The 144179-nt window shown below is 37.1% G+C and overlaps 1 protein-coding gene across 2 annotated transcripts; it reads right to left on the bottom strand.

Moving 5' to 3' along the window:
- Window positions 1-2262: 2262 nt before the first annotated feature.
- SLC4A10 (solute carrier family 4 member 10) lies at window positions 2263-89564 on the bottom strand. Of its 2 annotated transcripts, none has more exons than XM_050899605.1 (23): window positions 89418-89564; window positions 79576-79714; window positions 71485-71645; window positions 59110-59298; window positions 47659-47747; window positions 43018-43175; window positions 41101-41188; window positions 40441-40587; window positions 39744-39844; window positions 38164-38338; window positions 37845-37978; window positions 36433-36678; window positions 24421-24526; window positions 21385-21546; window positions 21025-21138; window positions 20358-20519; window positions 17318-17569; window positions 15945-16013; window positions 13366-13539; window positions 12606-12728; window positions 9106-9173; window positions 7316-7432; window positions 2263-2656 (listed from the first exon to the last, which is right to left on the bottom strand). In XM_050899605.1, exons 3-23 carry the CDS (start codon window positions 71513-71515, stop codon window positions 2590-2592), a joined length of 2772 nt encoding a protein of 923 aa, XP_050755562.1. In that variant the 5' UTR covers window positions 71516-71645; window positions 79576-79714; window positions 89418-89564; the 3' UTR covers window positions 2263-2589. The 2 variants fall into 2 exon arrangements, with proteins under 2 accessions (XP_050755562.1, XP_050755561.1); XM_050899604.1 differs by having other exon boundaries at window positions 47659-47750.
- Window positions 89565-144179: the final 54615 nt, after the last annotated feature.

Below are 144179 nucleotides of genomic sequence, written 5' to 3' on the forward strand. Positions count from 1 at the left end.
GATCCACATCATCTCTCTCAGGAGCAACGGGAACCAACTTGTGACCACTCAATCAGAATTTAATTCCCACTCTCTTACTCGAACAGGACAGTTATGTGTCATCCCTGACAGTGCACTTACTGTTAGAGTCAGACCAAGTACACTGCCATCAACTACACACAGCCAGCCAACACTGATAGCATTGCATGTTTCAATGAGATTCCTCCCCTTAGAAATGGAGCAGGACTGGGCTCTACAATTCATTAATTTGTGAAGCATATTCAAGTGTCAGGTAGACATTTAAAATACTGTACCATATTGCATACTTGTTCTGGATTTTGCAGTGTAAAAATAAAATTGAAAATTAGTTAGGATAAATATTTATTTTCACGTAACATTTCTTAATTGTGAAAAACACAATAGTCTATTCACATGTACACATAAACTTTTGTAATAAATTACATCCAAGAAATTGAGTAATTTTGACCAGGAGTATGAAATTAGAAGTAAATAGAGCACTACATTTGCTTTATATTGTGTGTCATTTCAGAATGCTAAGATTAACATGGAATAGCATTTAAATTCACACAAGAACAGAGTGACTGTTTTAAAATAAAACCACTCCGAAATACTGAACAGAAATACAGAAAGCCATTGAATACACTGATTTCTTAATATGCTAAGAGTTGGTCAAGTGAAACTAATACATTTTGATTGTATACATTATCTGTAACAAAGTCAGCAACATAGTAAAACACCACCAGGCAGCTTTCGGGACAAACCAGTATTGAACTTCTATACTAACCTTAAAACAATTGGAATCTTAAAATTTATCATCAAGTACACAAAACAAAGCATTTAACCTTAATGCATCAGCATTTTTTTCCTAAATTTACAAATACGAACACTGAATTAAATACAAATCCTTCTTTGTGTCCATTAGATTTTTTTTTTCCTTCATAAAAATGGCCTTTAATGGGCTTTGATAATGCTAAGTCAAATTTAGAACAGTGACCCTATTAGTTTGCAGCAAAATGCAGTTATCTTTTATGGCTAAAGTAGTAAAACATACACACACACACACACACACACACACACATTAGAAGGAATACTTTAAATGTGCTGGATGTGAAAAGTTGTTCACATGAGGTCTATGGAAAGATTATCTCATTTTGGAAAGCTGGGCAATGTTAGAGCCCTGTAGATGAGTGGTTATGAAGATTACAAGACTGTAATTCTTATTCGTAGGATTCAAAGTAATAACATAATAATGAGAGAGAGCTTTCATTTAATCATTTAAAAATTTATCTTAAAAAAATGTAAAAATTGGTGAATTCCAAATAACGCAATAAAACTTTTGCTCCACATCTCTATTAATTCAATACCTAATCTTGCAGTCCTTGTTTTTCACAAAACAGCTTGAAGGATCAGGCAGTAACAAAATCCATTATGAAAAATGTCTTTGTAATGGCTTTAAAGCCACATTTTACTTTGCAGTGTTGTTTGTTTTTATCTTTCCATCAATATGTACTTGATCGTATAGTGAAGAGTTGTAACAAAACCAACAGCAGGATACCCATTTAAGTATTACACACAATTAATCTCTGAAATTAAGAGGTTTACAGTTGTTAGTAGAGAGAGGACAATATAAATATGCCGAAGTGGCTGTATTTTAGGCAACAAAGAGGAAAATCATTGGGCAGGTGATACAACTGCATGTGGGGTATAGTTTATATCTACAAAATTTTCCCTATTAGAAAATAATGGATGCATAATGACATAATGCAGTTGTTTGGCCTACCACGGCAACATTCATACAATACAAGATAAGATACTGTAATCACAGATTGCATTTTAAGAAATACTGTACCCATGTTTCACATCAAAGGATGTGTTGTTTTTCAACTAAGGTGAGAGAATGTTTCAATATATATTTTTAATATATATTTTATATATATATATGACTATGTTCCAGTTACATACAAATTTGAATATTAAATACACTGTATTAAATCAAGAAAAACTTCACAAATACAGAATCTGACCCTGCAATCCTCATTGCAAGAGTAATCCATGACTTCAAAAGGACAGCGTGGGGAGGAAAGGATTATCCTTGTTAGTTTGTTCACAGGGTCAGATCAGTTGTTACTTTAAAAACTTCTTTAATGTTTGCTTGTCAGTTTGGGTCTCCTGAAATCATTTACTCAAGTTAGGTAATTTAAAAAAAAAAATTGGAACAAGTATTTTCAAGTTCGTCTTGAATGAAGATTAAGTATTCTCACACAGAAAAAGTAGCAAAATACAGTACAAACCTATTAACAGGAAAGTTGAATTTGAAAGAAACTTTGCTTGTTAAATTTATGATATGAATACTGATAAATGGCCAATACCAGCAAAGAACATGAAGATTTTTTGCATTGGCTACTGCAGACTTTTACACAGGTAACAGACAATGCAGACATGTAGACAAGGTGAAATGAGACAAATATTGCACTACATTACCTGTGCTAGTTTGAGATGAAAGACAAAAGTTACAAGGTCAAATTATTTATATTTAGTGGTTGTGGCACTCCTTTCATTTGTTTGTAAAAAAATTAATTGAAGAACAAGTCATAGACAAGTCTCCCGGTCAACACCTTTCCCTGAGTCAGCTTTCTTCTCTTTTCTGATTTCGGCACTAGGGAAAGAAAGAAAAAAAAGAGTTTACAGCAGCACTATCATACATATTAATGATCTACCTGAAAACCAACATTGCACTGATATTTTCATTAATTTTTCATGCTGCATAGCACAAACTGGGAAGCAAGTGAAAGTTTCTATACTGAATGGTGCAAAGACATCAGCCAGCATTTTAGTGACAAGGTAGGTACAGAACTTAAGATGTACAGACAGACAAGTCAGCCAGCATGCAAGCAAAGATAGCCACTTTTTTTCTTTCTTTTTTTTCTTTTTTTTTTCCTTTGTTTTTGGCAAATACAGCTGTTAATTGATTAAATAATGGTAATGGTACAGTTCTCAGACAATACCGGCATTTTCTTAAATGGCACAAGCAAGAGGTCACAATAAGTATTTCTTGTCTTTAAAATATATTCTGTTGCTCAATGTACATTTAGAAGGAATGTTTCTGAACTAGAGCAGTGCAAGCCAATTTCCAACTCTAATATTTGGCTTTCAGTCTTGACAGGGGAGAGCAGGAGAAGGCGGGGGGGTGGGGACTGACAACATTCCCCATTTGGAGCTTAATACATGCTTCCTCATGTATACATTATAAGGAAATAACTTTTTTTTTTTAAAGCCTGAAAAATCATACAAAAGCCGTATCACTAAGAACTCTGAAGCAGAGTTCAAATTTGGATTCAGCTTTTTTCCACTTAAAACACTGTTGATTTGCCTACAGAAAGCAATATATGTGCAAAGCAGATGATTTTTTTTTTGTGAAGAGGGTCCTAATTTACAACAGCGTAAATAAATAAAAAGTCATGTTCTTGCAATGAGTTTCAATCACACTACGAAAATGCAAAGAGGCTTCCACAACACAGGCAGATCAAGCCTTCAACAAAGAGTGGCAGGGTATCTAAAAAAAAGATGGTTCTGAGAACAAACCTGTATCAAGCACATAACCTACCAGGTTTCATGGGAATAATTCCTTAACTAGAATGAATGAGAAATAGGCTGAGTTACACAAGGCTTAAAGAAAGCAAGATCAATTCTCAAATTCTTAAGGTGATTCATGCACAATTTTACAATCATCTGACATTTTTCTTCACATAAAAATTGCTTTAAGGATACAATTCAGTTCAGCCAAAGCTTACTTCTATGCCTATGGCAGCTTCCAGAGGTGTTAATGGAAATAGCTAAAGAATACCAACTTCTGCCACTTCAACTGCCAAATCTGTCACCTTCTGTAGAACAGTGATAGAATTGGGTATGTTACACTTTCTGCACACAAAGGGTATGCAAACAAATTCCTGGGGGGGTGAATTTAAAGTGCAGCAGTACAGCAGGCAGAGAGTTACCTGTGCTTAGTAAAAGCAAACACTGAGGATGTGTTGTGTGCCTTACAGTCTATAATATTTCCACGTTTTTAGGTGCCTCTGTGATACCAGGAAAAGTCTTCCTTCTACTTAGGATTCCCATCTCTGAGCATCTCCTGCAGATGTGGGCTTTAATGCCTTGAGAAATTTGGAAAAAAAAAAAAAAGGACAAGTCCAGTCTTTTACCAGTAAAACACGTAACTGGTGGATCTGTAAGGGACTTGGAGCTCTTCCTCCCTACCAAGGGAGTAGTCTAACAAGCCTGAGAAGGAAGGTTTGGGATGCGGGCTTTGCATATCATCAGGTAGAGAAGGGAACTCATACCATCTACAAACTGGGAGATGCCTCTTTCTCCAATACTTTAAAAGACCAGCTAGGACTACCTTCTATACATGGGCAGATCTTCTGCATATATTTTGAAATTGCTATCTGAAGGGCTTAATATTGTAAGCAAAGACAGAGGAATATTTAATTACAAGTACCAGAAAGAGGGCTATGTTTCAGATAGGTGCCTTGGTGTTCAGTTCTACCAAGACAGGCTCAAAAGCAGACCTTTAGGTCCCTAGGAATTTTCATAATGAAAAATTAAGGTTGGAAAATTGTAAAGGTCAGGTGTCTCTATGGTTAGGCAACAGGTGACTAAGTAAATCTCATTTAAGTCCCCTCTTTAGACACTTAAATACTGTTATGAGTCTGGGATGTAAGAACTGTCACACACTACACTGCTTCACAGGGGCAGGGCAGAGCTTAAGATAAGTATTATCCATGCATCAGGCTGAGAAGTCATTTGCATAAACCCCTCCTGCCTACAATCTCTCTATGGAGATGATCTTAGTTTATTATTGGCCAGTCTTTCATTGGCCAAGTCAACTCAGTATTTAATTAGTACAAAGAACTTCCAGATTTTATGTATTCCAGAAATCACCCTATGTTGTTAACTGATCAGTGCCTTACATAAAAGGCATTACATGAAATCATAGTACAGTATCATAATTTAATTATCTCCATTTAATAATATTTTGGGATATTAGTATAAGAAAGTAGACCTGACAACAGGAAAAGGAGTACTAAACACTTCTGTAGTTGAACTTCAGAAGGCATTAGTAACACTAATTTCAAAACAACGTGATTTTTTTTTTCCCCCTGTGTTAAGATACCCTTTACTGAATGGAGTTGTGTAATGTAATACTGGTGATCTTGATCATTTGCAAAAATTATCCTTATGACGGCTACCATTCCAAGCTTTCTTCTTTCTCAGTACTTACCTAGGATTGAATTACATCTTCATGTAATGCTACATGCATTTAAGAATATAATGTTTCTTTAACATTGTCTCTAATATTATTTAAGATTAATGTTGTCTATGGTTTTGCTTATCAGAAAGCAAGCCTTCCAGGTTTAAAGTTCTTTGAATCTACTTCTGTCTGGGAATCTGAGACAAGCTAGAGCACAGGAAAAAGCAGGATTTCAGATTCTTTAAGAGGTTGTTCCTTTACAACAGGACACTCATACCTAAAACCATAAAACCTGTGATCCCTTAGTTCCTTTTCACCTGAGTCTTTGTCTTCATGAGCAAAGATACAAGAACAGATTGAAAATGAGCTCATTAGAAAATGAGTTTCTATTTTACTTTAGCAGAAAGGCCAAATGATGTTTTACCAATGTTGTCTGAGCCACAGTCTATGTGGATGCTCTTTGCTCAAAGGATCTTTGAAAATTTCAGGTAAAAACAGTACATTTTTACATAGTCTATCATACCATCAAAGAAAACAACATCCACCAGAAGAATTACAACTACTGCATACCCAGTGGCTGTGAATGTACCACATCAGTTTCTTCTCTTTCTCCAGGCTTTCACAGCCTGGACAGCAGAGCACATAAGGTAAGAAAACCCTACTGTACAGCCTCCCATGCACCACCCTGATTTCACTGTGACAGGATCCTTTTCAAGCCTTGTGTAGGGTGGAAGGCAAATCAGAACTACACTGCTATTTTGACTGTCAGTGAAATAGCATTAAAGTGATCACATTAGTGGGCTGCTCCATGGGTGTCTGAAATGAAGATTCTCTGGTTATCAGCTGTTCATCTTGTTTATGCTGTTTAGGGAAAGGAACAACACTGAAAGGCAGCATGCCATTTTGGGGTGACAAAATTAAAAAATATATTTCACTACAAAATTTTTTCTCTTACTGCATCTTTTCACCATAAAACAATGACTAGCTGTTTCCAACATGGAGCTTGTTTTGAAAACTAGATTTAGAAATGGACAGAATATAATTTTATATCTTTAAAAAGTCGAAGAATTAATGAAAAAGAATTCTACTAATAAATTCAATTTAACATTTAAATATACTACATTTAAATATACTACATCTACAGTTTCTATTTTTAATACACAATAGATTTCAAATTTTAATATTAAGGACTCTAACGAAGACATTTTACATTCCTATTTGAAATTTCTTTTCATTCTGTCTCCCCAAAAACTACACAATGTCAAGTCATTTGTGTTCCTAGGTGACACCATTTTGAATGGGAAGATACAATCAAGGAAAAGGTTGGGGGACAGGGTCTTACCTTTGGGGAATCAGCTTCTAGAGTGATTAGGAAGGGGAGCTTATGACAAAAATGTGATATGAAACAATTAAGTAGAAAATAGTTAAATTTAAAATTTATGGAAACACAGGAAAATTTCTCTTACAATCACACTGTGCTTGTATTTAATATTTTCTTATTCCCGTAATAACTCTGTAGCACAGATAAAACATCATTGCTTCATTTTACATTTGTCTGGACTAAAATTTAGAAGTATTTAACTGTTTTGAGTACAAGTGAAGTAGGCAGAAAAATGAAAAGAAGTGGTGCAATCTTAAAATTATTTTCACTCCAAATATTCATAGATTGCATTCAGAGTACTGGGTTCTTCATATAGATATTTCCAGAGCAGTAATGACCACTTCTTTTTCAAGAGGAAAGAACAAAAGCAAGCAGAACAAACACAACAGCTGTTGTGCAATATCCAGGTGTAGGGTGGTGGTTCATTACACAAGCATCAGGCATGCTCAACTTCATTTTCCACTGCAGCATAACTAAGTAGCATGCAAATATGTCTTTTTTGTTTTTTAAATAAATAGTGAATTTGGGTTTTGAGCTCAGAATATTATGACTGGACATAAATAAAAGGAAACCTCAAGAAATAAAACTGCAAGATGCTAGAAATCTTTCTAATCCCCAGCAAAATACTCTAACATTGCTTTGACACCAATATATGAAGTATAATGCAGTAAAAAAAAAATTAAAACCTTTTAGAAGGAAAGCTTGACTCCTTATCTTTTGCATTCTCTGAGGATATCAACAATGTCTTCCACACAGCAGTTTTTGCCATTTCATCAGAAATGTTTATCACAGATGGGTCATCTCTAGGCAAGAATAAAAGTAAATACACAATAAAACAATGATCGATCAGTCTTTGTTACTTATTAACTCTATAAAAGTCCTTGAAAACTGATAGTGATGACAATAAGTACATGCAATGCAAGTGTTAAACCTCAAAAATCCTGAACAATGACTTAAATATTCTCTTAAAACATCTTAGCACTTCAGTATTTTCCTCCTCCAACAGCAATTAATCACAGTAACATCAATAAAATATATTGTGTCACTTCCAACTAATAGAGTAAAATGAGGAACCGTGAAATGAAATATTGCCCAAGATCTCACAGCATGCCAGTGGCATAGTTGGATTAAACAAGAATCCTAAGAGCTCCTAACAGTTCTCAAAGTACTTATGCTCTGAAACTCCACTTTCTTATAAAACAATTTTAAAAGCAATCAAAAACCTTGACAAAGTCAAAGATTTAAGAGATCTAATAAAAATGCCCCAATTAAACAAGCTAATCAGTAGCTTTAAGCAGCACTTTGTAGCATTTATGCCCTTAGCTTTACCTGGACTGCTCCAAATATGTATTTATACACTTAAGAATAATAAAGTCTTAAATATTTTAAGGGCCTGCCCATACATCATTCCTGACTTCATGGTTTACGTATGGCTTGACATTCAGTAAGCCCTCAGTAAACTTGTTTTCACAGTGTTTTGGGGAACGACTTTATCAACCAATGTCCTGACTCTTCTTTTTAGCTGTAGGACTGTGACCCTTACAGTACGGAAAGTCAGATATTACCCAGGCAACTCTACCTAAGTAAACACACTATAGATCAATATAGATCACACCTCAAAATAAATTAAGCTACGTAATGCTAATATAAAATAGAACAAAAAGGTATGGACAAAAGAAGAAAAAAGCAGACCATTAGAAGTGTGATGAATCAAAAAGTAAGAAAAAGGCTGGGATTTTTCAGAGAGACAGTTAGTTATTTGCCTTAGGAGACATTAGGGTAACTTTGTGTTAAAATATAAGAGAGGAGGCCACTCAGATAGTGTTCCTATGAACTCACATTAATGCAGAGGTTACTATCACGAGATATTTCAAATCTTTATTAAGAACTTTCTTTCTGAAAACTGTAAATGAGAGTAAGTCCTTATGGGCTGGCCACATGTATTATTACTATCTATAACATAGGTTTTCATGCTTTTTGTTGTGTCAGCCCTGCATTATGCCTTATCTACCCTGGACAGCTCTTGATTCACTTATTATCTTACATAGCTAGGATCTTAATTAGAATGTTTTAAAATGTAATACTGTAAGAACCTCGTTTTTCTGGGTTGTGTTCAAAACCTTTCCTGGCTCCCTGCTAGCATTAGAGTGAAGGGTTTGACCTGCTCTACATCTTCCTTTCACCCTGTGCATATCAGAAGCCAAGGTTCATTATGAATGGCCTGATCCTGCAGTCCTGCCCAAGGGAAAACTTCAGCTAGTGTGTCCTTTTCCTAGGGACTGTGAGATCATGGGGAAAGACTAGAAAAGGGCTGAGCTTGTTCAACGCTGCACTATATGGTTCAGTTCACCTATCTGTACTCTACTACCAGACAAACATCCTCCTGACATTCAGTAAGCATTAAGAATAAATATTGTGGCATGTTTATTTTATTTGTTTATTGCAACTCACCTAAAAGAGGAAAGGTATATTTTACCTGTAATGTCCTTCTAGTGGTAACTGAACAGTCCCTTCCTCTTCCATTGCTAACATACTTTGCTCTTCCTAGAAGGAAGGAATTTAGACATGAGACAGGATATGATATTGTGAAAAGTGGGATTTATGTACTTTAATCCTCTTTCCCCTTTTCTTTAAGTATTTATTTGAAGTTCTTAAAGTAAGATATTTTTCAACTCTTTTAATTTAAAAATTTGACATCTAAAACCCTCTATTTTAAAAGATGTATCTTCATGTAATGTTATTTTTCAATGCCAAACAGAGGAGACACTTTTGTAACAATAAAGAGAAAAATTAGTAACACTGAGTGAGCAACTGTATGGTGAATTTTAAATATCATGCATAACAGGATACCTACATTTCAATGTTAACATGCAAAAATTAGGGAAGTCAAATTTAAGTTTGCACACACAGTTTTAATCCTGATAAAGTTTTATTGCAGTGAAACAAGAAACCAAAATTAGTTTTCTCTCGAACAGGGAAAAACTTCTATGAGTAACAGGAAGTGAAGAGAACTAGGAGACATATCTACCAAAAATCTTTTTGTGAAATAATTACAAAATTGAGAAAATCTATCTTATGAGGGGGGGAGAACAAAACAACACCCCTCAAGCACCATGTTCTGTCTGCAAGAACAAAGGAAAACAAGTCTTGGTCTTTCAGATATCAACTCAAGGTTCCACAGGAGGATTCTCAAGGCTCACACCCCTGTTAGGTCAGGAAAACCACAGCCAGGAGGTTACGGTGCCTTCACATGAATGTAACCATCAAATCCTGCCCTAAACTGTAGCACTGTGTGCGTATGAGCGTAAGAGACGCCCAGAGACCTCCACATCTTTCTGCCCTTTATTAGATGGCTTTGTAACAGTTTATCCTGGTGCCTGTTTGAAAGTGTCAGTTGGCTCTCCCAAAAAGAGAGCTTACCATTTTCTGGCAGATCACCCAAAACCCCACATGCATCACACACACTGGTAAGTTGGTATTAGTTGGAAGAGCAAGTACAGTTTTCCAAAATAGCAGAATTTAAGTCCTCTCTGCATGAAATTTGTTTCTTCAATGTTTTACTATTACAACTATTTTAAAAGTCACAACATTTTTTTTTCTCCAAGTGGGAGAAGCCACTTTGTTCATTCCTGTCTGAGAAAGACTTAATTGATTAACATCAAAGTGGCTTCCAAAGGAGGTCTGTGAGGAGAAGGCATGTATAATATCCACTATAAATGTACAAAGCCTTGGAAAAACATGGCCTAAAAATATAAAAACAACTTAGGTGATGAAATTAGGATCCAATCAAATAAGTTTCAGATCTTGTCAGCTGTATTTCTGAATATTCTTGTGGGTAGAATACTTCTATTTTTAAAAGCCGTGTGATAGCAACTCTCCAATTAATTCCTTAGGCTACATGTCAGAAGTTTTATTACTAGTTAATTTTGTCATTTCCAGGCTTCACAGCTTCCTAAGTTTTTGACAGTTGAACAGTTTTAATAATAGCTCCAAATATTTAGAAATGCCAAAATATGTAAAAATAACCTCTCAAAATAGACAGTGAATGAAATAAAGTAACACCAGTAGATTTTCCCAGTTTTGTTTTCTGATGCCGTCCTATCAAGCATGGGAAGGAAAGTGACATATAACCAAAACATAAGGATAACAAGGAATTCTTTCCAATAACCAGACCCACAAGAAGAGAGCTACCTTGGTTACTTCTGGTTACTCTGAATTGTGATGACAACAGATACTGTGATGAAACAACTCTGGTCTGCTTCAATTCAAGGGGGAAAACAATGACTCACGTATTTTAATTTCAGCCTGGCAGTTTTACAGGGACATACTAAACAGTAAATAATCATCATGATTTTATCACCTAGGTAAAACTTTTTCCCCAAAACGTATTCTATGAAAGTATGTTGAATGTGTTAAAGAAAGCAAAGTTATAGTTCTCCAGGTTACAGATGAGGCAGTGAGTTGTCAAAGGTCACAGAAGAATCCTAAAGGCAGAGAAATCTAGTTTTCGCAGTTACATGTTCAAATTATTAGCTCATGTCCTATTTCTGCAAATAGGCTTACCAATGGGAATCCTTACACGCACCATTTCACTGGTCTCAGATCACATCTCAGGGCATCCCTAAGGATAAACTGCTGATTTATCCATTCACATTATCTAGTTTTTGCAGTACCCTTGTACCACCAAAAGGTTATGTCTCACGGGTCCCAGGCTTTTGCAGAGGTCTTCAGGGCATCTTAGAGGTCATATGCACAACTGTCCCCAGAGCACTCCTGCCTAGAAGTGACCACAGCCTGCCAAGACCACGTGGCATCATCTGCACCTTCACTCCCACTGCCGCCACAGCCTCACACCCCCGCCACAGCCTCACACCATGCTACTATTTGAAAGCGCTGATGCAGAACACACGACTCCCATTTAAAATAACCTGGCACCAACATATTCTACCTACTGCTCCTGCAGTTAAGTGTTTCTCCATCGAGACTAGTCCCTCATTTATTTGGGCCCAGTACTGATGTTCCCTAACAGCTGACATGGATCAGGTGGCTGATACCAGGGACAAAGGACAAAGACCTCCATCCCTTACGCATAAAGTTACTTTATATTCCCACAGTTTTATATGATAGTCAAACAAGCAATTCATGAAGCAGCAGCTAGATGAAAATACTATCAAATAGATGCAAAATAGATGTACGTTAGAAAGCTACAATCAGAAAGATCAGTGTTTCACTGTTAAAATATAGGAACGTTATGAGTGGAAATGGGCAAGAGTCTGTCCTGTATCAAGAAACTTTGAAAGGAGACGAGGAGTCCAGATCTGAAACAGTCAACTGGGTAGTAGTGCCACAGGCTGTAAGTAAAAGTCTGCGGATTTGGTTAACAGGGGTAAGCAGTGTCACTGACCTTGTCATCAGAAGTAAATTGTTTCTGCAGTAGCAGAAGGAAAATGCTGTCCCGGAGTGTAATAGGGATACTGCACAGGGTTATGACGCTGCTGAACTCAGAGGGCACAGGGTGATGGCATGTGACCTATGTATGGTTCAGATGTAGCTGGGACATGCCATGCCCCTTAAATTCTGCAGTGCTCTCCTCAGCATCTCCAGCAGGAGCGAGACCAGTCCCAAAGCAGCATCAAAGTGCCCCATGCATCTGAGGGCTTTCCTACAGACATAGGTTCATCCCTGCACATCATCTGAGTGGGTCTCAGGAGCAATCCCCAGGAGCACTGTAGATACTATGTTATATGACAGTACGGCAGCATAAGAATCTACATCTAATAGACATCCCCACCTAAGCCTATTAGATTTGTAACCTTAAAAGGACTTATGTAAAATATGACAATATTACACTTTGGATACTGTTAACAAGTCTGCCTGTTGCATGGAATATGCCTTATTTACAGCATTTTCTCTAAATGCCTGAAGGAGAAATTGATGAAGTGCTACACACCAAAAAAAACTGAAACCATGACCCACCTCTTTCTCAGCATCCTCCAGTTTCTTTTTCTTGCTCTCGGGCATCAAATCATCTAACCAGCTGAGCTCCCGCTTAGTAAAAAAGAAATCCATGAGTTTTCGGACAAATACCAAAGCTAGGACCTGTAAAGATATTAATCCAAAGAATTAGGAAATTAAGCAAGTAAAACTGACAAATATGCTTGTAGAGGAATACTTTCAGAAGTGACCACATTTTACAGCTACAATTTTATTCTTTAATTTGGATAGGCCAACAGCTGGTCTTCCTTTGTTCAGATGAAGTATGGCTTGAAGCATTTAACAATCACTGAGGTCAGTATGTATCTTTTATTTTCAGTTAGTGAAATAATCAGAGAGAGATCACTTAAGCAGCAGAACAGATTTTTCTTTTATTTCCAGCAAGACACAGACCAATCAGTAAAGTTCCGCAGTGCAATGAACAATCTTCCTTAATGAGGGAATGTTCTTTCTGTAAAATGATTAAGCACTACTCCTTAACTTTTTTTTTTTTTTTTAAGAGAAGAATTTTCCCTAAGAGAATATACAGTTGGGCTATCCACACATATAAACACAGTGCAACCTAGATTCAAACTAGAGGTTATATGTAGAATTTTTCCTTACTTAATACAGTATGAATTGTCCTTGAACACTGAATCAAAGCAATATTGTAATTACCTGCCGACAATTTTTTTCTTCATTAATAATTATGCACAAGTGAAAAGAAAGGGGATTTTTAGAGGAAATAAAAAATATTTCATACCATCATAGGAAAGACAATGGCAGCTCTTGAAACCTTTATAATCCACAGAAGCACAAGACAACTCAGCTGAATTACAGTGAAGAGATGGACCTTTCTAAGAGGAACATGCCTCAGATAAATAAAATCTGGCTGATGCTTTGCAGGCATCCAGAATAACTTTATCCTGTCAAAAAGCTGAAAGAGAAGTTTTAAAAAGTTTGCATCAAAATGAGCTGTAGGATCATCTATGCTGACATTCACACACTGCCTAAGAGATCCTGAATATCCTAAGAATCTGGTTTGTTATTCTAAAGGCAAAAACTGTGCAGAAGTTCAGGAGCACAGAAAAAGACTACCTCAGTTACAATCATGAGCCATGAATCTATACTAGTCCAACGGTGGTAAAGGACTCACCTCTCTGGTTGAGCCACCAGAGTAAGAATGAGAATTGTATTATTTAAATAAAGTTTAATTATTTGGTTAGTCATACTACTTAAGTGCTTTTCAATTTTAATACACATTTGTCTCCCTAGCCATTTCTATTGCAGATGTGCTGAGATATTGGATTCTGTTACATTCTGTATAGTCATACTCCAGGAAACATCCTGCTCATAACTGCATAATATGTTATACACAAAGAAAATAGTTACTTTAAAATAGTACTGCTAAGATTTCAAGTCAAGAACTCTTAAAGTTAGGCAAAGCCAGACTTCAAAGTAGACGTGAATCAACTGTGAATGAAACTGAATGGAAGCTGGTTGATCCTGTTGGACATATGCACTATTACACTGCCTTTCTAACACATTGTAAACTTTTGTTTCTCAACAACTGAGCTCTGCTTCCTTTAGCACACAAAAAGCTGATCATGGAGGGATCTCTTCAGTCTTTTATCTCCTGTAGATGAAACTCTTTTTTTTTTTTTCTTCCCCCCTCTCTGGTTTACTTCACCAGACACTTTACCTCAGGCTGTTTTCTTTTCCCTATTGCACTTACTTCACAAAAACGGGGGGGGGGGGGGGGGGGCGCGGCGGCGGAATGCCAGAAAGCCAACTGCCATGCCGTCAGGAACGTACATGAGAGGTTCTTGGTTTTCAGACTTATTTGGCTCCATACTGACCCAAGACTTTGTGTCAGCTGCTATGGCACAGTGATGGTGGTGATGCACCATTTCTCCCTGCATGGATGAGCCATACTATATTCACAGAGTCTTCAGGAATTTCAAGTTTCAGGAATCTTTATTGAGCATGTGCAAACTGCATTTTTTTAAAGGCTTATAATTTGGCCAGATTTGAGTAGATTTCTTTTTCACAGAAACAGCAAAAAGCACATCCTCCCACTACAGCCATCTTATCAAATCTCAATTCCTTGTCCCAGCTTGGGGGAGGAAGAAAGGGAGGGGGATGCTATCACTTTTCCAAGTAAAGATAGCCAGATTTTAGCATGCCTTAAAAACACTCCTCAATAGTGTACTTTCTCATACCCTTGTTCTGAGGAACAGCTGAACCATATTAAGTTGAAATTATCTAAACCTCAGTAAAAGCCAAACTGCACTTTTTAGAATATCAACCCAAATGATAAGAGCTAGGCAAAGGTATAAGAGAGTCTCTGAATAGAAAAAACTAGTCAAAAAACAAGAGATGTTGCCAGCTTTGCATATAAATAATAAGAGAGATTAAAAAAAGCAAGACATTTTTAACTCGCAATCAAAAATTTAAAAATAATGAAAGAAATAATCAGGCATTTTCTTTGCTGTTTGTATTTGAAAACCTTTTGCACAGTATAATTCATGTTTTTGTCATGTGATTATTCTTTCTCAATTGTCTTGGAAGGTGTATCAATACCTCAACTTTCAATAACAAATGAAGGCACACTTGAAAATTTGAGTGTTTGTGTCAGATGGGCTAAAAGATTTGACACCATGCCATTTAACGCTGCAGTCATCCAGGAGAAATGGTACATAGGATACCATTACCAACCCTGACCTGAATGCTGGAGTGCCTGGCTTCTGCCAGGGGCCCCTACTTCAGGCCACTGCAGGAATGCTGCCCTTCCACTAGACTTTACCCTTCATCCCTGAGGCCAGAAATTAAGTAGCATGCAACTTGCAACAGTTCCACTTCCCTGCCTGGGGCATTTACGTGCACAGGAAATATCTTCAAAATCTCACCTATATTAGTTTTAGTTTGGCGAGTTAGCCAAAAAGCCTCATATAGGCAAAGTTAAAGATCCAGCGTACCACTACAAAGGCGCTAATTTGGAAGCTAAAAAGGCAGCAGGCAAGCAAGTGAACACAGAGGCAGGGGAGAAGGAAGAGCTTCTGATAGTTGTTACTCAGTTTTTAGGCTCAACCAAAATTCCCTTGATAACAAGGGAGAACAGAAAAATCGGCACCTAAAAAATAAAAAATTGGAGCACATTACCTAAAGGGAATACTCTATTTAGAGAGAATCCATTTTCCTTTTTAAGTGAGTCACTTTCAAGAATTTAAGGTTGGCAACATTCCTTTAAGATTATACACAAAATATAATGAAATAAGAATAGCAGCTACACATTTTATAGAAAGCATCATCAGTAACACACTCTTCATAAATCCATTTTACCTGAATTCCCTTTAGAGATGAAGCACCCATGTAAAGAAATACTCCATAAAGTACTGGCATAGGAATAAACTGCACAAACAAGCAGAGAAAGGGAAGAGCATATTAAATACCATTCAACAATTTTAAATGCTTCTAGAAAGACATTCTAAACAGTTGAAATTCAAAGTGCCATATGCCTGCATTAATCAGACAAGTTGTAAATTCAGAGTCACTCAATTACAAATTAATAATGTTTCTCAGAGTATACAGCAAAAGAAGAATCTGGCTCTGTAGTTTTATTTTCCTCTCACGGCCAGTTATTACAATATACTTTATTCACTATTAATAAAATTAACAGAACTACACGAAAAATGAAAGTGTTTGATACATACTTAAATTCTTTATTTAAAAGACTGCTCAGGAGAGCATCTGAATAGTAAAGCTATAATCCTCAGAAAAATGTTCAAGACACACACAAAATACTTCATACTGCTAAAAGAAATGTTCTGTGTTTTAAGCGTTTAAAAATGGGTGAATTACTTTTATGAATGATTTTTTAAGAGACTATTTTAAATGTTTAGGCTCTCAGTATACAGTGTGTAGGTAAAGGAATATTTCCATAGATAAGTATCTGTTTTAAATACTAAATACACAAAACGCATGTTCTGTGCGTTTTCAAAGTGAAGGTTTTATGATATACTTAATAAAATACTACTGGGAAGTACAAGTTCTAAGGGCTTATTGCCTTCACTGTGACAACATGCAAGTTTAAATTCTGGTCTTACTGAAGCCAGTGGCAAAACTCTTATGATTTCACAGAGGCCAGATAATTCTTAAAAACAGTAAGTATTATGTATATAGATGGTATTATATATGCATATAACTAGACACCCAGTTTCAGGACACTGGTGAGCTGTGTTCAGTATGCAGGCAGCATGAGAGAATTTTCAAGTTCATTTCCAAGAATGAACCATAGAACTTCTCTTGCAACTGTGAAAGTATTTTTAAATTATCCAGAAATCACAAAATGTTTTTAAATTTTCTAAATAAATTTACTTATTGGGATAACTTAGCAAGCCTGTTTCACGATCATTTGCCATGGGCCCAAAGTATAGACAAAGGGTGAATCTTCATATACTACAGGTCAATGGCAGAATTCCCTTTGACTTCTGTCAGGCCAGATTCTCATTACAAGGTTTTTGTTTTTAAAATGTTAGATGTCCCTAGCCATTTTATTATGCAAAATCAGAATTCCACTTTAGATTATCATTGTGTAACATTATGCTAGTTAGTAATGTGCCTGGAAAGGGCACTCATTAAATAATACAGTAACAACAGTGAAATGCTCAGTGTAATGCATTATTCTTTAGCTTTTTCTTACTTCCCCAAATTACCTTCAGGATACTTGTCAAAAAGACAGATGAGCCCATAAGGATAAAAATCATGAGCCCTGTGACTCTTTGCTCCCGGATTCCAAGAAATTTTGGCTGCTCCCCTGGAGCGGAGCACTCTGATTCCAGTTTTAAGCTATTCACATGGGAAATAGAGAGGACAGTGGCTGCAACAAACCACGGCAATCCCATAATAGAGCACACTCCAAGCATGACTGCCACCATGAGTAGGTCAAGATGGTATCCACATCCTTTCTGTTAAAAAAAGTAATGACAGCAAAAAGATATAAAATGACATCTGAATTGAGGAGAACACTCCTGGCAGGCATTCCTAATAAACAGTTAGAGACAATTAAAAAATTTGTGACTTGCAGGAAAAAATTGCTTTCTTCTATGTGTTACCCAGGTTGGGTCAGTAGTGATGGCAAACTGGTTATCTAAGGGGAATTCCTACTAGTTTACAAGAAATGCTTCATGTTATTAGACTCATTCTAGTTATGAGTTAAGTGTACATATCATAAATCCACTTTACAATAGGCACCAAATACCTTTCCTGCTTATAAAAGAGATACTAGTAAGACAATAGAAAATGCATACATTTTCTGTTTTAACTAAATCTCTTCTGTGGATAACAGTAAGCAGAACATCCAACTGCACTGGCAACTTTTCACTGCACTAATCTTAATAGACCCTCCATCCATCCTTACACAGGAGGCAGAAAAATATGTATTTTGATTCTTTCCTACACAAAAATTCTTAAGTTAACATTTGCAAAGTCAGTTTATGCTATAAAGGGCCATAAAACCACATCAATCCTTTTAAAGTTTTTACAGATGGTAAGCATGTGATAGTAATAAGTTTTCACTAACGTACTTTCATCTTATCTAAGAACAGAGAGCTAGAAATTGAGAGAAAATTAAACTATAATTAAGCTATAAATTAAATTAAACTATAAAATAATATTCATCATCGGGTACTGTTTTACTGGTTTCCCTATTCAATACTTAAAAGTAGTATCATAAATATTCATAGGAGAAGTCAGTACAAAACCTTTGGGTTTGGATCATCTCTGTAGTAGTCAAATACTCCGTAAATTTACCAACAGGAGGATGTTGCCTTGCTTTTGTAGTAGTGGATAAAACTCTTTGGTCAAATCTCAGACACATTTAAAAAGCTGTAAATACAACCTGCGCTTGAAAATGACCAATGATCTGCATCAAGCTTGGTTGCATAGATATCTGCTACCCTAGCTAAGAGGGATATTTCTTTTCAATTTTAGTAAGTATCCAGGACCACCACGCAGCTGTAAGCAAGAGCTCAAGCTATTTTCCTTTAAAAAGTCAGGTAGTTAGTTATCTCCACAAAATTTTGCAATATGGCAACAAATCCAATGTCACAGTCTGATGAAACAGTGATGTTCATGCAAACAATGTGAATATGTTGAACCATAATTTTGCCTGTAAACCCATGCAAATGCCTTTTGACATAAAAAAAGTAGCTAAACTAAACTTGGAAGGGTTTGCTACAGAGACTGCCAAAAGCTGAAATGTGCACTATTCAGAATTTGCTATGGGAAGTATAAAAAAAGAGAGGAAAACGAGTTGGAAGCAAACAAATCATTTCTTTCTGAAGACAACTTTTACTTCTAAAATGGGAAGCGTCTGGGTTTATGAAAATGTAAGCCACATACCGAAATGAAAATGCCATCTTATTTGCTTACATTACTTAAAAAGGGGAATTCATATAAAGTAAAGAAAATGAAAAGAATCAACTCTAACAACCTTCCCTCACTCCCCAAAAGTGCTTATGAGTCTTATCTCCAAGACACATCTTGACAAACTCAAGAGATGTGTCAAACGCAGATATTAGTTACATGCACAATGCACTCGAAGAGTTTAATTCTAAATCCTAACAGAGACACCTTTTTTTACCTTCTGACACATTTATGAGGAATGTATCTGCTAATGCATACAGAATCCGAGAGCATTTCCTCACATTCATACATGATCTGAGGAACCTGACATATGGGAAGAAAAGGAAGCATAGCAACAGGTGATGCTACACCAGACCCCAGCAAAACTAAAACGCAGCAAGACAAGGGGGCAGCCAGGAGGACCATCTGACTCCCAGATGCCAGTGCTGAAAAAACACATTCCAAAGCTTGGCAGCAAATTCCTGCATCTGTCAAGTTAACCACATGCAATGCTATGGATTGACATGAAGAGCCAGGCTGACAAAGAGGGCAAAAAAAGAACATATCAAATGTCACAATCATCCAAGAAGAGGCAGTGCAAAGTGAAGGTTGCAAATGCATTTGCTAAAGCAACTTGGGATTGGATTGCTGCTTATTAAAAGTATGTCAAAAAAAGCCTAAGCTCACTGCATATACATGTACAGAAACCTGCTGCTAGATTTTGCCCAACAGTTTTTCAGAGGGGTGATGTCCCTTTTTCTCTCTCCATCTGTAGGCAACTAAAGTGTTAGAGAACAGAGCAGGAAGCTGTCCTATGTTGTTTTAAGAACCCATTGTGCCTCTAAAGCTCAGTTTTATTCTTCTCCCTTCTTTAAGATAGGAAGGGCATTAAAAAAAAAAAAGGATGGGTAGAACCACAGAGAAGAATGAAGAGAGGAAAAAAAAAAAAATCTTCTATTACAAAATAATCTCTGAATAGTTTTTCAAAATCCAATCCAGTAGAACAACACTGTCAATATCTGAAAAGGCAATTAATATTATGGTACTTAAGGAAATTATTAACATCCATATGTTTCTTTAGGTGAATGGGTATCATACTTCTAATAAAGCATAGAGGATAGCACTTTCTTCATTCAGAATCTCTACTCCAAATTACATTCATAAAGACATCTGTAAGGCAGTGAATCACTGACACAGGGCACAGGTACTACACGGACCAACAGAGAAGCATAACAATTTAAAGGGGTGCTATATAACATATAAGAAACTAGCATACTCAAGTAGATGAAGGTACATTACATAACCTGAAGCAGAAAACGACAGTGAAAATATAACTATTTGACTGAATACCTTTAGTTTGTGTTCTTTTCTATTGATAATGACAGCTGTGATCTGCTGGTCCATAAAGATAAGGATAGTACAAAGCAGGGCTGGAATTACAGCAGCTATCACTGTCCACCAAGGATTAGGCCCCAAAGGAGTAATAAACCAGCCACGATCATCTCTGGTGGGCTATAAAAACAGAGTCATGCATGACCAGTCAAGAACTCTAAGGATTGTTGACATTTCAACTTCACAATACATACAAAAACATTACTAGGATACGATTTCCTTTAAAATCAATCTATGTACGAGCACAGAAAAATGCTAAACTTCCTATGATACCAAAAAGAGAAATTACATATAATAAAATCATCTGGGATATTACAGACTTGGTTGTGTTTGATACAATGAGCCCAGAATTTGGAAGGAGCCCCAGAACATTATAGTAGTCTAGGATTTGGGCAATTTGAGCCATGTTGGTCCTCACACAGAAGACATTAGGAAGCATGAAGGGGCCTGATGGGAGAGGCTCACTTACATGGGCCACTAATCAGAGAGGTTGCATAGTACTTGGTGAACACGAAAAATTCAGAATACTATCACTACTCCCCGATGATAAAAAAAATATAATAAACCCACTATAGCACACTACTTTGTCAAAATAATAAGGCAGTGCAATTTATCAACAAATTACCTTAAAAGCATTTGGAACCTGAAGTTTTGGTGATGGAATCCCAATGGCATAGTCAATTAAAACCATGGACAAAATAGTGAGAAAGACAGCAAAATCGCTGACAACAGATCGTACCTATGATTATTGAGAGAAATGACAATTTTAACTAAAACATTCATGTGTGATTTAGGATTTATTTTTCTTTACTGTTTTAAGCCATTTTGTGCTTACAGCTAAAACCATGCTTATTCTGATACAATTTTTAACAGAGAAAAGATGCAGTGTCCACTTCACCAGCAGTTAATTGAATTTGCAATGCAGATGGAATTCATGCTTACACATGACTAATGACAAGTTCTGAATTTAAAAAATGGCACACACCTTTGTTGGGAAGTATCGGCTAGTTTTGAACTGCTTCAGTGTGGATGACAGTGTTACTGTAGAAAAGAATAAGATGACAGACCAAAAGAGGACATCTGGAACATAAGGGCCATGATGACCACAGGCTCGTCCAACAAACTCTCCATGTAACTTTTTACATTCCTATCAGGGAGAGCAAAGTAGTATAGTTCTGAAAAATATCCATGCTTACACCACTATTTTCTTTCCAATTACTTTCCTAAATTGCAAGCAGATTGTATTACTAGAAATAGTAAAATCATTTTTAGATATTTATTGTTTTAAAAATTAAAACTCCTAGTGTTTGTGTCTAGTCTGCATGGAAAACTCTCAAACCCTCAAAAGAATCTCTTTTTAACCATATTGAATGATGAATTCACTAAGACACACCATAAATAAGTCATTAATATAAAACCAGATTTATTTCAAGCTGAACAAGTACACTTACTTATTTTCTGTTTACAAACACAGATTTGCACTTCCTAACTCCTTTCAAGAGAGGAATGCGAAGTTCAAAAGCTACCAAGAGAAAGGCTGCTCCTGGTGCATTCTGATTTTTTGTTTTAACTTCACAGGCCAAGCAATTAAAGAAAAAACTACTTAGAATGTACAGTATTAGCCTAAAAGGAGACCAATACATTTAATACCACATGGGGGCAGCACATTCCACCAATTATCTTTTTCTTAAAAAAAGCGCTCTGATAAAACGCAGCAAAACCCAGAATCTGTAACATTAATTCTAACCAATATAATATACGATCAAATATGCAAATACAGTAGAAAACTTGTCTAGTAATTCTCCAATACCATCCTTAGTTGTCTAAAATCACACTTGTTCCAAGTTAACAAGCAGAGAAATAAAGAGTAGCTCTAAAAATGTGAGCTACAAGCTCTGGACTCACAATCCTTTCCTTCTCCTGCCCAAACCCCTCCACACTTATTAAGCAGAAGGAAACACAGCACGCAGAATCAGAGATTCCAGGCAGCAATATCCTGCCAGATCAGGATCTTTTAGTATCAAATGAACTGGGTCACTGGCTCATCAGACTCGCATCACAATACTGTGGCTTGACATGTTATGAGAAACCTTGGCTTCGAACAAAGGCTGGCTTGAAAAAAATACACAGTTGCTATTTGATGACTGAGAGACAAAGGAGAGCAAAACTTTTTGTATTGGTACAGCAGTAAACCTGGGATAAATATGATGCACTTCTGACTAATGAAATAAAGGTTTCAGGTGGGGAAAAAAAAATTCAGGAAATCCAGAAGAAATTCTCAAGATTCTGGGACATGAAATAGAAAACCTGTCCTGGCCTGAGCTAGACCTTGATGTTGGCACAGCACAGGGATGAATTTCATCATATACCTACTGAAAAGGATTTTGTCACCATCAGAATAAACACTTTGCTCACACTCATTTTGTCCTAGATAGCAAAAAAGACTGTTGGTCCTACTGTTGTTTTTAAGAGAGAGTGCCAATCTAGATCTTCAGAAACTTGGAACTTTTAAATCAGACACAAGAAACAACAGGAAGAAATTAGCAGTAAAAAAGACAGTGGCGTGAAACTGACCAAATATTTATAGACAACTAGGTCCAATCTTTTACTGCAATTCTCTAGAACAGGAGAACTGAAGTTTCCTGATGATGCTTGCAAGAAATAAATACATGAAAGTATGAAAAATTTCAGTTATTTCTTTGACAACTATAGGGACTCATGGGAAAAGTCGGTCAGTTATACTGCTACCCATGTAAACTCAAGTTTCGGTAATAAGCTTTTACAGAAGTTTTAAAGGGTTTTATATAATGCAGCCGGTCTTTTACATTTATAGTTAAAACAAAATCTGTTATTTTAAATCTCCTCAGCTGCAAATGTACTCTGAAAAACACTGTCAGAGATCTGAGAAAGTGAGAGGAGGAGTCTGCCCCTGCACAGATGCTCTTAGAGTGTGCTGCAATTTTGAGAATATTCATTCTGGATTGCTGGAATCCCTCAGGCCAGCAGTTCTCAACTTTCTCTCTGCTGTTGCCACACCAACAGAGTTGAGGAGCAGTCCTTGCTATCAAGACAAAGCAGCCATGGAAGGCAGCTCTTGCTCAACTCATGGTAGGAGGACACCAATTCTTCTGCATTCCTGCCTTTGAAAGAAAAAACAGTATCTGCTGGAGACGGTCCACTGGATTGGCTTTTAAGTGTTTCATTTGGTTATGCCCACGATGAAGTTAATTCACTTATATTTTTTGAAAGAACCCTTCAGTTTGGTGTCTTTTGCACTCAATCCGCTTTGACTGTGTAATGAAACGATCCATTTGTGAGAAAAAGTGGTGGCCTGACTTCAATATGACATTTTAATCAAGTTGTAAATACTGCTTTAAAGGAGGCAAACCTGAAGTAATAAATCCTTTAAACCTAGAAAAGCGTACCGTTTAGAAACGAGTTACATATCCATGCAAGCTCCCCAAACTGTTTGTAGCTTGTTCCCCCACCCCCGCCCCTCCGGAAAAAAAATTACACAACTAAGACATACTTAACACTGAAGGCCTACATCAGAGAGAAATTTGGTCACTGAACAGAGAATGTTACAAAATTTCTCCCCTTCCTCTCCTTCATGGCCCACACAGCTGTAAGAATGTTCTAGGAGAAATAAATGCTTCTGAGTCTTTCTACACAGAGGAACTTTGGTTTTGCCATCTGGCAGAATTTAGGACAAATCCATTGTCATTTGACATGTTTAGACTTAATCTCAGTCAAACTCTTGTACTAGTGTGTCAAGAAGTTTCCAAAGCAGGACACAAAATGCACATACTTGCTTTAATGTGTATTGTCAAAGGCTGCAAAATGCTTACAAAAGGACATAATGCTACAAAGTCTACGTTAATCTTTGTTCAAATTTTATGCTTTATTTGAACAAATATGATCAGAAAAAACATGGGGTTTTTTTCAATATATTTGCTGCAGTAGGAAAGAGAAAATTATTTATGCTTATGCCTTATTTATTAAGTTCCAATATTTCACTTACTGACACAGTTAGGTTCCCCCATGGTACATCAGATGCAGATATATTGTAGTCCTGCCAGTATCGTAAGGTTTTATTGCTAGGATGTTCTGGTTCCACACAATTGCACCTGAAAAGACAAAATAATATTTTTTTCCTTAATAATCAAAGATGTATCAGATATTAATCCAAATTATCAACTTTATAACATACTGAAATTGTGCTCTACTTTGCCAGGTAATTTTAGTTTAAATGAATTCAGTAAACGCATGCTTTGAAACAGTTTGTAGTTCAGTAGCTAGTGCTATTACTAGAGTATAATTTGCCGTGAGGTGCATATGCATATACAGTACGTAACGTGACATATTTAAACCACTGTCCACAGCAAGTTTTTCCACCTATTTTCCTCCTATTCTATTGATACTTCTAAGCACAGTTTGTAATACTGAGAACATGCCAGTCCTGCTCCAATCCTTATACCTAAAACTTCCCTACATGGGGATTAGATGCTATGCACAGTTCCAGGCTGATCCATTTCTCAAATACAAACTGTCTGTATCCTCCTTCTTTCTCTTTACCAGAATGCCTTTGTGTGCAAAACTGCCAAACTGCCCAGTCAACTGTCAGGGCTATGCAAGATCACCAGCATCAAAAGTTCTGTGATCTTCTGTGTCCATTGTTTTTCCCTTCCCCACAGCTGCTTTAAAAGCATGCTTTTCATTTTAAATTGTGTATTTTAACATACAAAATGTGACGAGGCAGTGTGGGAGGACAATACTGCAAATAGGCAATTTAAAAATCAAAATTAAGTCTTTAAAGCCTCTGAAGCAACTGTGGGAGGCTTTTTCTTTGACAAAGCCTTCAAAATATGCAGGATACTCTGCAGGTTCCAAGATGTCAAGTGTGCTTTGCAGTTCTCTTTAAATTAATCCTACTTTAAAAATCTATACTACTATCTATCCTGCTAGTATTTTAACGTGCTTATGATGGCTGTAAATAAATTCTGTACTCTCCTTTCCGATAAAGTTTTCAGGAGTAGCTGGGGACAGGATAACATGTGACTATAGAGTGGAGAGCCATTAAGCGTACATTTGCATTCCAGTTCTAGAAGAGTATCAGTTTATTCACCTACCTACGCCATCTATTTTCTCTGTGCCTGTTTATGTTTCCACAAAATGACAATTCTCATCTACATTTGTATAATTTTCTATGTAAGAAATTCTACCATCTACATTATGAGTACAGAATAGTGCCTCTGTATTTCAATTACAATACTATACATGTGACAACAGCTGCATTTAATATATACATAGAGAGAGATGCAGGTTGTCTTTGTGCAACTCCTTGCTTTTATTTTAAATGCAGCTATTTATAAAAGAAAGAAAAAACCCTTACAGCCCATGAACAAAAAGAAAAAAAAAAAAAAAAAGCAACAGCAGTCAGAGAAATAGAGGGCCTGAGCCAAAAGTCCCTGAAGTAGCCTGGATGTTTCAAACATATTTAATACGCTTTGGATCAGGCCCCAAGTGCAGAATGAATGCATGTTCAATGCATAGTTTAAAATATTACAAAATGGGTTAAATGAAGCACATCACTACTAGTGAGCTACGGTAGCATAATAAAGTCAACAAACGGTATGTCTATGTTATCGCAAGGGAGTATTTGATGTTCATGCAACAATAGAGAGGTGGCTATTTCAGGTTACTACTGTTTCCTGTGAGCACAGGAGCTCCCTGCCCCCTGTTGTCCATCGCCGATCGCAGACTGGCCAGACGCTGGCCCATTGGGGTTTGATTACAGTAGGTCAAGGTGATGTGGGCTGTTCAATCACAGTCACTTTCTCACTAGAAGGGAAGACTGTGCATGTCACCAACACTACATGGTACAGCTATACTTGCTGCAAACTGCAAAATTACACTTAAAAGTTAGAGAAGCCAAAATTTCTATTTCCTTAGTCAGAAACGTGACAATTGAAGCTATAGTTTAATACAGCTCAAGTAATTCACCTTCAGATGAGATCATCACCCTGTTTATTTCTGTATCAATACCATTTTCCTCCTTCACAGCATTCCAGTCTGGCCTTTACCAAGTTTCATAGGCATCTCCTGATGGCACATTGTTCATCAGCAAGTGACTTGTGCAAACTCCACCCGTGCAGACCAAAATCACCCTGCACCCAGCTTTTGTCAATGAATGGGTGCAGAATTAGACCTCAACTGTAAAGATCAGATCCTGCTTTCTACTGAGAAGATCGTTCAAACAATGATCTCAGTGTTTTGATATATATAACGTTACATTGTTTTCAATATTATATGTCTTTTGGCAACACTGACGTTTTGATGTGAGATCGTACCATGGCATAACTGTCTTCCAGCATCACATTGCTTAACATTATAGAAATGTGAGATAGTAAGACACTCCCTGTCCAGCCCAGAAAACACAACTGGAGGTATCATTCAGTGCCAGAACAGAAAAGATTATCTACCAAAATTTGACATTTCCTAACATGGAATTGCTTCAATGATGACTATTTCCCAATACAACTCATCTGCAAGGAGAAACTCACATTAGTGAAATAAGGCTTTCTACTTTAATCTTTTAAAACTTTTAGTCTCTTTCATTGTCATTTTTTACTCTGAGAGGTCAGCTCTCAGGAGAAAAAGTAGAATACACTGAATTGTTAAGCACTAACATATCTTTCTATTTTTTTTTGACAAAATATTACTCAGCCAGCTGGAATAAGTAAAAATGTATTGCCTCTTGGAGGTTCAAATACTCTTAATTTCTTGTAATGTTGTTTAAAGTGCTGAGCACTTGCCCACTACAAGAGATCAATGTGGAATTTATGCCATTATCAATGAGCAAGAGACTACACATACACCTATATTTTCTAAGCAACATATTGAGCTCCAAATACAGTACCAACTTAGCAACATACTCCCATGCCTTTTAGTGATAAGGAGTCAGCAATCATCTTCGTTATGCTAAAAGATACAGAATGATTCATTTGATTCTCCTTCATCATGGCTAGGAAGAAACTGCTTTTTTCACAGCTAGAATATAGGCAGGGAAGAATATGACATTGGTTGTGGTGGCAAAAGCATAGGCGTCACTATAGTGGGGGGGGGGGGGGAAATCTCTGCTGCCAATCTCACAATATACCCATTTCATCACACTGATGACAGAACAATTCTTTTTGCATCTTTACACTTTTGGCTGCTGGCAAGATGTTCTGATCTCCTGGGAGCAATTCAGATGTCTAAACATGGGTGCCTTTATAGCCCATGGTATGTGGGGTTGGCACGTATGTGAGAGGGTCTATGGTGACTCATGCCTTTGCTTTCACAGCAGCTGGAGGCTGAGATCTAAAATGGCACTAGATACCCAGTCACAGGTCATTCCCTTCTGTACTTAAAACTTTCGTATTTTGCAACTAGGCAGAAGTCAGTGGAGCTCGCTTTCTTCTAGGGTATTTAAACATCTAACACAGTGGCTTATAAATCTGAGGTAGACTAATAAACCATTTCAGACAAGACAGTCTTCAGGAAACTGCAGGAGAACTGTCATAAGATCAGAACTGACAAAAGGAGAAAGTAACAGAAAAATAATGGCCTGAAGCTGCTAGCTAGAAAAATAACCAGAGCAAGGACTTTTTATTGCCTTTACCTCTTCCAAGGTGCTCAAGAAATCTCTGGCAAATCAGGATGGGGAACAAAGGTAATTAGAAATAATAAATTTTAGGACTGGCTGACAAACTGGTATCCTCTGGAGCCTGTACCTCTCTCCCTTTCACAGGAGGATCAAGACTTCAGCTAAATCTTCAGCACCAATGCAACTGTAACAGCACAGGCAGTATAGGTCACTGATGGCATCCCCCTTCCCTTCTTTGCCCTTCCAACCTCCCCACGTTTTTCCTAGCTCTTTTTGCTTTTGTTTCATAAGTCTCAATTTCATAAATCTCATTGACTTGAGGCAGCCATCATAACTTCACTGCGTGCAACATTTCCTACAACTTGTCCTGTTTTCAAAGAACAGAGCTAGGATTTGACAACAGCAGTTTCAGGAAGTCTCAGACAACTAGCAGTGTTCTTTGTTCCACAAAAGGAATAGCTATTACTATCCTTAATAGCACCAAAAAGACCGTCCGTATGATCCTTCTTTTTATGGACAATGGAAAAAGGAATATGGGTTAGTAAAGTAGAAACCTGTTATTTTATATGTAAAGTTGAGGAATATTTTCCCCCTGCTTTGTAGATCAGCAATGAAAGATAAACATCATTGTTGCTCAACAACTAGTCAGGTGAAAGGTTCTGTACTAAAAACACTTTCATCCTGACTGTAACTTTCTGTTTACTGCAAAACAAGAAACGTATTCCCTAGGCCTATTTGTTCAATTGAAATTAACCTGGGTCTGGTGGGGGAATCCCTCTAATTTCCATGTCTCACCCCTGATTCTTCAGGCTTGTTCTTCACCATTTTCTTCTCTTTAACCTGTCATGCGTGCTCTCCTCCCCACACAGACTTTAAACATGCAGCGTGGTGCTAGTCCGTTCTGCTGCCTTTACAGCCAGTATAACAGCTTCGAACAAGAGCCTTGCACAGTGTTTTTTGAGTAAATAAAATCCACTTAAATGGTGCAGCTCCTTTGAAAGCCTCATGGCTATTCATCCCTAGGCAGTTACCATTTTTCAGTATGTTGTTTTCAAGACTAGGAGGCACTTACTATTGATGATTTTATCCAATTCATAAGGCACCGTTTTGCAGCTCCTATTTTTCCAGCATGTACATATTGCAAGCTACACTTATTTATACTAGCTAAAGATCTGACCTATAAAAGATGCAACTGCAACTTCTTCACAATTAGCCAACATACCATTTCCCCTTCCTAGAATAGCAAAATCTTTCTGGCTCACTTAAAATAGAGAATGAGATTTGCTCAATATGAACATTTATATTATTAAAAAACCAACAGGCAGGTATGACAAATAAGTTACAAAATGTGCTTGTTTAAACAATGTCTCAGTGAATATCAGAGCACATATTTGGTAATATGAGTAGGAAGTTCTTCCCCTAAGACACAGAGTATGCTCTACAGTGTGCTGTGCACTGATCACATAACAGAGACAGAATAAGAAGATGGCATGAAATGGAAAGTAACATCACTAATTTTGTTTTAAAAGTAAGGTATTAGAATATATGCATGAGTATTCTTTATGTTGCATTTACAAGGTTGAAGGAAAGTACATCAATAGCAGAATGCTATGCATGTTTAGGTTGTCTCCAAATACACCATTTTCATGTGAATTATGGGCACTCGCAGAGTCCTTCTGTTTGTCTAACAACTGCTATGGGAAGGAGACAACACAATACCATAGACGATGAGTTCTCTGCTGTCCCACACCTACAACGCCTGTATATCCCTGGCATTATATTTACCATATTCCTTCTCATGTCAACATTCATAACGACGAAATTAAAGTCTCGGTGGAGAAGAGACTGGAAACAAAATAATTAATACTGATGGGAAATGGATTTGTCAGTTAAGTTCTATTCTCAGTATCACAAAACCCTTTCAAAGCACAGCTGTCATAGCAAGACAAGATTTTTTTCTTCCTTTATTCATGAGATCTGCCATCCTGAATTAGACCATTGAGTCATTAAGTAGCCCATCTCTGACAATCACAAACATCAGTAGGCATCCACATATATTCTCTAAAGTTGGAAGTCTATATAGTTTAGTTGGTGAAGTTGAGGAGGAAAACAGAAAAGCCTACAAAAGTACCTAGACAATGCACTCAGCAGCACGACAATTTCACACACACATAGAGAGAGATAAATCTGACAGGGGGAAACTGATGTTAGAGTGAAGAAATCTCAAAGGTTTCTTTGGATAGCACATCAGGAGGAGAATGTTGTTCTGTCAAGGGGAATCCCTAGAAAACAAATTTATAATCACACTGTAGTTTTGTTAACCTTGACTGTCACTCATAAAGGTTGGTCTTTATTAGCTGCCTGGTGCAGTATGCAGTCCATGCATTCTTAGCAGTACTACGGTATGTAACTGCCACACACAGAAGTTAATGTGCAGAAAAGTAGTGTAATTACGTGGGATATTGACAAGTCATCTGAAAGCTTTCACTGAGAAATAGTTCTAGGATGTCACTTCACCCCCCTTTCAAAGTTAAAAAACCGTACACCTGAGGAGAAGAAATTCAGTATAATGCTGGTTCAGAAATAATATACTGTAATATACTATAATGCTATATGGTCAGCTTAAGTTTCGATTGTTCAGCTGTAATGTATCAAAACACATAGATGTCCGGTAACAAAACCACCCAAGGATTTTACGTAAGCCTTTCTAGATTTTGAAGGCATTGTGTAGACCACCTATCAACTACAGACTGAATGCTGTGGAGAATTGCTTAACAAGGAGATCTGTTTCCAAAGTGGAGGGGATGAGCAGTAGGAAAGAAGGAAGCAAGGTGGGCACTCCCTGGGCTCAAAAGAGGGAAAGAGAGAAAAATTAGTCAATTGGGTTGGGCAGACGTAGGGAAGTCCCAGAATAAATGGAATAAAGAAAAATAATTTCTGGATTCCAAGGTTTGTCAAGAAGCAAAAGGGAACGAGCAGTTACACTCAATGATGGCAGTTGCATGGCTCTGGGAAGAAGAGGGACATTCTCAGGGAAAGACACACAGGATATGGCACAGTTACTTAATTGTAGGAAAAAAAAATATAAAGAAGGGAAAAAGAAAATCTATATTCATATCTAAGTTCAAAGAAATCATTACAGGAATTGGAATTCAATTACATGCCTGGGATCCTAATGAGAAATTCTGTGCTTATCATCACTGACTCTTCTCATTCCACCCGCAGCTTAAGGAATACAGAGTATAAAACAACCTAATTTGCATCCAATAATAATGTATTTAGATTAAGTTATATAGATAATGAAAGATTTAAAACTTGCTTGTGCAAACAGTGGTATGCACAAAACCAATCTTCACAATGCCTTCTAGAAGTAATGGTTTCTATAGCCTGCAAAAGATAACTGAGATTGACATGATCTTGGCTCCTTAATTACATCAGAGTGGGATTTTCTACTCCTAATGCTTAAGTGCATGTCAATACCAAGACAGATTGCAATATGCATATTACTATGCCAAGAAATCACTTTAAAATTATTCAATGTAATCTGTTAATAATTTAGTAACTTCTGGTAAAGAATTATTAAAAACAACATGAATTCATCACTTTGAAAAAAGAATTAATACAAACCAAAAGGTATATAAAGTCCCAAGATCTAAGCAACCTCACACTGAGAAATAATTGATCTTCTGTATTCTGAGATAACTATCTTAAAATGCTTGTATTTTAAAGAATAATGGATTGCTTTCTAAATCACGTTCCTTTCATCCACAATGCTTATTTTGTTTTCCTTTTGAGAACCTCTGTTTTTAATCCACCTAGTTGTAGGGTTCTCCTTTCCTAGCAAAAATGATATCCTAATATTTAATATACACATCAAAACTGATATGCATCAGTGTTCCAGACAGGATTCACTAGCTGGAGATATATTTGCTACAGGGGTAGGAAAAAGCAGGAGGAGGAGAGTGCAGAAATAAGAGAGTTGCTATGCCAACCTACAAATGCTAATGGCATGACAAATACAAAAAGGTCACAGTAAAAAAAAAAGAAAGAAAAGAAAGAAAGAAAGAAAGAAAGAAAAGCCCAGATCAAAAAGTATGTGTATGTTATTTAATAAACAATGTAGCTAGTGTATTTAAATTACTTCAAAACAATGTAGTTTAAAAAGAAAAAAAATGCAGCACAGCAGCACACTGAAAATCAGGTTGTCTTTGTTCTTCTTTTGATTTAGCTCTTAAATGCCTTATTCTTTATCATCCATATCGTAAAGATGATGTTTTAAGAAAAAGTTACATACGAATGCTGAATGGATTTGCCTGCAAGTAGATCACCTGATGACTAGGGCCAATATTTCAACACAGAGTAACAAACAAGTATAATAAAGAAAACGAGTAAAAAGTGCATTAGGACTAGTTCTACATTAATTAGATCATGCAACAAAAGATACTTTTGTCTTTTTGAGATACAATTCTGTAACAAACTCAAACTCATATCTTCTACCTAAAATGGTAAAATGGTAAATATGAATTTTTAAGAAATCTTTTAGGAGGACTTTCAGCTGATTTTCAAATATTTGGGTCTGCCTGATTTAAAAAAAAAAAAACAAAAACAAACAAAACAAAAAACCCAACTGTTCTGAATGTTCTTTCTACAGTCTTCTAAGGTTTGTTATGGCAGATACTAGTAATGACTCCTATACTCTTAAATATGAGGAGATGCATGCAGTACAGTCTTTTACATCAAACTCCTGCAACAGAGACTGTTTATGACAGAATTCAAACCCACCCAAAATACAGAATGGGTTTTCTTTCTCACTTGAAATATGGTTCCAATCTGGTTGAAATACCAACCATTTTAAATTACGATTTTCTTTGTCTTTCTAGCACTCCAAAGGACAGTACTAACAGCATGCCAATGACTTTTCCTGGGTCAAACTCGTATCTTCACCAGGGCAAAGGCAACAGTACTGGGATGTAGATGGACTACCTGTGGACATCAGAGCATCCTCAGAAAGCCCATGGGAGAAGAGAGGAGGGCTGGGCCACAGCATACACTGAAAGCTTCAAATATATACAGTGTCCTGACCTATTTATCATCAACTTTCTGAGAGGGCAACAGGCAGAATACAGAGAACACAGAAATTTTACAGTATAACCTGAGTTTTCTAGCATAGAATTGCAGATCCAAGATAAAGTTTTACATAAGCTTTGTCTGAGCATTCAAAGAGAAATGAGTTGCTCAACCTTTTGAAGTTCACCCATTGCTAATTAAAGAACTGCCAAGGCTTTACTAACAATTAAAAACTTGTCTTTAAAATCCCCAAAGAGGAAAATGCAAACAGCTGTTTTAATTAGCAAAACAGCAGATACTAATTAGCTTCTGTAACAGAGTATGCTGGTCCTTTAAGGACAGGACCAGTTTCAGCCCAAGTTTGTTACCCATTGAAACTACAAGTAGGAGGACTGGAATCAGATGCTGCAGAAAAAGCTTCTAATTCCTTGTGAAAGCAATATTCCCCAACTTCAAGTACACAAAAACGAGATTTTTATGTCAAGTAAGCTTTTATGCTTATTCGTCTTCTAGTTTCTGATCTTTCTGGAACTGAGATGTGTACAGACATTTGAGCAGGGACTGAGGGTTATTTGAAATGTCTTGTCTTGTGATGATCCTGTGGGGATGATAATTGTGATACCTTCATGTTCTGGGCAAATGGCCACTGTGTCTGGACAGAGTAATATGTGCATATCTGCACAGCAAACCCATGGAGTTCAGGTTGCACCAAGCCTGCTGTGAAAGCACTGGTCATTTGGGCAGCTGATGTAGAGCTGCTCCAGCAGAGCACATCTTTCCATTCTCCCAACCTGTCAGGGCCGGTTCTGAAGAACTAAGAAAAACTCAGATGAAGGAGAAGGGAGGGGGGAGAACAGAAGAGGCTGGAATTACCACTTTGCTGTGTTCAGAGCACAGATCCTTGGAATCAGCAGATGTGCCCTTACAAGATAATCAATACGCATACTGGCGTTTCCAACAACCAGTTTCAAGGTTAAAAAAATATAAACCACATCCTATAAGAGCTACGCTGCCTATAACTACGTCTACAGCTCGTCATTTTGGTATTAGTGGGGTCAGTTGCCATAAACAGGATATTGCTGCAAGTAGAAGATACAACATAAATGTTGAAAGTGAAATGTAATGCAGGAGTTTAAAAGTCAATTTACTTGTACTATCTACACAGAATGAAAGAATAACTGAAAATACAGGTATGAAATGACAACTCCGTAAATAGCTACAAAACTATTATATCAAATAATTTTGATAGCTATATATGTGTTTGAAAACACCAGACGGCGGTCAATCTTTCTTCCAAACATCTGGAAGACACCTGTCCTTCAGGAACTGTGTTTGGAAAATCTAAAACTGTTGTGCTGGTACTCCAACACTGTAGGACAGGACAGGTCAATAGCTGTAACTGGAGGATGACAATTGCTGCTCTTTTACGATTCTGCTTGCTCTGCACATTCTACATTCAATGAAGACAGTTACCGAGGGCAGTCAGCAAGTAAACAACACCCTTCAAGAATCAATTTGGGATTCTGACTAATGAATGCAATTTGAAATAAAACCAAAATCTTTTATTTGTAAACATAGAGACTATGATGATAAAACACTTTCATAAAATATAGAGATACCTATCACTGTACCCTTATACAAGCAAGACTGTTAATCTTATTTCTCTGAAATCTCACGCAATATCACAGGATTCAGCTAACCATGAATAAAGCTAGCTACCCAGGAATCTGTATTTCCATTTGTGTTTATGCTTTTCATTACGTATTTTAACATCTCAGCTCCGCCTCCTAAATGGTTTCTGAATAATTTTTTGTCTTTGTATAGTATTTCAACACCTGTTTTTCAAAACTGTATGAGAACATCATATTCTCTTTCCCTTTGAGACGACTACTTTGAAGTGGTAAAGGAAAAAAAAAAATCCACAAACACTGTGCTGTATGAGGCTCTTTAGAGTAAAATAACGACTTCATAGAAGTTAAGTGAAGTTAAATAAGACCAGGATATAACCTCAACTGAACGCATGGTCTATTCTTGATGTTTATTGCTTTCTCTTAAAATTAATATTCCTTTGTCTACTGGTTAAACTATTAGAGAGAAATAATACTTTTTTCAGCATGGTGAGAGAGTATGTTACAGCAGAACTACAGTTTCTATAATTTAACTTGTTCTGTGTATTAAGGTATATAACGTGCATTCAGATTCAGGATTTGCTAACTATTTTTCTAGTGCTAACATATACCAAGCTCAAATGTTTTCTCTGTCGCTGTGTTTTGTTTTTCCCAGCTTAAAATGCAAATGAGACATTTGGTTGAGACACTCCTGTTTTTCCAGTGAACAGAAGATGTGGCACTGTTCAAGTATTGTTCCTTTTGGGCCCCACCCTGCTCATGCAGAGGGTTCAAATGGGTTCAGTGAAGTAATAAAGACATTTCTGGAGGGGGATCTTCTCTGAAAATGCTTTTTAATGACATTTTAGTTGCTGAGGTGACCAGGCTTAATTGGCCTCAAGACAGACTAGGACCTTGTCCTTTACTGGAAGAACATTTTTGTTCTCTTATCACAGAAACAAGTCTGTGAGTTTTTACTTCTAAATGAAACGCTATTGATTAAAGCCATTCACTTTTTTATTGCCCAAGTAGAATACTACCTGTCAAAACTCCACAATAAAGTAAAGCTGATTAATAGGAGTCATATTAAAAATCTTGTTATTAAGAACAAATTGAATATGACAAAATCAATCACTGCTGAGAAGCACCTAACAATTCCAAATCCACTTCAGTTCTTGGAGCTTGAACCTTAACTGCCAGAGAGGTTTAAAATAAAGGAGGTACATCAAATTATATCCTTTTTAGATAGGTCAATATTTCAATTTGGGGGAAAAAAAAAAAACAGATAAATATGATATTAAAATGTTGCCTGAACACCCAATAAAATATTATAAAACATCAGGACAAGGTTACAGTAAGAGATCATTGAGTTACACCTCATTAAATAAGAATGTGAATAAAGACCTAAAGCTGAGGTCCCTCCAAGTCCTATTTTTTATGCTAGGACTTCCAAGTTGCGTGTGTGTAAGCTTTTCCAAACTTCAAGTAAAGATATTTTTTACTTATCTTAAGTAAACATGTACTGCTTGTACACATACCTCCAGTAACTACTACTTCCATATGCCAGCATCATGCCTAACTCAATAGCTTCCACATGTTAAGTCTGCAACTACTGCAAACTTTTCCTGCTGTGCACTGGTTTGCATTCCTCACAGAGAAAACATAACCTATGAAAAAACCCCCCAGTGTCAACAGAAGAAATCTTACTTACGAGTACTTTGTCAGCAGATCCAAATCATTATGCATGTTGATTGGATATGTCTCACTGAGATGAAACAGCTTCTCTAAGGCCTCATAAATGAAAATGATGCAGATAAGAGACGCAAAAGCTTCTTCAGTAAACCGGGTAATGTAGCAGACTAGGGAGCTTGCATCAGTTGCAACAAGGATGATGCACAGGATTGCAGTCCACAGTCCAATGCTAGCTCTCAGAGAAAGGTACGACAACCCATACTCTCTAAAAAAAAGAAAAAAAAAATTAAACACAGTTTATCTTTTGCCCAGCCACAGTACATGGAGAAGACGCAGCTCCAAAATTTCCTTTGCCTAGGGATGTGCAATTCTCGGGACAGTCTGAATCAGAAATTATTTACCTATTGTGAACTGAAGATACTGCAAGTCACCTCTTGACCTGAGCTCTCCTCCCAATTAACAGGACACAAAGAGCTCTATCTCTACTAGAGTGAGTGAGCAGCTTTGAGAGTAGTCACACACATGAAGTGTATAAGGTCCACCCACTTTTTATCCCATATCCTGCCTTGTGAACAGCCAACACCTGCCAATTTCTTCTTAAGCTGCAAGAGTAGCTATAATAACAATTTTCAGCAAAATCCTGTATGCTTATTGCATATGGTAGTAGAGCTCTAAACACGTTGGGTGACATTATCACAGAGAACTGAAAGGTCTATCTGAAGGTGATAAAAGAGCTTTTGGGGTGCTAAGTGGGGTCTCCTGCTCTACGCTGTTCAGGTTCAGGAGATCTTGGTTCAGAAGTCCCCGTCACAGCAATGAGGCAGAAAAGCAGAGAGGATCGCAGAGAAGCATGATGGTTGCCAAGATGCAGACATAATTTTTACCCACACTGTGGCAGAGGTATGTCATGTATAGCACATTAACATAAATGTGGGGATATGCTGTTGTGGCATGACGCTTCACCCCTTCTCTGTTCAGGTGGAGGAAGGCCAGGGTCTATGTTAGTGACTATTGAAAGATGGCACCACTGCCACTGCACGTACTTCCTGGGTGAGAGGTAACACCTTTTGCACGAGTTAGGGATGAGATAAACCACAGATTTAAATGTACTGTTTCAGAGTTGAAAATTACACAATAATAAAAAAACGCAACATCCTGAACCTTGCATTCCCTTCAAAACAGGTTGGGGTTTTTTTGGAAAACAAACAAACAAAAACCAATAATAAAAAAAAAAAAAAAAAAATCAACCTTGCCGCATTACCACCAATTCATTTGTCTCAGTCACTGCATAATTTCAGACTCTGAAAGCCTAAGCAGTGCACTCCAAAAGAAACTGTTGATCTTATTCTGCAGATGTTGGAACTGGGATCAGTGCCTCTACTTTTACCTAACAACACCCGAGGCATGATGCATATCATGATCTTCACTTACTTGCAAAATTTGAATAAGATCTTCTCAAACACTAAAACTGGTCCTGTGCTGCCAAGTATAGTGAGAGGCTGTCCACCAAAGAGAGAGTAGGCAATTCCAGTCATGGATGCTCCAAACAGTGATTCTATTGCACTCTGAATATGATAGAGAGAGAAGTGTTCATAAATTTTCAAACAGGTTCTTTTTGCAATGTCTTAGTCTGTAGCCTTCTAAACATTGAAACACCAATATTTAAAGGTGATTCATGCAACAACAAGAAAATACTAACCACAAACCTAGGAATGTAAGTTTGTTTTAAAAGTTCAGATTTAACACATACTATACGACCTTCAGTTGCTTCTCCCAGAAGACCACCAAATGTGATGACAGGAGACATGCAAGCACAGTACAGAAACAAAAATGATGCCAGACACTGCAGACTGAGAGCGTCCCTGAAGTCACTCCAGAAGAAGGGAGCTTTTCTTTTTATATCTAAAATCAATCCTCCAAAAAATCTAAAAAAAAATAGAAGAGATCAAATTAATGAAAAAGGCATACCAAACCTTCTTGCACAGTACTGCTTTAAACATACGGCAGAGAAGCTATTGTTCTTGATCAAATGATACATACTCTTATAATTCATCCTTCCCAGAAAAAAGTTTCTGGGAACCCTGTCTTGATAACTTTAATCAGGAAATTGTGTTTTTAAAACAAACTAATTTGCATGTTTCTTTTATAAAATCTTCATCTAATCATCCAGACCCCCAACTTCTGAACAGTTGTTAGCTCCCACACATAAAATCCTATTATTTATTACGTGAAATAACTCTTTGCATTTGTTTAATCAGAGAGCTACCAGAGTGCCCATTTGCCCACATGTCTACATATAGAGCTTCACATTCTTTATTTGAGAACCTTTTCCTAAATACACTTGATGACAGAATTGAATGTAGGCCACAATTCTCCAAGGACAAGAACTGTCATCTTTTGTCATTTACACTATGCTAAATATAATCAAATATTTAGGAACAGATGCTCCCTTACAATATACCATACAGTTACAGTAAATATCCCCACAATGCTCTTTTTCTCACAGGCACCCAATGTATCAGATGTTGCCGGGGTAAAGAGAAAGACAAAGTGCCACCATCTCCTAAATATTAGAATGATCCTTTGAGCCGTCAATTACCAGGTTCACCGGTGAGAGAACAGCTTAAAGCCAGACTGGCCATCATCTCCTCTGCCCCACTATGTACACCAACACTGCAGCTGAATCTTTAGCCTTATGCAGGTAGGAATGATATTTAAATATCAAGAGGCAGCAAGGTAAAAGAAAAGTCTATCACACAACTACACTGCACTAAGGCAACCACTGACAGCTGATGCACTTACACCACACCATATCAGATGAGAGAAGATAAGTATTCCTTGGGGCAAATTCTTCCTTCCGATGCGGGTATATTGCAGCCATACTGCATAGCCTCATGTACCAGGACATATCATGGCTTACGGAGGTAAAAAAGAAATGCTAGAGCTGCACAACCCAGAAACTTCAACTACAAAATAGTTGAAGCATTCATAATACATGGCACAAGACTATTCCCAACTTTTCCTTTGTGCTGTACAAAAATAAGAAACATTAACCAAGTTTAACTGAGCTCTGACCTTTATAAATAATAGAGAAAGGAGCCTGCAATAAATACAATGTCAAAACTCAAATCCTCTTGCCCTCTCCCCCTTTCTGCAAATTAGCACGTACTGTCCTTTTCAACTATGTGGTACACAAATCAGGAAAAATGCCTGGAAAAAAAAAAAAAATCATATGCCAAGCCAGTCCTTTGACAGAGAACCAGACCGCTGCGATTCCTTTGGAAGTGCATCACTTAGAACACTTAAGATTTTGCGTATGTTTTCACTAACTTTCCAGTGCGTTGCAGTTCTGGTCCAGAGTGTCCTCCAGGTTGTTCTGTGTCCCCATGGGCTGCAGTTCCATTTGGCACTCCTGGGATCTTACGCTTCTCCTACCAGAAGGAAAAGATACTTCTCATGGGTCTTAGCAACCAAAACATAATTTTAGCAGAGGAAACAGGCTTTGAGAGTTGAAAGACCAAACATGAAAATTTTATTGTAAGATTCATCAACATAACCTCTTCATAAGCTGTAGAGGAGTTCTATAACAGGAAATAGTAGAAGGAATTGTGGTCTAAGAAATTTAAATAACTGATTACAGAACATCTTGTATCAGAAAACATTGTAAAGAGTAGCAAGCCAGGCTGCTTTGATCAATTCTTGCAATAAGCTTAGAACAAGAGCAAACCATGGCTATTCAGAATAATCAAAGATGCTTATGACCAATTATCCTTGAATTTAAGATCTTTAGATACAAGTATCTGTCTTTACTCAGGAGAGAGCTAGTATTGAACTACATGAAATGTCATCGCTATCCTGTATGCTTGCAAGACAAGGGTTCTTCTAAAGCAAATTAACAAAAAAAAAAAAGAGCATGCAAAACGTCCATATAGTGATTCTGCTAAACACTAAATTAATGAGAGTTAATTCTACCTAGGAAAAATTCATCACAACATTTAGAAGTGTCTGAATTTTACAGTGTACAAACCTGAGAGGGAACATTTTTCGGTGGTTCTATTCGAATTGTTGGGTCCCACTCTCCAGGAGGCAGAACAGTAACCTGATCAAGAAATTCATCAATTCCAGACACCAAGTCATTGCGGTCTTTTGCTTTGTAAGCAACATCATGGAACACCTGTGAAAAATGGAGAAGTGTATGTGGGAGGAAAAAGAGATGGGGAAAGGAATATTCTCATAACATTTTTCACGATGGCCCCTTTTCTCTGAAATAGAACGCACTTCATGCAGTTCCCACCAAACAAACAATCTCAGCTTCAACTGACTAGAGTTTCTGGTACATAGTTTTCATAGAAGCTCCCGCTGCTATGGAAAAACATCCTTATTGGTGCTAAATGTTCTAGAGGTTTTACAGTTTAAAACACAATTAATTCCACTGGAAAGTAACTGTGTAAAATAGAATCTTCTCAGTGAAGATATCCCTGCATGTGAATATTGTTTCTCATTTTGTTATCTCCTTATGGCAGTATAATCTAGGCTGCTACAGGATCACGAAATGAACTAGAATGCTACATGCACATCATCAGAATGATTAGCCACATTTCATCTGGACAATTCCACATTGGACATTCCCTATTACATCTCTTCAGTCAGTACAAAATGACTAAAACCAAGCCATGAATAAAAATACCTCATCTGTCATTAGCGTTGCAATTGATCTTCCAATCTCATGGTATTGTTGCCCTTTACCCAGTGGTCCAAGAAGAACAAACAGAAATCTGCAAATAAAAGATAAATAAAAAAATTGTAAAGGATAGATGGTTGAAAGTAACCATACATACTGCAGAAATACTTATTTAAAAATTGGACTAGAAGAACCTCTAAGATAAATACTATATATAATCTCCTTCAAGATCCTCACACATGCATTTAAACATGAAGCTCTGGTTAGAAAAAACGTGAAAAAAAACTTCCAAAAATATATCATAAGCTTCACAGTCAGACTTGACTGAGACTATCAAAACCTCCTTACATAACAAACCTTATCTTACATAATAAATATATGCAATTATAATCTATGTACAGAACACATTAACATTAATTCATTTAATTCTGTTAATTCAACAGAATCAGCTATTTTATGGTAGTAGTATTATTGCAATATTGGGGAAGTTAAATTACCCTGGATAAAAATAATTTTTAAATCGTTCTTACTCCCATTAAGGTTCTAGACAGCGTCTACTGTAGGCTTGGGGCTAGTAAGGCTCTATAAAATGCAGAGGATAAGTTCAAATGAAATAACTGAAGTTCTCAGTTTTGCTAAAATGCAAAAGACAATTTTTTGACTAACATTATTAAATTTTTTTAAAAATAAACATTTTTGCAGAAATTCTTAATTATCCTAATTTTTAATTATTTAATTTTCTTTTGGCCAAAAATCAAGAAATCTGTTGTTTTCCTTTTGGTGGTTTTTTTTTTTTGCGGGAAGTTGGGGGTGGTTACAAGGAAAGGCTTCATAAGTTTTTTTGAAAGCCAGCTCAGTCCCTCAGTGTTCATTATACATATGCAAAAATTAGAAAAGACAAAAAAAGTAATATCCAGAGTAACTACAAAGTAACTACAACTTAAAGAAAACTGTATACTGTTTATCTGACTAGGAGCAAGGATCAGAGTCTCAGCATTGCATTTCATAGCATATCACTCCTTTCTGAGTGTCACAAACAACTGGAATACACTACTGCCTTCTGTCAGAATTCCTCTTTTATAGAAACTAAAAGAGGGAAGGGGAAAGTGAGACAGAATATCTGTACAAACATATGCACAAATACAAAAAAAAGTGAGAGACTGCAATAATAGTTAAGTTGGTGAACTCAGATATGGGAGAATCACTTAGGAGTTTTGATCTGAATCAACCCCAGAAGGACACAATGTATCTGCAGATCTATTTAAATGCTTTCTATTTGACTACAAAGTCTACTTTAGACATTTTTTAAAAATTCCTCATAATTTGTTCTCAGAACCAAAGTACTTCATCAGAAAAAGTTTCAAATTAGAAAAAATTAATCTAATAAAAATTTATGGTTAAAAGTCACATTCACTACCATGCAAGTATCTACAAAGTAACTTTTAGAGGAGCGTGTTATTTATAGCATGTTCTTCATCCATTCACTATCCCTAGTCAATCAAATCACGCAGTTTGTTTTTTCCCTTTACTCAATTCCTTCTTCATTTTTTTCTTCTGGACATAATTATGCAGTATCACACAAGCAGTTTCAGTTCCAAATGAAATATTCTAAGCAGCTGAATATTTTACCTTAGTATTTCATCTGCAGTATTATCAGTTTGTATATGATAAACTGTGTGTTGTAACCTAACAAGCTATCATTTCTATTTCTGTGAAGAATGATTATCTGCACACACAAACAGCATGTTTCTGAATATACCCGTACATCGTTTAAAGGATGAGTGGAAAGATGTCTCTAAGAGATGTCTTTGTTAAAGAAAGAACCAAATTCATAACTCAATAAATGACAAAGTTGAAGGTCACGTCACCCTGTCTCCACAAGGCACTCAGAAAAACCATGAAGAGAAATAAATCCAACTGTACCTTGTTGGAATCGGAACTTCAGCTAGTCCCGTAAGCAGCACTGCAGGAGATAACCTAACAAAAGCAACAACTGCACGGTCCAGGAACTCTAGTTCACCAACTAAGATGTTTGATGCTTCAGCTCCAGGTGGTATCTTTTTCATGAAGTGTAGGTCAACCTGGGAAAAGTATATTAAATTACAACCTAAAAGCTATTCACAGGGATTTCTTCCCCCTGATTTGTTGACAGAGACTTTCTGGTCACTGCACTATAATCTTAGTTATTTGAATTATACCATTTCTACTGTTCTTGTCCGCTCAATTTTTTTTTTTTTTTTTAAATAAAAATGTTTCTCAAAACCAAACCACTGGTCTTTCATTATTTGACTAATTTTTCTTGGAAACATAGTTAAAGTACTGCAGAATTAATTTATAAAGACAACAAATCACATTCAAAATCTTGTTAAGAATATAGTATTAATTTCCTAGTAACACTTTTTATCAGTAATCATAACAGCATCAAGAATTCATAACAGAATCAATAAGTCATAACAGTAGAAGAAATGAAGACACCTTATTTTTCCATAATTAACAATTCTGGCAATCATGAATTCATAGTTGCTGTATTACAATTTCAATGAGAAGAACAGGTTCCACTACACATAATTTTCCTTCTACTACTCTAAGTGACATGTGTTTTTGTTTTCGGATTTAATGGAAGACAGTTGCCCTTCTGCTGAAAATAACAGAAAATAACCTATGACCGTGATTGTCTGAAGAGTAAACTGAAAGAAGAAAGCAGGATAAAAACTCTGGAGTTTTAAGGCAGTGATGTTGACTTTTGTGGGGACGGTAGGAAAAGACAGAGAAACAGCTTCATCATGACATTGCTCTATTTGCCTAGGAATGTGTTCATTTGTATTTATTTCCTCAGTATCAGTCTAGAGTTCACTCTGTAACAAAGATCGACATGGAGTAATAAGAGTATATAATGTATGTTTGATTTCACTATGCACCAGTATTGTCTACATTTCAAAATGCATGAATTTTGTCATTTGCTTTCCTTTTATTAATCTAAACACAACAACAGCAACCAAATCCAATATAAACTGTTAAAGTGGACCATTTTAATGTCTATCTTACAGCCATCTGTCAGTACTAGTTTGCATAGTTTTTGGTAATATTTAGAAAATTGTTTTCTTGCAAATGGCTCTGGCACTAAATCAGAATTCAGATATAACACAGTTGCCTGTGTAATGAAATCTTATTTCGCTGAGATCACAAAGAGATGTCTAATGCTACCCTAAGCTAATCTAGACTGATGACCAAACATCTCACAAAGTTAAACAAGCGCATCAAATCAACCTGGAGGGTTGGAGACCAAGTACTTTTTCAAGGTAAAGTATCAGCGAGGCAAATTCTATTCCCCACTCAAATCACAAAATAACTCTTTCAGGGTTAAATACAAACCCCAAACAGATTCACTTTGCACCTAATTTTGGTGTCACGGGTCATTTATAGTTGAGAGAAAGAAAGTAGTCTTTCAGGCACATCACAATGTGCATTCTGTACCAATTTTACCTTGTGAATGGATTTAACATTTAATAACTAATGTCTCATGGACAACACGCTACCGTTGTCACCTTAAGGTCCCACTAACATACAGATAACAGGATCAAGTCAGTCTCCTGTCTACCAGCAAGTATTTCCAGATATCTTTCCTGTACTATTTATCAGCTTGAGATTCCAAAATCTTTTAGGTAGTGAACAGAGCCCCAGTTAAAAGGAAAGTAGCTGGCAGAGAAGCATCAAACTGGGCAAATACACCCAAACCCTGGGTGTTGCTTCCACTACGTAATGAGAGCGGAGGTGGCCCTGGAGTGAATTTGGGGCAATGGCAGAAGCTACATTCTTTGACTGCTTCATCTAACCTATCCATTACACATCTCTTATCCCAAGAGGTTTTTAGCTGGAGAGACCTCATGTGCATCTTAATCTGCACCCTAACCTGAGTCACATTCATGATCTGGCACTACACAGTCCCAGTAAGCTCCGATTAAACACAAAACTAACTAATGTGGAGGCCATTCCCCTCCAGGGCAACTCAAGGACTGAAAAGAGTGGTGGGGGCCTCCCTCAGAACCAAACAAAAACTGACATGAAGACAAACGGAAGATACCCAACATCACTTCTTAGGAAAGCCGTGACACATATTAATCAAATTTATTTATAAGCAGGGCCAACCAGTATTCAAAAACAAGTCAATTATTTCACATGGTATTTGAAAGACCAAACTCTGTCAATATGGGACCAGGGTTTGATTCAGAAATACTGTTTCCATGTGGAGCATAGGAACGTTGCCATGAGAAGGGATGCGGGTGCAGTCTCTTTATGCATTTTGTATTTCAGGACAACTAGGGTTCCCTTCAGCCTCTTGCATAAGAAGCAGAGACTAGCCAGATGCAGTTGTTAAACTGCCATCTCCATCCGGCTCAGACACAGGATAAAGTGGTGCTGTGACAGATCATCTCCGTATCACCCCCGGAATACAAAGTCCTTGTGGTGTCCCCAGAGGAAGAGGAGTGACACATTTACAAGTACAAACATCAGAAACTATGTCTCCCTCTCTGTGCTACTGAAGTAACATCCAAGACAGCTTTTAGTGCCGTGCCTCACATTATTCATAAATAGACACCAATACAATCAACACAGTCTCAGTGCTGTATTCAGATTAAGTCAGCTTTTTGAATCAACTCCAAAATTTGGAATATTAGAAGTAGCCCAAGGGAGACAGATTAGCAAGGAGAGAATATGTGAGGTAGTCAAAGGTGCTTTTTTGTAGAAGATAAATGAAATTAATATGTGGAACAAAATTAGAGCAAGAAATCACAATACTCAAGAGAAAATTAGTGTACTGCTCTACTTTCCTCTCAATCTGTGCATATAATTCCAATTATAACCGTTGGGAGTTATTGCAATAGCACATTTCAAGGGGAAATTGTACTTATGCATCTTCAAAAGGATAAATGGATCTATTTAAAGGCAGTCAAAAAAGGTATTTAGATTACAATCCTTTACTGCTATTTCACTCCTGCAAACAAAAGTTGTTCCTTTCATATTTCTGACATCCTTGTTGGTATCTAACACTGCTGAGGCTAGCCAAAAGATGACACGTTGATCTCTTCTCAGGCCAGTTTAAATAGGAAGAGCTCTTTTCATCAGCAAAGCTGCAGCACTACCAAAATAGTGAGTGAAGGATCAAATGATGCAGCCTCCGTTCTTGTTTAATACAAATATCATGCAGCTAGATAACAGACTGGGATTTTGATCCTACAACACTCAAAGCAATTGGGGAAACATGCAAGAAAAGCACTACTGAAAGTCATGTCGTTCCCTTTGGGTTGTTACGATCTTCACCTCTGCACAGCTTAATTTTGAATAGACAGCTTTATTTATATTTGATATCCTTTACAAAATTTTACATCTTGATATAAAAACACTTGCCAAAACAATTAGTTTTAATTAACACTTTTAATATAAATATCAGGAAACCAAAATCATACTTGACTTTTTAAAGCATTATAATCTTAGTTTTAAATATTTTTAAAGTATTAGCATTAAATTTTTAACAACTTGTCACTGTTTATAGATCTCCTTGCTACCTCTGTAGAAATGTGGTCCATAATACATCCCCAGCCAGCCTCCTTTCTTCTCACTGTCTTTGAAAAAAAGATCTGTTTCCCATCTTTATTTCAGCCATATACCGTTCCTAGTCTGGCATGTTCAGTCAAGAATTCAAATGGTGCAAATAGCTACTGCTGCTAGGAAATAAGTCCGGCACCAGATGGAGCAATCACATAACTCTACTTTTAGCTCAGTTGCACTAACATTAAGATTCAACAGACTCAAAGTGCTGTTCTTCAGAATTTTGGTTTAAATCACCTTTCTTCACTTACTCAACCTTTGTTGTATTAATGTGTCAGCTGAAGTCATCTATCCCTGTCAGGTCTGTCATCTGTATCTAATGTGACAGTTTGTTTTAGGTACATACAGACTTCTTAAACAAATTAGGATTCTCCTTTACATTAAAGCTGAGAAGCTGTTTGCTTTTCTTTGCTACCTAACATTGAACTGTCATTGCAATCTCCACTACCGAACACTTAACATCTTTTGTGAAGTGTACTGAAATATCTTGGCTTGCCAGAAGAATTAAGTTATAGGTTTACAGAAACACATTCTGTTTGAGACATCTGGAATCCACGAGTTCAGGTTATAAAAAGCGTAGTTTGCATTCATGCATTACTTCTACAAAAAGTAAAAATCTGAGAGGTAAATCTGAATTATAAGAATTCCGAATTACTTTCCTACTTAGATAATTTTCTGTTAATTTCTAAAAATTCCCCCTACAAATATACACCTATGATATCGTCATGCAATAAATTTATCTGTGTTCCTAAACTGTGATTTCCTGTTACCAGTAATTTATCAAGAAAATGAAAAATTCTTTTTTGTTAGATACAAACTATGTTACAGTGCACACGAAAGTTTAATGCTGAAGTAAAATGTGCACTTCACAGCTTTTCCTGATTCACATGGATTCATTTAATTTAAAAGATCTATTTGGTAGTCAGGAAGCTCTCTTCGCCGGCAGCGACCACTTACCTTGCTAAAGTCAACAGTGCTGTTCTCTCTGCTCACGTCATTTTTGTTTTCAATACAGGCTGGAGCAGACTGTGGGGAAACAATCTGACCTGCTAAAAAAAGTACCGTTATTACAGAATACTAACAAATACGTCTATAAATAAAGCAAAATCTAATGAAATAGTTGTTAAAGAACTACATACATTTTATATCATAAGTATATGAAGCATCTAAACATGGCATTTTAATAAAAGACCTATTTAGAATAACGCATTCTCAAAAGAGAACATTTATCACTGGCAGCTAGGAATGGGAGAATGTAATTTAGAAAATGTAAAAGATACTCTTGAAAATTGGAAGACAAACTTTCTAAGCCAATTAAAGCTTATGATTTTTAAGATATTATATTTGAGGGACATCCTGCATTCATGTAATTTTTGTAATTTGAGGAGCTGCCAATTTGGGGCCATATCTGTCTACAAGAATACTCCTCACTGAATAAAACAGGATTACTAATTTTCATAAATTTACTCGTGTATAAGAATGTCCTGATCATAACAATGACTACAAAAACCCAGCATAAAAGCGGGCTGCTATAAAAACAGACGTACTGGAAATTAAGATGATTTAAAAACTCAGTATTGAACAATGTGATTATTGACAGGTGTAAAACAAATGTTTCAGCAAACACATTTTCAAAAAATTCCAGTGAGGATTTAATAAAGTATTTTATAGAAGTTTTAAAAATATCTCAAGATGAGAAGAAGTGTTTAAACACACCTCAGTCTCGTGTAAGAAAACAGTAAGCCTTGTGACCAACAAAATTTTGCCAACGAAAGCTCAAAAAGAAAAACAGGATTAAGTAACAAGTATATGTCACGTAAAGCATATTTTTACTTAATGCTAACATTGCCCCTGTGCACAGCCAGAGGCCACCACGCACACACTGAGGGTGTGGGGCTGGCAGTAGGGCAGCACACAAACCCCACAGGGTAATGGGCCGTTCCCTGCTTGCCTTCATTCTTCCTCCCTCCCTGGCATGACAGGAGCTGCGCACAGCTCTGAACACCACAACAAAGTACAGGAAAAAGTACCAAATATGTGAGCCAACTATCTCTTACTGCCCTAACGCACACCCAGGAATAACTACAGAGTCCAACTGGCCCAGAGTCAGCATCTCGTGCCCAGCATATATTTGTTTCCATAGCAAATAAAGTCTCTCATATGACTGAGAAATGATGATGTGAAAACATTGGTTCTGGTGAAAATCAACCTAAACTCGCACAGTAACAAAGACCATATGTTCACGATACTTGAAGATGAAGACAGTCAGAAAGTCCTAAGCTAGGCACATTGTCTGGGCAATTCAAAAAGCCATGGTGTGCCTCCTCACACCGCTGTTAACACGCTTGCAGTCCAAGCACGTCCTCAGCCACAGCCAGGAAACAGAGCACTTCGCAGGATCCAGTTTGAACAGGACAGGAGACTTGCAAGAGTATCTCAACCATTGCCAAAATACTGAAGTATCCAGCTTCTGTCACAGCTGAGCACTACAGTATCCCTGTCTAAGTCTGGTCATGAATTCCCAGTTGAAACACTTACTCAAGGAAAAGGTTGGTTTTCATGAAAATCAACATCTCATTTTCCACTAGGCAAATCTCCCATGACACAAAACAGTTTTTAGACTCTTGTGCTGCATCCTAGTAGCATAGCCAGAGAGATTTCACTTTGATTAGGAAGTACAGGAACAGAATGTTTTTAAATGTATTGCTAGAAATCTTATTATTAAATGTATCATTTCCATTTTCTCTCTGATTCAGGACAAGGACAGATCAAAACAAGAATAAAACTTAGGGCTTTTGTTCAGCACTACACTGAAATAACAGACAATGGCAAAAAACCAGACATGACAAGCATGTTAATCTAACCGAGTAGATAAAAATAAGTCAGGATTAGAACTGACATATGACAAGAGTAAAGGATTGATTTCAGAAAGCAACATATTAATTTAACATAAAGGAATTCACATTAAAACAGACTATTAATTCTTAAATGTCACAAGAGACAACTTTTGCAAATTGGAAGCCAGAAATTATTAAATATGCAAGATGCTTATAAACAGTCATTCAATTTGTCTGTTTTAATTAGAACTTAAAGGAAAAACACTGAGTTCCATCATTGTTACACCATCACCTTTACAGTATGTATCCCCATACACTACTTCACATGTAATTTTTTTCTGTATTGTTTATTTAGCAGTATTAGAATTATTTTTACAGGAATCATCCTGTAGTATTATAACTATTAAAAATAATACATAAATTTGATTTCTGTACTATTTTGGAGATTTTAATAACGTAACAAAAAAACCTTCCACTAATTCTAACAGAGAAGCCATCAAATGCTCAGGGAAAATTTCTGCCCTCACTCCCAGAAAACTTTAAATCTAGTAATACTAGACCTTCTTAACTCTTAATTTCTTCCTTTTAGACACTCCTCTATATTCTAGGATCTATATAAAGGGAAATACTTGTAATAATTACTCGTACTAATACACATATTATGTTATAAAGATGTTACAGGAAAGCAACAGAAGTAGTAGTTCATTATCTTTCTGTTACTAATTAGGGATTTACATTTATACTTTTTTCTGGACCCAAAAATTCAAGAAAATGAGAGCAGCAATAACTGCCAGTGAGATAAAAATATTGACCAACAAAAGAGTCAGAGCATGGACCACCTGTCATAAATACTTAAGTTTTAACATCATAATTGGAGGTGTCAAAAGCCTCTAAGCAATTAGCATAACAGTCCAAAGGCTAACTTTTAAACTTTGTGTCCACTTTTCTTTTAGGAGAAAAATATGTAAAAATATACATAGTAGGAAATAAAAGCCACAACCAGTAAGTATGTGAAGTTTATAAGAATAGCATATGTTCTTTTTCTGTGCCAACAGAAGACCTCAAACTTTGATATACCCATATGCTGGAGTAATCTGAAAGAACACAAGTTTTACCTTGAGGCAGTAAGAGATGTTTAAATAGCTCTGCAACTTAAGACAGCTTTCTGGATCTTGGAACAAGAAGTTTGGGTTTTTTTACTGTACTGAATAACAAAGATACAAAGTAGAGAAGACAGGTAATTTCACTTTTCACATGACAGTCATGGGGAAAGTTTTTTAAAAAGCATCTTAACCACACTGCAGGAATGTGTGTTTCTTATGCAACAATACAGTCAGTAAAATGCGAATCTGGAATTTGGTCTCTGTGTGGCCCTTCAACAGAAAAGAAAGACAAAAAGTACTGGTTTTTGGAGAGATTTTTGCTCCTATACACATTTAGTTTGTTAAATGCCTGTATATTTTGCACTAGATAGTAGGCAGATGCAGTGCTATGGCAGCCCTCTCCCTAAGAGCAGGACTGCAATGCTACATGGTTATTTTTATATTTGGTAGCTTCCTCTACTTCTGAGCTATGAAGCCACAAAAATTCATGAATTAATTTAATTTTGTGTATAATTTCATGTTGACTTAAAGGAGATGTCTTTGGGGTGAATACTGTTAAGCACATGAGTAATTCCCAATGGGGTAGGACCAAAAGCATACTGATGGCAACCTAGTGAACACTGGCATCACCATGCTACACTGGTTTTCCAACATCATTAAAAATATTCAGTTTGCTAAAGCATGTTGGCAACTATATGTTTGCTTTATCCTCAAGCCACTTTTAATTTCAGCAACTGATTGTTTTCTCTGAATGAAGGATACAGTTATTGGCACCACCATGGTCCCATGAAGCAACAATCAATTAAAGAGCTATGTGAATGAAGAGGGGAGCTGTCACATCATACCTAGACACAAACAAACAAACACACACCAAATCAAACCAAACCAAACCAAACAAGCATTTCCTCTCTGATTGCCACCAAAACATCAACAGTCACCACTGCATCAAACTGTCTCTGGAATACAGTTACACTAAATCCAAGTTTTCTCCAAATTTTATCTTTATAATATGGGAGCCTTCAAAGTACTATGTGCAAAAGTAAAAAAAAAAAGAACAAAACAAAACCTAAACTAACACCAAATCCTAGCCAGGCTTTAAACATCTGCTCTGAGAAAAACACTTGTGATGGTTTATTACTTCTTTGAGTTGGCAATATGGGGTTTAGGCTGGTAAGAATGGTGAAGGCATAAACCATCAACTCCCTGTAAGAGGCAGTAAGAGCAGCAACAGCCTTGCCATTTATTCTGCTCTTCCATGCCCTGTCCTTCCCAGTTCCATTTCAGCGCTCTCAAGCAAAATGTTTATTTACACACTGTATGGGGTAAATACAGTATTTTATTTTTTAAGAGGGCAATGTAGTACTTTGAGTCCTTATAAATCTAAAGTTTAAAAGCCTTGATTTATCCTGCAGTCCATCTACATAAAGCATCTGAAGAGCTGCATTCTTTGAGAATTCACCAGAGAGTCATTCAGATTTTTTAAAGTATCAGTCAAACAAATGCACAATGTGGTATCATTGAAATATCCAGCCTACATACAAAGAAATATAATACCTAACAGATAAAACCACACTAAAATGGGTGTTAAGGCTTATCTATGTATTAAAAGGCCAATATCAGCACAGTTTTTAAAATTATATTTTAAATTGGTGTACATAAAAAATGAGTGATTTTTTCACATAATGTGAAATTGCCAGAACTTTGAATAGAGCAAGAATGCACACCAAAAATATTATGTCATGCAAAGCCAAGCCACTTAAAAAAAATCAAAATCCATCAAAATAAGGTCCATATTTGTTACACTAATAGAAGTTTGCATCTGCAGATAGAGCTCAGCATTTTGAGACTATTAGTCCTGCCAAATTAAAAAAAAAAATTAATTCCAGTAAATTAGTGTCACATGCAACATACTCTTCCTCCCTAAAATTTAAAGCTCAATTCATTTAACTATGTGTATTGTATTTATTAATCAAAATCCAAGAGGTCTCTAGAATGCCAATGACAAAAACCAAGAACAACATATTCAGATACAAATCACAGTTAATGGAAACAAACTGGATGCAACTGACACATCAAAGGAAACTGAATCAGAAAAGAAGTTGCTTACTTTTCTAGACCATATAGATTTCTTCTCATGCAGAAAAAAAAAAATCTGACTTGCAAGCCAGCTGTAACAATCTTCAGGCTTTTCACTGCAACTAGTCACCAATTTTCCAAATCTAAATGGACACACTGTCCAGACCAAAAATCAAGGATTGAAAAACAGCAGTCTTCCTAAGTATATGGTAAAATTCTAATATAACAGAGCAGTGATACCATCTTTGCAAGCTGAATTGTATATATACCTTTAGGCCTCTTGATGCATAACATTTTAAATCGGTGGAGAACCATGTCACTCCCATTGTACCTGCGTAACTGCAAGCAGATTTTGTGCTCGCTAATGATACATAATTTAAGAGGATGAGGAAGAAGTCACTTTACCTGTTTTTCTAATGCTAGGCCTGAATCTCAAGCATAATTCACATGAAGTCATGCAGTTTTAACTAAAATGCTATGATTCGCAGTTTTACAAATTGAGGTAAGAAAATGAACTTATAAAGAAATGGCACTTTTTTTTTCCCCAAAAAAACCCATAATTCTACACAAGCGTCCCTTAAGTGTGCCACAGGTGCTGACAAAGGCCTGAGGTATTTTTTAATCCCTACAGCAAGAAGTTGCATGCTGTCAAGAAACTGAGATGAAGACATGGGTGTACATTTGAAATGATCTGAAGCCCAAGCAAGAATAGGTATTTATACTACCTCTGAACCTTCAGGGAGTTTACAGAACCCAAAGGATAGGAGATGAGGAAGATACAGAGATGAGATGAGCCTGTTAGAGACAGACACAACAAAGACAGAGCAAAATAAAGAAATACAAAGATGAATGATACAGTTTTATACATATAGATTACACATTTTATCATGGGTACAAGGAAATGTGGAGAAAGAATAAATATCAGATGAAAATGTTAATAAATACAAGTTATATTTTAGTAATATAAAAACTTGTGGATAATACAAGTTGATTGAAATATATACATTTGAGAAGAATATAAAACAAGAAATAGAGCATTAGGTAATTTAAGCTAGAATTAACTATCTTTGAGTTTGTCTTCTCTTCAAGGAAAGCTGGAGCAGTCCACCTGATCCACATCCAATACTGCCAGAAAACTTGGGTATATACAGGGCATTCATTGTGACTTATTCCCAAAACAAAGGAACACAGTCACATACCTAGGAATGCCTCCCTACCCTTTCCATATGGCTCCAAGTAACATCTGTCTCTCTCCATGTGGTAGTATTGACGTCACAGTTTCACATGCTGTAAGCTAGCTCTGACTTATGGCATAAATGCTTGAACTGATGTTTAGGAGAGATTAGGAAACTGAGGAAAGTAACAAACACCATCACATAACTGGTAATTTAGACTTACTGCGATACTAAAGCATACTGTCCTAAATTAGACACCCAAGCATGGTCTTAAACACCTCTGCGTGTGCTCGTACTGCCATAAAACAATGAAGAAGTCCAAACCAGCCCATCATGATAACTGAAATAACTGCAAAAAGGCTTGAAAAAGGACATGTCAAAATGAACTGCTCCAGCAGCTCATGCTGTTAACTCTGAAGATCCCAAATTAAATATGCCATTGCTCTCTTCAAGCTCTTTGGCATATTGAAAAACCTCTCCTTGGAATTCCAGAATTTCTCAAAATCAGACATGATGTGTAGCGTAATGCAATTTTTACACTAACAATGTGTCTGCTCTGACATCAAGGGAGAAGAAGTGGTTATAAATAGCATACATATGGGACAGAAAACAGGCACAACATCATTTTATTATGGATAAAGAACACTTCAGCAAGGTGCATGGAAATACAATTTACAAGTCACTTATCCTGCCATGCTCCTCTCCTCTAGTTCCTTCCTCTTCGACTTTAATCAGTAAAGGTCTGTTAGATCTCATTACATATACACACACACATGTACTCTGAAGTCTAGACTAAAAGTGAAATAGCCAGCCAAAAAACCTAAAATGTTTACAGGATGAAAACTTCTCTTTCTAACTACATTTTTGTCAAATCAGCTACTTTTCCGTGCCACACAAGCTTAAATTCTAAATTGCAGAACCCTTTATAAAAGGGGAGAGGCTTATGAAATTATTTTAGATAATTTCACCTTTAACAATAGAAAGGTGGTGTATATTTGCAATTGCCTTTGGCTTTTTAGACCATGTCATAGGAATTTACAGACACAGCTCTCAGGTATCAGAGTGAAAAACTTACTGATCTCAATAAAAATAAGTTAAATTGCTTTACAAACCAAACTTCTAAAGATGATTTACTAATGACAAAGATTCATATTTTTACCTGCCTTTTACAGTATTTATGCTAAAATTACTTGCCACCCTCTATTTTGGGTATTTGGTGTCAAATTAGACTTTAAAAAAAAAACAATCATTTTTCCTGCTCTAATGCCAAATTTGACTGTCGGTTTTTATTGGAACATCAAAAGCAGGCTTTTAATTCTCACAGTTTTGATGCTTAATGAAAAGTGAAAGTTAAACACAGCATGGCAGCATTAAAAATGCATGGTAAATCCATAGCACCGTGACATCTTAGCCCTGCAGAGGATGTGAAGAAAAGCCATTGTAAACAAAAGATAATACTACTAAATACAAAGCAAATTAACTAGATGGTCTGACAGACTCTTAAACAAAGAAAAAATGGAAGGAGAACATATGTACAACTATCTTCCAGCAAAGATATCACAGTGGTCTGTCAGCAGCACAGCCATATATTAAATGTAAGTTTATGTCTTTATTTTCAGACTTTGCTCCTGAGTATCTGGATACTGATACACTGATAAGCTAGCAGTCAAGAACTTGGACAAAGAAGGGGTTTTGCATTCTCAGCTGTGCTACGTAACCCAGATGGCAAGGACTTAGGGCTCTGAACCACCTATTTGACAAACTACAGACTGCTAAGGATTGTTACCAGTTAAACTGTCTACACCAAACCCAAATTTAACCAAACTGAGAATTTCCTTTTGTGCAGAAAAAGTGTCCAAGTTCCTCTGCCTCATTTGCACAGGGACAAATAAGTGGACCTTCTAAAGCTCCTGGCACTTGATCTTTCTGAAAACTCTGATCTCTGATGGGGTGAACTGAGCTGTAAGCTCATCAGTAGTACCTGAGATGATCTGTTTTTCTCCCTGCAGTCTTCTAGGAATTAAGCTTCTCATCCAGAAAGTAAAAGCAATAATAAAATATTTTACTATTTTCATGCAATTTTTGTATTAAAAAGACAGAACAATACTGCTACTGTTGGCAATATATGGAACATTTTACATTCGCACATTCTACACCATGTTTGTGCACAAATGGGAATAAGCAGACTAAAATGATGCCTTGATTGCATTTTACCAGTTTGTCCTCAGGAAACAAACATGTGTCTCACAGCACACTCTTGACAATAATATAAGGTGTTTATATCCCTTAATTTTGCTTTCTTTTACACATATTTGATTTTTCTTTTGCTTTCACCTGATCCAAAGTTATATTTTAACAACTCGGTTTTGTATTATTATGAGAAGCTTGCACAGATGCTCCATGGCAATCTAAAAAGAAATACATAGCTGCAGTGAACGTAACACTGTAGCTGAACTCTAGCATCTGGGTCATGAGGCAACGGCAGAAGAAAATTATCAGAAATAATTTACACACCACATACTATGGCAAGTTACCCAGGGTAAAGAAATAACTAAGAGTATGCCAGAAAAGGTAGCAGTCAGTGTGCCTGAAATTAGGCAGCTCTCCGGAATCATCGCTTTCCCCACTCCTTTAATCCTGGAGTACTGGGGCAATAGTTGCCACTCAAGCCCATGAGCTGCTTATTTGCTGTTGTCTTGAAAAGGGAAAAAATTGTGATTCCTTTTAAAACCAAAAACTTACACTGAATTTTCCTCTTCTAAAGTTAATACTAATTTTAGTACAATTCAGGCAATAAAATAAGATCCAGACCTTTTAATGTAACAGGATAATGGATGGTAAGAGAAACTTAAAATAAACCAATCCCTCTCTGCTTTATCACAGGCCCATCATCTATTTTGAAGAGGTCAATGCAGGAGACTGCCAAATGTGCATTAGCACTTAAAGGATGCAAGTAGAAGAGCAATGCTTCAAACTGATTAAAAGACATCTGTGTCCAAGAAGACTGGGTTTGGAACTCTTCACTGTAATTTAGATAAAAAGCTGATTTACCTTTGTATAAATGTTCCTAAAATTACTTAGATTTGTATTCTTTATGGTGCATTTAACTTAATTTAAATTAACACAGTGAAAGTGACTAAGTGATTTTTATAACTAGGGCTTAGAACACTGAGGGTTCTCTACATAAGCACGTGAACTGGAATTCAGTAGTTTTTCATCTTGCAAAATAAGCACAGACAAATGAAAACCTGTAAGAATGTGTCTCCATACTTACAGAATCACTTAACCACTGAGTATATAAAATCAGTGTGTTTAACATGGACCTAGATGCTGTCCTGATCAGAATCTATTTTGGGGGGGAATTAGACAGAGATATGAAGGTTCCCAGAAGAAACTTAGGCAAAAGTGAGATGTTTCTGGAGTGAATTACTGCATTAGTTCCACTAACAGACACAGAATGTTACTGAAATTGAGCTTATGTCACAGCTTGTCCTGAGGGGTCTTTTTAAGGGGACCTACTGCTTATTTGTTACATAAGAACTAGTGCAAAAAGCTTATGGAATGCAAGCTGTCATCTTGCGTCCTGTGGAAATCAAGGAATAGGAACATTATAGCATTAACTTTCTTAAGTGTCTCCTGAATATTTGTTTAAAGTCGTCAGCAAGAGTTACACAGATCAACAGGAAAGTTACCTTAAAAAGGATGGACAATCATCCTACTTACTTCTACTCTTGTGCATCCATATGCATAATCACACACATCTTAATAAATATTATTTTTTCCTTACTCTTAAAACGGTATTTTGGCATAATTACTATGGTTCTATTTAGTATCCTCTTCAGATGAAATTATATGTTGCCTTTTAGGTCTGAGAGTCTTCTCCAGGGAAGTGGCTAGATTTAGAAGTACCTATTAAAACTTTATATGGCAATGATTGAAACAAAAAGTCCTTCCTTGAAACCAAAGTTAATCTTTATACCAACAGCCCCATCTTTCCAGATCAGCTGCACCACTACTCTTTCCCCTTCTGCCCTATGCCTCAGCACACAGCTGCCTCTTGCACCCTGCACCTTCTCTGTGCTACAGCTGTTTCCTCACTTCCCACTTCCCAGGGAGCCTCCCAGGAGAGCTCAGTAGGGCCCTGAACCAGAGAGACAGCAGAAGGGACTGAGATTTCACTACAGCTAAGGTGATTTCTGGAGTAAGAGTCACTATAGTCCAACGGTGTTCAGACAAAAATGTGGTGGGTATCATGACGATAACTGGATACAGAGGCTCAGTAATTCTGCAATGTATAATTCTAGTGAATTAATTGTAAATATTTGCAAAATCTGGCTGCAAATTTCATAACACAGGTCTCTGTTTATGTAAATAAGAAGGGGCAATAAGAAATGATCTTTCATTATGATTGACCTATAACAACAGTACAGCTTATAAAGGCTTCTGTAAAAGGAAGAAAGAAAAAAGTTACACCAATATTTCACTGTAGAACCACTCTGCACACATGCTCGCTCATTTTCATGAACATGATTTTCCAAAAAGTGATCTTCTGAAAGAACAAGGTACAGTTCTTGTGGCATCTCTCCAACAGTGTCATCTTGAAAATGTTTTTCTCATTTTCCAACCCCTCAAACTCAACTACGAAATCTGAAGCACCAGTTGAACACTAGCTAATGCATACACTGTCACAGACGTGGAAACTCTTCCACCAATCCATTACGTTTTAACTAAATAGGCCCTGGATAGTCAACAGAAGTCAAAAATAGTCATATCACATTTCTGGCACTAATGGAGCATGTCCACAGTTCAGAGCAACACTTTGCAAAGATGCTCAAGCTCAGTCTGAAGGATCACACAGAGTGCCTGAAGCACCACAGGTGTACTTGAGCTGTGCTTCACCGGGAAGAATGTGCCATGCCAATTACCCAGGACAGAATGGCACACTAACACAGCTAGCCTGCTTCCAACACCTGAGCTAGTTCCCTTGAATATCTCTGCACAGCCCTGAATTGTGCAGGATACCTGAATTTCAAATTTAAACAGGTGTGTTACTGAACGCCTAAGACAAACCACTCTCATGTAAAAGGTACCACTTTTACACAGTAGCTTTTCAGAGCAGAATCACGCTGAGTTCAAGCTGTGGATACAAAGCACATGCAATACTGAACAGGCAGATGTTACTGAAAGCTCACAATGCAAAATAAAGGAATGCATTACCATTTTTATCCATGGAATGGGGCTCAGACTGCTTCTTTCCAATATCAGCAAAGGATCTCACAATTGGGATCCTGTTGCTCAGCTTCTTTTGGTTCTGATGGTGATGCTGTTTCAGTAATGCCTCATGCACTCTGTGACGAACATCCTCACTGAGCTGCCCAGAACCCACCTGCTGGTCCAGAATCATATCTGAAAATATACACGTAAACATAATAAAAGAGGGGAAAGAGGAAATATTTTATTTTTTAAATTGCAATAATAAGAATTAGTACCCTACAGGATTACAAATGAAAGGTATCAGTTCCTTTAACACAACAGAATTAAATGGTAAGCTTTATCTAGAAGTGTTTCACTCTTAGGGAAAAAAAAAATCAAAAAGGATGCTATTAACGTAAAAAAGTCAATCCCTCAAAAGATATGCAGTTCCCAAATTAAGGTCACCTATGTAACTTTGAAGTCAGTCCCTAAGCAATCCTGTATATAATGCATTTAAACCCAGGATTATGATGTGTATAAAGGTGGGGGGTTTTTTCCAAATAACTCCTACGCTATTTGCTACAAAAGACTGGCATGCTGTGAGGAAACAATTTTTTTATTCCCTTTATACTTACCAAAGGAGATCACAGTCTAGCTCTTTATTTCTTATAACTATAATTACAATACTTTCAGTACAATATAAAGAAATTTCAGGTAAGACAATACAGGAAAATTTGCTGCATTACTTGCAAATACTTAATAGGATCTCATTCTACTGCCAGATGTACATGTTCCTGCAAGAGAATCATTACATGGAGGTGAGTGAAACTGATCCCCCTGCTAAGAAATTACCACCATTTTTGCAGTCCACTGCCAGAGAACATTCTTACATATTCATATTCAGAACTCTTGGTAAATGTGTGCATTATGTATTTCTAATGGGAAAGAGTTGTTGAGAATTTTGTGGATTTTTTTTAATTATTATTTTGGGAAATCCTGCTAGCAACAGTAGTAACGCTTAAAAGAAAAAGAAAGCAAAAAAAGAAATTCTGTCTCAAAGCAAATAAAACAGCATTTAAGTACACACTGTCCTTGTATATCCATTGGAAGAAACTGTAATGCACAAAAATAGTGATATAATAAGCTGAGTCAAAAACTCCTTGTACTGAAAATTCAGACAGCTCATGATTCTGTGCTGGAGTCAGATTCATATCTACCAGTAAACTCAGTGGAAAAGCAAGCAGAGCAGAAAAAATAAAAAGCAGGTGCATCATCAGTAGAGACATAATTTGTCAGGTCTTTGATAATTGCCAAGAGCAAGAGAAAAGAAGAGAGATAATAAAAGGCATTAAATAATTAAGCTGGTTAAAAGCAGAGTTTAATTGCTAACAGTCAACCATGCACTGTATATACATTTAAAAAACACAACAGTTTTTCTGAAGTTCTCAATATCCACATAACAAGCCAATGTATCATACACATAGCTGCTTTAAGAGCTGAACAACAAATTATCTGCATGTTTCACTTACTGTGAAGAGGCTACCAACAAATCTACATCTCTATGACAACACACACACAAAAAGACAAGACTCGGCCCACAGATAAATGCAGCTGCCAACAGATGCAAACATGAGAGATGTATCCGCATCTCGCAATGAAGAGTGATGCAGAGGTTTTCGATGTTGCCTTTGACCCTCTCCAGCAATTACGTTCTGTGCAGTATTAACCACAGTGTTGACCGAACAACACTGGTGTTGTGCCTGGTGGTGTGCCTAAACTAACAAAACCTGTCTTTGGGGTGCTTCACCTGACGCTGAAGGGAACTTTTATCTCCAGGGTTAACTCAAACACCACCAGGTCAGTTATCTCTGCATTCCCAGTCTAGACAAACACAGTTTTTCTATTACTCTAGACTCTGTACAATTAGAGAGCCACAGCAGCAAGACGAGTGACAGAAAGGCAAAAGAGAAGGTAACACACGTTCAAGAGAAAGCCTTCAGTAGAATTTTCTCAGAAGGAGCCAAGAATTTGCAACACATGAGAAAAAGAAAAGAAAGCTCCAGCTCCAAGAAAAATATTCATTTTCCTGCTCAGCTCTGCCGCCTTTTGAGGAACTGGCTCTGCCCTGAGGATAAGACTATCTTCCCTTTAGATAACCTTAGTACGTGAATTTGCATGGCACAGTTTCCAAAACAGGCCAGTAGTTTCTGTAACATGACAGGGGATCTTCAGAGCAAAACACATAAATATATAACTTAGGGCATCTGTGCTAAAGCACAATCAAAATGATCCTCTCCCCCTCCTTTTTAATTCTGCTGACCAAAAGACAAATTGTAGCAGATGCAAAAACAAATATTACCTTCTTTGAGTTGCTCTAAGACAGAAATCAAAAGGAAGAGCTGAAAAAAAGGACTCTTCTAGAGCAGGCAAATTTAGGGTTGTGGTCATCACCTTGCTTACAGATCAGTGGAACTCCACTTGTATGGTGTCACTCCTGGAATTACAGTATTTTCCATATTAAATATTAAAATATATTAACTTCTGAGGATGATGTCAGTATTTAAGATTATCCACTTGAGGAGAGAAAATGCCAGGAAAAAGAAGATCATACCCCTAATCCTCTTGCTTGCCTAGATGCTCTGCTAGGCTCATTAAGTCACACAAGCCATGGAGTTAGTGCCAGCATGGTGACCAACAATTTTTATTTCCTGACGAACTGAGAAGAAAGTGGTTTACCTTGAGTTTTCTTTTTTTACAACTTCCTCTTTACTGTAGCACCTCTGCCACACATAAAAAGGGAAGATGCATTCAGATTTGGAAAGAGTGAAGAGGTGTTTTCTTGCCTTGATACTCCCCCCTCCAGTTGTCATTCCTTTAATACAGACCCACTTGCAGTAGCAGCTGCAGGAGTTTAAATGCAGTAAAATTACTGCCAGATTGCTGTATTTTGACCATTTTTTCAAGACCTGAACAGATCTGAATAGTAGTAAGAAAGACTGTCTCCATCAGCACCTATCATTATGGGATTCCACTTCAGTTTCTTCCCAAGTTTTTCAACATATCTTTTAAAAGCTCAAGCCTCTGCAATGTCAGTGATAACACTCTTGATTGCAAAGATAAGCGTGAAAACAAAAGCAACATGGTTCAAGTCCGAGAGTAAATGGCAAACAGGAGCATTTCAAACATCTCATTTTCAAAACAGAGTCTATTTCCTTAATCCTGTGAGAAGATGATCCTACATGCTCCCACCAGTTGAAGCTGCATCTACTTTTCAAAGCCCTGTTTTTCACTTTTGTATCTAGAGCACATGACCAGTTCTCCAAACTCTGTATGACAAAACAGAGTAAAGAATACAGACCTGAAACTTCACAGCACTGTATCTCAGCTACATTCCTGTGTAACAACAGAGACTCTCCAGGGTTTCTATGCTCAGCAATAAAGGTTTGAGGATATTTTTTTGTTTGTTTTAAAGAATTTTCCTCTTGAATGACCTTTTAAATTCTGCAGAGCCTCCTTCTAGCCAGAGACATAGCCTACCATTAGATTTTCCAAGGATGCTTCACAACCATATGGAGCTTTCAGCAAGATGCAATGTGTGGAACATCCACCAGCATAGTGTTACCCATTCTATTAATTGCTCGCACCATACCATTTCTGCTGACATCAGGAACACTGAAGTAGGATGTTTCTTCAGTAAGGAATCTTGATTCATACTGGAACCATGAAATTATTTTTTCAAGCTGTTAAAGACAGACATTCTTCCTGCCCTGGTCATTTAAAAAGATTCAAAGAAACTTGGGCTCTCATGTAATTTCAAGAATGTTTTCTCCATTCAGACTCAGCTACAATACATCATTTACATAAAACTGATTTTGTGAGTAAATGTGAGCAATGTGAGTACTTAAACAAGCTATTGTAGTAACTCAAATGTAACTCCTCATCACCTGTGAACAATTGACCCAGGCTGTGAATTAGAGCATCAGGAGTGCAGACACTTCAAATCAGTTCAAATGGAGCGTGGCTCAAGCCTTGCCCAGCACAGCGAACTGCATCTGTCCCACCTCTAGGGTCGGCAAGGATACAAAAGCAGGCTGGTTGCTTCCACTCACTCTGGAGACGTCTATTACACACTGCAGCTTTGTACAGAGACATGCAGCCAGATCCACATGGAGCCATCCCAGGTCCAAGCAAATGAGCAATAAGGAGACACTCAAGTGTGGCCACAGCCCGTTCCCCATTGCTCCAGGTTCACAGTGTGCCCATCACCTCACATACAAAACTACACGAAACTCCCAGGTGAAACATAGAATAAATTTATAGAAGGTATACTGCATTTGCACCAAAATACCTGTGAAGTCCAGAAAGAAATTACTAACAGGTAAACAGGCTAAACGGGGCCTGACTTTTGCAGTGGTGAGTAAAGAAACAAGATTCAGGGCTCAATTTTTTATTTTTTTTTTAGCTGTATACCAGATGAAATATAAGTTTTGAATTGCTGGGTTCATATTCCCCTGATATAGGCTGGGACTGACAGTTTACAGCAAAAGAAACTGAACTCAGTATATACCGGCAAAGTTGCCGGTATTTACACCTCTCAATCTTCCAAATTTTATAACTCTGCAATTGCAGGACAAAACGAGAGATTAATGACAAAAAATAGAACACATGGGCTTTTGTGTGCGTCATGATTGCTGTGACAGCTGACTACAAAACCTAATTTAAAAGCCAAGGTTGGTTTGTGGTTGTTTTCTTTCCCTTAAAGATGGGAGAATAAAACACCAGCAACTCTAAAGCAGTGCTTTATGGAAGACATTCAGTTGAAATGCTGTCCTTTATCTTAACCTGTCTTTAATAGGAACCCAAATATACATTTCCCTAGTGAGGCAGACACTATGAGCAATAGAAAACTAACAATCAGGATTCTTGGGCTGCATTTGTGAACCAAGACCCATTTACAGTGTTTACAACAGTGATTGTAAAGAAGCTATCTAAGCCAGCGGATTTAGCCCGCTCATCCAAGAAGGCAGAGCGTTCCAGTGCACTGAGAGACGGATTCTATTTCCAGATCTACCTGAAACTACTTTGTTCAACTTCTCAGCTGAATTACTTGAAAAGGAAAGACAGAGAGTGAAAAATGTCTGCTTTTTAAAGTAACAGCATGCAATTTTACTGAAGAACAAGAGCAAGCATTTCACAAAACTGTAAATTGTAGAGATGAGGCTAAAATTCCCAGCTTGCAGCTCAGAGAGCAAGCACAGTTGTAAGTCAGAGCTATGCTAACATGCCATAGTGGATGCTACGAAAAGAAGAATGGAGACCTCATAAAACAATATATTTTGCATCTCTAAACAGAACAAGGGCCATGAGTGACATTGGTTCTGTCTCTACACACAAAATGAAAGCTGAGATTGATCTGTGCAATCTAAAAAATTCCCAGATTTGTGGTTAACATGGGAAAACACAAAACAAAAAAAAATGCCATGCTGCTTAGAAGTTGGTACGACATTTACAATTTACCCACAGACAAAAGGAAAAAACCTGACAGAGGTTTCTCCGTAATCACCGCATGGTAAGCTGTAAATAAAGCAAACAAATGCAAAAACCTGGGTAAGTGAGAAGGTGAAAGCTGAACAAAAGACAGGTGTAGGGTCAAACAGAGAAGCAGACTGCTCACAGGCAATCCCAGCTTTGTTACAGTGTTTGTAATAAAAGTTAAATTTACCATAAAAGCACTGTCAGAAACATAACACGAGTGTCGCAGCTGAAACAAAAGGCTCCAGTGAAATAAAATCTAAACTGGAGCCAGTTTAACTATATCATTATTATGGAGTAATATAGCTTAAAGCAAACAAAGGCTTGTTCAGATTGAAAGCTTAACATATTACCGAAATCAATAAAATTGCACACTTGGGTTGTAATGCCCTGAGTTGTTGAGCACAGAGTCCAGTGACCTCAATCACAAGATTAAGCTGTTACACAGATTGAAAATTCGATCATGAGGAGCATACGAAAGACTGCTTGGGAAAAAACAGTCAGACCTCTGGATTTGAAAGGATGGGAATATTTAAAATTTAATTTAAAAAATAAACCATTATTACATTTAAGCTATTTGAAATAAATGGGACTACCTAATGTTTCAAACATGTGCAAGTCACCAAAGCACCACTGTGCAACGCTGAGGACAAAGTTTGTATTTGACAAGGTTTGACATTTTTTCACAGTACATTCTGCACAACTACAAGAAAATGCGAGATCTGTGATTCATGTTGTAAAGAAAGCATTGCCATTAAAGGCTGGACCGAACAGTTTTTGAACGAAACAACAGAAAATGGCATCATATGTTAAGCAGAAGAACCTTTTGGGTTCATTCAGTGGTTACAATCAAAAAACCAGATGGTAATCTGAGAATCTACATGGTTTCAGAGGAACTAAATGAAAATATCAAAAGCGAACATTTTCATCTGCCAACTTGAACAACACAGTGAAGCTGCTCTCTAATGGTGCAGCCAGATTCTGGCAAATACCTCCTCAAGAGACAAGTTCCAAAATAAATTGTTTTGATTACATAGATTTTTCAGACTTCCTTTTAGCATATGTTCTATACAGAAGTGATCGATAAAATATTACTACATCAAATGTTCAAAGGAATTCCTTGTGCTATAGGAGCCACTGCAAAGACATATGAAAAAAGAATGTCACATTAAAAATAGTAATAAAAAAACCTAAAATATGTTTAATAAAAAAATGCATTTTTAAACAGGATACAGTTCAGCAGAGGAATTGAGCTCTTTTCACGGGAAAAATAAAATCCATCTTACAAAATTTAAGAACAATTTGAGAAACTTCAGGAATAAACATGCTGTTTCGCTGCATGATGACAATGTTGGCAATTAATCTCAGAAGTTTCTATTATAATAAGATATTGTTTGTGAATTCAGCATCATAGGTACGAATAAGCTCTTTACCAACAAAGAAAATTGGGTGCCCGTCCAAAGAAGTTTACAGTCTTGTAGATCGTCATTTTTTAATAAGACATTTGGAATGAAAAAGAATCTAATAAAGAATGGACATGCTGGAAGACAGGATGATTTAAAAATTCTCACCACATCACTGGTGCCAAAATATTTTTACGCAGAACTATCAGGGATGAAATACAAAATGTTCTGAAAGCCATGCAAACAGTATAAAGGATGGTTTTCATCTGTAGCTTTTACCACAAGCCCATTAAGGTCTTAAAACACAGACTTTAATAAAAGAAATTTTCAAGGGCTAAGTGCTGAGAGTTTAATGCCTTAGTGAATAAGTGTTCATAGATTAAAAGCCTTGACTAAAACAAATAGGAATTCTTTGTCTCAATTTAGCAACAAAGATTAAGTATACCTCTTTCAAGGATACTGGCACTGCATTTACAGAAATATAATTTGATACTGGAATATAGCCCAGATAGCAAGACATTACTACCAAATACACAACACACATTTCTCCCTAACAAAGTGTTAAGGCAAGTAAAAAGAAAGCACATGTGCAAAATTAGTTTATCTGTTCTCAAAAGATATGATGCCCTATAGTAATGCAGTAAAATTATAAACAGATTGCACTGAAAAACAAAACCCATAGTAATAAACTATGAATCAGAAGTACAAGAACCAAAGTTAATTTAGGAGTACCACTTAAGACCACAGGGTATAATCTATTTTTGCAAATTCTCCTACATGTGGTATACACAGTAGCATTGAAAAGAACAACCAAAAGTGACCATCAGGACCACTGGACTAGCCTAGCATGAGAATGGCTATCAAGCAAAATAAGAAGAGAGTTACATGTTGAAAAAAATTGAAGCCAACAGGTGAGAGCAACCATTTCTTTAAATTCTAAAGCATCAGGACTGTCAGATACAACTGGAATACATACCAGCTCCAGGGTGAAAACAATGTTTGTATTGTATAGCACACCGTATGTAGGATTGTAACTACTGACAGTGAATAGCAACTGAGCAGAACAGACAAGAAAGGATTTCCTGAGAGATACATGTTCTGTCTAATCTTCAGGTCCAGCAGTCATTTATATGGAAAAAGAGCAGCCTGTCATATTATTTGGAATTATCAAATTTCTAACATACCTAGCACGCATATCTTGGTGGCGTGCTTGTCACCACTACTATTAGTCTTTCTTCCTCCCAGCACCGCCCAATGTGTGCCACATGCTTTGTAACATTTTGTAAGCACTGGAGAGCAGGAACTACATATGTAGTATTAGAGTAACAAATTACAAAGGAACTGAATTGAGGAAGAGGAAAACAGCATTACTACAATACAAATAATAAGAATAGAGAAAAACAAATGGAACAGCAACTTTATTTCTAGGGGTGAAAAAAAAAAATCACTTCAAAGAAACCTGACACAGAACATGGGTAATTTACAGAATGATTGTATTGGGTTTGCGTGGCAAGGTTTGGGGGGGGTGGCTACAGGGGTGGCTTCTGTGAGAAGATGCCAGAAGCTTCCCCTATGTCCAACAGAGCCAATGCCAGCCAGCTCCAAGCCAGACCCGCCGCTGGCCAAGGCCGAGCCAACCAGCGATGGTGGTAGCACTTCTGTGATAGCATATTTAAGAAGGGGAAAAAACCTGCAGTGGAAGAGAGGAGTGAGATGATGTGAGAGAAACAACTCTGCAGACACCAAGGTCAGGGAAGAAGGAGGGGGAGGAGGTGCTCCAGGCGCCGGAGCAGAGATTCCCCTGCAGCCCATGGGGAAGACCATGGTGAGGCAGGCTGTCCCCCTGCAGCCCATGGAGGTCCACGGTGGAGCAGATATCCACCTGCAGCCCGTGGAGGACCCCACGCTGGAGCAAGTGGATACCCGAAGGAGGCTGTGACCCTGTGGGAAGCTCGTGCTGGAGCAGGCTCCTGGCAGGACCTGTGCACCCGTCGAAAGAGGAGCCCACACTGGAGCAGGTTTGCTGGCAGGGCTTGTGACCCCGCGGGGGACCCACGCTGGAGCAGTCTGTTCCTGAAGGACTGCACCCCGTGGAAGGGACCCACGCTGGAGCAGTTTGTGAAGAACTGTAGCCCGTGGGCAGGACTCACGTTGGAGAAGTTTGTGGAGGACTGTCTCCCGTGGGAGGGACCCCACGCTGGAGCAGGGGAAGAGTGTGAGGAGTCCTCCCCCTGAGGAGGAAGGAGCAGCAGAGACGTGTGATGAACTGACCGCAACCCCCATTCCCCGTCCCAGTGCGCCGCTGGCGGGGGAGGAGGCAGAGGAAATCGGGAGTAAAGTTAAGCCCGGGAAGAAGGGAGGGGTGGGGGGAAGGTGTTTGTTACGATTTGGTTTTATTTCTCATTACCCTACTCTGCTTTGACTGGTAATAAATTATTTTTTTTTCCCCAAGTCGAGTCTGTTTTGCCCTTGATGGTAATTGCTGAGAGATCTCCCTGACCCATGAGCCTTTCATTATATTTTCTCTCCCCTGCCCAGCTTAGGAGGGGAGTGATAGAGCAGCTTTGGTGGGTACCTGGCATCCAGCCAGGGTGAACCCACCACAATGATTCACTTGCCAGAAGAACCTGCTGTAAAGTTGTTTAAAAAAAAAAAAAAATAATTACCTCATTGCTTACTGAATCTGCAGAGGGAAAAAAAAAAATCCTCTCTCAAAAACAAAGCAAGACCCATGCAAACCTTATCATGTGTCAGATCACCTTATCTTATGACCTTATCTTATCACCTTAAAGGGATGCCTACCAGTTCAAACAAATAAAACAACAAACGAAATACACCCAAATCTGCCACAACAACAGGTACTTTTAAAGTTAAAATGGTACATGCCAATTCATGAAAGTCATCCTAAAGCCTCTTCTCAGAAGAAACAGGTTTTCCTAATCAACAAATCAAGATATCCCAGAAGTAGGACTGATTCAAAATAGCATTAGAGTAACTCATCAAATTCTCTACTGAAGGACAACTTACATCTGTGATGAGTTTTCAAAACAGAATCAGTATTGTGAAGGCTGGAATCCTTGGACACGTTAACTAAACAAACAGACTACAACTAACTAGGGATTAAGAGATTATAAACATGAATTCATGTGGTCTCACTATGCAATATCTTCCAAAAACAAAAAAAAGGAAGTTTGCTAAAGTTATTTTCATTGCGTTACTCCTTACTTTTTTACCTACTTAAATAAAAACAATTCTGGAAGGGATCTCTTAGCTGACTACACAAGAAGTTAAGTGATTTCTGGATTAAAAATGTAAAGCTCAAGCTTGAAAATCCTAGTGTACTATTTAAGCAAAAAAGCAATAAAAGAACATCAAGCAGCTGATCTAAGTACTTCTTGATGATTTAAAAAACCAAATAAATAATAAAGCAGCATACTGATAAACACCTTTGTTCTTTCAAATCAGTTGCTTTTTATTCTTCATGTTTATCTTTTATCATTATCAAGACAAATTTTGAAGCTCTGATTCAGACCATGATTCATGGGAGAATCAGATCTCGGCACAGAGTAGAAACCCACGCAAGTTTCTGCAGATTTGGATTAATAGTATCTTGCATCAGTTTGACATAAACTTGGGAAAGGTAAATGCAAAAAGCAGCTACTACTATCTGAGCCAATTTTAATTCCACTGTTAAATATAGCCCACTGAACAATATCTCCCTTACCTGATAATGTAAATAACTAAAATAAATTTTATTTGGCCCTTACATAGACTTATATATCACCCATAAAGCAGTTTTCTTGATAATCTTGAGTGTTAGAAAATTTTCTTGCTGTCTTTTGTACCTTTACCTAAACAAAAGTTTTCTATTTTTATTTGTGCATTTTACATTTTCTGTTAACACGCTACTTTGCATCTGTGACAAGGCAACAGAAAAGCCCCAACAACCACTGATGCACCATTTCTCTGTCCATGTGCTCTTTTCCCAAATTTACATCTGTTGCATCATGTTTGATCTTCAAGCAAAGTTTGCAATATGGAGAATACCATAAATCTAATACAATATTTGTATAAAACAGCAATATTTGTATAATTTGTATAAAATATCAAATGTATGATTTACAGATACAGCACCATTTTCAGAAATGTTGTGAAATACAGTAAGGTAGAAGCAAGGTAAAACTTTTAAGTAGATGTAAGATATGCAAGGATACCAGTCCAATAACCATCATGAGCGTGAGAGTAGCTCTTACTAAGGGCAGATAAACAGAAAATGAGAGACCCCAGATTACAAAATAGTACAGCTCTTTGCTCTGTGTCTTCTCTGCTGGAAGGGACAGAGATTTTTAAACAACAGGAGCAAGGACACAGCACTAGAAACTCTCTAGGGCACATGAGCCCTTGGACAGGGTGTTATTTTAATGATGAGTTTTAAAGTCTAATGTAAATATATTTATATTATAATACATACATTATCCCTGTCTTGATAGACTAGAGAAACTTACTTTGTCTTCAGTTCTTGTCTGCTAAGAAATTTACTTATAAATGATCTAATTCAAATTAGCTGTTTTATTTGGGAAGGGAAATAAACATACCAGACTGTACTGCATGATTCTAGCACGGCCATGCAACCTTTGTAGTTTTAGGACTCCTTGAGGCCATGCGTTACAGGTCTGTACTATACAGCCCCTAACATCCCGCTTTATTACAGTAACAAATGCTCTACCAAAAAAAAAGTCCCCTGCAGTATCTAGTTCTAGCCCTTAGGGGAAACATCAGGAATGCAGAAAATGGCAATCAGTCTCGGTCTCACTTATACTTTTGGGAGACAAGATTGATCCATTATGTTCTCTCTTTCTTTCTGCTTCTGCTGTTCTCAAAAGCTCTAATTGCAACTGCCAAATACACCTTTATCAGAAAAAATGCACTCAACTTTAATTAAAGAAGTTAACGTACCTTAAAATTTTTGAAAAACTTACACTTAATATTATTGTTCTTTATTTCATTCTCAACTCAGAGACTTGTTTTCATGTTACATAATTATGATGAATAATTCCCTATAATTTAATTTTTTTTAAGCTAGATTGTCTGCAATTAGCATAGCAGTAGAGTCAGTTTGTGGAAGTTAGCACATGCATCATTCACAATGTGAGGTGGCACGGTAGGAGCAGAGAACATGCCAGTTCTAATGAAATATATCCAAACTGTCCTCTCTGCTCCATTTTAATTTTCTCCTTTACATAAAAATTGATTCTGAAAATAGCAAGGCCTATACAAAAAAAAAAAAAATATTTACCAGTTGCGTCAGACATTAGATACTTTTCTAATATATTGAGTAAAATATTTCCTAGGAGTTTCTAAGCTGAACTGATTATTATACAATAGCTCTCTTGTAAGCAATCTTGTAAGCACTTGATTTTTGTGATTAATTTTCATAACTAATAAATGCAACACCAATACATACCTGCAATTTCTTCTATGGAATTAGCTCTCATGTCCAACAGAACTGTGCCATTCAGGATACAGCTTCTCAGCTCAAACAAGCTATGAAGTGACAGTGTGGCAACATATGGTTTGCTCCACCTCTCTCCACCGTCCTCTACATCTTCTTCAAACTTCAACCACCTGTAAAAACAACCAATTTTATAACTCCATTGTGCATAAGAAATGAAAAATAAATTACTTCCAAGGACATTGAAAGATCACTGTTAAAAATGTCTTTGGATTTCATTTTATTCTTTCTTTGTAGGAAACATGAGAAACTTCCCTTGCCTACTTCTTCCTATATAATGCTGTATTATACCATTTTTGAAGATAAATTCTGACCACAGAGATGAAAAGAGAAGCATATTAAGTCATTATTATTGTACTTTACAAAAACTTTTGAGTAATTCTTTGGCATACAATGATATTTCTATGATAGAACAAGTAGGATGAAAAGGACAGAGGAAAAGAATTTATGGTAGAGAAAAAGAAAAGCTATACATAATAAGAACACAGGAGAGAACTTTCTCCACTTAGTCTTCATTTCAGACTAAACACAACAGAGAAGAGGTATTTTTTCATTTAAAGTAAATATACTGACATATTCACACTTCACAGAATCTGCATCCATTATCACCATCATAATCTTTTCACAAAACACAGTTACGAACTTTGTTAGTTTAAGTTGTTAGTTACTTAACTGCACTAAGCTACAAGGAAGTAAAACATTACGCAAAATTTAGGTTATTTTTCATTTAAAAGTTCAGTCAATTAAAATTAAAAACCTCGCAGGCACATACATGCACAGATAAGCAATGTCTTTCAAGCCCCAAAATACGGGCCTTACTCAGGCAAAACAGCCACATGAATGACATGAAATAGCACTTTTAGAATCCAGTAACCACATCACATCTCACTATTTTGAGTCTCATTTGCCTGTTCTCAAGTTCAGTGTAAATCTGGAGAGACTTCAGTAAAGTAAAAGGATACATGAAACTGGCATGAGAGGATCAAGTCTTTTGTTACTAGCCAGCTGGATGAACTTTCTTGGGCAACTTTTTAATTGTTTACTGATAAAAATTACACTAAAAATGTTAAAAGAATACTAAACAAAAACAAAAAAACCAGAAGAGTCTGTTGACATATGCAAAAGTGTTTTAAATTGAAGTTATTAAGTCTTTCAAGCATATGTAGACGCTGCTGTGTGGAGCCATGCACCCTGCCGGCTTGGCAAGGTTTGAACAGCTGCAGCCACAGCACAAGCCTCTATCACTTGACTCAACAGCACTCAGCTATTTTATATGGACCAGACAGTAGGGAAGTCAAGCAGAGCCTCACACCTTGGCAGCACCTTCACGCTTATTTCCAGACAGCAGGGAAGCATAGAGCCTTAACACCTCTAAAGCCGAGCAATTTCCAGTTTTACCAAGCCTTGCAGCCCAGTAACACAGCAAACACAGCTGTCCTCTTCTGTTCCTGGCCCACCTGCCTAGCTCTGCTCCTACACTGCCTGTGTACCCATATTTTAGATACTTTCCTCCTTTCAGTCCCTGTGTACGATTCTTCCCCTTCTGATGCCATCCTGCAAGCAGCCACCACTTCAGTGACCCACTCATCACCAGCATATCTGCTCCCTTCCTGATGCATTCCATTTCTTCTAACTGTACCAGCTGCCTCTTAACCACTCTCCCATTATTTACATAGACAATTCGCCCCCAACTCCTCATCTCCTCCAAAATCTCCAGTCTCCTGTGTCTAGCCCTCTCCTTCTCTTTGTATTTAAACATTTTTCCCTCCATTTCCTCTGTGCTGGCCAGCTTCCATATCTCATCTTTGCCCATGAGACCTCCTTCCTCTCCATCAGACTTCTGTTCTCCACTCCCTTCATTGTAATTTCTCTTCTCTTCCCAGCCTAGCCAGGCTATCTCCTTTACCTTTTCATTCTTTCAGAGAAGCAGCAAGAAGGACACAGCAGACACAAAAATTTGCTTCCACAGAGCTGAACCATGAAATTTAATTTGTATATGCAAATGAGGTTTCCCAAAAAGATTTTCAAAACAATGTCCAAATGGACATCAAACACAAATTAACACACCCCACCCCCACCAAATTCAAAGCCATGGTTTGAAAGGAATGAGCTACAACAACTCAGGAAGGTTACCAAGAAGCATGGGAGAAGGGAAAAAAAGTTCATTTTTTTCATTTTGCAGTTGCGTTTGAACTCCGTAAGAAGAGGCTGCTCCTAGCCTACTCATGGCGCTCATGTTTCCAAGCTAAAAATATGTTAGACCTATTTGTGGCCATAACATCACAAACATGGTGCATTAATTGTCCTGCTTAAACTATTGGCTCCTAAGACTGCAAAATTTCTACATTTTTATCTTCTCATACCTCTGTTTTTCTGCATGTTTCTAATCTCTTCAGGAGTTTTACAAGATCACGATCTTTGCACTTGGGTATTCCCAATTATTTCTGATGTATCATCATCTTGTTTTATGCTGATTCAAAAATAATTAAAAATCATGCTACATGTATCCTAAAAACAATGATCCAAGCATAGATTCTTACCAAATATCATCAGAAACCTCATACTGTCATTACCTTCTGTTCATGTAAATAGTCTTCAACATTGCTTATCTGATTATATTGCTGCAGTCTGTCCTTGACATTACCTATTTTGAATATACTGACCAATTCTAAACAGATTTTAAATGAGTGACAAAACACAAACATGTTCTTAAAAGTTTCATTAAGCCAGGTGATTGGACAGAGGCAGGCTCACAACCAAAGCTCGTAACTTACTAGGGACACATGGACAAGAAAGACTAAATCATGAAAACAGCTTTAATTACACTTTTTGGTATCAATCAGACATCAAAGCTTACGTACAACATAAAAATCCCCAGGAAACTATTGCTACTGCTCAAATAATCGTACTTGCCATCATGATCATCTCCATCTGAGTTTCAATCAATTTGAATAGTGTAATTCTATGGGTTGCATCCAATTTCCTACTGTTACTGCAACTTATGTGTTTAAACACATTATTATACATTGTTACTTAATGAGCCAACAGGCTTGTACATAAACGTAAATCATACCCAGCTGACAGAATTCTACATTTGGAATAAACTTCTATTTTGATTTTAATAAGCATTACATGAGTTTACTCATCTCATCAAGGGAAAATCATGTTTATCACCTTTTACCTTTTCAGAAATACTCCTCTGTTATGTCAGATAATCCTTATTTAACATATCAAATGAGAAACACCAGCAGAAAACAAACAAACAAATCTCTAATCTTAGGCACAGTTGTTCAATTCTAAGTGTTCAAGTGGTTTTAAAAATAATAATACCGTTTTAACAACCCTCTGAATTCATGTACAAGATTCAAGGATAGAAAGGGCTTTGAAATCCAAATTCAGGCATGGATCCTAAGTTTGCCAATTTTCTACTCATTTTAGTTTCTCAGAGAAAAAGACAAATTTTAATATATTACTTTTGCACTTTAACCCCTTAAATTGATACGGTTGATACATAAAAGCCTTTCATCATTTCCCAGAAAACAACACCAACCCCATTTGTATGTTGAGCTCATGCGTCACATGTATCCCATGTGCTTGGAGTATATTTAGAGCTATCTTAGCTGTGTCTGATCACACAGAAGAGCAGCTTCATTCATATGGTTTTCTTTTACTGGTGAAGACTAGCACAGGTATATCAATCATACAGTTTAGTTGCTCTCATAGCATACTTGCTGGAACAAAACATGCCAACAAGCGTTTCAGCAAGGTATGTTGCTATAGGAAAAATATTACTCAGATGTGTGTGTGTATACATACACATACATATGTTACATCTTCTGAAGTCATCTCCATCCATTTTTCAGCAGTCAATAAAACAGTGTGCACACTTCGTTATAGACTCAGTTACAACATTTTGGTGCACAATATGAAGTGGGTGAGTTGAACATGATCTATTTTATAGTCTGTTACGTCTGCAGCAGAGAGCTGGAGTATGTACTCATAACCCGCTCAACAGTCAATGTTATTAATGTAATCTTACAATCTGTATAAATTTCCACATGAGCTTTTGCCTGCCTACGCTGATTAGAAAATGAACCAAAGTAAACAAGCATGTCAGAAACAAAGCAGAAGTGACAAACCTAAGTTTTTTGTGACCTAGTTTCTTTGTAAGAAAGTTTTGATCCAGGGGAGATGCATTTTCACTTCATACTCGTTAATTTTTCCCTAGTGCATCCATTTTCTAGTCACTATTAACAATTTACTTTCTAAACTATGGACAGAGGTTTATTTTCATAACTGTGCTGTTTCATTAAAATTCAAGGCTAAACACTTTCCTGTTGGTTCCAAAGTGTCTTTCTATTTTCCTCCTTACTAAATACTCTTTTCTCTTCCAGAAACATAGTGATATTCTCCCAAAATTTTCATTTGCTATTAGCAGATAAACGAGTCCCAACAGTTTGGGTAAAACTTGCTACAAATCAGGCACTACTTTTCAGCCATGACCACGAGAGGCTATTAGGATAGATTTGAACATGAACTGCTTTCCTAATAGCTGCAATTTGCAACTATACTATTGTGTGTATAACATAAGCCCAACTGTTATACCTCGGTGTGTTTCTCCACAAACTTACTAGAAATATTCTTTTTGGAATACAAACTATACATCATGCATTCTCTACACAGTTGTACAGCTGGACCATGTACAAAAATTATTGTAAGACTGACTACTGATTTTAAAAGGTATGTGTTTCTTCTGGCTTGAAATCAATTAATGGGGAAAAAATTAATTAATTTTATCACTATATCAACATAACTAAGTTATTCCATTCTGCTCGCTAACTAATTCCATGGATGGGCAGCCTAAATCAGATTCTGGAATGGAATAGGCTGTAACAGCGGTGTACTTTCTTGCTCCTACTAATTAATCTCCAAGAATGCTTTTGCTTATGAGAAATGTTATGGAAACTGGCAAATCTTGGAGTCGCCTAACTGCTGAGAAAAAAACCAAACAAACAAACAAAAGACAGACTAGAAAAGGACTTACTCTTCCAAACAAATGAAACAGGAATAGAGGAGATTTACCTAAAGAACACCAAGCTTCAGTGAAATCTTATGCATGGCTCCCTTTGATATGTTACTTTTTTGATCAACCAAGAACAAAATGTCTCAAATAGTTTTATACAGTTTGCTCAAGATATTTTCAAAAAAATTTAAGGCTGAACTGTGCGTGCACTTTCAATCAAACTGAAAAGTACAAAGATACAGATTTACTGCATCAGAGTCAACCCAACCCTTCAGGCCATGCAGAGCTTGGTGAAATGAATACAGAACCACTTGGTGCCATCACTCTCATTAAACACAATTAACGACTGAGTCTTCCTCTGTATCGTTCGCATTTAAATTCATCTACCTGGAACTACGTCCAAAGCCAGACAATAAGATTTACAAATACTTCCGGTGGCATTTTCCACACAGATGGAAAACATATAATAAGGCTGGAACAGCAACAAACTCAGGGTGTATCCTCTCCATACCATGCTTTTAACCAAATCAATATTTCTGAAGTCCTGAATCAACCACCAGTATTGAAAGTGATCCATTGTATTAGTTTGTAAGCATATGATCTTGCATATTAAACACCATCCCATTTCTATTACTCTGCTCAGTCACCTTTTTCTTTGCGTACGATATCCTTATCTAGTTCTAGAGTAACAATATCTCCTAATTTCTTATCATCAGCAAGTTTCATTACTACAATCCTATTTTTTGTCATTCAATAATTAAGCTATTTACTAAGACTAATTCTTCAGAAGTTAGTTGTCACTACTTTCCACACTAATAGTTTAATCTTTCAGCATGACCTGCTGCACCTCTTCAATTAGTTCCTTACCCACTAATACAATTTTTACACTAGAACAGTTTAAGTAATAAATTCCCACTGCTGTATCATACCAAATGCTTTACTAAAAAAAAAATTAGATCCACTGTTTTTTCTTTGTCAGAAAAACAAAAAACAATTATCCGATTAAATAGCATTATTAAGTTAGTCTGACATGATACACCATCGTATTGCATTTTATCCAATTTTCCACTTAGCTCCAAGTCTACAATTATTCTTTCCTTCAAATATTGTTCTAAACCTTGCATAGCTCTGAAATCTGGCTATCAGGCTTCTGTTCGTTCCGATCATTTTTATCCTTTCTTGAATAGTGTTGCTGTGTTTGCTATAGTACAACCACCCACCTGATAGAGTCACAGAAAGACAGGATTTACCATACCCATGAAATACGTGTTCTTTCAGCTTTCTAGGATGGAAATTATTGCACCCTCTTATTTGCACAGCTAAAGCACTTTGACTCTTGCCTTCATTTTGAATTTGGTCATTTCACTGCCATATCCTCCTTTTCCAACAGCCAGCTACCCCATGTCAAATGCTGTCTGAAATTTTTGGATCCAACTGAAAAAGATCATTTGTCTTGACCAGTTCTTTCTGCATGGCAGCCCCACTCTTCCTTTGTTTTCATCTTCTTTCTAAAGCTAAAGAAATTTTTACTATTAGCTATTATACTTCACTCTTGTATTTTCTGAGCTCCAAAAATATAGTTGTCTTGGCTGGTTTTTCCTGTCCTCTTTCAACAATCTCATCTTGTTTCTGCTAAACGTTTTTGATTCTTTAGTTCCCAAATGACAATTGGAAAGGGTGTACATACAGACAGATCACTCTAAATAAACATTTCTTTATTTCACCTATTCTTTTCAAATTCTATCTTAAGTATTTATGTTAATAAAAATTGTTACAATTTTTCAGAAACACAATTCTTCAATGATTTGCAAAGGGATTTCTTTTAGTTGAACTAAAAAAGCTGCTATTTCCCTGCTTAAAAATAACATAAGCCACAGTGATTTTTATTTTTAATCACAATAGAAGCTGATACCCTTCCTAGAAGGGGTTCTATATATTCCTCATCAGTATGAGAACATTGCAGATGATTAAATTGATTAGATTTTCTCTCTCTGAATAGTAATAAGATTATTTAGGAACACTACTACATTCATTTTACAGCACAATCCCCATATGAGAATTTTCTACATGTAAAGATCCGTATTTAGCACGTGTCTATGCCTCCTATGGACACATAAGGGAAGGGAAGGTCATAGAAAATTCTGTGGCCCTCTGGGAAAGTAGGAATTCGCAATAAAATTAAAGAGAAAGCTAACAGCCATATTCATGCCGAACAGCCCACATACGTAGTTCCCCACAAAATCCTTTCAGAAATTCCACAATTTTTATCCTACTGACACCAAAGATGTGGTCCACAGACTTCCGGGCACCATTGAGGAACGCTGTCAACAAACACTGGCAGGGAAAGTGCAAATTAAGGTTCTAAGCAGAAAATGAAGCAAGGATTGCTGGGAAATGTAAGGTCTTAATGAAGCTAAGCGAGTCATCTCCCATTTAGGTGCTCAAGGAAACAAACATAAAAACAAGTTCTGTTCCAATACTCATTTTTGCAGAAATGCAATCTAACCAGTCTTTTCACACTAATTTTGCAGAAAGAAAATAATCCAACATAGAATACTCAAAAGTCTCAAAATGAACTGTTCATTGATAGTTAGAATACGTAAAAGTTTTAGTGCTCCAAAACTAATCTCATTCCTTGCTTTCATCTTTTTATAATGGTAATCTTATCAGTTTCTTGAGGATTCAAACAATATGAAGTTTGAAAGTTTCTTAAAATGATGAGCTAAAATACAAATAAATCCAGTAATTTTCAATTCATATATATGATATGTTTACTTTGATTTTTCTCCCTTGATATTCATTCTGACCTATATTTCATAAATCCAGATGGAAACATTTGGCTCCGGGAAATGACAAATACTGTTGTAATACTAGCAGTCTAAGGATTAAAACTATGATTTTATTTAAGCTTTATATGCAAAACCGGTTCCTGAGCTTGCCACAGCTTTGAAATCGTTCCTCAATACACCACAGCAACCAATAGCTACAGATAATTTTTAAAAACTCATGAAAACACTCACCTTGCTGTCTCCCTCCACTCCGCATCCTCTCCTTCACGCCAACAAATTTCATCAAGCTCAGTAAACAGATCATGAGGTATGTGTTCCTCGTCATCATCTTCTGTTCCAAGAATAAACTGCACCCTTTGTGATGGGGTATCTGGGGAAAAATAAAAATATGAAGTCCAGAACACCAATTTTTTTTCCCTGAGCAAGCAAATACCTAAAATTTCATGAGATTATCCAGACTCTTTCATCCATATCACTTACTGCCACACAGAAAACATGATTATAGTTATGCTGTAAGAACATTTATACACAAACACCTTCAGATTGAGACTTCTTCGTTTACTGTAGTTGTCTAGTCTGCTAATTAAACAAACTAACCTACAGATGTTGTGTACAGAAGTAGTGACTATTGGAAGCTGGAATGGTATCTCACAGAAAAAGGGCAGCACAGATAGAGCTGATAAAAGCCTTTTACTCCAGTGTTAAAAAAACTACTGTCCCACCTTGTAAGTCTACATATACAGATCTAGCTCAGCTCACAATGCTGGTATACTAAATTTGCTTTCTTTGTTTTACCTAGCAGGAGAAAGAAACCAAAAGAAACCTCTCTAATGTCAATATACAACCAGGAACTTCGAAAAGAATACATCACTATCTACACCTACCATTGCCTGCCCCTTTGTAAACTGTTTCTACATGGTTAGGCTGTTCCAGATGAACAAGCTGTTTATCTGTCCCAACTTCCCCATTTTATTCCTCCTGTCTCTGTCTTCCCTTTACATTCCAATTACCAGTTATTTTTCTTCATAACCTTTCAGTGCAGACCACTAAATATATTTTGGAGACATACTATCCTTTTTTCATATCACTCAGAAAATTTCCAGAACTCACAGAGCACCTTAACGTACACGTATATTCAGTGTTCATAGCTCAAATATTGTAAGTCTTTAAAAAAAAAAAAAAAAAAAAATCCTATTTGCTTATTTAAATGCAAAGCTCAAATGAACAAACTCTGGATGAAACCCAGTCTCTCTAGAAATACATAGTTATTTTTTCTGCTAATGTATTTTAGATTTGTGAGAGGAACCAAAAGTCCTTTGTGAGAGCTGATAGGGGCCAGCCTGCCAGTCAACTGAAAAAATGATTATCCAGCAGAACATCTCAGCGATTCCTCAAACATTGTCTAAATAAAGTTCTGTTCTACAACCATATTTGTAAGACAAGCTACAGTATTTTCCATCTAGCAGTGAAGAGCATCACTGCATAGGATCCTCAAGCTCTCTGAATTTTGGAAAAACTGAGATGATAGCACTCACGGAATGCTAGTTAAAGAGCAAATACAGCACTGATCAAAAATAATTAAACGGGCCACTGATACAGAAGATTAAATTCAGCAGTAAAGATACCTTTTTTGGTAGTAGTAGTAAAATTGCTATAGCAATGAAACACAAACAATACGTGACAGTTTTCACCTGAAGGTCTATTTGCTTAAACAGAGTGTAAAGATATAGTACGGTCAAGCCTACTTACTGCTTCACAAAGCAAGGAAATGAAATCCAGGAAAAAATATAGGAGAGGAGGGAGACAGAGGTGGGCTCAGGTACTACTAAGCTTTAGAGATCGGGGACAGCTAAGGGGACAGAAATTACTTTTAGTGAATCATTACAGAACAGCAACAACCTCCTCCACTTTACCCTTTCTTTTATTACTCTTCTCTCCCACTGTTCAGTCCTCTTTTTTCTTTAAGACCATTTCAACCTCCATTCTAGACCCCGCTCCATCCTCTCTCTATTTTTTTTTTAATTCTTTATGTTCCTCATAGCCACATGTTGGTACGTTCTAGAGAAGGATGAAGTAAATACAAACATCAAGATTTAATCTGAGACTAGAAAGTTCATTCTGGTCAAGAAGTGTGCAACTTGTTATTTCTCAGAATGACAAAATTCAGCGAGATATGAACTTGCAAAGGATAAGTACATATGACTAGTGACAGAACATGGAAAACAAGCTGCTTTGGTAGAGAGCTGGACTGCAGTGAGAATCTGAGAATAAGCATTGCCAGGAACATCCTGTACTCTTGATAAAATCAGCACTGGAACTGATTTACAGCAACAGCTACTGTTAAGTAATAAATTAGTAGTGTTGTACAGCAGAGCTGCAGTTTTACAACAGTTATGATACTCATGCAAATGCACGCTTTCAGCGCGGGAAGGAAAGCACAGGATCAGAAATCTCTTGAAGTTAGGTGAGTAGTAACAAGGAAACACCTTACTGCTGTGATTCACTCTTACTGGGTCTTCTGTGTAACATACAGCTGCTTGACTGACAACAGTGAAGAATCTATATAAAAGACAAAATACGCACTAAATTATCTTCTTCCTTGTTAACACACCAGTAAAACTAGCTGCTAGATTCTGGCTATCTTTCTTTGCTGCTGTAATTTGTATTGGTGTCTGAAACCTGCAAGCCACAGCCTGATTTTCAGACACCAAGGTGGAAAGTGGGGGGAAAAAAAAAAGTTATTGTTTGCTTTATAGTACAATAATTTTATTTCAAGGACAAAACCCTAAGAGAATTAAATAATAGGAACACAATAAAATTTAAAAAAAAAATCAGATCTGTTGGTTCTACTTATAAAACTGAGTTAACAGGATTACTCATGTGAGCCATGCCAGATGGATTTGGCTCTTATTCATAGGAGTAATAAATACCAAGTATGTCATTAATGTGTTATGTGGAAAATGAGTAATATGTGATTCAAAAACAGTATGAAGGAATACTTCAATTGCTGACTGTCAAACTGTGATAACTTAATCCTCAGTGTAGAAGCACAATATTTGCAAACTACGACACTCAATGTTTTTTGAAGTCTAGGAAAACAGAAATTGGCTGGAATATTATCTGTGTCTAGCCCTACTTCAAGTAGTACAGCCAGCGTAAAAAAAAAAAATCCTTCATATTCTTATTGCTATTTCTAAAAAGTAATGAAAGTAATCTAGATTAAGCTAAAAAAATTAAATGAATGGGACTAATTTGTTACATTAGTATTTCTATCACTGCGGTTGTTTTATATCAGAGCACAGAGATATTAGAAGCAACGTGAATTTAAAGTTCCACAATAAGCAGCTGATGGTTCTCCCAAGTAAATGGCTCATCACCAGTTCAGGAAATCCTCCAGGACCAGCTGGGACTGGGCAGAAAGTCTGGTACACAACAGGAGTACCATCAACAACTGCCCGTGCTTGGCTAATGAGCCATCTCAGGAAAAGCTGAAGCAGCTTTCTGTTTGCTGTGGCTCCACCAGACCATGGGAGCCTCCTGCCAGACTCTGTGTTATACCTGGCTTTCTCTGGGCTTGTGCTCACATCATCCGTGCAGCACTCTGTCCAAACTACCTCTGATACCTCAAATTCATTGCATGCATGGAAAACCTTAGTATTCCAGGTTTAAAACATCTGTGTAACTCCACTGCACTGTTAAAAGGGTAAAAATTAAGACCTAGTGGATACGCTATTGTCGAAAGCACAAATTCACGCTGGGATTCAGTGCTGCAGAAAGGAAGTGATCCTGCAGCAACCTGACATACTGCTCACTACTACGACTCTCTGTAAAGTCATTAACGTCCCTAAAACAAAAGCAAGATATGGGCATAGACATGCCAAAACAGCAGAACTGAAAGCCAGAACTGCTCATAACCTAATTCCCAGAGGGCAACACGAAGAGCTGCTCCCTGGAACAGCGCTGAGTGCAGGAAGGGGGGAATGGTGGCCTACATCACCGTCCTGCCTTGCAAAACACATGTAGGAAAGAACCATAACTGGCATTTCCCCCATTTAAAACATCCCCAAGTGCAACCACAATTCTGGGTCAGGACTGCTCCCTCTTGCCTAAGGGAACAAGGTGAAATCAAGACTTGGGCTGGGGTAAGAAAGCAGGATCATTCAGTCCCTCCACATAAATTCAGCCCAGCAAACAACCTGCTCCACTGCACCATTCAGAGTGATCCACATCTCCTCCTCAGTGCGTGACAGGATTTCTCCTGAGACAAACCACCCTGCCATCAGGCAGAACTGCACGCAATCTGCCTAAGCCATACCACAAGCAGAAACACAGCCTTGGGTACGTGTAAAATGTATCCAAATTTTGTCCTCTGCTCTTGGTAAACTCTAGAAAGGGTGCAAAAATGTATTTCTAGTAACAGTCTATTAGCTCAATTGTCAGAACAGGTTTCTGTATTTCTAAGCCTGTTGAGAACCTGCATTTAAGGGTGGCATTACTAGGCTAATACTTATTGGGGTCAGTAGATGTAGGGGTGAAAAATTACTTTTTCTACATTAGAAAACATGCTAAACATTAAAATAAAATTTACATTGCAGAAGTTCACGTAAGATAGTAAAAATCATAAACAAGATTTAATCCATGCCTTATGCTCTTGTATGTTCACATTAAAGTAATATTAAATATACAAACTTTTTTTTTTTGATTGCTCACTGCACAGGACGGGCTGCAGACAGGGAGTGAACTGGTGTAACACAGTTGACATCCGTAACAACTCCTTTCAAACAAAGGGGAAATGGTTGAGAAAAATTCACAAGATCACAGAAAAGAAAGGATCGTTTCACACACAGACAAACATTCATCATCCTCCTGCTTGCACTCACCAAGAAGTGGTGGATGGGGGCTCTACCCCCACCTCTTTCCTGTGCAGATTGGACTTTGCCCTTCAGCTCAGCAATCAGTAAAGGCAGGGATCATAAATTACTTTTTTTTTTTAATTAGAAAACATGGTAAAAATTAAAACTAAATTTACATTAATAAAGTCCACATAAAATAGTAAACAGCCATATAGCACGCTTCTGAAAATCTCTTCACAGACCTTAGAAACCATGTGTTGAGAGAAAGTACTCCCTTGCTTGCTTCCTCTGGCACTTTATCCCTATATGTATAATCTTATTTTCAGGAAGCTTCCTCTGCATTTCCTTCACGTGAATTGTTTCCATCACCTCAGGGCTATGACAAATAATCTTATCTTTTGGATCTGACAATATGGATGATTCCCAAGCTTCAATTCTCTTCTTTTTGCTAGATTCTTAAAACTGCAGTTATGATACATTATTTTAATCCAGATTTGCCGCAATCTTTTCCACAGCTGCCCAGAGATTCAAATTTCCAAGTTCATCCTTCATCAGCCAAAGCCTATAGTTAAGGGTAGGACAGCCGTACTCTTTACAAATAATTAAATTTGCCCCATTAATACCCCTTCGAGGTTTGAGGTTAGCTACCAAAGATAGTCGGCTGAGTCCTTTCATTATACTTTCTTCAAGCCCCTCTAGTAACCAAGAGAAGTCTCCCTTCACAATTCACTTTTTCGCTTGCATTACCTTCAGAGAGCCTTTCCTGAACCGTGCGTACAGTCCTCTGTTAGGTTCACTTCCAGGGCTGCTCAGCTTCCCTTGCCACATCCAATATCATGAATTACAAATGTAAGCCTCTTTAAAACTAGAGATTATTAAAGCCAGAGTTCTTAAAAGAACAAACCAAACCTTGCACAAGCCCCAACAGTGTGTAGTCCTAGAAGACACCGCAGGAGGCTGAAATCAAACCCCAGTCCTCACAGCTGTGTTCACTTCACCTCACAAAACCTGTCCCTAAAGACACCCTGCTGAGAGCTAAAGTCTTTCTATTCCACCCCATTTTAAAACAGAAACATATATATCCTTAACTTGTAAGTGCGAGTACAAGAGAGCTGTTTCACTGGTTACAGGCAAAAAACCAGACATCAAAAAAACACTGAAAATTGCCACTAAAATCCACGTGCATACCAAGCAAGTGCAACCCTACCAGTGAAAGGGAAATCTGCACCAGACTTTCAGTGCCACCGTGACCCGCAGCGCTGATGGAGCAGTCCCGGCCAGCTTCTGGCCCTGCAGCCCACCCGGGCTCGCACACACTGCCCTCCCAGCAAACAGCACCAAGGAGCTGCTCCAGGCTAGAAACAGCTTTTTTGCCAAACTAGTTTTAATTTGCATCAATTCCCTAATTTAATTCACAGAGCAGCCACAATACTTGCCCTGCAAGGGAAGCTGTGGAGGAGGGGAGCTTAAAGCAGGCATGAAACTGGGGCCTTAATTACAACAGCAGCATTTCAGCTGGGAACGGTAAACCTCTTCAATAAAGCAAATAGCATTACTGCATTTTTAACTAGAGTGGATAATTTCACTGGATTTCTCCTTTTCTTCCAAAAAACTATGAGGCAAGATGGTGGAAATCTAGATCTTGAAATCACTTAGCTTACAATTTTTCCTACCCAGAAAAGCCTCCCCATGAGCAAGCCATGTAATCTGCAAATTAAGTAATTCAAAGGCACATCATTATGGCAAAATGGAAACATCTTGTACAACCTCATCTCATCAAGAGGCAACAGACAGACAGCAAGAATCAGGTGTGGGGAAAACAAAAATAAAACTTGAGTAACTGATCTGTGCTCCCAAATGACAGGACTCCTTTTTATTTCACTAACTATATATTCTACATACTATTTGTCTACAAGCTCTGAATCTGCACACTGAGAACACTCAGGTTATTTCTGAAAAGTGACAGTAGGAGATCAAAAAAAAAAAGCTTATGAGCTGCCGTCAGAATGTTCTAAAAAATCTATTCTCTGCAGAAACGTTCCCTCAGAAAGTAGCTGGTGCAGCTTTCCCAGCCAGAATTCAAAGGGATTACCAGGAAGCTTCCAGCCATGGACATTACACTGAATACAGGTGTTTTCTAGCCATGCTGATAAAAAGAAAACTGTTTAAGAAATTGTTTTTCACTGGATAGGAACCAGGTGGCACCTGTCCACTCTGAGTGGGGCCCGCACAGCCCCACAAGCACTATGTGCACTGCACAGCTCCCTGAAGCAGTGATAGTAGAGCAAGATGTGCACCTAATGGTACTTCACAGATGAAGTTATAAACTATACAGTTATAAATTATGACAAAAAATAATACTTCATCCCATGCTTGGTTAACTGAGCAGTCTGGAGCACTTCATGTCTGAGTACTTCAGGCCTTTACTTGTTCCAGCATCTCTATTATTCAGTTGTTGCATCTTTGGCTTTTATTATACCTTTCATACTTCACTGCTTCAAAACACTGCTAATTTATTCTCTTGTATCATAAAAATCCTAATGTATTTTTCTGACTTACTTCAAAGTACTGTTTTCTATCAGCTGGTCTCACAGTGCTTATTTTCTCTATCTTTCTTCTTGCACCTGCTCGTTGAAACGTTTTTTCTTTCCCCTCCTCCCTCCCAGTTCCCAAGAATACAGCCTCCTACTATTCAGCAGAAATGCATTAAAAGGCGTCTACAGAGAGAGCAAGCTAAGCATTTCTGCGTGTTCAATTAAATCAGAATAATTCATACATTAAGGGACGATTTTGGATCTGCTCTCTCAGGTAGCACAGTCCCTCATATTGAGTTACGCATCAAGAGCAGGAAGTGCATTTGTCTTCCTTGCAACTTCCTTCAGCCTCTGGGTACTGTTATAACCTTGTGGTCACGGCGAATGAGAGCTAAGAAGCATTACTGAGGTTTAGTGGATTCAGATTTAGTGCGGGAAGTATCTGTTGCTCCCTCTGTAAATAAAGCACAGAAAAACTATGCTTATATTCTCTCTCAAGGCAATGCTTCTCCCCACGCAGCACAACTACCTGTCTGAAACTCCTGTAAGGAAAATCCATAGTAAAATCGTAGATGTGGATATAGACTACAATTAATCCCTATATAATTTTGTCTGCCTGCTCTGACTGTGCTTAATCTCTCCATCATCGTATAATTTTCAGATCTGCCTTCATAAGGCAAAATCCCTTTCACTGTTGCCTATGGGATGCCACATTTCTGCCTGGATGGACAGATGTCAAAGCTCAGTCAAAGTCTGGTTCTCTGGCCAAACACCAGGAGTCAGATAGCCAAGGGGAAAAATCCTCAAATTTTACTACTTAGCTATTATTTCAGGGTGGAAAAATTGGATATTTCCAGATTTTTCTGAATGTTTGGTAGTTCTGTCTTTGGCTCCTTTGAATTGTTATCACCCAAGCATTTTGAAGAGTATATTCAGCATTCTGGACCCAGAGAAGACTTGCATGTTTCTGGCCTATATCTTGTCTGTCCTGGGCTTTCCAGAAGTAGTAATTTATGTGACATGACCTACACACCCTTTAATTGGTAGTTATAATACCTTTACAAGTGAAAATGTGACTTACAAAAGTGCAGTCCTGCACTTATTTCAAAGAAGTATGCCTGTGGACAAGCGCTGTGAACATCAACTTACAAATGCACTTCAAAACTATCTTTTTTGTATTACTGCTATTCCACTCTTGGAACTCTCTTGAACATAGGCTGATTTCCACTTAACACAGAATTGTGTTGAACAGTGCATTTTATTGTTTTAAAGACAGATTCAGCCAGTCAATTTCTTTTTTTTTACTTTTGACATTAGGAAGGACAGAAGCCTAGGTCTCCAGAAGCTGAAAGAACAGAGCCAAGTTCTCAGCCAAAATGTGTCACACACTGGCACTTAAACAAAACCAGATGACTCAACAGAAGACATTGCTTCATAGTTTAAGATACCTCACTTCTTGGCTAATGTAACTTTCAATTGTTTCTTTTTAACCTGACATTATATGTATGTATGCATATACTTTCTGAAAACTATTATAATGATTTATGAACTTTGTTATTTTCCAAGAAACCAGTTTCAATATAGTATTGGGTCTTCGTACATTTGAAATACATTCCAGACAGAACCACCACAGCCAATTCTTTTTTCACTGTTCAGTCTTCAAAACATAACTCATATCTACTAAGTTTGAAAAAGTCTTGACTTTGTTTCATTCTCAGTATAATTCCTTGTGAAAGATTTGAGTATTTCAAGCTCTTTACAATACACTTAACCATCAGCACTTATAATCTACTTGCTCCAAAGCTTTCTACATACATAATACAAACTTTGGATTAAAAGAAAGTCTTGTAATTACTATTCCATAACCTGAAATTACATTGGCGCATTTCCCTAATGATTTAAAAACATTCTTCTGTTGCACACTGACAAATTGTTTTCTATACATGCTTCCATTATATTTTCAACAGTTACTGTAGCCTTGGACATTTCAGCACATGCACTTTTTATTTTTGAACAGCAAATAATATTCTCATGTGTTTTGAGACAAAGCTTGACTAATTTATTCACGACTACCTTTTTCTGTTCTCTGTAATGTTTTTTAATTTAAAATTTTGAGAATTTTAGGAGTTTTGTATCAGGTTCGTTTATTGAAAAGTATTTTTTCCTGTTTGCTCTCAAGTCCTCAGTTAGCAGACTCATCTCACAATGGCATATTACAGTGTCATGTAAGGAAAAAGGCAAACACGATGTGGATCGCAGTTCATATCTGGTAAAACACTGCAGCTTCAGCAACATCAACATTACTACAAAACTAATTGCAAAGAACCACAACTCCTCTATGTTATGTTTTAGGGGCAAATACTCCAGAGCCTTCACTGAGGGCAGCTGGTGCCATAAAGCACTTACCTCCTCTCAGTGGTGGTGGCAGTCTACCTTTATGAGAACACTTATGGACAGCCTCCTACAGTGGTAGAAATTACTGAGATTTCTCATGTATTGACTGCCACTGGCTGCTGCCCTTCATCAGAGTAACAAATCTTGGCTCTCCAGCAGAGACTGGAGAGGCTCCGGTGGGTTCTCCAAAACCCTGCTGCTAATCGTGTCCAAGCCATAACAGGACAGAGTATGCATAACCATACTGATGTTTATTATTAAAAGATCTATGCAAAAATAAAATTTATCTTACCAAAAGGAGGAGACTCTCTCCCATCTTCTAATCCTGAATCTCGCTCTCTGTCTCTCTTTCTGTGTTTATGTCCACGGTGCCTATGGCGTCGGTGACTTTTTCTTCCACCCAGTGGCACATGAACTCCAATGAACAATGTTCGATGGCCTATAGGTAAAAAAAAGTTACCTTTTAAAAAGGGGCTGTGGCAACGTAACAACAATATTAATAACCATAATAGCATTAATGGTATAATAATTATTATAATTGTGTAATTGTATAATATTGATTATTCTAATGTTAATAGTCGCAACATTATTGATTACAATAATGATGATGTAGCGTCACAGATATACAACCCCTTGATACAGGACAAAATCCCAGTACTGAAGTCCTTATGATGCGGTGCCGGATTTATATTTTTTTTTCTTCAGATTTGCATCTCTGTGTGTGAACTTTCATTAAAGCCAGATAGGTGTTCTGTAAAATGTCTTCCAAAACAGTAGCATGAAGAGACACATAGGTCTCTTTGCATTGTACATTTGGTAAAGTTGCTGTTTGCTTTGTATGTACAGGAACTTTACAAAACTCATTGCTATTTATGAGCCAAACCTTGATGGAATTCTTATGGGAAATTCAGTGAAGGGAAAAGAAAGAGGGAAAAAAAAAAAAAAGAGACTGAAAAAAACAATAAAACACTATGGAAGCTAGACTGCAAAATCCCTATACAACTTTATGTGCTCACATCACAAATACATTGCTGGTAGCTTAGGGTGCTTTCATTTCTTCTACTTTATTTTTTAAAATACATAAGAAGGTACACATTGCCATGCCTGCCACCATCTTTTGAAGAATTCTATGTTGCTGATCAAGCCCAAAAGATTTAGCTCTCTTAGCTATGTGGCCTAACAGGATCAGAGCACAGTAAAGCATTTAGAAGGGGGAGGGCACAGGGGAAATGTGCAGGAAGTACCACAAAACAGAACAAATGGGAAAGGAATCGTGACTCACTACAGCCAGGTCCCCCACATTTACTCAGCAGAAAGACAGAGTCCACATTACTCATCTCAAATAACATTTATTTTCTCCTTGAAATGAGCATAACACAGCTAGTGGATAATTGCTGCTTTGCTGTACTCATTCAGCAGTGTCAATCATCTGAAAAAGGTCAAGAACATTAAGCTAAGGTAGCACGTGATCTCTAATCCCATGGAGACTCCAGCAGGGGCAGAAAACACAGCAAGGCAGCTTTTGTCAGAATACATCAAAGAAATTCAAGGCTGACAGGAATTCTCCGCAGAGGCAGAGCTAAAAAAGCTGGAGAAAAGGCTCTGGACACCACACTAGTTACTTTCTCAACTTTGATTCATGTAGAGGAGACTAGAAAGCAGAAGCATCAATTTTTGGGAGACTATTCTTGTGGAGCCAGCTTTTTCTGAAGCAAAGGCCATGACTTGAAAAATATTTATTTATTTATTAGATACCTCTTTCTTCTTGCTTATTACATTTAACCCAAGAAATGATTTAAAGAGAACTGCTGCCTTTAGTGTATTTCAAATGTATTGCAATCAGTGGTGCATGAAACAAGGAAAAACATATTCCATAAAAAGAATTCATTAAAAAGATACTGAAAGACAGCAGTAATGTAGTACTCAACACCTCCTTGTCCCCTTCCTTGGGTCGAAAAAAACCAAAACAACATTTTGAAAGGAACGGGGTTGCCCTTTCTAAGACTTTAATCATTTCCAGAGGGGCAAATAGATTGCTTTTTTAATTTAGTACTTTAATTCATTCCTGCTGCTTTGTGATAGAAGTGGGCATGCTTATCCTAGTTTTGTACCACTTCAGTGCTCAGGTTGTACCTGCATCAGGAAATGCAGATTCAGGTTCACAATTCAACTAAGTTCCAGTGCTGAATCCAGGACCTGAGTCCAGACTGTTCCTTATTCAGTAAGCTAGGAAACAGGCCTTAAAATGCCAGAACATTCATGTGGGTCTGAATACCACAACAATTCTCCCTATACAGACAGAATCAGTTCACACTGAAAAGAAAACAGGAACCTGGAAACCGAAATGGATAAGCAGGAAAAAGCAAAATGGATTTTATTCCTTCTGTGTGAACCTACTGAGGTCAACAGAGTTCTACCAAGGCATACTTTCAATAAACAGAGAGAGGAATCTAGGTCCTTGTAACAAGGTTCAGGCAAACAAAAGGAAAAAAAAAAAGAAATTGACAGGGGAAAAGGAATAGTTTTCTATAGAAAAATGATAGAGCAAAAAGCAAAAGTAAAAAATCTGAAAGAGTTAAGAAGTTCTGGTTTATTAAAAGAGCACAACTGTGGAGCAAAAAAGACCAGCTGGGAACAAAAGAAAAATTAATGAATTCTAAATTGCTGGTAAAATGACAGTGAATGATAGAAGCAGGGGAAAAAAAAGAGGAAAGATAAAAGAAATCCAATGAGTAAAATGACCTTACTTCAAGTAACCTTTTGATGGTAAAGATTATAAACTAGTGCCCACAATGTAACGTACTTTTTCCTGTACAAGTTGACTGAGACATTACTAAAGAAGAGCTTCCAGTGAGCTCTGTAAATTTCCCAAGCCCAGAATGCCAACCACAAGGCTCCCCTGCAGTCTCCAGGACAGAGCAGGGCAGAAACACCTCGCTTTCTCTGACAGACAATTTCCTGCTGCCTTACTCTGGAGAAGTGCATCCACACCTGTTCCAATGAAGTTCTTCAACAGATTTTTTTTTTCCCCTAAAGACTTACATTATTTGAACGTGAGAATAATTTGAAGACAAGAATAAACAAGAACTCTGCTTAATATAAAACTTCTAACGGAAATACCAAATGAACCTTTAAGCCACAATTCTAAAAGAAGGATTTTTCCAAAACAACATTTTTCCAAAAATTCTACATTTCAAGAGGATCTAAAGAAGATCTGCTTTTATTCCTATTGCCATAAGCAAGTCCCAAGAATCAGCTAGACTCTGTCATTTTAATGTTGTGCACAAAAGCAGTTGTTAGAAGATTTCTGTCCCAGCATAACGTGAATACAGGTTGCAGATAGCTCCTGAACATCACTGACATCAATTCCAAGTGACAGCAATGGAAGAACATTTCCTCCCCAAAACCACAAAATTGGGTAAAGAAGACTTTTTGGTTTTTTCTTTTTTTTTTTGACAGACATTTTCATACCTTCAGCACCTATATCTACTATAAAATCTCAGTTAAACTGACTAAATTTTCCAAAGAAAGAACATCTATAATTTCAATGTGGCTGAAGTCAATTGCAGGATATCCAACAGGATTCAGATTTGTTCCTTATAATTTATAACTAATTGTATAAGGGTATTTCTTTCATTTAAGATGTGTTTTTTGTGCGTTTCATTATTTACTTCGTCAAGATGCCATCTAAAAATGCCTGAATATTGCTTAAATATTGTAAAATAATTCTGCTCTGCTGCACGTTTGCACAGTGCCTAGCTCAATTAGATCATAATTTCTCATTCTTTTGGCAAGGCTACAAAGGCTCTAAAGTACGGGAAATAGTAACAACTGTAAGTTACATCAGGGTACGTACTGCCAACATCAGGTACAACCTAACAACCATTCATGCAGAATTTACACAAGAGGTGAGCATAACAAACAATGGATTTATAACTCTTTAAAGCCAAGTCTTCAAAAATACCATGCTGGGCATCACTTTTGGACAGTTTTATCACCTGCACTGTGCACCACGTGCTGTAGAGTCCCATCATCTGAGAAAGGGCTGAAGTTGTTAGTCAAAAATCTACAAATGGACTAATGTTTTATGTTTCATTCCATGTTTACAAAACAAGGTTTTTAATTGTGTTTTTCCAATGGTTGTGTTTTCTTGCAAAAAATGTTAACAGCTGAAGTGGGCAATTACAGTTTATTTTATTATTACTATATTTAGTCAGTCAGTTTGGTTTGCTTCTCCCCTCTTCCAAGGAACCATCCTGTAATGGGAAAAATCATACTTGAAACATTTCTTTATTCTGTACCTTTCAGCCAAGGACTATGGTAGATACGTTGTAAGATACTTTGCACGTGCATGCATGGATAGCCACACGTAATCAGGTCCATGGAAACATACACAGACAAAATGCACTCAGGTACACACATGCAAATTTGTGGTTCTGGACACACTTAAGAGTTTGGCCTATTGTCCTTTCTCAGAAAAAAATGTACATCTAATAGATCAAAAACAATTTCTCCTGCTAATTCTTCCTTCAAAATAAATGAAAGAATTTCTACGCTGAGAAAGGTTTATTCCTCTCCATGGTTTATGTTACGTTTAATTTATGTTATAATTTTATAAATTGGAATTAATTTAGATATCAGTGAGCCATAAGACTTATCTGGTCTTCCTGAGCTTTTTCAACTAACCTTACATTAACATCAATAGAGTTTTATCATGGAAAGATTATGATTTTGTTCCTGCAAAAACACACTGAACTAAAACGTTGATTTATTCCAGATGTGCCACTAGGAAAGCTAAACATAAGCACATGCATAAATATTTTCAGTATTAGGATTTAGGAGCGAATCATTTTTAAAAACTGAACCCCTGAGAAAATACATTAATATACAAAGATTATTTACAATCTGAAAGCTTATTAAAGAAATGCAATACACTGAATTGATCTGCTCTGCAATATCACCTTTATACAATGCTACACATCCACTGTTAAATTGTATAAATATTGTTTTTTAAAAAAAAGACTATTCTTAATCAAATTACACATAGCTGGGGAACAAAACCCAGAATACAAAGTTAGTTCAAATCTATACATTTATAGCATAAGAGGCTTTGGCCCCTTGTGGTTTACCTTCAAAGCATTAAAACACTCCTTAAGTAAAAATATTTTAAGGATTAAAGCAATAATGACCCCTGTTATAAAGTGTTCTTTTTAATTTTTACAGGATTACATTAATAAATCCACATTATATTATAAAAGATTTTAAAAGGATCCTGTTAATTATATTTATTCTTCAGACAGATAAAAGTACTGTAAGCATATGTAAAAATCAGGATTTCCCCTAAAACTTTTGAAGAAAAAGTGTATTGTGCTGTAAATATCCCCACTTTGTGGATGTATAAATTCTTTGCCCTAGAAATGACAAATATGAAATATGCATTATTAATATGAATACATCTTGCAGAGACATTTCTCAGAATAAAATCTAAGTAGAAGGGTTGTTTGGGGTTACTGTATTTCAAAGAAGAAATTCTTCCTTACACCTAAATTTTATTTTAAGAACCCAATAGCAAATTAACCATCTAAAAAGGCAACCTCAGAAAAGCAAATATTTTCTGCATAGCCCTTGAAAATAACAGATGTAACATCTAAAAATGGTTTTCAGAACCTGGCATTCAGGGCCTTCAAAACAGAAGCTCGTCCTAGCTACCTATCTTGTTCACTAAATAAATGGAAAGGAAAAGAAATGTAGTGGGATTTCTAAAGCTTTGAAAACATATATCCCATTATAATTTATGGTGCTTGATGACTTAACTTAGGAACTTCTGGAAATCCCATTACAATTGTCTGAATGGATGTGACATTGCAAGGGAAAATCGAGATGGAGAGAAAGGAATTGCAAATGTTTCCCTTAATTTAGAGGAATTAATATCTTTTTAATGGAACACTAAGAGTACAGATATTTTTGGCCCGGTGCCTCCCATTCTCCTTCCAAACACAATTTTAACACAGAAAAGACACACCTATTTGGTAGGAAGAACATACATATGAAGCACGTTCACCTCCCCACTTCCTCATCGGCAGAGGCTCCACAGGCCTCCATGTTACACCAGCCATGTGGGACTCAAGCGAGTACTTTAAGAGCTCCTTCGTGAACCAGCCAAGTTGGTGCCTATCGCATAAAAAGTGACTGTCCTGGATCTGAACATCCGTGAGCGCCAGGTGCTCGTGGTACATCTGCCTGTGCTGCCTTCCACCCAGAATGATCCAAATCTGCCTTAGGCACCTGCTGAGACCAAGGCTTTCAGATCCCTGCTCACAGGCATGACGAACAGGGGCAGATAAGAGAACAGATGGGTCTTTAAATATCTCCAGAAAGAAGAAAGGCAGGCTTGTGTGACCTACTAAGGAAACACATTGCAAAGTCAAGATGCCCTGAGAGAGAACATTTTGCCCATGATTTGAGCCAAGCCTCAAACGACTGCTGACCTCAGCAGGACTGGAGGGGTTTCTCCCTCCTCTGGAAAGCACTCAGTGCCTTGATGCCTCTTTTATGTATTGCCAGCTAGAGCTGAACCAAATGCAATTTTCCATCCTCTCAAAAATGAACAGTGAGGTAGAGACAGAAAACCAGCAGTCCATGTAGAGTTAAAAAAATTGCCTTTTTCCTTATAGGAGAAAAAGTGATTATGGTGAACTGTGTAGGAGTAGAGAGTACATGACTCATGATTCGTTATTGTAGTGCAGCAGGGAGGCAGAGCTAAAGAGAAAGCAGAAAGGACAAAAGCAATGCTTCCTAAACCAACAGTTTACATTGCTGTTTGTGGTTATGGTTTGCTCAAGGGACATTTTTCACCTTTTTGCCATGCTATAATTTGGAGGAACTGACAAGAAAGCCTTCACAAATTTTTTAGACCATACATGTAACTTATGTTCTAGATTAAAGTACAACAGGAAATCATATAGAAAAAAAATTAAAACAACATCGCTGGCCCAAGAAAGCATTAAGGACATATTGAATATGGAGGCTATAGGAGGATATAAGAGCGTATCACTGAAGTCATTAAAGTTAAGGACCTTTTAAAGAGCCCCGATCAATCACTGCCCGCCCAACAAATCTCTCATTTTAACAAAACATTCTTCCAGGTTGTGGCTGGGCTAAAAAGTCTTTTTAACTGCACTTATGTTCATTCCTGATCTCCCCACATCGCTCTAGAGGAGTCCGGAGGTGTTGTGTGCACGGTCCTATCACGAGATGAGGTCTCAGACCATGCCAGACAACAGGAAAAAAAAAAGTCAGCAGACACAGAATGTAAAAGGACCCCCTCAGACACACACACACTTTCCACTGACGAAAAGTAAAGCTGTGGTTATTGGAGGGAAGAATTTGACCTATATTTCTAAATTAGCAACAAGCAAAAAAAAAAAAATGCAAACTCAGTACTAGCACAACTGTATGTTAAAAACGGAATGTTTGTGTCTTCTGATGCTGCAATTTTTGCAGCCTTCATCAGTAACGGCAAGTTGGTTTATGCCAATTTCATTTATCAGCATTTCACAAGGCGAAATATTTGGAAATATTAGTCCCCACAATTATTGAAAATGTTCCTTGTCAGTGAAGCTCAGAGCAAAGTCAAACTTCAAAACCCAAAGCCTATGATCAACAAAAGACTGTGGCGTTCAGCCAACACGATGTGATAACTTGTTTGCTTTCATTATTTCATTATTCTTCATGTGAACTTTCAAAGAGATTTTGTGAAAATGTCCTGCAGAGTTATTCATGAATCTTCAAGGTGAACCACCTTCCCACAAACATGGGAACACCTGGGAAGGGACAAGAGACCCATGCAAACGGACCAAACCAGGCAACTGCCAAGGCAACAGTGCAAGTACAGCTCAGGAGACAAGTAAGCGAGATCTCAAGGAATATTGAGAGACATAAGAAAAAGGAGACAAAACTAGATCAGAGGCACTACAGAAAGATGTGCCTTAGAAATGACAAATGGAGCAAGCTAGAGTATGTAATACCTGGTAGGTAACAAAATGAAAGAAGTCTGTGCTTGTAAAGCCAAAACGGTTCTTTTTAAGAGACCTCTTTGTAGTGACCTACAGCTATACAACCACATCTGACATTACAGGCATAGGCTAACCCCGATCTCTCTCCAACTCTTTCCTTCCACAGCTTATATTCTACCCCTCCAAGTCTAACGAACATTGCCGCAAGGAGCATGAGGTAGGTCAGAGTGAACATCAGGATGAACGGGGCACCCAAGGGAAGCAGAGGCAAGCAAGCTTGGAGCAGGGGATCTGTACTGATGGGGTAACAAATTATTTGCAATAGGCTGTAGCATCCTGGCAGCCAAAGGGAAGGGAGACCTTGGTCGATGTTCCTGTCTGGCCAAGCAGAATTAGTAGCTGACTTGCTTCTACATGGGGGCAAGGCTGAGTCAAGGCCAGCAGGTTAATAAGATTTATGTTCTTTCAGTCCTGTGAGCTGCTAGATCTGATTAATTTTCAGGTAAATAATTTCAGTGGCAGACAGGTCCACTATTATGTTATTTCTATAAAAAATGTCCAGTCTCTGAGAATAAAAGCCTACTTCAGTATCTGGAGCCACTCAGTTTTTTACTAAATAATATATGGAGACTAGAGTTCAATCACAATGAGTTTTTTATATATAAACCCCAACTGTATATAATCAAAATTTCATGAAAATAATTTTTAAATTACTGTCACAAGCTAGAACAAATCTAAAAATAAATAATAACTAAAATAACCATTTTTAAAAGAGAATAATTAAATACTCTGGGATTTCTCTTTTTTTGGTCAGCAAGACATCTACTATCAAAATTAATCTTCATGCAGGTTGTTAAATACAAAACATCTCGACAAGCACATTAACATTTCAAATTAATTTTTGGTTTATTAAGTTTAAATCCTCAGCTTCTGCATCAGATTCAGTGTTGTACTAGTGATGTTTCTTTCCTAATGTAGCTTGAAGTCTTTTGTGACTTTCAGTTATCAGTCCACGTAATATAAATTTTGTCAAAAGTGTCAGAATGTATATTCTCATGTACAGTGATTTATATACTGGATACAGTGTTTTGTGTCCTGAGAGACGTGAAAGACGGCAAACTTGATTTCCCATGAGACAAATTTTTCCCACACCACTTAGGCAGATAAAATGTGTGAAATATAAAAAGCTTAAGCAAAATCTTGACTTCTCTGAATCAAGGATCATTTGCAATTTCCTCCAACAGAGCCAGAATTCATCCCTAATTCATGCCTGGACCTCCACCTAACAATCCTATCTCCAGCCATCTCCCTAGTGAAGCTGCTTCTCAAAACCAGGCCACAGTAATACCCACAGCGGTTCTGAAATCCTGCCACAAAAATCCAGGATCTGCAGCTGACCACCTCTAGCAAGGACAGCCATGGAACAGTCATTTTCACTCTCAGCTGATATGGCGGGCATAAGCAAAAGACCTTGGTCGAAGTGCGCTTAGTGCCACCCTTTTGCGTATCTATGTAGTCCACAAGTCTCAGCATGTGACCTGAGAGAATCTGAGATCTCCAGACACGTACAGAACAATCCAAATATTTTTAATCTATGAGAGAAAAAGTAGGTATATCCATTTTGTCAAAAAAAGTTACTACTGAACATGCATTGAAGCAATGGCAGACAGCCAGAAACAACAACATGGAGTAAGCTGAGTGCAACTGTTTGTTGATGTGCACATCTGTTTATGAAAACTTGCCTACCTGCTCCCAGTACAGGTACATGTACAACCTGTCCTTTTGCAATGAAGTACTTTAGTAACCAGAATCAGTGCCCAATTCTCATTTAGGAATTCCACCACTGATAAAAATAAGAGCATACTTATTTCAGTAGGAATTTTGTCTGTACACACATTGAAAGATAACATGCCAAATATGTGATTATAAGCAGGGGAGACAGACTTCTTGTTTCGCTTTTAGAAATGCCTTCCCTGTCCCTTCATTAATGCAACAGTCAGACAAATGACCTGTTTGGTATTAGTGACTGATCTTAACCTTACAACTCAGGAAAAATGAATTACGTGGAAAAATCATTCATGCTGAAAATCTCAATGACAAAGCTCCGCAAACAGTCCACCTCTGAAGCGTTACAAAGCTTATGTAAAAAGATACAACTTGAAGTACACGTTGCAAGTATCATTACTGGCACTAAGACGAGCACCACGTCTCTTCTGTTCCTGTAAGTACTGCAGTTCCTGTCCTATCTCCCCAAATTTTCACCATACTGCTCAGGGAAAGAAAACACTGATCTAGAGAGACTGAGGCAAAATTCTGGTCTTGTGGATGTTCTTCCAGACAGCATTAGTCACCATGATATTTTCATGCTTTCAGCAAGATATATACTTGCAATATATTTGCACAATGGCTGCCCCAAAATATGCAAATATTAGTATTTGCTGGGCCAAGAAATTTCAGATGGAAATTTTAGTACACATTTAAATCAGTATTTCTGACATGTGACTGCTGATAGTCTAAAATTTAAAAATAGCAAAATACTTAAAATTTTAAGATTTAATCAGAAGAAATTGAATACTGATTTTCAGATTTAAACAACCTTCAGTTCTTCATATGAATTGCAGTTTTTGAAATGTTGCTGATATGGTGCTATTGAAACTTAAACCCTGTCAAAACTAGTCTTTGCTAGAATATTCAGTAACTAGCTATTTACATTTTTAAAACATAAACCCAATTAAATGGCTGTCAAAGAGCTAATTACATAATACATATTAATTATCTAATTATATGATTTTTACTAAGCTATGCAATTAGCACCTGATCATATAATTTCATATTTTACAGCTGTTATGTCATTAGGAAAAAGGTAAGTTTTCAGCAAAACCCAACACAATGTACATCGGGTAAGAATAAGACAGTGACATTTGTGAGTCACATCCACTGTTTCCAGATGGAAAAGTGTCTAGATGTGCTGTGAAACAAATGGACATGCTATTAACAGAAACTGGATATTAAAATTTACAATCTCTTCAAATCTTTTTATGTCACTTGGTATTTCTGGATGCAGTGATTATACATTTAAAGACACACTGATCTGATCTCGGAGTGGACATGAAATTTATCTGAGAAAGCTAACTGCATTATGAAGGATTCTACATTGAATAATTGTTTTGTTAGAACATTATGAAGCAGTGCTATTGTATTTTAAAGAAAAGCAGACTCATTGGCTAACTACAGAATTTTTCAGTATTCTAAACAATTTAAATTGATGGAAAGATTGGGGGGGGGGTGTCACTGTCACGTTCCGATTTTTATTGATAACATCCTAGGAGCAGATTTTTGAAAGAACATTTTCACCGATATTTCACAGGAGCAACTCTACACATATAGGATGGTGGGGCAAAATAGTAATTAAATGCAGTTTTTAAATTACATACTTGTTCAAATTTTGAGATGAGGCTTTAGGTTCCATGTAGTCACATCATAATAACTCTGATTGCCTTAACACTTGAGTCTACCTATGTGACTGAGTTTAAAGATGTCATTCTCCAGAAAGATGTCTGTTTTTAAAATGCCACCTTACCATCATCAGCAAAATGACTCAGCAAAAGGACATTTTTGGGGGTAGGCTCACACCACAAAAAACTCTGTGAGTCAGTATCATGGAGAAGGGAAGGCAGGGAGCCCCCATTCTTCTATTAGGTGTTCCTCTAAGGACGCCAGATACAATAGTTTCACTTTGTCCAAGGATGTGATTAAGGGACTGAAGACTACAGAAGACTAAGCGTGAGATTCAAAAAAGGGGGTTGTGTACCTAAGTCCAAAATTGTCATTGCCAGCCTGATCCACTGGCAGCCACCTACCCCTGGAGACACTAAAACCCTAAATGCCACCCTGGAAACATCTTACCTGAGATCTACTCTTGCATGTGCTCAGACTTGCACTAGACTGAGCAGAGAGGTACCTACCTCATAACATGCTACGCTGCGTGACATTTTACATCCTTCTCCAAGAGACTACCTCATACAGACTAACACAGACAGGCCCCTTTCAAAATGCAGCCATGTCTGCTTTTTGAGGCACTGCTGAGGGAATCTACAGGGAGTTGCTGTGTATCATGTTGACATTCACATGAAATCATCACTATGGCCATCATGCAGCAGAGAATGCAAAATTCATACAGCCAGAGAGAAAAGGGAAAAAAAAAATTACAATGAAGTAATCAAGGGTAGGCATTTAGAAAGCTCAGGTTCATGCACAGATGGAGATACCTCTCTTTAGACCTGAGGCAGGTAACTTTTCAGATGTAGGATGTTGAAATACACCCCAGATCTTAGTATTTCTTTTTGGCTAGTTCCTGTGGCTCTGTATGACAGAGCAAGAACCTTCCATGTCCCACCACAAGAAGTTAACAATTAAAATCAGCAAGTTCCAGTCTCAGGGATGGGATATCATATGTGCAACAGAAATTCAGTTTCATCCAATAACTGTAACTTGGGGAGGTCACACAACTCAGTACAAGACTCTAGGTACAGTAGTAACCAGAATAAGTTTGGGATCCACTAAACAAACTGAAATGCAACTCTTTCAGAGACTATCTGAATTATTACGCCAATATCGTAAGACAGTTCTCACAACTGCTCACTTTCTTCTGCATAGTGATGTTAGGTGGTTTCTGCAGTGTATATTATCAAGTATCTGTCCGATCTGTGACACTCCAGAATGTTTTTGTTCAGCTGAAGATGTGGCTAGGCAACTACATGAGGATTGTAAAGCAAGTGTAGAAGCCATTATAAGTACTAAATCATCAGTCCTGCTTGCACTTACATATTTGGAAACATAAAGTTAGAAAGACTCATCTAAAGTCATACATGCATGTTTACAGGACTTGATTATAGATCACTGAAAACTAGCAAACTTGTTCCACCATCATCTGTATCTGAGCTTCGCTGTGAGAAGAGAGTAATATTTCTCTTTTTAAAATAAATTATGAGATTCTACTCGCTCGTTCACTCTCTTTGCATCCCTGCTCAAATTAGTAAGTTTACACATTGGAACTGCATTTCAGTACTTTCAGAAGAAAGAGACAATGTAATGCACAGAAAAATAATCTCTCACCTTCTAGATCTTCCTTTTCAAAATGTGTTTTGAGAATGGAGCGAGTTCCACCTCTATCCACAACAGCCTCTTCATCATTTCTCTGCAAAACAGAAAAAAGGACAGGTAAGCTGCTTCTCATTTGGCAAGATTGTATAGTATTATGAAACAAAGATACTTTTAATATTTATTTATTTACTCTTCCTACTCAGGAACAAAAAGTTTTTAAGAATTTATTTTTCCTTATTAAAATCTATTCCTTATGCATCAGTTTTTATTGACGTATGATTACAGCTAACTTTGACATGAAGAAGTTCTGTTAAAAACTGCAAGATGATGAGTAAACACTGGTTACTGGGAACTAAGAAAAACATGAGTCAATAGGACAATGAAAGAGGTAAGAGAAGAAATGTCTGGTTGAGGAAGGTCTATTCTTGTACTCTCGCAGAAAGGGACTGCACGTGTATTTTTGTCTTTAGACCAGGATCCTGAGCTACATGCAGAATTCCCAAATTATTAGCACTAATGCTCCTTATACTTTGGCAAAGCTAGAGAATGATAATCAGTGACAATATGATAAGAAAGAAAATTTTAATACCACGAAAACAACTGGCTTCACTTACTGGTGAATTGCAAAGCTTTTGCTTTTCTCTACAAACACACCAAGCTGTAATTACAATAAAGGCAGACAGCACACACTAATAGCAGAAAACAGAAAAGCTATTCTTCCTCAGGAACATATATTTCATGTTTAATTTTATACTGTAGTCACACATGCATTTTAACTGTATTCTCTACTGCACTGTAAATGTACTATGTGATGAATTAGTGTACTGTGCTCAGGCTAAAAAAGCTACAGAAATTAGTGATTTTGGTCACTTCTGACATGAAGGGAAAAAAAAAAAAATCACATTTCCCTAAGTAGAGAAATCTTTTGGGAGTTCAGCAACAGGGCACTGGATGCTGTGCTAAAACAAATATTGGCTTCACCATGAGTTTGACAACACCAATTGTAAAAAAACAGTTGCTAAATACAGCCTATATTTCACAACATGATTTAGAGTGGTTTCCAGTAAATGATGATGAAGAAAAAAGGATGAATTATACAAAAACATCAATTAATATATCATGAATATATATTTACTTGTCATTAGTGGAAGGGTTTTAGTAAGTGATATTAGAACTAGAACTGCTTGATTTCAATATATAAAATTGGTATCTTAATGGAAGTCTGAAGCAAGGGGATCTGAATACCAACATTACATGCTAAATATATCTATATATAGAATGCAATAGAATATAACAAGAAATTAAACTACATGAGCACCTCTCCTTAAAGAGCAGGTGCCCCAGGCAAAAAGATTCACATCTAGAGCTGGATGTTGTGCATTCTGGACATAAGTTTTTGTTTTGGGCTCCTCTCTTTTTTAAAAATAGCTGTCATGCTGTAGCTATCTTATATAGAAAAATCCTAGGAATGTGTCAGCACCAAGCATCTGGGCTGTTAGAGAGACTGAGAGCATTACAGTGTCTTTATTAGAGCCTTCCCGCAGATAATAGTATGTAACTAAAATCTGACAATGAGAAAAGATCTGCTATTGAAACTGTTTTGTCTTTTAATAATTTAGAATTAGCTAATAATCTATTAAGACGTACCAGGGCAGTATCATTCTGCACAAACCATTTGATCATCTTAGGTAAAATGAAGCCATTATTTTAAGCAGTTAGACATAACTGGGCGTGTTTGTCATGCTGGCGTGATGCCATACCCCTGGGTGAATGGTTAGGCACGATGCCAAAGGCCAAGTATTACAGCCACATCAGAAGTAGTGCTATTCTAGCACAAGACATAGCCATCGGTATTTTACTGATCCTGAAAAGGCCTTATGGAAGCAATGTTAGGGGAAATTTACAATGGGGAAAATATTAAATTGCTGGGCAGTTTAAAGCCTTTACAGATCATCTAAGTAAACTAAATACAAATTAATTCACTAGTATTTATCAAAATATGCTCATACACTTTGACTTCTCCTTTCCCACGTGTTCATTTTTCAGCTTCTGGCAACCTTTTTCTTCCCCGTCTCCTCTTCCTGTAATGTCACAGCAAGTCTCAGCCTTGCCTCTTTCTCCAAAGTGGGTTTATTCCATTAATATTACAGGGAAAAACAGCTTAATTTGGAGTATTGTGTTGTTGCCAATTCACTTCTCAAACTCTGAGCAAAGTCCAACTATACAGGTCTTACACTGTACGCTCTCACTTCCCAGGGAGTGGTATGAAAGCCACCTTGCATTTACCAGTACAAGGGTCACACTGCATTTAGTCTAGAAGCAATTTCTGTGATTCCTGTACTGCCTCCTTGGAGGAGGGGAGAAGGGAGGGAAGGGCTCACTAGTAGTGCAATTAGGTCTTAATCTCATTTGGAGGTAAGCACTATCGCAATACAAGTAAAAATAGTGGCAGATCCGCTCCACTTTCCCATGATGACTAGAGACTAGAAACTTAATTTCAGTTGGTAATGCTCTCCTTTTTATTAGCATGTCAGGAAAACTATGAAATTATTATTTTTAAGCATTGCAATAAATGAGAGTTTGAAACTGAAAGTATAGGCCAGACTAACCCTAAGACAGTCATGGAAGATAGAATTCATGCTCTGCATGACTTTTAATGTACCAAGCAGCCACCAACCTCCACACTAACATCCTCAAAGCCACGAATCCACTGCAGTTTTGCCCATCAGTTTCAGCAGGATCAGATTAAGGCATGAAAACTAAATGTTTTTCACAGCCATGCCATGTTTATGTCAGAATTCTACCGCTTCTTCCTTCCACTCCATTTGAAGATGATGAAGGTCAGAAATTTTACATAATGCACAAATCTGCTAGGACTGAGGTATTCAAACCATACTGACATACTGCAGCAGTCTGCAAACAAACGTGTGGACACACTGACCAGGTACGAGTCCTTGGAACTGTCCATTATTGCAATGAGTTGCTTGCTGAGTCCAGTGAACACTGTGGTCTACTGCTTAAAGCATGAGAGAGGGATCCAGGAAGTCCCCGAACGCTAATCCTGGATCTGCCACTGACTTGCTGTGTGGCCTTGGGAAAGTCACTTAATCTCTGTGCCTCAGCTTCCCCATCTGTAAAATAGGGATAATAATACTTACTTATCTACCTTCCTCACTGGGCTGCTCTGTGCCATAATTAATATTCACACAGCATTTCAGAACTGTAAAGCACTACAGAAGTGCTAAGTCATTCGATTCAGGAAAGCGCTTAGTTTACCCATGTGAAGAGATGATGACAGGAAACAACAGATTGATAAAAATCAACATTTAGACATAAAATGGTTTTTTGACATCAAACCAATGTATATTAATACCTTCTAATAGTTTTACAGTGTACAGCTTTGACAACTTAACTGGAAAAAGTTTACATTAAAATAAATATACTGGGCTCGCTTTCTGTTGGCTTAATTCAAGAGCAATGCTACAGAAGCCAGTGGAATTATATTTCTGTGAAGCTGTAATCAGAGTGCAATAAATTTGTCATATATTTATAAACAACCTAACATTTCTCTCTCTTTTTAATTATGTTTGTTAATATTTTATGGTTTTATATAGTTATCACAGAATGGTTTACCTAAAATGTAGGCACAAAACTATTTCCCTAAAGCAATAAAATAGCAGCAAACACAAAGTAGAAGAAATAACGTATCTGGGATAAAAAAGTAAGAAAAAGCTGAGGCTTTCATGTGGAAACCACAAACTCCTTAGAGACCAGGGCTCAGCAACTCTACTCAGTCCATGATTTCACCTCTTACATTTTCCAAATGAATGCTGAAATGACCTTCACCACACAGCAGCATCTGCTGCACATATTTCACAGGAAAAATCTATTTTAATGAGAGAGTCTTATAAATACAGTTGTTACTATATTTGTCTCTTCGTACTAGAAGTTTAGACACAGTGGCGAGCATAGAAAAGCAGACAGTAGAGTCGTCCTCTGCATCCTTTACAGTGCAACCACACGTTATAACACTGAAACATGTATTTGAAGTTGAACAAAATTAAAAGGAAATAAGCCGCCTTCAAAGACATTTGGCTTCTACTTTTTGATATGCAGTCATGAAGGAAGAAGGTCACCATGAGTGCTAGGAGTACTGATTTTCAACCTTTAGATCAACAACCTGCTTATCAGAGTATAAAGTGAGGCTGCAGCTGTTGCCAGGAATTGTAAGCGCATTGGTTAGAAGGAATAAAAAGGCCCATGGTTTAGAAACCGAAAACAAATGTCTGAAGTGCCCTTTCCACCGATAAAGCTCACTACCCAGGATATTCCAAAGCTAGATAAATGACCTCCTGGAAAGCTTCCCAAATTGACCCTCTTTAGTGATGATACAGCCCTAACTGCAATTCATAATGTGTTGCAAAGAGGCTGATCTTTAAACCTGTCACCTCCCAGAACTGTGCACTGCCCTTCCACACCTCAGATCAATTTAATTAACGGAGAAACTACACATTTAGAAAAGCTGAGAAACGTCACTTTATGACAGAGGTTTTCGGGTGTTTTTACTTATAGCTCTTATAACCTGTCTATGCTTTCATCATGCGGTAGATGATTGAGTGGAAAGAAGAGGAAAATAACTCCTTTCAAAGGTGGATCTGTACAAAGGCATATGACACACATTTTTAAACACGTATGTGCTAATGTAGACACATACACTTGTAGAACTTCAGTATATTTCTGGATGATGGAATTAGGACATATTCCTCATATTCTGGATGACAAGAAGGTAGATTAAAGTCTAGGTGACAATACACAGATTCGAAGTTATCTATACACTTATTATATGTATTTACTGAAAAAGGAAAACCAATACATGATCTTAAAAGACACTGTTGCATATACCATAAAAGCTACCTGAATATTACACATTTACTGAAGATCATCTGTGCTGACTGCTACAGTAAATGAAATAATAGTATAACAATAAATATACATTAGGAAATAGGAAATTGCTAGGACAATAGGAAATTATTAAATAGTTGCAATGAATCTGTCTCGCTGTCCTGCCCTTGGTAGGTACTCTGCTCCACTGGTACGATACTTGGTGCTAATATATTTTGAATAGACAAGTCAAAATGGATAACACTAAAACTTTCATTTTACATGGAAAACTATAAATTATTTCTTTTCTTAATCCTTCTTTCTATCTAATTTTCTTCATACTTGGCTACTTTTATTTTCTGTCTCTGATATTTGGTCAGTGTTTTCAATAAACTGGATGATTGCTTTTCTTTGAAATACAACGCAAAAATCAGCTACAAAGAGTATTAATATTCCAGAAAATTTTTCAAGGTTTTTAAACCTTCAGGTAAAATCCTTTCCCTTTTTAATTACATTCTTAATATATCCACAGCACAAATCACAACATAACCAAAAAGAATCCTTTTTCAGCATCTTCCTTGCTGTAAAATATATAGCAGAGGAGAAGCCATTTTGATTTTTTCCACACTAGAAATTATGCATTTGACACACCTGCTGACTCATAAGGAAAATAATCATGGTATTAATTACTTCTCCATATAAGCCACTTATTGATGATTAGACAACCTACATAATTCTCAAATGCCATCTGGAACTTGGGAACGCCTGTCAGCATAAAACGTTAAACACTGCATTCCTATAAACAATAGAAAGTTGTAATATAAAATTATTTTAGTTATTTTATATTATAAATAATTACATATACTTAAAATATGGACCTCTAATATATTCATTTCAGTTTATATATTTTATCATAAAGTTAGTGGTATAAACCTTGTGTATTCACCTTTCAAATGGTCTGTAATGAAATTCTAAACATTCATCCAGACATGACATACACACCATGATTGCCTTCTCAGTCTGAAGATATTCCAGCATTATCACTTTGTGTTGTATTTATTTCACAGACCCATTACATGCTATTTGTATTTTTAAGATCATTCTGGTTAAGTTCAGCTTGACATTTCATAAAAATGGCATTATTAAAGATACAGAAAAGTGAGTTATTTGAACTCAGGAGCTGACAAGAGCATATTGAAAAAATCTTGTAAAGACAATTAACCTAAATGGCTAAAAAGCTGTTATATGTAGATGGATGCCTCCTTGTTGTAGGAGGCAAATCACTGATGACTGCCACGTTCAGCCTTGTCCTTTAAACTGTCCTTGAGCAGACACAGTCACACAAAACTGATTTAATGCACAATGTGTATGCCCACAATTTAGATGCTACAATTCTTCCCTCTTTCTGAAGACAAGCACGGGGGGGGGGGGGGGGGGGGGGGGGGGGAGAAACAAAACCTTTTTTGAATATTATTGTGTTTAATTGTTTATATTACATATAAGCATATTTAGCAATCTTTTCAGGTGGAAAGTACAGTGGATTTTATCTTTCTGATGAAATATAATTGCTTTTCCATTCCACTAGCTACACTATATCATTCTTTTCCCCTCTATCCACCTATCAAGGAAGACCCATCAAAACACATTTATAATGCAATAAAGTCTGTTCTGTAAGGTCTGAAGAATTATTTTTAAAAGTGTCCCTTTTATTGTACAGTTTTTGTGGCAGCTTTCTGCAGTAATCAATACTAGTTAACATAAAGGACATATTCCTTTTGGTCAGCTCTATTCCACATAGTTCAGGCTATGTAACAAAGTAGAAAGCAATTAGTTTTCATTCCAGATTTGCATCTTCTGCAGGGCTGCATGTCATATGCATGAAAACATCCTTCTCTGTCTCTTCTTCCCTCTTTTCTCTTTTTATAGCAAAACCCAAGATATTGTTTAGTATGACTCAATAAAGAAATACCATCTTCTGCAATGCTGCTAAAAATTGCACTAATCAGCACTGGCTCCAAAGAACTGATTTGCTACTGACCTGAGACTGAGCACACGTTTAATGTAATAATGCAATTCCTGTAACATATAAACATAGATCATCATTGCAGACATTAAATCTAAGCACATATTATTGTTATAAATTTAATGAGACAAAACACAAGCAGAAAATGCACACCTGAATAAAACAAAGCAGTTTTACAGACAAGTAAATACTCACTAATACATGTAATTCCTGGGTTTATCTACATTGAAGCATCCTGTGCTGGTTATATACCATTATGCACAATACAGCCACTATGAACTGATGCATAAATGACTGCATAGTCACTAAAACATTTCCTTATCGTTTGATAAGGAATCTTCTTTCTTAGAAAAGCCATTTTAGGTAGAAACAATACATTTCTTACATTTGCAAGGCAAATACATTACTTCATCTATTCTTCATATAACTATCCAACTGAAGACAAGAGTTCTATTTAAAGATAAAACAGAAAATCAAGGCAAAATAGTAACTTAATTTGTTGCAGTAGCTAGATGCCTCACTTTCTCTGTCTGCACTCTCACACCAGAAAAACACTCCATTGTACTAATAACCACAGTAACAAAACGGGGGGGAGGGATGGACACACAAACATTCCCACTCAAAAGGCTTGATAAACCTGTTTGAGCATTGGATATAATAATGAAATAATGAACTGTTAAATTCTTTCTGGATTCTGGTACCTGTTTTAAGCACCTGCATTTAATTGCAGCTGTGCTTGCCATGTTTTGTATGCCTCAGAGCAAAATTATCAGGAATGCCTAAATGACGTGAGTGCCTTACAAAAGCTGAACAAGGCACTTAGGTTACTGTGTTCCTTTGAACATTTTCAGTTGTGTTAAGATTCTCATAACTTCTCCCCTTCCTTCCTATCATATCACATCTACTTGATTTGTAAGCTAATCTTTATTCAATTGCTAGTCTCAGCCAGACCTCTGAATAAATAGAAGACAGTGTTCCTTGCTGCTAGTTAAGGGATGTAGAAGTTGAGTCACATCTGTTGGACTGAGATTTTATTCCCTTTGCTTCATATTTTTCTTTACTACATTGACAAATGCTTAAAAGTTACGGAGGCAAGAACAGCACAGATTTCAAGCTGAGGCATGGTTATTTTTTCCTCCGTGGTTATTATTCGAATGTCTTATGTCATCCCAGTGCAGTCCCATTAGCTGAAATCCTCTTTTCTCGCTTCATAGCAATGGCTATGTCAACTCCTACGGAGAAGTCCAACAGCATGAAGATGGATGTGAAGACTTTATCCAAAGCCCAAATGAGATTTACTTCTAGCTTGTCTGGGCTCTCTCTTGGCCCAATGCCAGGTGAGGATAGATCCAGGATAACAGCATTATTTAGGTGTAGTTAGAAGTTAAACGTGCTGAGTTTAACTCACTATGCAATAGGATATTAACTGCTGGGCAGGAAATGGAAAAAAGTAAACTATGTTAATTGCTAGTTTCTTAATCAGCAGTAAGATATATTGGGTTTTAAGTTGGTTACACTTCCCATCTCAAAGGATCTGCTTTCAGCCTCAGAAAAGATGACAGGTTTTCAGATTTCTTTACCTAGAAATAGGGTCAGGGAGAAGAGTCATAGAAAGCAGTCTTCTTGCAGCAGCTACTCATGTGGAAGTAGAAAGTGCAAAGAAGAAAAGAGGTCATGACCAACTTATCAGAACCTGTTTTAACAGCAGCTACAACACAGGAGAGAAGACTTTTTCTCTTCCTTTACAGCCACAAAAATGATGTAGTCTAGAGTCTGCATCTTTAACATACAAATGTATGCCAACCGTAGTTCAAAACATCACTTTTTTTTTTGACATCGCAAGCCAGCATGATCAATATTAAATTAACTCCTTCTCTCAGAAACACCAATACAATGTTCAGTGATTCTTCTGTTTCTCAGACCTACCCACAATTTTCAGCTGTATTTGACAAACACTCTCTACAAGCACAATCCAAGAATTTCAAGGCAGCAGGGAGGATGTTCCAGGACAGAGATATTCTAAACTCGGATTAACTCCATAAAACTTTTGGCACCTAACTGAAGTTGCGTTAAGTAGAGACGACATCACCATCAACTTTTCTAATAGTCAGTGCAAAGAGATGGGCACTTCCACAGGATAAGCAAGATCTCAGGTAGACTGACTGTCACTGAAGATGGGCTGAAAATTGTTGAGACTTAGGAGAGACTGATTAGGACTATCTGGAGAGAGAGGATAGTACACCAGATGGACTGTTAGTTTGATTGAGCGTGATCATTCCTACGTAGCCAAACTCATCGCTCACCTTCCAAATAAGTTTGCCAACACTAGTAATATTGTTGCTCTAGCAGCAGTGAAAGTAGCCTGACTGAACCAAATCTAACTGAAGTGTTAAAAAATAGTATGGCCCTTTTGTCATCCATTGTCAGGAAAAAATTAACTTAGAATACCATACAATTTTCTCTTGCATGCCCAAAGATTAAATTGGATTCCTTGTGGTCCTTCAGAGTTGTCTTCTATATGATCTGTTATCCTCCAGAACAGAAAAGGTGATTGTGTTTCATTTGTTTGGGTTTTCTAAACTGAAACTTGTAAATAACTGCCTTGAAGACAACCAACATGTCCTTCTTGGCCAAAATGTATAAATTCAAAAGTAGGATTTAGTCTGAAGAGTTCCCAAATCATCTCTGTCTTCAGGGAGTAACTTCAGCAGAAAATCCAGAACGGATGACCCAATACTTCTCATCTCCAAAGAATTAGGTTATCTACATGATTTTGTTGTCATGAGTGATTTTGTTATCAAGGCAACTGTAATTGATGTGATTGAAAAACACAGATTTGTATCACCCAGAAATGTTCTGCTGCATGCAAATGAACAGTTACCCTAATGGAAATGAAGAGACCTTTTGCACTGTCTATATAGTCACAGCATAAGACAAGAAAAACCCTCCACCTCATACTTAGACAATGACATTCTGATTATCTTTGCTCTCGCTCTTTATCTGATTGGGGAGGACAACACCAGAGAAAACAGTTAGGAGCCACTCTATTCACAAAGAAGATAAAAAATAATTATGTCCTCCAAGCCACTGATGATATGATCTGCCATCTGAAAGTTCACGTAGTCTAATTAATTCACACAGGGATTAAGAAAAGCAGTAAACAGTGCAGAAGCGGGGGCTGGGGAAGGAAAGGCAGAAAAGAAATAAGTGAGATAATGAAATTGATAATGTGTTCTGAGAAGTAACAGGGCAAATAAATAGATTTCAGATACTAATTCTGAAGTTACTTGTGCATTGCTTCTGCCCAGGGAATGAAATACTGCACTGTAAAGACAATTTTCATATCAAAGACTCACTCAAAATATATTGGGAAAGTGATCATGACAGTGGACTAGATAACCAGGGATTTGTATAGTTTAAAAGTCTAGACAGCACAAGCGCACAAGATATACATTCAGGAATTTTTAAAGTGCTGCCAAAGAATCAAAGGTAAACATGAATTATAAATAGTAGTTCAGCTGGTCTTCCTACATCTCAGAGATCTAAGAATTAGACTTGTACAAATTGCTTGTCTGCTGTAATCTGGAAGCTTTAAACATCACCACTTCCATGACCTTGTTGTTCTAGACTAGTCAAGATATTTGACAATAAAAACAAGCTAAAAGTTAGAAACAACTGATATGACTTTAACAGCGTGCTTTATATTGAAATTACAGAACATAACTTTTGGAAAGGAAAAGGGACAAGTATTACTATAGAGTAGAAAGTAAATGTGAACACAGCATTACCAGTTCATACATATTTTGTCAGTGCTTCTGTATGAAAGGATTTTATTGTTAGAAAAGAGCGTTATTATTTTCATTGTCATTTTTTTCATAATGCTACTAAATTGACAGACCCGTATGCAGCCGCACAGAACAGCAAGGGAGGATACAACGATCTCCATCAGAGCTTTGAAGGATATTAGCTAACCTTTAACCATTGTCTACTTTAGGAATTTGGGAGTCTTTTTGGTGGTGGTAGCTATGATATTTGAAACAGAAAAGCTGTCAGGATTGCATTCCTGTTTTGGTAGGGAAACTTATCCAAAGCAAACTTTTTTTTTCAACCCTTCTCACAGGCATAGTATTTCCCTGTTTATTTATGTATTTACGAGATAACTAGTATCACATTAAATTTCGCCTTTCAAACTTCATCTCCTTGATCTAAATGTCCCCAGTGAGTATTTTGAGAAAATGGCAGAAATTATTAGATATCAAGTTTTACTGGCACAACACAAGTAATGAAATTTTTGAATCATGTCTCATTCCTTGTATTTCACTATACTGCTCTAAAGTGAAAACAATTACAAGCACAATGATGAAAAATAATATCCAGCAGATGCTCATCATACCCTTCCTTGCCAAAACACCACCATCTCCTTTTATTAAAGGATGGATTTTTTTTGTGAACACAAGAAAGAAAATTCTTATGATTTAAACATTACGCCACAAGCTACTTGGATCAGTCTCTCATTTATTACAAGTTTGTATCAGGCTTAGTACAACAGGCTCCTCCTCTTCTGGCACGATCTCAATGTAGGTACTAAATAAATAATCTGCTGATCTGCATTTGGTCTTATAAGCATCCTTCCTTATACCTGCAAATTCTGCCTACCTTTTCTTTAACAAGCATTGTTATTAAATATGTATGTATGTGTGGAGAAAGAAAAATAGTGTCTGTGGGCTCCTTTGACATACACGCTGCAAATACATGCATGATGTGATAGTCAATAATTCAGATAAATGACTTTATTTATAACTATTTCAATAGTCATATAATTTAAAAGACACATTATAGCTTGTAGGTATACAAACAATAAATAGCCTCGGGTTAAGAATACTTGGCAACCTAAGTATAATAAGATGCGCAAAACACACCTGCCCAGTCATTAACAGGTTATACTTAACTTTATAGACTACAGAAGTTTTGAGGACGAGCTTCAACAAAGATTGGGCACAGTAAGAGAAAGTGCACTAATGACCGTAAGACGAATAGCAATTGGGAAATCAAAACCGATACTGCCAGTAGAGCAAACACAAAATTCCACTTTGTGGTAAAATCTCTCTCTTGGAAGGGAAAGAAGGCGGCAAGTTGTAAAGCTTTTAAAAGAAAGACCAGAAGTTTGTATTTGAGAAGATGAGTAAACAGACTTTAAAAAGTGATGTAGGCAGTGATAAGCGAAGATGACATTAACACCAGTAATCAAGCGAAGCAAAGCTGTAAGTATTAACGTCAGACAGGCGGATGAGATCATAACAGTCACAGTGTTGAGACGAGCAGGCCTTCGATCTGATTTATGGCTACATGGACAAACAGGAACTGTCAGACCTCAGAGCTGCACAGAGTAAGAAGAGCACATTAGGAAAGAAAAGAAAACCCAGGAATTGTTTCTGACATTATTATATTCAGACGACCACTGAAAACAAAGAAAATTTTCTGAGATAGGTAGCGTTTAACCGGAGTGGGGGAAGACCACTAAAAAATAAAGTAGTGATGTCTTCATAAAGATTATGCTTATGGCTACATTATCTGAAGTAAGGTGTGGAGGAGGATGCAAAGGCTGAGGATGGATTCCTGAGAGATCTCAACACACACCTACATAAAGAAAGAGGAGGAGGGGGAGAGGAAGACCCACCCAATAAGAAACTGAGTCTGAAAAGAGAGAGAATCAACAAGGACAAAATAACAAATGTCTAAGAACAACAAAATTTAGTGAAGACTATAACACAGCATCGCAGAGAGATGACAGATGGAGTGGAGGAGAATAAAGGACTAGCCTGGAATTCCTCCAGGAAGAAGTCAAGTGGAACATTAGTGAGATAAATTTCAGTGCAAAAGACAGAAACGAGAAGTGAGCAGTTCTAGAAAGGGATCAGAAGACAAGAAATGAAGACAATTGTACAAAGCATACTAAGGGGATGGGGAGATGATGGAGGTCTAGGGATAGGACATTAATCTGGTGAACAGAAACTTCTGAAGCTGAGGTTTGTTTTGTGTTGGGTTTTTTTTAAATACGAAGAGACTCAGACATATTTCTTGTGTATGGGGAGGAATTCAAGGAGAGAAACAGAAATGAAAAAAAAAGAACAGCAGAAGGTCAGAAGGTGGACAGGGACAGGGATAGGTTCGTTGGAACGGGTTCAAAGACCACAAAACAAAATCTTAATGTCTGTTTCAGTAAATGAGGAGGAAGCTTGAATTTTTACCTTAGTTGGTTAGTTAGTTTTAAGAAATTCACATGGAGAGAGGGGAGAATAGATAAGCTGAATGGAGGGCTATATGATTAATAAAAAATACAGAACAGGCAAAACTGCAAGCAAAAATACTCAGATGACAAAAATCCCAGAGATTAAGAAATACAGAAAGTCAGCAGAATAAAAAGATTTTCACCAGAGATAGTCAGCAGTATCTCTGAAGCATGGCAGATGGCATTAGGAACTGAGAAAGTGGATACTGGGAGTCAGCCAGGACCATGAATTGTCAGAAGGGTTTGGAAGTGTATGAGAAGAACAAAAAAACAGAGCCTAAAGGGAACTGATAAGCTGATAGAGGAAAGGAAAGTACAGAGGAATAAACGAAATAAGAGCAGAAAAGAAGTCATCAAGATCGACAAAACAGAAGTTTTACTAAGTTGCATTCTTGGAGAGAGAGAGAAAAAAAATGTTGAAAAAGTTCAAATAGTTATCACAGAAAAGGAACTCAGAGAACACAGCGCATAGAGAAGACCAACTCAAGTGCGTAGTTGATTTGGCACATGGTATACAATTCAAATGAGAAACAACACCACCAGGGCAGTTACGGAGTTGGATGGTTATCCATATGGAAACTGAAGGGTGAGAAATTATGAATGGAAGAAAGCTGCAAGTCAAAGTCAGACAGAGAGATGGGAATAGGTAGAGTTGCGTGCATGCAGACCATAAAAAGATTAGAAAGGCAGACAGAAGGAAATTCTATTGTTAAAAAAAAAAAAAAGATAAAGAGCTAGGAGCAGGCAGAGCTTAAGAACAACAGCACAGAAGTACCAACTTCAGAGTGGGTATCATTGGAGGTAATAGTCTCCACAGAAAGGATCACAGATGAGGCAGTGTTAATAAACAAGGGAACAAAGTTCTGTGGGCTGGAGGGAACTGCAAGAGGCAAAAAGACAACCTGCAGGTTCTTTGAGACCAGTAACATTCCAGAAACATCAAGACAATAAAAGGAAGACCAGATAATGGAGGAGATGAGGAGTTTTGCACCTGAAGGAAAAAAGGAAGCGACATGAATGGCAGAGAGGAGACTGAACTGGAGGCAGATGTAATTTAAGAGAAGGAGGAAAGGACAGAAAATACCAAAAGAAGTGTAATCCAGACATGGGTTGATACAAGAGCAGGAAAAGCATCAGAAAGCACAGGAGATAAACGAGGACCAATAAAGCAATCAAAAATAACAAGAGAAAGGAAACAGTACCATCCTGATGGTTGCTCTTTCATATATCCTGAAACTTGTGTTATCTGAAGCTGTTAACATATACTCTGACATACATTAGTTGTTTTAACAAATTACATGGTCATTTAAAATGCTAGTTGATAAGGATGATTTGCTCTGACATAGCTATACTAGGAAAAGATTTAATCCACTGAAGCTTATATTGCATGCCAATTCCATATAAGCAGTACTGGTCAAGGCATTTTATACTTGTACACTCTGTAACTATATTAGAAGTTGACACCAACATGCATTAATAAATCTTTTGTAATGTAGAACTGGACTAATCTGAGCCCTGTTCTCCCAGGAATTTTAATCGTATTTATGGATCGTTTGCCAGAATAGCATACTGATTGCTTAATTCTTCTCAAGATATAGTACACAAGAGTAAATAATATTACTAGTCAAGCACTGTTCTGCATCCTTGGATGCACAGATGCCTGGGTTCTTGGGGATGGAGTGTTTGAAGTTTTTTTAAGGAGCTTGTTTTGTTATTTTAAGCCTACTTATTCTTTTCCAAGCCCATCACAGCTAATATGTCTGATACTTAACATTACCAACGATTGTTTTCAAGTAGAAGATTTCTGAAGGCAAAGTACTGTAAACAGAACGAGGCCAGCTAATGTATTTTAAACCACACCTATCCCAGGAAGTTACAAAGGGCTTTTGGTCCCCAAATAAGGCTGTAATCAGGTCTGCTATATATAGGAACCACAGATTTCAGCTAACTCATTAAAGTTCTAGGAGTTGATCTGTCTCAGAAGAAAAAAAAAAGGGGAAAAAAAAATGTTAATTGAAATCCACTCCTTCCCTGTCACTCTGATATGCTATTAAAGTCACAAATATGCATACTTAAAAAACAAAAGGGCACCAACACTTAGAAAAGGATTAAGAGTTATGTGCAATAATTTTGTTTTCTTTGAAACATTTATGCTCTAGTATAATTTCATCTCCTGATGTAAACATGGCAGAATTCAAAACTCGAGGAAGCAGGTTTGTAATCCATCAGGATCAACCAGTAAGCCTGTTGCTGGCAATGGGCAGATTTAGAGAAACTATTATAAAGAATGAAATTACAGGTCACATGAATAAGTATGATATGCTAGAAAACAATTGATCCTGTGGAATGTTCCAGGGAAAGACACGGCAACTGAGGTATCCGAAGGAGATCTGCAGTCCCGTGCTGAGATCGATTAAGAGATCCTCTGACAAGAGACTAGGAAGTTATAAATACACATAAGTTCAAACTGAGCAGAACTGCACTAGGAATCTGACGAAGCAAAGAAAACCCTGCCTTCATTAACACAGACAATCTCCCAAAGTGAGGGTTACTGAGCATGGGGTGCTTCTTGTCTTGGAAATTATGTAACTTGTTGTTTTCTGAGAAGAGCAGTGTTGTTCCACAATTGTCTGCTACGTCAGTGTACATCACTATGTCTATCCCAAATAGGTAAACTGTAAACCAAGAGAGGAAGATATATGGTGATGAACATGCTGGGAAGGCAGGAGCATCCATTATGGGAACAGCACCAGCTCCAGGGCTTAACCAGTTTACTTTACAGGATCTCTGTGGCCCAGCTCTGTATAGAAGCAGGTGCCAAAAGTGTCCAAGGCCAAAGAGCCTGAATCTTGTTTGCTAGGACTGAATAAACAGCATAAGAGATTCTTCAGTTCACCTGAAGAAATTTTATGCTGTTCATAGTGGAAGATAAAGGTATTATTCTTTACGTTCCTATATTAAATTAGAGATCTACAGGTGTGTACAGTGTAGCCAAGCAAAGACAGGAAAATTAAAAGGAAATTACACTAGAAATTGATGATGACACTTTTATGGACATAAAAGGAGGCCCAAGAGGGAAATAAAGTCTAAGTGATTACCAGGGAAATTTGTTTATAGCTGATGATACAGACATTGCTAAAAATGTAATTTTAATCCCCATCTTAGCAATTGCAAAGGATACTAACAAGGAAACAATTTAACACTTCTTATCTGTTGAAGCAGGCAAGAAAAGGATGCAGAGCATGTCTCAGATCCATGCTGAGGTTGCTGCTACTGTAGATGTTCAGGACACAAGGCAGTGCTAGTAACTACTTTTGACAGCACAGATTACATCTTTCTCTGACATCCACAGCAAATATGCATCTTTGCATTAGAAGTTAGATGGCTGAGAAATTTCAGCACACCTACACCCTACAAAATAGAAGGCCACTCAGGAAAAAGGAGGAGAGCAGAAGGCAGACTGGGCAATAACCAAGCCCAGTGAGTCACTGCAAGACACTCACGAGCAGCAATGAGAAATTCATTCATGACTACACGCAGAAGGACTGGTGACAGTACACTGAGATCTAGCAGAGGGGACAAGTCTGGCGAAGGCAAGGAGGCAACCAAGTTCCTGGAGAAAGAGGTCATCACTTCCTTCCGGAACAAAAGAAGAATGCCAAGACAGCTTTTCATTTTCATATGTTCCACATTTCATATGTTAGGTAAACTTTACTGGCAATATCCAGCCACCTCCATTAAATTGTGTGCCCTGGTGATCTAAGAAGTCGTATTTTTGGCATGTATGAGCACAACTACCACAACTGGTATTCTAAAGATAAGATCCAGTCACAGTTAGCAGACACTGAGCTTCATCCTTAGTAGCACTCACAGAACTAGGCCTACACTTGCCATTTGGAACCTAAGCACCCAGGAATAATCTTCAGCAGAATATATAACGCCATAAGAAATCACTATATTACTGTCATTGTTACGAAATTATCGTTTTGTATTTTCCATATGTATTAGATTTTTCTAATCATCATCAGTGTACTCCATTAGAAATGTTACATGGCAGTCAACACTGAAGTAACACCAACCAACCTCCACTTTCTTATATACTAAGAGTTGCCTAAATTTAAAGTTGTGATATGCGCAACCGCTGGTTAAGACACACATACATGCATGAAGTCTAAAATTTTATATTCACCAAAACTTATTCCTGGAACAGGACTAGAAAAGTTAGAAGAACAATGTGGAGAAGAAAAGGGGAAAGAGAAGTCTGATTTTTTTTTTCCCAAGTTTAAAGTATTTCAGATAACTTTGGCAGGAAAACAGAAAATAAACACTTAAATACCTTTAAAAATTGAACTGAAGAGTGACATCAGCTGGTATAACTGACCTGCATGGCTAACTCTCAGACAGAAATCCCTCTAAAGTGTAGTTAACCCCCTCACATGATAAGCTTGACATCAGGTCTCCACCATGCAAATTCCTAACTCCAACCAGACTACACACCTGAATGGAATTGCTCAATTGCAGCTCCCCTTACTAATGCAAGGACAAGGTATTTCGCGCTGTTCGACCTGCAGGATTCAGGCCCAAAAGTGACACTGCTTTTCCTGGAAAATTTTTATCGCAGGACTGGGACATAAAACTGATATTGCTTTTGTTAGAATTGTTTTAATTGCGTTAAATGTGGACGCAAACCATATGGGTATAATTCCTTGCACGTATTTTAATGACTCTGTGTGCCTGCATAAAATCTTTAGTAAAGAGCATTTAAACAAGTGAACTCATGTTATCAGGAGAGAAACAGATGAATCTTGAATCACTGAAGGCTCCTATACACATTTTTGTTTTATTTAAGGAGCCCGGGGGAAAAGGGGGAAGATATTATAAAAATGAGCACATTTTTACAATACCTCAACACTCCTTCGTGTCACTTAATGCCTGTTTTACATTCTCATTCAATGCACCAGGTTGAGTATTTTGTATCAGTTGATGGTTGCTGCATCAGTTGAGAACATTTGAGAGCTCTGTGCATGCTCTGAGTTGCCACAACAAACTAACAAATCATTTTTGGTCAGCTGACTAAAAACAACTTAAGAATCCTTGGAGTTCGTGTTCCCCATAGTTTGCCTTTTTTTTTTTTTAATAAGTGCTATCATACTAGTTTATATCTTTTTATTCAATTACTTTAAAATTTGCTTAGCTCAAAATATTAAAGCTTAACCTTTCCCTTTAGGAGTTATTCTCTGCTTATATCAATCGGCATTGGGGGACACAGATTCCATGTAAGACATTCCAAAACAACAGGAGGTTTCATCACTAAAACAACTGCTATGAATTAAGCAAAGCTATTTTCAAAGCTCTTCTCCATAAGATTACCAACAAACATTAGTATTTATAATTTTCAGTGCATTCAGTCCTCATTTTTCAAGGATTCCTCTCCAACGTTTGCCATATTTGACTGACTAGTTAACAGACAATCCAAATTTCCTTACCAGATAACGTGATTCTGCCCCTCTACTCAGCCCTGTTGAGACATAACTGGAGCACTCTGTCCAGCTCGGGGCTCCCTTCTTACAAGAGAGACGTGGACATACTGGAGTAAGCCCAGTAAAGGGCCACAAAGGTCACAGAAGGAGAGGCTGAGAGCGCTGGAACTGTTTCAGCCTCGAGAAGAGAAGGCTCTGAGGAGTCTAATCAGAGCGTACAAATACCTGAGTTGGGGGGAAGTAGTGAAGGCTTAGCCATACTCTTCTCAGTGGTGCCCAGTGACAGGGCAAGGGGAAATGGGCACAAATTAAAATATTAGAAGTATCACTTGAACATAAGAAAAAACTTGATCCCTGTAATAAAATGAGAATAGCAGTATTTCCATACCTTATCATCAGTCACATCTTGTAATCTCCTACTGGTATATACATTTTTTAAATGATTCAGGAAAGTGATGCTCTCCCTTTTAGGGTCACACTGAAATCAGTATGGCACAATGGAAAGCATTATGTAGCTTACTCTATAGTTTATATTAATTTTACAAGTTAACCAATCTATTGGAATTTACCAGAATTATGGATCAGCTTCTACTTATACTTAGCTTCTACTGAAAGAAATTATCACGAGACCAAAGACCCTGATCACAGGAGTGTAACAGCACTCATGTTAATGGTTTTTTATTTATAACTTTTATTGAAAAGTAAGGCAAAATACATGTGGTCTTGCAAGGAAACAAGAAACAATATGAACAAGTCATATTATTTATGAGGCTCATTACAAGAGAGAGAGAGAGAATGAACCATAGTTAGGATTGCTTCTTCTCTCCAAGATGCCATTCTAAGTAATGCATCATCATTCTCTTTTACTGCATTAATATGGTCACCTTCCCTACTACTCCCTCTTAGGTGGTCCCACCCCTACAGGAATTGGTTGGGACTAATCATGACTCTATTTTAAATTTTTTTAACAGATTACTGTGGCATTACCGTTGTGATTTATTCACATTTTCATATTGCACTCCAGCAAAATTCCTTCAAATAGTCTTTATTCAGAATGATCGTGTGGTGATATTCTTGGAACACTAAATGGAACAGAGCATTCTTGGAACACTAGTCATTTAGCTATATATTTTGAACCCTGCAGTTAGCTTACATATTTATGCTATGTTACTTTATGTTTTAGACCTTTCTGACATACTTATACTAAGCCCTCCCTAATTCAGGTCATTAGGGCCAATGACTTGGTATATGAATTAAAGTACTAAACAAGGAGAATTTGACCAGAGAATAGGATCTTCTCTTGGGAGGGAGACTAATGTAGGACAAAAGGATTTGAATTCCTTCAACTCACTCTGAAAGTACTTTTGCTTCTAGTGTTGTTTAGACATTTGTGAATGTTTGGCCATGATCTCCTACTTGTCCTAGTGTTGCCACTTCCTTAAAAACTGGCACTATAACTTACGAAAAAAGTCAGTAGTGTGGAATCATTACGGCAATCAGTAATAAGTAAAAGCACTACACAACTGAGTACACGCACAAGCGTGAGCATTCATGTTTAGAATTGGTAAATGACACAAATTGGGCTTCTTGCCCAACTTGCTAGTTAACATTGTTCCTAAAACATCCATACAGAGCTTTGTTTCTTTATAAGATCTTTATCATCAAGTTCTGTAAATAGGAATGTTTAAAGATAGGGAAATACATACTCACAGATGTGTATTCGTTATGCACTGTCAAGGGGAAAGAATTCTTTAGTTAGAGAGATCTTTCTTTACACAGCATTCTTCAAACACTGACAGTTCCAATCAACTTGGTTTGAAGAGGGACGGCGTAGTTTTAAAGAAGGCATTAAAAAAATCTTCTTGTTAAGTTGATACTAACACACTGCCACTGGATTCAGTGACTCTAAGTTTGTGCAATATGTCCAAATATCATCAAGTACATTTTAAACCTGTCTCTTTTGGGTGGCGGGAGGGGAGGGTTAAACAAGCAAAAGAGTTTGTAGTTTTAAGTTTTCAGATCACTTCAGTCCGATTCCCTGCTCTCATGTGAGTATCTCTACCTTGCTGCAATTCCTTCTCTTACAAAAGAAATTCACTTCCTTAATACATTCCTTTGGGGTATTATTCTCTAGTCCCTCCAAATGAAGAAGGACCTATAATGGGACTATGTCCTTTGAGTGAAAAAAACCATATTCAAACTCACTTGCATTAGTCAGTGATATTGTTGTTTCAAAATGGAATGACCTAAACACACACTTCCTCAAGCAAGCATTCTTCACCAATTTATTTTCCTCCGTAAATACAGTTTCTATCCTAAACAGGCCGCAATGGATGTCTATTGCACTATTTGGAGATTATTATCAATGACACATTTCAAAAACATCCACACAACACAGTTTGCAGAATTAATATAAATGATGAAACAGAGCCCAGGATAAGCACATGACATACTGCTATAGCTTCCATTTATGCAAAATTCCATGGAGATCTAATTATTTTAAATGAGAAAAGGAGACTTCAGGAACAGCTTCAAAATACAGGTAAGTCAAGATTTTAAATTATACTTGAATAAGGAAAAGAAAGAAGCTGGGGGGAGAGTTGGTCCTATTAAAAAGTCCATAAATACCCTGCAAAGCACCAAAATACCGTGAAACCAATACTTTCAGGAATTTCATTCCAATGCCAAGAAACAGAATGTACTCATTGTGACTAATACATTAAAGTACTGAAAATAAATTCTAACAGATTAAAAAGATCTTGTAGCAAGTGAAAGGTATAGTTAAATCATTCCAAACCTAACCAAGCTTAAGAGCAGGGCAGTCTTTCCCCATTATTAATAAGAATGCAAGCTGGATAAGTAGACTGGGAAACTACAAATTGTGGCCAGTAAAAGTAATACAACATTTTTTGCAAATATGTTTTTAATTAAAAATGAAAAAGACAGCCATTTTTACTGAAGCAATTTGCTGCACATTCTTAAGTTTGGTCTTCTGTGGTCTCCCACATACATACGTTTCCAACAAAATGTTATTAAATGGGGGTGAAACCGGAATACAGTTCTAAATGCAAAATCAAATCCATGTTTTACATGTTTACATTTCTAGGTGGAAATATAGAATTATTTTTAAATCTTGATCACTTAATCCTGTGCTTTGGGGTCAGGAAATACCACTCACCCCTGCCAATCTGCAGTCCAGTTATATGTGAAAATTGTTGTTCCACAAGGGTAAAGCAAGCAACAGAAAAATTGCACACTACTTTCAGGCTTCAGCTGAGCTTTTAAAACACATGGCCAAACATGTTGCCATGGAAATGTTCTGCAAATACATCTACAATTTCTTAAGATGGAGCTGAATATCATTTTTTAAAATAAACTTCTCCTACAATTTCAAATATAATTGCTCTATGATGTATTCAAGGAAAACAATGGCTATTATCTAGCATTTACAACACCTAAAGTGATAACAGTAGCTCCAAATCCATTTTGTGCTCCATACATGAAATTAGGCCACTATCTTCCTATGTAAAATACCCATATACTTGTTTTCTTTTATGTACTCTAACTTTCCTATCCATCACCACAATACATTAGCAGATACAAAAGTATCAGCCTTGCAATAAAGTTGGCAACAGTTAAAAACAAAAAATGAGACATGCTTCAGTAAAACGAATTTAGTTTTAAGCAACATTCTAAATATTTAAGTTAATCTTCTCTTTTACAACCCATTAGTATTAGTATGTGTCACTGAGTATAACAATTAAAAAGGGGAGAGTTATCTTGCCAAACTTGCACTGTTATGTTCAGTGAGCTATTTTTAAAACTGATTTGAAATGAAGAAAAAAAAAATCTACTACTGCAAAATGAAGCAAGATCTGTGCCTGCAGAATAGCTCAGTCCTGTTACACAATGGGATACGTTGTTTTAAATAACCTGCCACTGTAGGTAAACAGTTGCCTTATACTGCATTTCATACGACACACACATTCACAACAGCTTTGTGTGCCATGTAAAGATAAAGCAAAATAAAAATGCAATACCATCTTGTCATTTTACAGCAAAGGTATAACCTTTTACCGTGAATTAGTTAAAAGAAATCATATTCACAATAAAAACAGATTGAAAATATATATATGGAATAACCTTACATTGTTCAAATAGCAATTAACAACATGTTAGATTTCCAAGATATACATTGCTCTGCTTATGTAAACAGTCTACCCTATAAATCCTGTAGCAAATCCAACATGAAGCAATTACACAGACAAAGAGATTGTAAATGACCTAAAACTGTAAAACAAACCCTTGTGTTAGAAATATTAGTATAAACTATGAGGTCATACCTGATGACTTAGAGACTGTATTGTCTCACCGGTTCCAAGCTGCATGACCTTTTTATTTCCAGAGACCCCCAAAAATTGCATTTCCTGTCTTACAAAAGTACATCACAGACCCATCTATCTTTCAAAATCTTCTGGGCTAGTGAAGAAAGCATTAACAGCCATTCTGTCCATCAGTAAGTGCCGGAGTCATTACCCTCAAGATATCAGATCTTAAATATAGTTTCCTCCGTGCGATTACAGACATCCAGTAGTCGAGGAGGCTGACACAGCTATATCACTGATGCTGCTAATGCCATCTGAAAACAGTAAGCTTACTGCTTAAAGCAATCCTGCATCATCCAAACAGAACAAGCCACATCCTTCAACCCCTCACTTGCGTTTTTTATAAAACCTAGCGCTGCCATTATAGATTTTGTTTTCTGTTGTGGTCAGCTAAAGGAGAAATTAGGTATTATGCAATCAGCTTTGCATTAACAAAAGAAAAACAGCAGATGAAGTGACATATCGAGGTTATCAAATTTTGCTTGCATGACCACTCCTCAACAAGCACTATCACCATTCAGAAGCAGCATCACAATCTGATCCAAAGGAAAATTACCAGAAAGAAATTATAAGCAATTCACAGGCAGCAAGGCATTTAAATACCTCTGTGGTACTGCAACAGCTATTTTATGCAGCCTTATGAATCCTAGTCCCTATTAAATTAAAAACATTGCTTGCCTAAGTATTTTTAGTGTTTATTTTCAATAAATTGCATGATCACTGCATTGTGTCCATTACTCCCTGCTAGCAGGCAGAAAACAGCATGCCTTGAAAATGTGCCAGTATTATGACAGCAAAAATGTGTTTTGATATCAAACAAAACAATCATGCATGGGTTTTTTCTGATATGAGAGACCTTTCAAACTAGCAAATGTACAGTATCCTCCTTAGTAATTTTTAAATTATTAAGACTACAAAGTAATAACCAGACTTTTTACTAAACACATACTTGATGCAAGTGAAATTGATTGTTATAAATCATTATTTATATTTATTTTTGCTAACCATTATGGCAACAAACTTATGCAAACAAAAAAAATCACTTCACAGAACTAAGACAAAACAGTGCCACCAACAAACTGGAAAAAGTTATCATTTAATAAGTCCTCTGAATTCTAGACCCACAGAAAAATTACTCCTGTTCATACAGTGAGAAAGCGCTATTGAGGTACTCGGTCCATATCCTTAAACACACAGGAACATCCCCTCAACACATGGTGAAATACATTGCTACCAGTCAAATTTTACAGAAAATAAAACTTTGAGGAAAAAGTCTTCCCTAATTTAACCACAGCTTGCATGTTATTCAAATTAATTTGGATGTCCTTCTTTACTTTGAAACATAAGCAGAAGCTAAAACTAGAAGTAAATGGTTCTAAATTAATTCACCCAGATCCTATTCTGTTAGTTTAACATTATTATTATACAGTTGTAGTAATTGCTCTTTTGAGTAACTTAATCAAATTTGGCTTATAGTCATTCACATTATGGCACTGATAAAAGCAAACTGGTCTCATCCATGAATACCACATATTTCCCTTTAGAGAGAGAAACTGTCTGCTATCAATTTTTAATTGATTCACTTTATACAGTGTGCAACTGCCAACATAAGGACGCTACATCTACAGGGAAAGGGAACTCAGTTAGCCACACATTCGTACAGGGTCTCCAGTGATGTGTCCAGTGGCCTAGCAGAGGCCAGTCAGTGAAGCCCTAGGAGGCTTTAAAGTGCAGTAGGGAACCAGATCAGGCAAGACTCAACGCTGCTTTTTATATTCTCCAGGAGAGTTAATCTTGAGGCCCAACAACCTGACACTGTCTTTTTACTGCTGATGATAGCAGCAGTCAGGGTGCCACTTTGAACACTGTGAATGCTCTTGAAAGCTGCCACTTTTAAAGTCTTTCCAGAATAACTCATGAATTCACTTTCAACCTAGAAAATATTACTAAATCTATGTGCACAGGATATACATACATACACACAAGGAGACAAAAGGCCCTTCAAAAAATAGACAAGAGTGATTCAGCAGTAAAAGAAGGGGAAAATAGCTTTCCCCACATCAGTACAAAATGGGAAGATCTCCCAAGGTAATATTTCTATTTCCAAAAGTAATTTAAAAAAAAATAATACACCAGCACTAAATATTAGGTTATTTACTCCTATGCAAACACTCAGTTCTGCAATACTATATTCTGATCAGTAGCTACTTACAACTATGTAAGGGAGTACAACTTTGCATCTGTAAGTTGCTGGCAACCACTTCCAAGTCCCCACAAGCCAGCTAGCTAGCATACGAAGGCCAGCAACACGGTCAGAAGTGACCAAATAAAAAGATGTATGTTGCCAAGCCACCTTTCATAAATATTATGTAGGCGCTCTCTGTGCAAATCTTGTACTACATGATGATCTCCACTCAAAGAGTGAAAAATACAAAGCTAGGAGCTATAACCACAGCTGTCAGAAACATCACGTAAGAGTTTCTGCTCACAAAGAGTACATAATCTCTCCCCCAGCTGGACATTTGAAGAATTCAAGAGCCAACAAAAGACAACACAGAAGACTATTTTTCTGAGTTAGGTTAAGATCTCAGTACAAATTATAAATGCACTCAGAAATATACAGTTATTTCTTCATGCATATTATCCCAGCTAGTGGAATCTTTTCCCAGAAGTTATTCCCTGTTTTTCCTCATGGCAATACAGTTACTATTTTGCAAAAGTGAAAATTTTAACATTTCATTAGCAATGTTAAAACATGGAGAAGGTATAAATACAACACTTTTATAAAGCATAGATATTTATTCTGAGAGATGTTAAAGCAAAAATCTGGTAACCCATTCCCTTTAGAATGTCAACAGGTATCACTTTATACCATACAAAAGCATTACTCACAAATATAGTTTGCTTTTATTTCATTTTTCTTCACAGAAAAAAGAAAGAATAAAAAAAGAAAAAAGCAAATTCAGAGTTCCTGTGGATTATGCAAGGTGAAATAATGGTCACTTTGAATCTATCACAAATCAGCTTCATATCAAAAATACCTGACCTAAGCAGTGAGCGAGCAAACAACAGAAGCTCTGTCACTCAACTTTGTAAATTAAAGTCATGTTTGCTAGTACTAATGATCATGATAGAGAACATTTGAGATCAGTGAAAGGTATTGCAGATTGTAAAAGTAAGGTGAGATGATGTAGTGCTGTACCAAAAGAGCTGGAAGAACAATACTAACACATATTCCTCAGCAGCATTTTGGGGGATCAATTTTACTATATATTTTTATTAATGACCAGAGCATAAGTACTATGAATGATACCAAAAATCACAGTTTAGGTTTGTTCAAAAATTTCTGATATTGGAAAGCACTGCTAATATATAAGGAATGGAACATCACCAGGAAGACATGGATCACCTTTAGGACCACAAGAATAAAATTGGGGTAAAATTTAATAACGCAAAATGCAAAGACGTGAACTTATAGATTATTAAGTTTCTGCTAAGAATTGAGAGCTCAGCAGTTGAAAATTACAGTGGATGAAACTGTGGGGACAAAGCTGATCACAGAGTAACTATGAGCTACCAACATAATGTCCCTACGGAAATGAAATCTTAAAATTATCAGGGAAGATATTTCTAGTACATAGACATCAACATTAATGCAGTAACATGAAGCTCTATTAAAATCTTATTGTTCTTCAGTCTGATCATCTATGCCTAAAAAGGAATTCAAACTGCAAGAGATAAAGGCTTCTACAATCGTCAGGGAAATTTTGAGAAGAAACTGAAAACATTTGCTTTGTTTAGCTTAACAAACTAAAGACTAAGGGGGAGATCTGTGTAGGTGTCAAGACAGAAGTGCCAAGGAAAAAGAAAAAATATTCAAGTAAAAGAACAATTTTGGAACAAGCACAAATCCATACAAAGTTGTCATTGTCTGGGGTTTTCTAACTATCAAAGGTTGAAGGTCTGCAAGAGCAGGAAATCAAAGACCAAGGGTGTGCCTTTCACTCCCGTATTTCTACAAGAGACGATCATGAAAATGCAGACAAGTGAAGAAAAAAGCAGAAATTTAAGGTACAGCAGAACTGGTACCAAGAGCAGGACCTAAGGAAAATCAGGAGATTGCCCTGGGGCTCAACACTGATTGGAAATAAGAACCCTGAATCAAAAAAAAGTAAACAAAAAAAACGACTCGATAACAGTTGGTTTCTCCTGTACTGAAGACATCGAGCTTTTGTCTCAATACATACAATGGTATTAACAATATAAATAGCTCAGCAATTTCTCTTAACCAAAATAATTCATCAGTTCTTAAGTTCCAGCTGATTGCTTAGATCAACAAAGACTTTAAAAAATCTTTGTACTTGAGTGGAATAAGCTCAAAAGTAATTAATGATAGCCCATTCCCCTTTAATCCTAATGACAGGGCTGTTTCTATTACCTTTCTCTAGTCTACATATAAAGCTATTATTTAATTCTCCCAGGAAATTATTGGGGTTTTTTTGTTATAAAGTGTAAATACCCTTCTCTAGGCAAAAAGGAAAACCATTTAGAAAATATAAGTTTATATTTATTAACTCAGTAAAAACTTGTTATATTTTATGGACATACTTACTATGTTCTCGCAAATAAGATAGTGTTCAAAGACACTCCTTTTGTGATTACTTCAACAGGCATTACGTAAGTCTAATCAGTTCATCTGTGGATAACCATGACTGTGGTTAAAGGAAACTTGAAACATTTATAAAACAAAACAGGAAACGAGCAGAGGCAGACCTGAACCATGGCTGCAGAGTTAAAATTTGCAAACGAACTGCTTGGTTCCAATTCTCCCTAACAGTTAATGTACCTGTATCAAAACCCACCTTTCCAAATACGCCACTGTCAGTGTTGCTGTATCTGAGCACTAAAACAAAAGCTTGTATCTCAGGCCGGTCCCTGATGAACCAGCTCACTGCACTGCATGTTGCCAACAAATTAGAATAAATGTACAATAAACAGTTTTAAAGCAATGAAAATAAAGGAAGATTTCTATCCAGTATTTTACCTTCAAAAACAACTTTAAAATGTCTGACATCCCATTTCACAGAAGATAATGTAGGAGAAGGCAGACATCTCCTTTCTCTCAGACTGCTGAGGAGCAAGCCTATACTTACAGTGTATATAAGAGATGGTTGCTTATATTTGTTCTTGAAAAAATACAGAAAATAAAGAGTACAAAATCTCCTCAAAGTTTGCAATCGTACATTTACTTTCTTAGCAAAATCATATTTACGTAAATCATGTATTCTAGAAAATTATTTGTAAAATCAGATTGAAATGATAAATTTTAAATGTCTGTCTAGAAGGTGAATAGGTTATATTTAAAATGACCATGCCTTCCTTTTCTGACTTTAAAGAAAGCAAAGCTTTCCACCTTTTTACACATCTCAGCAGTACTGTAACTTGTGCCATGGCCTGGGAAAACCTTTCTCCTTTTATTAACTAAGGACATGGCTGACTAAGGGCTTAACTTGCAACTATTGGGGATGCTAGAATTGATTATAGGAAAATAGTTTTCCCCTCCTCAAAAAGGTGATGATGGAATTTGGACTCCGTGTTGTACAGCACAACAGAAATTAACTTTCCTGATAAACGAAGAAATAACAATTTAATCAAAAATGCTGGAACCCATTAGCAAAGCAAGTGCTACCAGCCTTTCCACCGAAGGAACAGCAGGACAGGCGATGCTGCTCTGGGTATCTCCCAAATATTACACAATACTGAAGTTGCAGCCTAGTTATATTGCACACTTCATACGTTTCTTTCTTTTCATCTTTTTTATCTCTCCCTTGTCCCTGAAGAGGAAGAAAAACTCCTTTTTCTTTAGAAAAATTTGTCAGTTCACTAATCCTAGCTTCTTATCCGCCTCAGAATAGATCTGACTTTTCTAAATATTTTGCATTAAAAAGTTCTCTTTCAAAGAAGAGAAATGTTAAATTTTGACATATAATTACCATTATCCTCTCTGCTAGCAGAAAATGATGGCAAAACGCCAACTTGCTTGTCTGCTACAGATAAGACATTTCCAAGCTTCCATCCTTCCCTTTAGAGAAAACAGAAGGGGAAGACCAGCCAGGAGAAAGCCTACCCTGTCAGCTGATCCTGTAAGAAATAAAATTAATATTCTCCTAGCAGAAATCATTTTCCTCCGAGCCTGAGGTAAATGATATGCCTTACCATATGTTATGATGGTCCTTTCAAGAATGACAAATTTGATGAATTTTTCCTGGATGGTCTTTCTCTCATCCAATCTCTTCTCATCACCTCCAGCTTCTGCTGCAGGCAAACTCTCAAGAGGCATAAATCAGCATAGCATCACCAAATTATATAACTTCTACCCACTGGGGATTTAGCCCCTTCTATTTCAGACTTAGCACAAAAAAGTGTCTGTGCATTCTTCAATAATCTTTTCAATCTGTGTAGAGCTTTAGAGAATTACCCTGACACATTGCTGAGCTTCAACACCAATACACCCATTGTGAGCAGAGAACCCAGTCATTTTTCTTAAAGGAAGAACTCTAAAAAGATTATGTCCAATTACAACATATTCAGAACTAGCTCTAAATCAGATGAAACTCTGCTTCAGTTCAAACAAGGCGAAAAAAGGCACAAGACAGGTTCAGGCAAGTTTCTTCACTGTATATAAAAATATCAGCATACTGTTATTTTGAATACAAACTCAGCTGTGCACTCCTCATTAGTTTATCTATACTTCTAAGCAATCAGAATGTCTGAATACCTTTGCGAATCCCCAGACACTAGCTTATTTGCACATCATCTGTGCATCACAGTCCTTTGAAAGTTTTACTTTTATCAATAAACTATAGACAGGCAAGATAGATATAAATACAGATATTTTAAAAATCCACCTACCCACACACACACTTAAAATTTTCTCGTTTGCTATAAAAATACTGATTCAAAATGAGAATGATAATAATAAATAAAGATCAATTTTAGCCAATATTACTCAGTCAAAGCTTATCCAAAAATAAAACTGCTGGACACATCAGTTACCCCAAAATTTTCCAGGCTGTTTTAAATGCTTATTTCTGTCATGTAAGAGAAGTGGTTTTGTATGCTTAAATATCACAGCACAAACCTAACATTGGTCCTTGTCCTGGTTTCGGCTGGGACAGAGTTAATTTTCTTCTTAGTAGCTGCTACAGTGCTGTGTTTTGGATTTAGAGTGAGAATGATGTTGATAACACTCCGATGTTTTAGTTGTTGCTAAGTAGCACTTATCTTCAGCCAAGGACTTTCCAGTTTCCCGTGCTCTGCCAGTAAGCAGGTGTGCAAGAAGCTGGGAGGCAGCAAAGCCGGGGCAGCTGACTTGAACTAGCCAAAGGGGTATTCCATACCATGGAACGTCATGCCCAGTATATAAACAGGGGGGAGTTGGCCGGGAGGGGGGGATCGCGGCTCGGGAACTAACTGGGCATCGGTCAACGAGTGGTGAGCAATTGCATTGTGCACCACTTGCTTTGTATAGTTTAATTCTTTTAGTATTGCTATTGTCATATTATTATTATTCTCATTATCATTGTTTTTCATTCCTTTCTGTCCTATTAAACTGTCTTTATCTCAACTCACGAGTTTTTTTTCCTGATTCTCTCCCCCATCCCAGGGGTGGGGGGGCAGTGAGCGAGCGGCTGCGTGGTGCTTAGCTGCCGGCTGGGGTTAAACCACGACAGTCCTATGCAAAATACCCTTTGGAGTCTTAGAAGAATGTAATGCGGGATGAGAATTTCAAAGGTTGGGAGGGAAAGCCACTGCTCTAAAGGGAGGCAATGGGGGAAAAGAGCTGTTACAAGAGTGTAACTTCGGATTAGGTTAGTAGTCTTGCCAAAAACCGTATGACGGGAAGAAAGCAAGACAGTAAAAAGTCCTTTATAAATGCAATTTATCACACAAATATGTAATATATCAGACAGATTACTACCTAATTGTATCACCCCTACAGCTACAAAAATAAATAATAAATAAACTTATCAAGTACTTTATTCCAAAATCTGTTCTGAAATGTGAGCTCTGAAACAAACATTTGCTTTCTTGCGAAGTTAACAAAATGGTGCACATGGAGAGCAAACAGGCTAAGATTAACTGCACCAGCTCTGTCTTGCCATCCTTTCTCTGGGAGGGGACACAGAAAAGCTATTCAAGCAGCACACACTTAACTAAAAGCTAAACATCTTATTTGTGACTGTGCAAGGCCAGGCATCCACAGCCTAAAGAGGCACTGTGTTGGGGGCAGCCCCCCTCTGGTTGATGTAAGAAGGGAAGAAGAAAGAAAAGTCCCCCCAAACTAGGAGCAGGCCCCAAAGCTGATGTTGGGATGCTCTGGATTAAATTATAAAATTAGAGATACAAACTATATAAACTAGAAAAATTCATAGATATTTATGGATAAAAATGGGGGAGAAGATATAATTTCCTAGAACAATTCAAAATGCTTTAAAAATTTAATTGCCCATGTATTTTTTTTAAATATTTAAAACACAATTTTATACCCAGTAATGCAAGGACAAAGATAAAAACGTTAAGATCTCAAGGAAAAAAAAACCAGCCAATGATTACTTTAAAGACAGAAAACTGGGACAAAATGCCCATTGGAACATACAGAGTCTCCCGCAGGAGCTTCAAAAGTCAGACTCTGCCTGCTTTTATATTTAAACTGCCTTTCAGGTAACTACTTCAGTACAAGACACTTGTGAAAGGACAAAGAAAGATAAAAGAACACCGAAATGAAGAAAATTTAATACTTATATGCATTCCAATCATGGGGACTTTCCTGGTTTTGAAGGAGGTTTGGTGATTTTATATATGCTTGTCTTATAATGATAAGCAACAGTAAAAAAAATAGTCAATTCTTGTGAATACTAGTTCTATTAAACACTGTTTCCCGCTTTAAGTAAAGAGAGTATTGCAAACACCAGAGTGAAACTATAATACCTGGAGTGCAATAGCAGGTCTTCTGGAATAGTCCCATTGTAAAGACTCTTTACCCTTAAATAAAAATATTAACTGTGGTGCTGTGTAACTGTTAACTTTTTTTTTTTTTGCGCCAAAGATGCAAAGACTTTTATTTCCATGATTCTTCATAGTTGTTCTCTCTTAGGTGTATATATATATATCACAGACATACACGAGGAAAGCGTATCATTTCTCATCCTAAACTATTGCATGAACTTGGACTGCCTGACAGACTTTTTGTGCATTACACACAAAATGTAGCTAGTTTGACAGTCTAAAACCTAAATGATCACATCTGTCACGGCCAAGTATACTCAGGATAATAAATCTCCCCCTTCGTCCTGAAAGAGAAATTCCAAAGCAGTCATTTTCACCTTTTCTTTTTCCTCTCCCTCAGAGAGGGAGAAAAACAGCGGTGGGACCACCTCCCCAGAGTGATAATGGCAGACAGAAGACTCCTGAATTAGACAATTTCTTTCCTACTTTCATCCCCCTCTACTGATCATCAGTGGAACCACCATACATCTACCACCAGCACAGCCCTGTTTCAGGCCCTCCTGCTCTCTTAAAGACTTACTGTTTTCTAAGTTGGTGAGAAAAAAAGCAGATGAGTTTGGAAGGAACTCCAAAGCTAAGGGAGAAAGAAAAGATACCAGTCTGCTCTGCAAGCAAGCAGTCATTACATTCCTTTATAATCTCCCCTGCCCAAAATCCTTTTTAAAACTTCCTCTTAGGTTACAGCTGTGAGCCAATTTCCATATAAATTTCAGACAAAAGGGCAACTATAAAGCAAGGGCATTCTCACCACAAGACAGTTGTCTAGCAGCCTCATCGTACTGCTCAGAGGGTACATGGCTTCAGCCTGTGCTATCTCCAATGTTTCAAAAGACATTACCATACATACTTGGACTAAAACCTCTCAGACCAGACTCAGGAACTAAATGAAGGCCCGTAGCAACACTAGATTTGTGCTGATAAAAAGATGTGACATCAATCCATCAGAGAAATATTCAGTGATAGCATTTCCATTCTTTCCCTCATTCTCTAACATCCTCTTTAAAATACCCATCACTGAGGCATAAATGCTCTCATTATTCGAAAAAATGTTTCCAAATTTGATAAAAAAATGTTATGCTATTTTCTCTTTGTTGGAAGAAATATTGACATTTAATACTGTGAAATTCACTAAAGTACATGGTTAAAAACTGACTTTGAACTATGTCACCTGTAGAACAGTCTCACATGGGAAACGGTGCTGGCTTTACCATCTGAGACTTTCAAAACTCAGCTGGATAAAATGCTGTTAATCTCCTGCACAAAGCAACCTTTTGTTATCAATGCACTAAAAAATTGTACTTAGTGTCACACTTCATGACTTGTTCAGCCATATCATGCCACACACTGAAGTCTCAAATATCAGGTAACTTAAATACCTTACATAAATATGGGACCACATCACTGTAACACCACCAACCCAGATAACTCTTTAAATTATTTTGGTTCTTGGATTGGCTTAAGGTACAAAGTCTTTGAGGTAAAAATAAATGCAGTTTACTATGAAAAACTTGTAGGAAACTAATGCAAATTGTAACTGCCTGCTGTTTGCAATTTTGCAATGAGATAGCAACACCATGAAGACATTAGTCACAGTAGCACTGAATATTGTAATTACCAAGCTTGTTTTATATAAATTATTTGAATTCTAACAGACGACCTCCAAGTTTTGGATTTACTTCTACTTTTATTACGTAAAAACAAAAGGTAATGAAATGTTAAAGGACACATTCATTAATTTGAAGAGTTTTCAGATAAATTACTAAAAGTTAGGGGTTTCAGAAGTGAAGCAGAAGATATGAAAAAACACATGAAGATCTGAGTTAGTTTTAAATAACTGTAATTCTAACTTCATGAAGTACATGTAAGGAATAATATTTTTGTTAGTTCCTCCCAAATCTATTTTTCAAGAAGTTCTTGATTCTCTTTCAAGATAATATATGACACCACAAATTCCACCTCAGATACAATCCAGGAACACCTGTGTTATTTCAATACTCTGATTATTCTCAAATCCCTATATAGTACTTCTACATAATGATTCTTCATCAAGTCACCAACCCACTTTTTGTTTTTAAGGATAAGTTCTACAGTTTAACATGCCCAGTGTTGTGTGCAAACTCAAAGGAGAATACTATGTAAAAGGAGAATCACAAAAAGAATGATTCAAATATGGTACCTGACACACAATACTAGTAAAGGTTTTTAACATTTCAACTATCTACAGCATTTTCCAGTTGCTGGCCAGAGACAATGTGAATCTCAACTGCAGACTCCTCCCTACCCTACAAAGAAAACAAACTTATTTTAAAAACAAATATAGGGCAGCCAGCACCCACTTGGTAGCAAGGTGATGAGAGACCTCTATTATTTCAGAAATTCTTCCTCATTATTAAAGTTCTTACTCACACAACTCATGCAAAAGCCAGTTTACCATAAATCATTTTAAATACCACAGCTGTAACATGAATCCCTATAAATAACTCATTCAAGAAAGTAATTAGTAACAAAAGATTACAAAATTCACTCAATGATAGCAGGAGAAGTATTTAGAATAAACGCAATAGAAATAATTCATGCTAATGTAAAAGACAGTACTTTGCATTATGAGCCAAGAAAAGCAGTTCAGACCATATCATAAAAAGAAAATTCTCATAAATGTTTCATTTTTTTTAAATTACTTTCTTACTTCACTTAGCCTTCAGTGGTCGATAGACCATAGATTTATATATAGTCTATGCTAAATCATCAGAAACCACTCGTTCACTTGACAAGGAAGAGAGAAAGGTGGCTAGGGAAACCAAATCAGAACTTGAATTTAAGGTAGTATCATATCAGGGCCTGTTGTCTCTTTCTCACCTTGAAAACCAAAAACCATCTTTCACCATCAGGAGAAACAGAATTAGCCTGCCTAGAAGAAATAAGTTCTCTATTCAAACAGATGCTCCATGTATTGACCTCATTACCTCTCCCAAGAATACAATGCCTAAAAATGTACTGTAAGTAAAAATCTGCATCTCTTATTCCTAGCACTGTCATAATCTATTTCAAAAAAAATGCATTGCCCTCCCTTGCTCATGCTCTCAAGCCCCCCTACCAACTTGATATTCCTAAGTCCTGGAAGCCTATTTTCCAGGTCATCACTATGACCTTTGTGCAAAGCCTTACAGCCACTGGTGTTTATACCTAGATGGCGTTATGCCCACATGGAAACTCATACTGTCTATCACTTTTGCTACCAGTAAGGTAAAGCAAAGCTTTCGTGTCTTCTAAAAAGAAGTTCTGGACAATTTCAAGCTTTGTAGAGACATCTTCATGTGTCTTAATCATACAGGGTATTTTGGAGCACTGGGCACTCCACCCAGATGGTGCACAAGGCAATGGCAAAGGTTGACCACCAGCCTCTCAGATGTTCAGGAAGCCAAAAATTCTCATACACTACCAAGCACAACAAGCCATTCTGGCCAGAGAAAACAGAAAACACATTGACATGCCAAGAGAAAGGCCTATTTCCACTCAGCTCAACCTTTTTTGCAGTTTCATAGTTTTTCTTGTACATAATTTCATTTCTCATAACCCAAGACAAACTGAAGTTCAGGCAGCTATGAGAAGTATTAAAATAGTAGGTTCTTCTTAAAATTCATTTTTCAAGCAGCTTAAAAAATTAGTATTCAACAGTTATCTTCCTGATTTTAATAGCTCAAGTGCAGGGTTTTTTTAAAGAAATACATGTATTGCATTTTATATGAAGAATTATTATTATTACTATTATTAAGCACTTCTGGTTTGAACCAGTGCTACCAGCAAAGCAATGAAAGGAGGTGAAAGGCACAAAAAGCAGAAGACAGAGCTGAGGATTTCTTTTGCTTCCTCCCAGTGGGGGACCCTGGACAGGATCAGGGACACCTGGCATCAGCAGGGTCCCGATTTCTGTTTGGGTTCATCCTTTCTTCTCCCCCCCCGGCAGAGCCCTCCCAGGGTGCTCCTCCTGCTCCTTTCCCAGCAGACTGCTGCCTGACCCCCCACGTTAGGCACCACCCCTCTACCCAGTCTGTCAAGCTAGTCCGTATACTAAATTAATAAATATAGACTGTATTAATTATTCATACAGTCCAGTCTGACACATTAGATTGAATGTCATGGTTATCCTGAAGGTAGAAAATGTACAGTTTTACATAACATGTTCATTAAATGTAGTGAACTAATTAAAGTATGTTAATTAGGTAATAGACAAAAAGAACTTAGTATTTGGTAGAGACTGGTCACTGTTAATACCTTGTATTGTGCTAATATCTTGGCCGTATTTTTATGCTTAATGAGCAAAAGCAAAAGCTGATTATTCAGAAAGCAGAAAAAAATCACATGTGTTACATGTTGGAAAAATAGCCTCAGGTGACAGAGGAAACACATACCAAAAGAACTGGCACTCTAACAAAGAAAGTATCATTTCAAAGCCCATAAACAACGTGCTGTCACTGGGAATTTTACATATTCAGATTTTAGGAAGCAATACTTAATTGTTGATGTTGTTAATAAAATGGCAAAAATCTGATTTCATTTGCACAAGTTATCTGTTCTCCCTGTACTACGTAAACATTTTTCCCATTTTCTACATTTACGCTTACTTTATGAAAATAAGGCTTTGGTTAGAAAAACAACTGAGAAGCAAGAAATTATTAATTAAACTCCTACTCACATGGGGCAAATGTTGGTGGGAAATACACATACATATGCCTGGCACTGGGAATAAAGCCCATGTAATGCTCTATACGCAATTAAAACATACTCTGGGCTTATGTTAAAACCTTTTTTTTTTTTCATTCCATATCTTATCCTCCTGATTTTCACTTGATTTGAAAGGGCATAACCAAACCTAGAAAGCATTTTGATGTACATGTTATTAGAAAGAAAAAAAAGCCAGTTAGGGCTCTCAATAAAACAAAGGCCTGTAACGTTCTTCAGAAGACAATTGGAATAATTATGGTAATAAAGACAACAAATGTTGGCAATAGTAAACTACTCAGGACAGAAGCAAACTACTTAATTTCTTTCTTAAACTCAGCAGCATACATTTTGGATATTATTACTCGGTCATTAAAAAGTGAATCCTAGTATAAAAGACTAAAACAAATTCAGAAAGGGAACCTCATACTCGCAATAAAATTTGGATAGAATTTAGATAAATTCAAAGCAAGTCTTAAGCTTAAAAAAAAAAAACACACACAAAACGTACAAACAGAAACAAAGCAATTCAGACAGATCGGCAGCCACCCAGGCCTAAAGGCCTCTCTTTTTTTTTTTTTTTTTTGTATTAAAGTTCCATTTGTGGCTAAAATTCTGCCATGAGACATCTCGCTCTCAACAGGGCAAAGAAACTCGATGCCTAACCAGAGCCTAAAGCCAGCCAGGGCCTGGGCTCAGGTGTTGCTCTCACCCCATGTGTCCGCTCACCTTTCTCTGTTGTCCTCTGAAAACGCATGTCCAATGCCACCTAAATACAGAGATTACCATGGCTTTGTTTTCTAGCAGTACTGTAACACCACCCACCCTTGTTTGTTCCACTTTAATATGGGAGATATACGTCTGCTGCTCTTCACCACCTGAAAGGATTCAGGCACTTTCTTCCTACACCTCTAGGAAATGGCCCCAGTGGGAGAAGCGGGTGAGAGCTGCTTCACAGTTGCAACTCTTTTCAGAGACAACAGAAACAGGGCGTTATCCTTTTAAAAAAGGGAAAGGAGTTGAACCCAGGTCTCCTCATGTCCTGCATAATTATATTAACCACTAAACCACTGATGATACAAGAAAAGCCATGAGCACGGCCACCATTTTCCAGCAGGAGAGGGTCAGGGAGCTGTGGGAAGAAACCGACACTCGGGCACCCTGCTGAGGCACCTAACCCAGACCCTTGCACTGAGCACCAACACCTGCACCAAGTCCAGGAGTCTGCACCTGAAAAAGAAAGCCCAAAACCTTCATAAATACCCAGGGAACTTAGAAGCTTTAGTCCTGTGAAATGTCAGACACCTGGGTGATTGCAGGTGAGCTGGTGCACCGACACAACACTGCATCAGCTGCCGGCCCAGGAGCAGCGCAGCTGCATGTGTGTCCTGGTACGCTCGGGCTAACCAGATACTCCTCTAAGTAGACGTAGTTAGCAGAGGCACAGTGTCATGCTGTTGCGGCAAAACTGCCTCCAGCTCTGCATTTATTTTATCCGCACACAGTCAAAACCACGTGAATCACATTTGCAAATTTTGCCCTAGCGCATTTTCCCACACCAAGATGGCAGCCATCCTTCAGGCAAGGCCTGAAGAGAACTGCTGGAACAGGCTCAAACTCACAACGGGCCGCGAGGTTCACAAACATTATTAGCCCTAATGCTCACTGCTTAAGCATAAGCCTATTAACGTCAACTTCTGAGCACTCAGCTGCAAGGTCTTTCACCTCTCCCTAGTTATGACCTTTCTGAGAAAATTTCGTCTCAAGTAAACTTCCTTCAAGAACACACCACGCCACTGCCCAGCACTAACAAATACCTACTTAGAGAGGATAACACACTAAGTATGCAGAGCAGACCATATTAACATGAGTTACACTCAAATTCACAAGAACCACAACCGTTGCATAAAGCTTCTTACCCCAAAAATTAACTGAGGTGCCTAAAGAAACAGCTTTTTTTGGTTATGGTCTGTCCTCCAGAAGAATTCATGGCATTGGAAATGCAGAGTTTTTGTCAGGAGAAAGTTGCAACATTTCCTGTAACACATTTCTGTAACACATGAATAGCATCAAATGCAATTAACTGCTCTACCAAGAGTTCATGTATCTCTACCGGCCAAATATTTCCCTCGGCGCATGCACCCTTTCCAGTCCTTTCTCTCTGCACTTCACACAGCTACCTGCAAAGGATTTATTATAAGTGAGTCCAATTATGCATATAGTTATTTTCATACAAGGGTGTTCATTTAATGAAGCCCTGTGGACACACAAAAAGCAGAACTTGAACCAATTCCATGGGATTTATTCCCCCGGTGCATTTTCCATGATATATAAACTAAAACACAATGAGCGACTGTTTTACTGCTCAGCTCAACTGCAAAATAACTGCAAGATATTTTTGTTTTAATTTTCAAAATCGCCTTAACAACAAGAACACAGGAAATCCAACAAGGAGTCTCTCATCATCATTACATAGCACACTTTCTGGAGTAAGTTAAATAGACGAAAGAACAATGATGGTTCTGCTTTTGAGCGACAATGACATAACACCATTGTTGCGAGAAGCTCAGGTACTAAGATGATAAGCATTACAATACTTCTTAAAAAATTAAAAATGTAGCAAATAATCCTGTAGGGAAAGGACAGATCATTCCCACTTCCATTTCTGTTCATGTTCTACCAATACGTGTGCTTTGACAGCGAACTTTTTTTAAGTGTCCTAAAAGTATTTTACAAATCTGAGTAATTTAGGCTGTAGGCCAGGATTTAATTTCTAAAAATTCATCTTTTGAATTTGGCTTAAAGAGCCTAATCAGGTAGAGAGAGGTGTATTCAAATGCTCCCCAAAAGTTTCATGAAATCCCAACAGTTAAGTGGTCAACAAATGCGTTCATTTAAAAAAGAAGAGATGACAAACACAAAGCTTAAATGGTTTAAGGAGAGTTGATAACAAAGTACTGTTTAAACTGAGGGTTGAGGAGAATGATTTAGGATGGTTTACACAGGCGTAATTCAAAACAACATGAATAAGTTTTCCACTGTAAAATTCAAGTTAAATTTCAGCAAGAACTTTCAGACAACAAGATTATTAAACACTGTGGAACTCAACAAATTAAACGGAATTGAAAACCCAACTTTCCAGACACCCAGAAGTGCTAGACTGAACAAAATACAAGGTAACAGCTGACTCTTTCCTAGTACAATTGCTAGAAACAATAAAGAAATTCTCTGCATTGTCAGGAAGTAAATATCCTCAATAATCTTATCCATTTCCCAAATAATGGCTCACAGCTAAATTAGCTTTTAATTGTAAAGGGTAAGAACACTTTTGGCCTAAAGGAATCACATAAAGAGACTCAACCAAATAATAATCAAACAGACGTTTCTTTGTTCATTCCTTAGCAGGAGATAACCACATAAGGAGAGAAAAATCTTCCTTGATAGGTGACACGACTTAGAAAACCAACCTAATCTTGTCAGCAAGACAAGAAAATGGAAAGCAAAAAAATTGCTGCAAGGATTTATATGAGACTCTACAACTTGAGGAAGAAAATTAAATTTGGAAGTATTTTTGAATGGTCATAAATAAAATGTAAAAATAAGGGGATAAAGTTACATATTCAGGAGATTTTCAGATGTCACTAAAAATTAATAAGCATCCAAATCTCTTAGGCAACATTAAAAAAAATCTCCATCTTCGTATTTCATCATCTAAATTTTATAACGGGGAGTATGCCAAAGTCTCTGCTACTAGTGTATCAGAACAATTACTGCTGTGATTCTTCCACCAAAAAATTACAACTGTGATATTTATAACACAGAGACTAAATATAAGTAAGCCTCCAAGCAAAAATACATTATTCAGATGATAAATGTCTTTCACTACATTTTTTGTCATTTACTCTAATAACAGTTGCCCTATTTTCAGAAACTTTATATCATTCAGCCTTAACAAGTCTTTTCCAGAGGGAGAAAGACTATTAAATCCGTTTTCCAATCATAACTAGTTGGAGAAAACTCTGGCTCCTTAAGTGAACATAATCCTTTGGTATGTGAAGATTTTTTCTTTTAAAGCCTTGGTATTTATGCTAGGAAAATGACCGTATTTTCCCTATGTAAATAATAATTAAGCCGATGTTTCATTCCTATTTTGAAACTACAGTCAATAAACTGGTGCCAAATTATGAACGGCAAAAAAAACTGTTATCAGTTAAAAAAATAAACCTATGAACATGATAAGCATGTAAAAAGTATATATTAGTAACTTGGAAATGCTGCCCCTTCCTTCCATTTCAAAATTTGACTACAGTCAAAGTATCAGATTTTCTCCATCTAGATAGGTTACTGTAATTTAATGCAACTGATGATGCATGGGTGCAATCCTCTTTTTTTGCCAGCCATCGCTGATTATCCTCACTTAGGCCATCCTGAGCATCCCCGGCCCATGCTTAAGTCCTTCAAAATATTTACAGTCAACTCTAACTGACCACTGTGATCCTAATCAAATCAAGCATATGTAGATCAAAGACTGAATGGCAGTCTATGAACAGTACAAAGGCTTCACCATGCTCTCCTAATGCAGATCACTAAGTATTTGAGGAACGAGTGAAAAAATAATTGTGGCTGGAGACAACCTGGTGCTAGAACGAACTCCCACAGTGTATCAGCCGAATCATGCACTGTTACGACATTCTGCAAAGTGGTCTTGTTTAACTAGAGCCTCGCTACTTTAAAAATGATAGTTATAACACTACATCTCCCTTATGTAATAAAAACCTGCCAACAAGAAACATACCAAAAAATTATTTAAAAAAAAAAAAAAACACACACACACACACACAAAATCCAAAACAAAAAAAAAACCCACACAACACAAAACAACCTTACAGGTTGATATGTACAGAAAGCACTCAATTATGCTGTAAGACTTCAGTGAAGGACGATTCCATCAATTACTATAGTAACTGGATGAAGTTCTGTGAATTAAAAAGAAACTAATTAGGCAAATTATCAAGAAAAGAATCTCAGCTCTCATGTAATCTATTATGCAACTTTTTCAATGCATTATGCAACAACATGAGACCTCTGCA

The sequence above is a fragment of the Gymnogyps californianus genome, chromosome 7 (genome assembly GCF_018139145.2).
Source record: "Gymnogyps californianus isolate 813 chromosome 7, ASM1813914v2, whole genome shotgun sequence".
Lineage (NCBI taxonomy): Eukaryota > Metazoa > Chordata > Aves > Accipitriformes > Cathartidae > Gymnogyps > Gymnogyps californianus.

Bases quoted from the DNA above. Each gene is read 5' to 3' on its own strand.
- SLC4A10 (XM_050899604.1), bottom strand. From the start codon at position 71,515: ATGAGAGCTAATTCCATAGAAGAAATTGCAG. The intron at 39,845-40,440 runs GTTTGTACACTG...TCCTTCTGGTAG, and splicing joins CGAAAAATGTTCCCTCTCAG to GAGAAGCGTAAGATCCCAGG. The intron at 20,520-21,024 runs GTAATTTGTTGA...CTGTTTTTATAG, and splicing joins AGGTTCCAAATGCTTTTAAG to CCCACCAGAGATGATCGTGG.